The sequence below is a fragment of the Schistocerca nitens genome, chromosome 1, assembly GCF_023898315.1.
Source record: "Schistocerca nitens isolate TAMUIC-IGC-003100 chromosome 1, iqSchNite1.1, whole genome shotgun sequence".
Classification (NCBI taxonomy): Eukaryota; Metazoa; Arthropoda; class Insecta; order Orthoptera; family Acrididae; genus Schistocerca; species Schistocerca nitens.
The window spans coordinates 543,760,614-543,904,792 of NC_064614.1; positions in this window are offsets into that span (position 1 = coordinate 543,760,614).

The window sequence follows — 144,179 nt, forward strand, 5'->3', positions numbered from 1 at the left end:
CTTTACAAAAGAATAGAAATAACATATACATCAGTGTTACAGGAATTATGACATGAGTACATACATAAAAGATCAGAATAACTTTCGAAACGTCAACTTCACACATGAACATTAAAACAAACCAGAACAAATAATGTTTAAACATCTTTACAAAGTAAATAACATATTATTAATGCAAATTATATTTGAGGATAACAGTATTCCTCATCATAGTGAATGTAGCTTAGTATTAGAAGAGAAAAAAATTCTATGAAACAGTACACAGAGACAGGAAGAAAACAAATACACAAGGGTACACAAACACATAGGGGGATCACACAAAAGGACAGGGTTTGTTTTACTGCAGTATTTTGCAAACAAAACTTTCTTTACTTCTTGGAGATCTCCCTTCGTTCTTCATTATTTCCAAAAAGTCCTATCTGTACCTGCTTTCTGTACTTTTCTCGTATAGCCTCTCAGTGCATTTCTTCAAATTCATCGCAACTCATTCTCTTATAGGCTACCCCCTCTTAAGCTAACTTAAATCTACTGAGCTCAGATGCTAAACTAACGGACGAGGCAATGCAGCAGCACAAAACAATTAACACAAACATCAATGACAAAAAATACAAAAGGCAAAGCAAGCAGCATAAATTACAACTAATATAAGGCAATGAGCAGCAAACAAGAAAAATAAATCAGTAGTAAACGGGCTTAACAGAGTAATGCAAAGTGAAATTTAGTAGCACTACGCCTGGCAAACATGACAAAGTTCAAGCAGAAAAAATATTGTACTAAAAATGGCCATGTCTAATACCTATGTCTCATCTTAACACTAGAGTGATGCATCACAATTTATTCTACAAAAGAAATTACCAAGTACTTGAAAAGAAAATTATGAATGCAGTTCCTGTGAAGGTAAATGTCTTTTTGTGCTCCCTCATTTTTTTGAAAAAAATTATTATTTACTCGATCTGTAGACAGAAAATATTTGTATTATTACATCTATAAAATTTTATTTTAACCAATGCTGCAGTGCAGCTAGAAACTAGATATCAAATGAAATAAGCAACTATGTACAAAGCAAAGAATAAGAACATCGTTCAATAGCCATGTGGCATTTCATAAGTAGTAAAAAAAAAAATCTCATCTAGAAAGACAGTAGTCATAATCAGGTGTGTAAACAAACTATTTATTGTCATTTCATTAGGCATTTCAGTAAATATCAGAAAGTATGATATGTTCCCAACTAATGAGCGTGTCGTATTTGCGATGCTTTCTACAAAGGAATGTCAGCAGCGAGGTTAATGGCCTCTTTTCTTCTCCACCTAATGGCTTTTTCTCCAGGCGGCTGGCCCAGCTGGGCGCCACAACGCATTACATCAAGATCACTTAGCTTTCTTACCGAAATATTTACGACAGCAGTTTCCGCTACAGTGACAGTCTCATATAAAAATTTCAAAGGTCGAGAACTTGCGTTACAAATGTGTAGAAACAAAATCCTATAAATATAACAGTGTCCAAAAAATTTTCGTCGGCATTGTAATACATTCGCGCATTTACATACATTTCATAACTCTTAAAGTACGATTCTTGGTTTCCAACAACCTTTTTCACAAACCAGAGTCCCTAACCACTACTCATTATTCCTTACCTTTTTACACATATACATATTCGTCGACACTTCTTCAATATTTCCTCATAACAGATACGTAGCATAATCAAATAACTCATATAGCATCAGCTTATTAATCATAAACAGACCTCAGCAGCATAATACACATCGTCATCGTAATAATAACATCATAACACCTCAGTCAAATCTCAAAAACGTCATAGCTTTCTACAATAATTTCAAAACCTAAAGAAAATTCTCTGCTCATTTCAGTAGTGTCATCTACCTCAAACGTACTTTAAAAATCATGATCCCATACCAAATACATCATTCAAAGCTCTAATAGTATCACAGTGGTTCCGAAAAAATATGAACAGTTCACAAAGTACAGACAAAATACAATTTCATAAGTGTGAAATTATCCAACTGTGTAATTACGTAAACATCTGTCACTGATGTAGTAAAATAAATGTTTGTCTCTCCCAGTTAAATGATAAGATATCTGTGTAATTCTGTGTTAGAGAAATATGGTAGTGATGTGTAAAGTTGTATAAGCAAATACCATATTAGCTAGGGCTCCTTGTGCTTGCCAAACACATGATACACAAAGTAAGCGTGTACCCCCCTGAGGATTAATGTAATTATACCCTCAGATGTTACAGATTACAGCAATGGAATGAAATGTATCACGGAAAACTTTCTTTGTAATTCAAAAATCTTTAAAAATAAATGTTTTAAGTACAAAATTAATCACTCAAATACATGTCCTGTAGCGCTAAATGTGCGTCTTGTTGTAAGATAATTCTGTGGAAGTGTCGTAGTTATCGTCCTCCGAAAGCTAAGTTCTGCCGAAGTCGATGTACTTACCACATGATAAACAAAAGTGAAATGCTTTGCGTATAGATATCTTAGTTATTACGCTTATTGCCGTGATGAAGAAAGTACTGTGCTGTAACGTATTGTTGTGCTATGGAAAAGGCTGTCTCCTTGTAGCTATACCACAAAAGTTACTACTAAAACATGTTTTACTTTCCAGAATAATACAGAAAAACTGTGCGGATATAAAACAGGAACAGCGCAAAAGCAATAATATAAATTGTGTCACTCATTAGTAGCGTCGTGATATAATCGTGTAGCTGTCACATAAACTAACCACTGTGTCATCTGGTATCTCACAGAAAGTACTTTAAATCCAGAATGTATTTTCAGGTAAACCAAAATGTTGCATTAAAATCTCATTAGCAGTACTAGTATATGTTCTAAGTATGTAAGCCTTATAGTCGTTACGTAATCGTGCAACTAGCAAGCAACAATGTACACACACAATAACACTGTGACGTCTGTTCACTATAACAATGCATTCGTAATTTCTGTTTAAATAAGTTCTCTTGGTTCTTGACTGGATATTTAACTTCAAACATTGTTGCATGGTAACAGTTTTTAAGTCTGACAAAGCCTACTAGCAATGTAAAGTGAGAAGTTATATGGCAAAGACAATAAACGGTTTTACATGTGAAATGTGGTGTAAACCTTTACTCTTCCTAGTACGTAGCGTTTCAACTTCAACGCAATTATCATGTGGTATACGTCGGATTCTGTAAGGTCCATTGTAAACTAGAAAGAATTTGTGACTCAAGTGTTTCTTCTTATGTGATAATGAATGAGCTTTAATGAGAACTTTCTGACCAATATATAATTTCTTTGCATTTGCTTTACCATATAGTTTTCTCCTTTTGTCTGCTGCAGATTTTATATTTTTAATAGCCAAATCAATTATGTCTTTGTGTCGAAGTTTACGTGTATTCGGGAAAGGTACAAGCTCTCTGATTCTGTTCGGTGGTTCTTCATTCTTCAGTACAAGAGTAGGTGGTAAAGCAGTGGAGTTGTGAGGCATTTCATTCAGCACGTTTTGAAATAAGTGTAAATATCTGTCCCAATGCTGATGCTTTCTGTGACAATAAAGTCTGCAAAGCTTATTGATTTCTTTCATAATCCGTTCAGACGGGTTACAGTGTGGTGAGTACAATGAAATAAAAACAGGTTTGATTTTATGATTGCGAAGCATGCGTGACCAAACAGCAGATCTGAATTGCGGTCCGTTATCTGAAATGACTTTACTAACGTGTCCAACTTCATGTAAGAAATTTTTAACAAAGGCGTTGGATACAGACCGTCCAGTGGCTTTACGTAACGGTGTGAAAGAAACAAATTTTGAAGTAAGTTCAACAGCGACTAGAACGTACGAAAATCCATTAGATGTTCTGACAAGCGGTCCCAAGAGATCAACAGCAGCAAATTCTTTTAATTTAGAAGGAATGATAGGAAACAGCGGAGCACGATGGGAGATTGTAGATGGTTTCGCCTTTTGACAAAGTTTGCAAATAGACAAGACTCTTCCAATTCTCTTTTCCATATTGTTAAAATAACAAGTCGTTCGAAGAATATGATAACATTTTCGTGGGCCAAAATGTGCGTAGCTGAAATGAATGTACCAAATGAGCTTATTAACAAAATCGTCTGGAATGCAAAGTACCCATAGCTTGTCATCAACAGTGCAGCGTTTGAAGAGTATGTTGTTTCTAACCAGGTAATAATGCCGAATCTGTGTGTGTGTCTTTTCATGCCATTTGCTCTTGATGTCTTTCCAAATCGGATCTTTATCTTGTTCATGAACAATGTCCTTTAAAGATGTGGTGATGAAGTTTTCAAAGGCGACTTTCTGAATGTAAAGAATACTGAAATTTTTCTCAAGGTTGCCTCCTGTGTTACTTTTCTCAAGCCCAGCCGGTGCGCGTGACAGTGCGTCCGCAACAATGTTCTCCTTGCCGGGAATGTAGACTATTGTGAAGCGGAATTCTTGCAGAAACAATGCCCAACGTTTTAACCTGTCATGATTTAATTTTTAAGACATAAGAAATTGTAATGCACGATGATCACTGTATACTTTTACGTGCTTACCAGAAAGAAAGAAACGGAATTTGTTAAATGCCCAAACGATAGCTAAAGCTTCTAATTCAGTAACGGAATAATTTTTTTCAGATTTTGTTAGCACTCGGCTAGCAAAAGCAATGGTTTTCTGAACAGTAGTGTCATTTTCTGTGGCTTCTTGAAATAAATGGGCACCAAGACCGACTTTAGAAGAATCCGTGCTAAGGCAGAAATCTTGTGACAGATCTGGATGAGCCAGTATTGGCCCGTTAAGTAGCGATTCTTTCAAAGAATTAAATTCCAACTGTGCTTGTTCGCCCCAGTTCCAAATAGTATTTTTTTTTGATGGCACTGATATGGCTCTGATTGCTTCTAACTTTTCAGGATCCGGCTGAATGCCTTCAGAAGAAATAATATGTTCCAAAAACTTCACGTTTGTCCTACCGAATTCAGACTTTTCCATGTTAACTGTAATTCCAGATTCTGCAAAAATATGTAACACGCTGTTGAGGATGCGATTATGTTGTTCCCATGAGGCTTCTGCTATCAGAATATCGTCCACATATAAGGTGATGTGACGTTTTAAGAACTCAGGTAATATGGAATTTAGCCAGCGAATGAATGCTGCCGAACAAATGTTCAAACCAAAAGGAAGTTTCCGAAGTTGATAACAAACGCCGAAACACAGAAAATCTGTGTATTTTCTACATTCTGGATGAAGTTCGATCTGATAAAAGCTGGATCTGAGATCAATGGAAGACAACACTTTTACACCATTAAAATTTTGAAGAAGTTCTTCCAACGTTTGCGGCCTGTCTGTTTCAGGAATAATGACAGTATTGATTTGTCTCGAATCTAAGACAAGCCTGATCGATCCATTTTTCTTCTCAACAACATGTAATGGATTGTTGTATGAGCTTACTGCAGGCTCAATAATGCCCTCGTCAAGCATAGATTGTATTTCTGTTCTAACACGGTTCCTATAATGTGCTGGAATTACGTATGGTCTAACACAAAATTTAGTATGCTCACGAACACGAAATTGGTATTGAAATCCCTTGATTGTTCCTGTTTTGTGAGTAAAAACTGTGGAATGTGCTTGTAAAATCTCAAAAAGGTCCTGCCTATCAGTGTCATTACAATTCTCAATTGTTTGAATTTTATTCTGAATTAACTCATTAGTTTCACGTATACCGTCGATATCATCCCTGTCAGTACTTGCAGAGTGATTGTTAGTGTCTAGTTCCGTAGAAAATTCCGAACTGTTGTCTAACAGAAGGTAAAGCCGATTAATTTCTTCGTCATGGTTTGAGAGCCAATCTTCAAATTTCAAAGCTATTGACCCACCTTCTTTCTCTAAACTTATTTCAGCATCGTGAAAGTTTAAGATTACTTTGTATTCATTCAAAAAGTCCCAATATAATTTCCGTCGACAATAATGGAATAATAAGAAAGTTCATAGAGAAGCTGTGCCTTTGGCAAAAGAATTCTAAGTTAGTTTGTTGGCGCACATCTACACTTTTTCCAAAGATTGCACCTTGTAATTTAATCTTACGTAACGGAAGTGTGGGACAATCGTTCGATTTGTTGCATTTGCTAAAGGCTGTTTCACTAATTACTGAAATGGGACTGCCAGAGTCAAGTACTGCCTTAAATTTTACGTCATTTACAGTAATGTGAATCACAGGATATGCAATGTTGTTATTTTTTATGTCGTGTTCCTGGAGTAAGATGTCCCTAATGTCTTCCATTTTTACGTAATTACTAGCTACGGCAGCTGCTTCGTCAGTTTCATAAGTACGTTTTGTGGCTTCCAGCGGTATGAGTCATTGCCTATTGTGTGTTTGTTGGCGCGCGTCGTTATTGGGATTTGGAGACCTAACTTCTACAAATTCACCTTGTCGAGAGGGCTCTGCTCTGTTTGAATCCCGCCAGTTCTGATGCAATTCAGGTCTGTCGTTACGATCATATCGTCTGTCGTCATGTCGGTATATTCCATAGTTTCTTTCTTGTCGGTCGCATGGTGGAGAATTTCTCCCTGAATCGTAACTGCGCGCTGGACCGTTGCATCTAAAGTTATTCTGTCTCCCTTGATAATAATTATTTTGGTTCCCATATTGCCTGTTTCTCTGATTGTCTCTGTGATAGTCATTACCGCGGAGAGGTGATCTTTCCCTGTAATTATTGCTACTCTGCCAACGGTTTTCATACGGGTGGTGTCTGTTTCGGTCACGATTTACGTTGAAAGAATAGCCTTGTCGTATATTATTTCTGTCATCGTGGAATTGTGACGGATGTGATCTGTAATTGTTGTGCTCCTGTTTTCGCGTTCCGCGATTGTCAGTGTCAATTTCTAGTTCTTGTAACAGTCCCTGAAAAGCTTCAATGTCGTCTTTGCAACGTCCTGCTAAAATAATATGTCGTAAATGTTCAGGCAGTTTGATTAAGCAAATGCGGATGAGTTCTGAGGGGCTGTATGGGTTTGAAAGATACTGATTCTTATGCAACATGTCTTCAAAATACTTCATAAGACTGGAAAATTCAGATTGTTCGAAACGTTTCATCATTATGATGCTATCTTTTACTCAGTCTTGTGTAGCTTGAGACCAATACGCTGAGAGGAAGGCATGATAAAATTCTCCTTCACTGTGACAATCGTGAATGACTGATCGCATTCTTACAGCTGGTTCATTCTCCAAGTAGCCACACATAAATTCTAACCTGTGCTCCAATGACCAGTTGGGAGGAAAACAATGAGAGAATTGATGAAGCCATGCTTGTGGATGAATGTCGTTGTCAGAATTCTTAAATGTTTTGAATTTACGTGTAGTAATGAACACCTTATAGTCAAAATCATCGTGTCGGCGAGTCGCACATCGATCATTGTTACTTCGTTTCGGCGGCTCCATCTCAAAATCCAATGCGCCTTGCCAATTTCTTTCATAATTTCCGAAGTGTCCTGTGTTATTATTTTGTGGTTGTTCCGTATTTCTATGTCTCTCTTCCCGTACTGGAGCGCGAGTGTCCTCTGAAATATGTAATTCTTGTATTACTTGTGCCAACTGATCTTGTACTTCCCGGATTTCTCTTTTGTACTGTGTATTGATGTGATTTTGATTTTGTTTGAATTTTCTAATTTGTTCATACTCTTCAGTGTCCGTGAAGGCTACAGGTCTTGTGTCATTCAGATTATCATCTACCTTTGTAGATAAGTTAGTGAACTGATCTGAAAGTTCGGCTACTTTATCTGATAGTGAAATTATTTCCTCTGTGTGTTTTTCTGAACCAAGTTTCAGAGTGTCCATTTGTGTTGAAATCGTCTCTACTGTGTCTTTTAAGTTTTCCTGAGTTTTTGCAAGTTGCGTAACCGAATCGGTAGATGCAACTGAGTCAATTTTAGCTTGCAAGGTGTCGTGATTTTCATGAACAATAGTCTGCAGTTCTTTTATGGCTGCTTCGTGATTCTGTAATGCATTTTCATGACGCGAAAAAATAGGTTGGAAATGCTCACAAATCTGTGTTTTTACGTCATTACAGGCTTTTTGACATTTCGATTCAATGTTATGTAACTCAGTAGTTAAATCTTCACGTGTTTGTTCAAGTGTGATGTCTAACTTTTGAAGCTTTTGCTGTGTTTGTCTCTGATTTTGTTCCATTGTGTCTAACTTTTGAAGCTTTTGCTGTGTTTGTCTCTGATTTTGTTCCATTGTGTCTAACTTTTGAAGAATTTGTCCCATTTGTCTCTGATTTTGTTCCATTTGTTGCATTAATTGCAATAATAATGTATTAGTGTCTGGAATCTGTTTCTCTATGCTTTTTGGCAGTGCATTTTCACCGGCAACATTCACATTTTGACAAGCAGAAAATGTGTCTTGACTCATTTGAGGAAACGGTGAGGACCCAAAACCTGAATCTACAGTATTTGCGAAATTGTGTCCTGTCATTTCGGATTCCTGAGGCGAGCTGTTGCCGACCGATCGATCGATAATGCTTCCCTTTTCACTACCTGTTTCACTGTCTACACCATTATTTGCCGCCCGCTCCATTTCCCTATGCACAATTACCAAATTACTACTTCGAATGTCTGTTAATTCACTACACAGTGGTGCTGATAAGCTACGCTCGTCGTCACTATTATTTCTCAGTTTACTTTGAAACCTAGTGTTACGTTTTTCACACGCCATTATTGTCAAAATATTTCACACGATAACACAGAACAGCACAATTTGAAGAGCAAAATAACAAAACACATTAACATAGCATTGAAAATAATATCTAGTTAATTGCAAGCGCAGCTGTGAAATACTTGGTGCAAATCTACATGCATGCCACAACTGTGTACAACAATGAAAAACTACAACTACAAAGGAAATTTTCTCTATAATTACTCGCTAGCAATAAACAAAAGCTACACTAATTACACAAACTACAAGAAAAAAATCAGAAGATTCCAGTGAGGTATCCTCGGCCAAGGGTCGACATATGAAACGTCCCCTTTGAACAATTATACAAGACTGTGCTTAAACTGACACACAATATTTTTAGCGCAACGCAATCTGACTTTCAATAATCCCTACAAAGAATGGCCCTGACTGACATTAACCTATACCTTTCACAAATCACTTACCTCACAAAAATCTTCGTTACTCGAACTACTGCAATACAGCGAGCACCACTACTGCCAGCTAAATAAAAGATTCAAACTACGGAAGGCACTAACTACTGATAGGCATAGTTAGCAAATGAAAGATTTAGATAGAGAACAAACAATGTATTTACCTTAATATTCATAATATATATAGCAGTTCATGACATCCAGTCATACAAATTTCAAAACTCCGCCATCTCTCTCCCCACATCCACCACTGTTGGCGGCTCACCTCCAACTGCGCAACGCTACGCGCTGTTCACATCCAGCTGCCGCTGCCCAACACTACAATGGCAGACAACAATGCAAACTAGCCACAGATTGCACACAGCACAGCCAGGATTCTCACACAGAGCGCTACGTAGCGCTGCCAATAAGAAAACATAAACAGCCTACTTACAATTTCTAAATTCACATATTCTTGTTAGTGGTAGTTCCACATCGATTTTGTTGATGTTGCATTACATAAAGTAGCTGATTAAATGGAAACATTTGTAACGACTATATGCTGGCTAGAGAGATAGTCGCAGTTTATCTGGGCATATGATCATTTTGGGAGGCTTTGTAAGAGAGTATACCTTTCACCAGATGTTGATCGCATTGGATTGAAAGACGTCTTACACACATCCGCGTGGAGTCATAAAGAAATCTCATTACAGTGTCGGAGCAGGCAGAACAGGGGCACTGTTACCACAGAACATTTCGTAAATTTTCATGACCTCTAGAATAAGTGTTTGCCGTACGATAAAGCAATAATGGCAAATAATTCCCCTTAAATGAAGACTATTAACATGTTTTTGAAGAGAATATTGGAATTCACATCATGCAATATTCATACCAGACCTACAGGGTCAGCAAAAACTTTAGACTCTTAACAGGCTAAGTAGTTGGGATGGGGGTGTGAAGGTTTGACAGAGTGCATTTGCCGAACCGCTAGACATCTTTATTTACAAAACAAAGCTCGGAAGTAGAAATTTAATAATTTAGCAACAAAAAATTTAAAACTGATTTCATAAGAAAATAATAAATCAATCTAGAACTATCTTGGAGTAGACGGATCTCAATAATATCTGCTAAACTTCAAGATTAGCAACACTTGGGGTGGCGATAAAATAACTGCCACCAGACAGGATCTTGAAAAAACACGATGTTGTTGATGTTGTGGTCCTCAGTCCGACGAGTCGTTTGACGCAGCTCTCCATGCTACTCTATCCTGTGCAGACCTCTTCATCCCCGAACAACTACTGCAGCCTGTATCCATCTGAATCTGTTTACTCTATTCATCTCTCGGTCTCATTCAACGAATCCCCCCCCCCTCCCTACCTTCCACATTTCCCTCCAATACAAAATTGGTCATCCATTGATGCCTTAGAATGCGTCTATCAACCGATCCCTCCCTCATGTCACATTGTACCACAAATTTCCTTTCTCCACAACTCCATTCAGTACCTACTCACCAGTTACGTGGTCTATCAACCTAATCGACAGCATTCTTCTGTAGCGCAACATTTCAAAAGTTTCTATTCTCTTCTTCTCAAATTGTTTATCGCCCATGTTTCACTTCACTACACTCCGGACAAAATCTTCACAAAAGACTTCCTTACAATGAAGACTATGTTTGATGTTAAGAAATTTCCCTTCTTCAGAAACGCTTTCCTTGCCATTGCCAGTCTACATTTTATATCTTCTCTGCTTCGTTCGTCATCAGTTTCTTTAATGTCCAAATGGCCAAACTCACTACTACTTTGTCTCCGTTTCCTTATCCAATTTCCTCACCATCACCTAATTTAATTCGACTAAACTCCTACATCCTTGTTTCACCTTTGTTGATGTTCGTCTTACATTCTTTATTCAACACAGTGTCCGTTGTGTTCAACTATTTTACCAAGTTCTTTGCTGTCTCTGGCAGAATTACAATGTCACCGGCAAACCTCAAGCTTTTCCTTCTCCGAGGACTTTAATTCCTACATTTCTCCGAAATCCAAACTGATCTTCGAGGTCGGCTTCTATCAGTTTTTCCATTCTTTTAGAAAGAATTCGTGTTAGTTTCTTTGAACAATGAGTTATTGAACTGATAGTTAGGTAATTTTCAGACCTGTCAGCACCTGCTTTCTTTGGAATAACAGTATTACATTCTTCTTGAAGTCAGAGGGTATTTCGCCAGTCTCATACATCTTGCGCAACAGATGGAACAGTTTTGTCATGGCTGTCTCTGCCAAGGCTATCAGTAGTTCTGACGGAATGTCGTTTACTCGTGGGGTCGTGTTTCGACTCATGTCTTTCAGTGCTGTTTCAAATTCTTCTCGCAGTTTCATATATACCATCTCATCTTCATGGAGACCGTCTTCCATTTCTACAATATTGCCTTCATCTTCCTTGTATAGATATTCTATGTACTCTTTCCACCTTCCAGCTTTTCCTTTCTTGCTTAGGACTGGTTTTCCATCTGAGCCCTTATGTTCACACAGCTGCTTCTCTTTTTTATAAAGGCCTCTTTAATTTTCCTGTAGACGGTATGTACGGCTCCCCAAGTGAAATATTCTTCTAGATCCTTACATTTGTTGTATAGCCACTCCTGTTCAGCCATTTTGCACATCTCTTCAATCTCATTTTTGAGACGTTTGTATTTCCTTCAGCCGGATTCATGTGCTGCATATTTATTTTTCATCCTTTCATAAATTAAATTCAGTATCTCCTGTGTTATCCTACGATTTCTATTATGACTTGCCTTTTACCTATTTGATCCTCATGCCTTCACTATTTCAACTCTTAAAGCTAATCATTTGCCTTCTACTGTATTGCTTTCCCCTCTTTTTGTCAGCCGTTTCGTAATGCTCCCCCCCCCCCCCCCCCAACTCTCAAGAGCCTCTGGTTCTTTCAACTTATCGAGATCCCATCTCATTAATTTCCTACACTTTTGCAATTCTTACGATTTTAATCTACAATTCGCAACCAATAAATTGCGGTCAGAGTCCACATCTGCCCTTGAAAATGTCATAATTTAATATCTGGCTCCGAAGTCTTTGTCTTACCATTACATAATCAACCTGATCTCTTCGGAAGTCTCCAGGTCTCTTCCACGTATACAACCTTCTTTCACGGTTCTTAAACCAAGTGTTAGAAATGATTAAATTATGCTGTGTGGAAAATTCTACGAGACGGCCTGCTCTTTCATTTATTTCCCCACAGTTCGTATTCAGCTACTATTTTTCCTTCTGTTTCTTTTCCTACTATCTAATTCCAGTCCCCCATCACAATAAAATTTTCGTCTCAGTTAACTATCTGCCTAATTTCTTTTATCTCATGATACATTTCTTCAGTCTCTTCATTTGGCTAGCTAGTTGGCGTATAAACTTGCGCTACTGTGGTAGGTGTTGGCTTTGTATCTATCCTGGCTACAACAACGTTCTCACTATGGTGTATACAGTAACTTGCTAGCATTCCTAGTTTCTTATTCATTATTAAACCTACTCCTGCATTACCTCCATTTGATTTCGTATTTATAACCTTGTATTCACCTTAACAGAAGTACTATTCCACCCGCCACCGAACTTCCTAATTACCTCTAAATCTAACTTTAATCTATGCATTTCCTTTACTAAATTTTCCAACCTCCTTAACTGGTTAAGGGATCTAACATTCCTTGCTCCGATCCGTAGAACGCAACTTTTGCTTCTACTAAGTAGTCCCCGCCCAGAGATCCAAATGGAGGTCTATCTTACCTCCGGAATATTTTACACAAGAGGACACCATCATTATTTAACCATACGTAAAGCTTCATGCCCTCGGGAAAAGCTAAGGCTGTAGTTTCCCCGCCGGCTGGAGTGGCCATGCGGTTCTAGGCGCTACAGTCTGGAGCCGAGCGACCGCTACGGTCGCAGGTTCGAATCCTGCCTCGGGCATGGATGTGTGTGATGTCCTTAGGTTAGTTAGGTTTAATTAGTTCTAAGTTCTAGGCGACTGTGACCTCAGAAGTTAAGTTGCATAGTGCTCAGAGCCATTTGAACCATTTTGTAGTTTCCCCTTGCTTTTAGCCTTTCGCAGTACCAGCACAGCAAGGACGTTTTAGTCAATGTTACAAGGCCACACTGTTTCTCCTGCAACTACTGTAAAGGCTGCCGTCCCTCTTCAGGAAAGACATGTTTGTCACACCTATCAACAGATACTCCTCTGTTGTGGTTACACCTACGGTACGGCATCTGTATCACTGAGGCACGCAAGCCACCGCACCGATTGCAAGATCCATGGATCACGATAAAGTAATATATGTAGAAAAGGTCAACATCAATTATAGTAGCGGAGAGTTTGAATGACGGTTATCATCAGCGTAAGTTTTATTATGAAATTCGAGTGTGGGCCCTACACTAGTTTAAATCTACCGGGGAGTTAAATTGACGCTGAATAGAACATTTTCGATTAGGACGAAATATAATGTGTTACAGGAATAACTTGCTTGGTCTCTTCTTTTCACGACAGTGTAAGTTTCTTAAGTTTCTTAAGTTCGCCAATATTGTTAGCACTAGTAAATCGAACTTAATAAATGAAAAGCTAGCAGATTCTAAGTAATCATTGCAATTGATAGCGATTTCAGTGAGATAGCCATAATGGCGGCTAAGTAAACTTCATCCAAGTTCGTTATTATCGCTCATGCACGAAAATCCACTCGCATTTCGTTACAAAACCTGTTAATAACATTTATAAAGAACGCTATTAGCATGAGATAATTAAGTCTGCGCTATGTGGGAAGTAAATTTAGTGCTTATTATTGTTCAAGCGTCTTCACATTAACAACCGTAAAGGCCAGGAAGAGGAGACAGGTAAGGATCGGAAAATCAACTGACGTGTATCAGACAAAAGACGAATATTTCTGTACAAAGGTAACTTAGTTATTGAATAGATTACTCCAGACTTCAAGTTTTATGACTGGATGTTTTTACATAAATTAGTCTTCTTCATCATAAAAAAACACGCTTTATTGTCAGACTATTATATTTGCTAAAAAAATAACTTTATCTTCAGCTGTCAGCTGGTTAAATAGTTTCTAACTTTTCAAGAGTCACATCAGTTGCTCAGTTATTACAAGTAACAGTCGTACACTACACTTAATTCTTTTGATTGTTCAACGCGTAACACCAAAACACAATTGTATTGGTTATTCTTTTAATGTTTTCTTTGAAAGATGATATAAAAATTGGTTAGTCATAACGTTAAATTGAATGTTAAATGGGAGCTTCGACTGGATGGGGCCGATGACGCAGATTATGCAGATGACGGAGCATGTGCGTGCGATTACAGATAATGACCCACCATCGAAGACAGAACGATCCAGGAAGGTTATTCGGAATTTTGGACACGATACCTCGAGGCCGTTCAGGACTGCGTCAACATTCGGTGGAAAAAATGGGAAATTTGTGGTAAGTTCCTATGGGATCAAACTGCTAAGGTCATTGGTCCCTAGGCTTACACAATACGTAACCTAATTTAAAGGAACTTACGCTAAGGACAACACACACATCCATGCCCGAGGGAGGATTCGAACCTCCGACGGGAGAAGCCGCGCGAACCGTGGCAAGACTACCCGACCGGTAGGTTTACATGAAGAGACACGTAGGACTGAATTAGATTTGGTTGCACACATAACATTCTTGCGTGTGTGACAAGGAAAGTTAATATTAGGGTATAAACTATTAGTTTTCTTTTCACTTAACATTAATATTATCATCTGCGACGGCATTTATTTATTCTCGTGAGTATAAATTTGTGACCGCTGTATTCTAGCATGGTTATGGCAATTTTACTTTAGCACAGTTTATTTACAAAATACTGTGGATGGTGCTTGGATCAGTTTCATTAGTGAATGCTCAGTCTACGGCTAACTAAACACGGGCGTAGCATACAGTGTCTTATACACAGTTTTGCATTCTAAAACACGTTTTATCTGCCCGTTGAACTTTAAGAATATGGGCCTCTGAATCAGAACACCGACAAGAATTTAGTATTCCGTCTCCACGCCGAGCTGCCGACTGTTTGAATTGCGCCATGCTGCCACACTAACTAGCGCGTATCACAAGTCGTTGATTTAGTGAACGTTCAAGATGTGTGTTCAAAACGCGCTCATCAACAGAGATTCAAAGTATTTGGCATTATTCAATGAACGAAGCGAAAACTCCTTTTGTGATTACAGTTGGCCGATCGCTTCCGCAGCGTCCAACAACTGATAAGTGAAATATACTTACATAGTTTATTCAGTGTGACACAGTTAATTTTTGCACTACCACCTACCACCGTCTCACTTTTTATCCGTTACAAACATTCTTAGATGCATATAACGCAACAAGCAGTTTTAGCTGCAACAGGCAGAAGACGTGCTTTTTTGGTGCTCCACATTTTAGCGATTTTGACCGAGATTCACTCACACCACAATGTTCTTCTTCGGCATGCCGGTGTAGAAGTGTGAACAAAAACAGCTAAGTAAAATTCCGTGCAATACGTATGGTTATTTGTATATAAATGCCGACTTCGGAATTTTCCTTTATGTGACACCGCATGTAGAAGATTCTCGTGCCAATCTGAAGTTCTAGTGTCGCATATTTTACTCTTCGCTTCTGCATAGTCTTTCATTGATTTTATCAATACCCTCTTGTACTGTGATATATTCTAAAACTTCAAAAATTCGCAAGTGCTGCGATAAACACGTACTGTTATCGTCGAGTATAGCGAATTGTGCTCTTCTAAACTTTTTGGGAACAGTGTGTTTATCCTGGTGCAAAAGAGTCATTATCTAATTTCATTGTACAATTACGTGTGAAATAGAGAATTTTCAAACTCTTAAGAAACTATATTTTCGTAAGTTGTAGGTACGGGTGTTTTGGGTATGTAACTTATTTCGTAGCATATCAGCGTTTGTGGATAACAGTTCAGCCAAAGAATACATCACCCCTGAATTTCATTGCATATTGACAAAAATAAAGGTGCGTTCTTGAGAATTTCCGAAAGCTACCATTGTCCTTTGCATAATCTACGACCAATTTGTAGTAAAGCGGCGTTTGTGGTTTAGTTAATCTAGTAGATATTGTAACTAACATATTGTATTTCCACTCAAAGAGAAATAGCCCCTTGTATTACCTGCATTTATCGTAAATTGACTTTATTTACGAATTTGCTAAAAACTGTAATTAACCTCAAAACATTTTAGTAAATGTGATTTTTACCATAGGTTTTTGAGTTGCCTTAATAGAAATATCGTTTTGTGTATTTGCGTTTATTGTCGTAGGGAACTAGCAATTTTTTATCTCAGCAGATTAAAAGACAATGAGCAGTCTTAATTTAAAGTTATTTGTTCACTGCCTTGTAATACATTCCACTAGCCAAAACGCAGTCCCACTTTGAATGCTGTTCTCGAATCCGGAATGAGTTGGTTGACGGTTGTAAGCAGCTGGAAATCGCCCCGACTACTGTCAAACGATTAGCAGCTACTACGAGTCGGTGTGCGGGATGAGCTCTCAAGAGTCGCGCACCTCTTATATCCGTACCAGACGTACCTCAAGGGCTACTCTCTCCTGTGGATCCCGTCTCCGCTGCAGAGTGTACAGGATCTGTCATTACTCATCTAATTGACTGCGAGTAGCGTGTCAGTGGTAGATCTCTTGTTCGGTATCAAGAAGAGGTAAATGCAAAAGAATCTGGTTTTATTAATAGTCGGCAATTCAAACGTACGGCGAATGATGGTACCCCTTAGGGATATGGCAGCAAGGGACAGGATAGGATACCAGGTGCACTCTGTGTGTATGCCTGGGAGCATCGTTCAACATTCTAGCAATCATTGAGGGAACAGGTGCAACCAACTGCAGAGTGTGGCGCACGTTCAAACAAATGATGCCTGTGAGGTCAAACTTGGGTCATTCCAGAGACTGGCAGAGAAAGCGAAGGAGACCAGCCTTGTGTGTTGCTGGCTATACGAGGTGTGGCTAGAAAAAAACCGGACTAGTACTGGTGAAACAATAAAACGAATGCAATAAGGCTGAAAGTCGCGTGGCCTGTCACGTGACTCTCGCTCCGCCTACTGCTCGAGTTTCATCTGCCTCCTGCACTCAGTCTGCCCGTGGCGTCTGTTTTAAGTAGTTGACGTTTTGTCTGTGCGTCGGAAAATGTTGAGTGTACAGAAAGAACAGCGTGTTAACATCAAATTTTGTTTCAAACTAGGAAAATCTGCAAGTGAAACGTTTGTAATGTTACAACAAGTGTACGGCGATGATTGTTTATCGCGAACACAAGTGTTTGAGTGGTTTAAACGATTTAAAGATGGTCGCGAAGACACCAGTGATGACACTCGCACTTGCAGACCATTGTCAGCAAAAACTGATGCAAACATTGAAAAAATCGGTAAACTTGTTCGACAAGATCGCCGTTTAACAATCAGAGCAGTGTCTGAGTTAACAGGAGTTGACAAGGAAAGTGTCGAACAAGTTTACCGATTTTTTCAATGTTTGCATCAGTTTTTGCTGACAATGGTCTGCCAGTGCGAGTGTCATCACTGGTGTCTTCGCGGCCATCTTTAAATCGTTTAAACCACTCAAACACTTGTGTTCGCGATAAACAATCATCGCCGTACACTTGTTGTAGCATTACAAACGTTTCACTTGCAGATTTTCCTAGTTTGAAACAAAATTTGATGTTAACACGCTGTTCTTTCTGTACACTCAACATTTTCCGACGCACAGACAAAACGTCAACTACTTAAAACAGACGCCACGGGCAGACTGAGTGCAGGAGGCAGATGAAACTCGAGCAGTAGGCGGAGCGAGAGTCACGTGACAGGCCACGCGACTTTCAGCCTTATTGCATTCTTTTTATTGTTTCACCAGTACTAGTCCAGCTTTTTTCTAGCCACACCTCGTATTATTACCGCAGCGTACTGTAAGCAGCAGAATGGTCTGGTATTCATGTCGGGAACAAGCCTATATGGTGTTTGTGTACGGACGAGCAGATGAAAACGATCTAGAGGCAGCACGGCTATATCAAAACAAATACCCTCACAGACACGAACCACATTTCAAGCCCTTTTGGGAATTTGTGTGCGACCTCTCGACCGTTTCCATCTGTTTGGCTGTACGCAAACACCATCTCGGCTTGTTACTGACAAGAATACCGGACCATTCAGCTGCCTACAGCATGCTGCGTCAATCACACAGCCTGAAACACACACAGAACACAAGGCATGTGGACAGAGGAACTGTCATCAGTCGGCTTCATCTACCGTGGCAATGATGCGTTTTTTGACACATGTTCATAGGACCTATTTTCATCCATTCCAGGAAACATATACATTTGAAGGTAACGTGACTGACAGAAGCCTGCAACAAAACTGTTAGAATGAGAATGGCATGTGATTGTTTATTTTATCTCGCTGGTTATGCGCTTTGCCTTGTACTGAACTTTTCTGACTGCGAGAATATAAACTGTCAGTAACTTTAAATCAAACCAAAGGCGCATGAATTTACGTAACTCAAAAACTGAATCTGATTCAACACTATTGCTAGTACACGTCGTGTACGTTTTTCTATATATGCGAAGTAACAATTGTGACAGACTGAAGAAACACTTTCGTGAGCCATTCTGTGCTACTGTTTGGTAAGGTTCTAATTGTTGATCGTTGTTGCAGGGTAAAACAATAGGATTGTCCTCTAGTCAGGTAGTATTCGGAATTTGATTACGCATCGTAGCTTGTTGTGGCATCTAAATAATTTGTACAGTTCTGTTATTGGGGGTCATTAGGGTTTTTAGGTAGGTGTGAACATACGTCAGGTTCATTCATAATAAGTGGAGGTTGTTGTTGAAATTGTTCGTGATTCTGGAAAAAAATGTTATTGCTATAATTCTGGTCACGACCTCTTCGTTTGTTCCCGTAATTAGTCTGATACGAAACATTTCGGTTGAAATGTGATGTCTGGTTTCTATACACGAAATTATTGCCTTATGGTGTAGTATGCTGCTGTTGTGTGTTCACGAGTTTGCTGCGAACCATTTCCTAATTTTCTTAAATGCTTTACTATATACATTAAGGTGTCGAAGATAGGATTTGGGAGACCTGACAATTTCTTTTACAGTCTTTTCAAAATCACTTCTTACTCTGTACCAACCTGTATTTAACAGATCTTCCAGAAAGTACTGTAACTTAGAAAGTATAAAACGTTGACAAATCTGTTCATTTTTTATCTCCCTTTACCTCGATGTCCACAAGAAATAAAAGTGAGTGCGTCACAGCACGTCACATCGCAGGTCTTACGAGTTCCAGCAGCAGTTCCTGGAGGGCAACCTGTGACTACTTCAGACCAGTTTAATAATTGTTAACTGCATGTTTAAATGCTTGCCAGCTCTCGATACCACACGACAAAGTTAAGACCTTTAGTGGATACGTTTTCACTGACACACTGACTTCCCGTGGGCCCTGAACGGAGCCGAGTGTTCGCTAAGTATGGCGGAGAAGGTGATTGGTGTGACGTCACAAGTTCGTTGGGTGGCTCGTATTTCTCGTCGGGCCGCGCTCTCCCTGTTGATGCGGAGAACATTGTTGTCCGGAATTTCCAACTTGCTGTTTTTGTTGTTGAAAATTATGGGCCGGCCGGGATGGCCGAGCGGTTCTAGGCACTACAGTCTGGAACCCAGCGACCACTACGGTCGCAGGTTCGAATCATGCCTTGGGCATTATAATGACTCCTTTTATTATTAGGCTAATTTCTGTTTAGCTCTACAGGGCCATCATACTGAAATGTTTCCCCACACCACCTAGTATTGTCTTTCTATGTGTGTGAGTAACTGTATGTTCACTGTTGTGGGTAAATACATACAGCGTACACAGGGCGGTGTGTGAAACTGATGGCGATTACACGCTTCCGCTGTTGTAGAAATCTGCTCCAGATGCTGCAGATACCGTGTTGAGCTGAAAGTGGTAACCAAAGTACGGAGAAATATTCTTCGGGGCTCTGTTGCATAGCAATCAGATTGCTTTCAGTTCTGAGAAATGTCCAGTTACTATTGTGGATTTGAATGATCCATGAAGTGACTTCTTTTCCGAAGAAAACATCGAACTATTTCACTAGAACTGAACGCTCCCGTCGGAACTGTTCTCAACTGGTGTTTATTAGTAAATCACAATAGCAGTACATCGCTGGGTGTATAATAAGACGTACCTTCTTGAAATGAACAATATTTTATTGTTCTATTAACTGATTTCCTTCCACATGCACTTATATTTTACAATGTGAATCAAAAAACTCGCAATGGCGTCAATATTTACATCACAAGAATGGCTCTCTTCTCCTCCAAAAAAAATTACTCTTAACAAGAACAAAAGAACTCTATATCCTAAGAATAATTATGTGAGCGCTGACCGCCACAGAGTAATAAACAATATCTTTGTCTCTCTATCGCACTGTCACAGCAAGTTACGCTGCATGATACATCATATATGCCCCTCTTGTGGACGAACGTTTTTGGGCAAAAACAAACACGAGCGTTCACACAACACTATATCGGTGATTGTTTATGACGCTGTATTAATGTCCACTAGAGTATTAATGTCCACTGTATTTCTTATGATATGATGATATAGTGTTGTGTGAACGCTCGTGTTTGTTTTTGCCCAAAAACGTTCGTCCACAAGAGGGGCATATATGATGTATCATGCAGCGTAACTTGCTGTGACAGTGCGAGAGAGAGACAAAGATATTGTTTATTACTCTGTGGCAGTCAGCGCTCACATAATTATTCTTAGGATATAGAGTTCTTTTGTTCTTGTGAAGAGTAATTTTTTTTTGGAGGGGAAGAGAGCCATTCTTGTGATGTAAATATTGACGCCATTGCGAGTTTTTTGATTCACATTGTAAAATATAAGTGCATATGGAAGGAAATCAGTTAATAGAACAATAAAATATTGTTCATTTCAAGAAGGTACGTCTTATTATACACCCAGCGATGTACTGCTATTGTGATTTACTAATAAACACCAGTTGAGAACAGTTCCGACGGGAGCGTTCAGTTCTAGTGAAATAGTTCGATGTTTTCTTCGGAAAAGAAGTCACTTCATGGATAATTCAAATCCACAATAGTAACTGGACATTTCTCAGAACTGGAAGCAATCTGATTGCTATGCAACAGACCCCCGAAGAATATTTCTCCGTACTTTGGTTAACACTTTCAGCTCAACACGGTATCTGCAGCATCTGGAGCAGATTTCTACAACAGCGGAAGCGTGTAATCGCCATCAGTTTCACACACCGCCCTGTGTACGCTGTATGTATTTACCCACAACAGTGAACATACAGTTACTCACACACATAGAAAGACAATACTATGTGGTGTGGGGAAACATTTCAGTATAATGGCCCTGTAGAGCTAAACAGTAATTAGCCTAGTCAGAAGAAGAGTCATTATAAATGTCTACCGTTAGACAGGACACGATCCTGATACAACACTCATAGTGAACCTGCAATATAACCATGTTAGTAATTTAGTAATTAATGTTTCATTGTGTGTATATATGTCTAGTTTTATAGAGTAACTACATTATGGTCCTTTGTATGTTTCATGCTAACTGAACGTGCGGGAGTATCTTGTGAAGAGAACGAGTACGCCGTCCCAGCAGCCGAGCAGAAACTTCAAAAAGGCCAGAACATTTGAGTTACTAGCTTTCTGGAGCATTTATGCATTTAGTGATCTTTCATATATAAATTTTCTAAGTATAAATAGTGTTGCTATATTATTTTTACTAGAATTCCAGTATTTCAGTAGATACCAAGACAATATTTTATGTGTTATCTATGTACTGTGTTTGTGTCACATTGTAAAGTGTACATTAACAGCATTAGGACATTAACGTTTTTTTTGCGTGTGTAAAAGTTCAATAGTCACTTTTGTAGGACTTATTTAGAGGAGAAACTGTCAATTGCTCATTTACATGGTGATAACTAGATCTATGTTCAAAGCCAATAAGCAAGCACGCATCACAATGCCACAAAATGAATTAAATAGTGTGAATGCATCGTCAACTAGTGCCACAGAATTTAATACCGCCGTAGTTAGCGATATGTCGATTACGGCTGAGCAACCAGCAATAATTAATGCGATCACGCCGTCGACACAAACGGTTGCTAGTTCCGACATTCATATGTCGAAAGAAGTCCAGAGAGATATGCAGCAACCTACAAACAACATGAATTTCATCTCTGACACAGACGCGTTCGAAAACGAAATGACTGTACCGAAAATTGTGCCGGTACAATCCTCATTAAGCCCAGTGCAATCGCCAATTGCTGAGAATACCGATTTGTTATCCCAGCTGATGTCAAGTTTGACTGTCATAACACAAGGGATTAAGGCATTGGAAACATCGCAATCTAATCTTGCAACGGCACAATCCGCGTTTGCAAACGACATGAATCGTAGATTCCAGGCATTGGAAACTACGCAATCCACTTTTGCAAATGACATGAATCGTAGATTCCAAGTATTGGAGAGTGCGCAATTTAATTTGGCTCAGGAGCAATCTAATAAACTAAAAGAAATAAATGATAAGATTACTGAAAAATTCCAGAGTTTGGAAACAAAGCAGAGTCACTTGATTACCAGCCAGGCACAACTCATAGTTACACAAGAACAACAGTATCAGGAATTAACAAACAAATACAAAGACATCTTATGTTGTCAAGATACACTAAATCATCAAGTGCAGGAAGTTATTCATGTACAGAACACTATTGCGCAAGACGTGAATACAATTAAGCACGATAACGAGCAAGCTGTCATTGAGCTTACTCGGAGGATAGACACTCTCAGTCTCGAAGGCGAGAAACACATAGAGAAACTTTTCAATGAACATAAGACCGCATTCTCTAAGGACATTGAAGATTGGGCGAAAGAGCAAACCGAGACAGTGCGAAATTATGTTGACAAAACCTTGAAAGAAACGGTTTCTAACGTGCAAGTTAACAACGAAGCTGCACAAGAACAACTTAAAGCAGAAGTTAAAGAGATTAAGGAGAATATAGGAGATGAATTTCCTGCTTGGAAAGCAAAGATAGAAAATACATTAAAAGCATGCCAGCAAGGTCTAGTTAATACTAGAGGGGCACATACTACTTGCAGTTTATCAAAAGCAGACATTATTCCTGATGAAACCAGTGAAACCGAATCTATCCAACAATATCCATGTACTGGTGCATATTTACGTAATCAACCAGAAACAAATTATCGAGATTATCATTCACCGCGTAGTAGCCACCAGAATACACCTGTGACTATGAATGAAGAAAAAATGCTTAAATATCGTCAATTCCAGATATTTATTCCCGAAAGGAAGTCGATCAATCCCGTGGTATTTATCAAGCAATTTAAAGGGATATTGCCGCGAATGTGGACTGAGCAACAAAAAATTATGTACGTTGCAGGATTCATACATGGAGATGGATCGATGTGGGCGTCAGAAGCATCCGATTGGTGTCAAGATTATGACCAATTTGAACGCGCTTTCTTGCACAAATACTGGAATAAGGGAGTACAAGAAAGACTACGTAAGGAAGTTTTTGACCCACAACCTTTTTCTTTCAAAAATGGATCTTTAAGAAAGTATTTCGAGAAGTACATAACTAAAAGCAAATACTGGAATGACCCAATCCCGACGCAGGATATCATTCGAATATTAAAGGGCAAACTTCCACTTGAGGTTAAGGAAAAACTTCTACATGTGCCTGAACAACATGTGGAAGATTTTCTAGCCACATTGGATTCAATAGACATTCTGTTCGAAGAATCACGTGTGCGCTATAACCAGCCAAGTTACCAACCTAACAAATACAATAGTAACAACAAACACTATGGAAACAAACCTTTTGCACACAATTCACAAAACCCACAGGTGAATTATTTCCAGAAAAACGTGAAATTTGGTAACGAAAATCCCGACCAGTGTAATCATGACCAACAATGTGAACAAACATATAAACGGAAATGGAGGTAGAATAATAAGAAGAGGAAAGGATACTATCAAGAAGGGAATTATCAGCAAAAACGCCGATATCAGCAAACAACCCATGAATATCACAACCAACCACAAGCTTCAGGTTGGGTACCAAATGATAATGCAAATGAATGGAGAAATCAACCACCAATAATAACCGACGTAACGGAGCATACCTCTACTAATAATGGACAATCGTCAAACTAAACTCGACTGTCAGAAGCCCCGACGGTGCAGTCGAGGAAGTTTTCAGGGGCGAAAACTCAAGCGTCAATTTCTTTCGGTACAATGATGGCAAATTATTAATAGAAGAACTTCAGCAGGATATGATGCCTTGTCAACAGGAACATATCACTGTACCTGTTGCGAAAATTCAGGCGGAAATTGAAGGCATTACTGTGCAAGTTACTTTAGATACAGGAGCAGCAGTAAATGTCGTTTCTGAGAAGTTATTTCAAAGAATACTTCAGAAAACAAATCCACCGATTTTTCCTGTTCAATGTTGTAGAATTGTAGGTCCTACTGGTCATAAGTCTTCTCAGGTTAAAGTGCAGACTCAACTCCAGTTAGATATAGGAAATGTAGCTATAAATTGCACGTTCCTTGTAATAGAAAAATTGGTTGAGGACTGTATCCTGGGTATAGATGAATTTAGAGAGAGAAATTGGCATATCGATTTTTCTCTAGGCCGTGCCAGTTTTACAATAATGGATCAGAAACATCAAGTGAATCTTCTCAGGGAATATAGTACCCATGGAAAGTATTGTCAGGGACGAAAGCTGCAAATAAAGTGGATACATAGCAAACCTGTACGGTATTACCAAATTAATTACTTGCAACCAGTTTTAAACCCTGAAGATATGGTATATGAAAAGGTGCAAGAACCTGAATATTTGCAACAACACGAAAGAAAGCAATTATATGATCTTCTACAGGAATATCATGAAGTCTTTCAAGAAAGACCTGGTGTAATCAAGGGATACACATGCCATTTAGATGTGATACCCCACCAAGTTTTCAGCCGTATTTTTTATCCAGTACCGTGGCACCAACGAAAGGCAGTTGATGCGGAAATCCACCAGATGCTTGAATGGGATCTGATCGAACCTTCGACGAGTCCATACTGTAGTCCGCTTCATGTTGTCTCGAAAAAGGGAGGAAAAGTTCGTCTCGTGCTAGACGCACGGCAGATAAATAAGATTATCGTGCCCATGCGAACTCACCCGGAAAATATCGATGAGCTAATTCAAAAGTTCGAGGGGATGAAATACTTAACAAATATTGATTTGAGAAGTTCATTTTGGCAGGTGGCTCTAGACGAACCATCAAAAAAGTACACCGCATTTGTACATGCAGGTAGAAGCTATCAATTTAAGGTTTTACCTTTCGGGCTAAACGTGAGCTCAGGAGTTTTTATAAATGCTCTAGATTATGCATTGGGACCTGCAATGCGAAGCAATTTAACTTTATTTGTGGACGACATGCTCATAGCTACGACCACATGGGAGGAGCACGTTGATTTATTGAGAAGAGTGTTAGAACGTTTCAAGGAAGCAGGCATAACCGCAAATCTGCAAAAGTCCCATTTTCCTCGAGATAAAATCAAATTTTTGGGTCATCTTATAAATGGAAAAGGCATCTTACCGGACTCCGAGAAACTAAAGGCAATCAAAAACTTTGCAGTTCCAACAACAAAAAGACAGTTAAAGGGCTTCCTCGGAGTTGTCTCTTTTTTCAGGCGTTTCATTCACGACCACTCTATTAATGCAGAACCGTTGTACAGCTTGTTGCGCAAAAATACTCCGTGGGTGTGGACGCAACAATGTCAGAATGCATTTGAAGCAATAAAACATGCCTTAGTCGATTCACAAATATTATATCATCCAGATATGAGCCAAGAATTTGGTTTAGTGGCAGATGCTTCGGAAATTGGAATAGGTTCATGCCTCTTCCAAGTAAAGATGATAGATAGAAAATCAACTTTCTGTCCAATAGCTTTTGCTATCCGACTCTTAACTGCTTGTGAAAGAACATATACGACTACCGAAAGGGAAGCATTGGCTGTAGTCTGGTCATTTAAGAAATTTTACTATTACTTATATGGAGCGAAGACAACAGTATACTGTGACCACAAAGCGTTAAGTTTTTTGCAAACATGTAAATTATTACATCCAAGATTAGCAAGATGGACGCTCTCACTCCAAGAGTTTCAATTTGAAATTAAATACATAAGCGGACAGGATAATTTCATCGCTGATGCACTGTCTAGAATGCCAGATGGAGATTTGTCAACTATCAACATCACCGGCAATCCGTCCGAATTTAATGTTCTTATAATGACTGATAGAATATATAGGAAGCATTTTCTTGACATGTGTAAGAACATGGAAAAACTACGGAATGAAGCTCCTCGTTGGCATTCAATAAAGGAAGCTTTAGCAAAGCCTGGAAACGATGATCTGAAGAGACTGTACAAAGTTGAGGACGACGTCTTATTTTTCAAAGGGCATCTTGATTCAGATAATTGGAAGGTGTGTATTCCCGAGAAGAATGAGAATGACTTAATTTTGCACACGCACATCACTTGGGGACATTTTGGAGTATTAAAGTGTGCTCGGAAGATTCAAGCATATTGCTACTTCCCAAACATTCGCAGGAAAGTGCACAGACAGTTAAGGAAATGTAAAATTTGTCAGCTAGCCAAACCAGGAAATTTTTGTGTGAAAGATTTCCTACATCCTATTATACCCACTAAACCGCTGTCAATCATTTCGGTCGACGTCTGTGGTCCTCTACCATCATCAAGGGGAGGATGCAAATATATTGTAGCTTTTCTTGATATATTCACTAAGTATGTCAAACTTTATCCATTAAAATCAGCTACTGCTGCATCCATAGCCAAGAAGCTGGTCAAGGATTATATAGTCATGGTAGGCAAACCAGAGGCTATTCTTTCTGACAATGGGTCAATGTTCACTGGATTTCGTTGGAGGCAAACATTAGCCAGTTGTGGTATAAAACAAATTCTAACATCAGTGTACCACCCTTCGGCGAATCCCGTGGAACGAATTTTTCGTGAATTAAACCGGTTCATGAGAACATATTGCCACAACCAGCAACCCAAATGGATCGATTATCTTCACGATTTTCAGGAAATTGTAAACAATATGCCACATACTACGACAGAATACACCCCGTACGAACTGATGTTTGGAAAACAGGAACAGAATGACTGGATTCGACCAATTCCTAAAGTGGCTATTAACAAAATAGACCTACAAAATAAAGTACGACAATCCTTACTCAATATAATGGACAAGGCAAGAAAAAGGAAAATATATTTTGACAATCGACTTGGAAAAATAAAAACATATAAAGTGAAAGACCAAGTTTTAGTAAAAACTCATCCTAAGGCTTCACTTATACAGAGGAAGAACACAAAATGGCAATTATTGTATCAAGGACCATTTGTGATTACCAAAATACCCCATCCAGGAACTTATGTTTTGAAGGATGTGAAGAATGGAAAGGTGAAAGGAATGTATCCTCATCACTTGTTAAAGCAATTTCATGATGACTGAAGATTCTGAAGATTGAAAATACTATTCTTATCAAATAATATTGATTAGAGAATTTTCATTAAACCTATGAATCATACTTAGGATAGTTTCTTTCTTTTTGCAATTTAGTAGTTAGTTTTTCTTTTCAGGCATACTTTATGAGAGATATGCAGACATTATGTATTGGTTTTCCACTGTAAGGATAAGTTTTCTTTTCAGTATGCAGAGAATTTAGCTATAGTATGAATGATTTCTTTTAAATTTTTTTTTATTTAGTAGATAGTAATTTCAATCAGGTTTCACAATGCATAATGACCATGGGTTAGTGACTCAAATGAATCTGGTCTATGGCAAGATATTTTTCCTTATGTCCATTTAACAATGTCAGTGTATGTTTGTATTTGCTTTTTTACTTGCTGAGCTGATGTCATGCTGTTCGGAAGGGGTAATCCGTTCTCAGTTTTAAAAGGACGTCTATTACTTTGTTCAATCTCTTGTGATGAACATTGTCTTTATAATTGTACTATTGTTGTAACATACCTGTGTATGTAAATTATGTTATGTCAATTGTTGCTCGCGAAGTTACCAACTGAGCGAATGCCTTTCAGTTATAAGCACATCAACAAGTGTTAAAGTCCATCTGAAAGATGACGAGCATAAGTTGACACGGCAGCACCAGTTGGATTTGTGTATAGTGCATTATAGGGTTGTTGATAGAAATGAAGAACACCTTACGACTTCCGAATATTTCGAATTCAGGACAGACAATTAGAAAGAACTTTAGATTAGATTCTATTTCAGCTCAGCATAGATCAAATACCTTTTCCACAGAACTTACACTGACTCTTATTTTCATGTTAACCATATGCGGAAAAACCATAATACCCACGAGGAGACGGTGAAATGGGAATAGAATTCCATCAGTTACCCGGAGATGACAGATAGAAGGGAATCGTAGATGGACGTAAACCAACGCGTCGACGGTTCACCTCAAGACACAGAAGATTAACAGTGTTGTGTTTCTTTTGTGAACAGTGTTTAAATTCAATTAAAAAAAATCCATATTGTAAATATTTTTTTTATTTTTCCATTGTAATTTGCAAGTGAGAAATACGAGGATGGTAAATCTACCCCGAGGTTGTCCTTGGTTTTCCTTTGTGGGGCTTGGCCGAATGGCTAGATTATCCGTTTGAGACATCCCAAGGCGAGTGACAGAAGCTTTGAGTGATGATGAAAAAGGTTTCTGATCACATCTCATGCCATCCTCGACAAATGAATAAAAGCAAGCATGTAAGCTATGCATATATGCTGCATCAGGAATTCAGCACAGGCTTTGTCAGCAGTATATGCACCCAAAATCTATAATTTACATTTAGATAGTCATTCACTAATACCAAAATATCATAAGAAATACAGTGGACATTAATACTCTAGTGGACATTAATACAGCGTCATAAACAATCACCGATATAGTGTTGTGTGAACGCTCGTGTTTGTTTTTGCCCAAAAACGTTCGTCCACAAGAGGGGCATATATGATGTATCATGCAGCGTAACTTGCTGTGACAGTGCGAGAGAGAGACAAAGATATTGTTTATTACTCTGTGGCAGTCAGCGCTCACATAATTATTCTTAGGATATAGAGTTCTTTTGTTCTTGTGAAGAGTAATTTTTTTTGGAGGGGAAGAGAGCCATTCTTGTGATGTAAATATTGACGCCATTGCGAGTTTTTTGATTCACATTGTAAAATATAAGTGCATATGGAAGGAAATCAGTTAATAGAACAATAAAATATTGTTCATTTCAAGAAGGTACGTCTTATTATACACCCAGCGATGTACTGCTATTGTGATTTACTAATAAACACCAGTTGAGAACAGTTCCGACGGGAGCGTTCAGTTCTAGTGAAATAGTTCGATGTTTTCTTCGGAAAAGAAGTCACTTCATGGATAATTCAAATCCACAATAGTAACTGGACATTTCTCAGAACTGGAAGCAATCTGATTGCTATGCAACAGACCCCCGAAGAATATTTCTCCGTACTTTGGTTAACACTTTCAGCTCAACACGGTATCTGCAGCATCTGGAGCAGATTTCTACAACAGCGGAAGCGTGTAATCGCCATCAGTTTCACACACCGCCCTGTGTACGCTGTATGTATTTACCCACAACAGTGAACATACAGTTACTCACACACATAGAAAGACAATACTATGTGGTGTGGGGAAACATTTCAGTATAATGGCCCTGTAGAGCTAAACAGTAATTAGCCTAGTCAGAAGAAGAGTCATTATAGCATGGATGTGTGTGATCTCCTTAGGTTAGTTAGGTTTAAGTAGTTCTAAGTTATAGGGGAATGATGACCTCAGAAGTTAAGTCCCATAGTGCTCAGAGTCATTTTTGAAAATTCTGGTTGTTGCAAAAAAACTGTTGGTGGTGTTGTTGGTTTTGGGAATACTGATTATTAGATTATTAGAATTTTGACGTCTGTGAAAATGATTCCGAAAGTTGTCATTTCTAAACCTATTATTACGTCTGCCATTTAAACTTCCGGATAAGTTTTAATATCCATAATTGTTATTTCTGTTGCTGTTTTGGTAGAAATTTTTATTGACGAAGGAATTGTCAAAATGTTGTACTAACAAAAGTTGTAAGAGATCGCGAAATACAGGAATGTTTTCTTTCTGTTGTCCGGTTATCAGCGAGATAACGAACGCGATAATTTAGAGATGCTTAGGTGTATTAATGCTGACTGACTATATGGTTCGGTAAGGTACTGATTATGTTGAACCATGCGTTCAAAAAATTGCGTAATCGTTGGAATTACAATTTTCCATTTTCACGTTATACTGATTAACTGATTTTTAATTTCCCATTGTGTAGTTTCCGATCAGTAAGCTAACGGCATTTTGAAATTATTCTAATGAGCAGTATTGTCTTTCATTGTGGCGCATGCTAGTAGCGGGCTCGCCCTCCAAATAACGGCAAATGAATTAAAATTTATGGGTAATAAGACAGTTGGGTGGTAACGAGAATGAAAACTGTTGTACCGATTCTAAGGAATGGAGATCTTTTTTGTTATTGCGGAATACTTTGAGCTAACGTAGTGACAAGAAATGCTTGTAATCGAAACTATCGTGTCGGAAATTTTGTGTTGATTCATAGCTGATAAGAAATGTGTTATGCGGATGTTGTTCCGCGTCTAATTTTCTCTCACGTCGTAATCTGCCAAGACTGTGCTCTAGCGATTTAGTGTCAAATTGTTCTGCCTGATTATATTGTACGTTACTATGTACTTGATTGTATGGTGTCTGATCTTTTAATGTGGCAGGTTCATGCTGCAAACAGTTCATTTCACGATTCAGTACATCGCTCATTAATAGCACGGTACATCCATTGGAATTGTTCAGAGTGAATGAATGGAGGAGGCAATATTTCTTCGGATTCCATGTCGGTATTACTTTCTAAAATTTCTTCTCTGTTCGGAAGATCATCAATTTTTCCTGTAAGTGATGAAATTTGAGTAGTATTTTTGGTGTCAGTTTCGTCGATCTGTTTCTGCAGTTTCTTTGCACGCTTTTTAAGTTTTTGTATGTCAAATTTGACTATAGTATAATCAATATCAAGTGCTAATCGTTCAAGTCCACTGGTGACAGTTTGTATTTCTTCTTGGTGTTTTTCAGTGTTGTTGACTCAAATGAGTTTCTAATTGTGTTTCATGCTCTGTAAACTAGCTTAGAAGCTGTGTGTTCATGTCTTGTACGGTTTCAAGAGCACAGAAAACTTAACTGCAGCAATTGTCTATGTATTCTTATACGTGAGCTTTTACATTTTTACTGATCTCATGTTGCTCGTGAACGGGAGTTTGTCGTATCTGTTCGATCTTTTTGTTTTGTTGCTGAATAGTTCCATTTTGCGTTTGGATTTCAAGTGTAACTTGCTCTTGAAATCGATTAGTTTCCTCTATTTGATGATTGGGGCGTTCATTAAGTCGCGTTTCTGGTTGTTCAAAACATTCGTCAATTTTTTGTTCTATACTGTGAGTCAGTTCTGTTTTTGTGAGACTGAGTTTTCGTGTCTGTTGGTTCACCACGTCTTGTTTTGCTGTGGCTTTTTATTGTCATACATGGTATGTTGAAACATCATCATAATGGCATTATTCGATAATAGACTATCAGTGTTTAAAGTACTTTGTGTAAACTGTTCAACAATGACAGCATTTGGCATGTCTGTTGAGGTTTGGTTATTGTCATTTCGATTGGATTCTAAAGATATATGAAGTGCAAATTTTGTACATGGAGAGTATGTGTATTAGTGGCTTCCGCATTTGTGATATGTGCCGTCTAATTAATTGCGACACCGGTAGGTAAGGCAAAATTCAAGGTAATTTGACTGTTTGGCACTGAAGATACACTTTCGTTGACTATCGTGTGATGATACACTGTCGTCAATGCAATATTGTCGGAATTGGTATTCATTGCAACAGAGTTATTTGGCAAGCAAGTATTTTCGGCATTGTCCATAACTGATCACCGAATAGTACTCTTAATCGTTCTACGCGTCGTGATACACAGATATAATCAAAAAGCAAACAAGTAGACAAGGAAAAAAGAGCAATTTACTGTTGACCTGTTACGAATAACTGACACAGATTAGTAAATGCGCAACACTAAATTGGTAACTACACTTACAAAGGAACAAAGAACAGAGAGTATGCCTGACTTATTTCAAAAGATTGTAAAAAGAATATCGATATGGGTAAGTTGACGCCAAGTGAAACATGTAAGTTCGAAATATGATTGAAATTACATAACTGACAGTTGTCTGCAGCACAACTGTTAGAATAGGAATGGCATGTGAACACATATTTTATCTCGTTGCTTATGTGCTTTGCCCTGTACTGAAATTTTCTGGCTGCAAGAATGTAAACTATCAATAACTTTAAACCAAACCAAAGCTGCAGGAATTTAGGTAAAACAAAAAGCTGAATCTGATGCAACAGTACTGATTTGAGATTGGTCCTGATAATACAACAAAACTTGATCAATTTGAAAATACTGATCCTAGGCGTAACGGATGCTACCACTGAAATAAAATTTCTTACCTTTATCTGCGAAATGCTAATGCTCTTCGCACTGTTCTCTGTTAGTGCTTTAAACTATGTATTTTGAAAACAGCTATTGTGCAAGGTTGTTGCTTAGCATACAATTTAATTAAATCGAATACGACAGAGACAATAAGGTCTTTAGAAAAATAGTTTGTCAAAAACGACATGGATCTGGGAAGTGATATTGATTTGTGGTAAGTAATAATATGGCACTAATTTCAAAAATTCTATTTTGACTCTTTGATAATAATGCTCACAATCAACACACACAATCAACTGATTATACATTAACAATTAGTTTTACAAAATCATTGGAAGCAAGTGCTATACTTGTCTCAATCATCACTTATGAATCCGCGCATTGCATTAGTAACAACTTTCTTTACTTTAGTTATTTCAAGAGTAGTATCTTGCAAATAAAAATCATTACTGCCCATAGAGAGTAAGTATGTATCCAGCACACATCAAATACAAGGTTTCTTTACACTTGAGAGTGCCCTGTACATCTCTTTATCTAAAGTTACTCTCTACATCTTTCTAACTAAAGTTACTCTAACTAGCACGTCTTTATACTTGATAGTCCTCCATACGTCTCTCTGTCTAACGTTACTATGACGCATTATCCATAACAGCTTGAACCAGCAATCGCTGTTGAGCAGCGACGCTACTACACAGTCGATACTACCCTTGACAATCTCTCGTTAAATATAGAATTTTGTTAGAAAATTTTACCCTGTGTATATACCTTTCACAGTCAGGATTCCAATCCTGCAATCTGTCGGTTTCCTTTACGTTTACCCTGTGTATTAAAGAATGAGTTCTGATATGACTAAAAATCACATTTCATTAATTAAGTTACTCCCACTGTACTTGGTTCTATATTGTTATCATTATGTGGTTAGAAGCTTGCTTGGTTCTAGTGTAGAAATGGAATATTTTCGAAAGATATCTATAAATGAACAACATTCCAAACAAAACTTGTGATCAAGGCTTCAGACTAGAGTATTCATATTTACTTTGTTAGTTGACACAGTTAAATTTAGATCTGTAGAAGAGTTCTTATGGAATTACTTATTCATTCACAATTATATTTTAGCTACCAGAGATAGATATCCTTTCTAGTCTTACATGACACAGTATCTCTTATACTACATACCCATTTCATAAAAATTTTTGCACACATCTTTACTTGTCTATTAGTTAAATTCCATTCCTTATGGAAGGTCGGTACAATGGTACCTTTCCGATATTCCATACCCTCGACCAACTTGCACCTAAATACTTATTTCGGCAGTCTCGTTTGACTGATATTCCCTCCCACAAACGTATTTATCCAAAAAGTTACTATGATCGTATATCTATGCTTACTCATACAAGTGTGCACCTACTGAATAACAACAACTAGCCATCAGTGTAGTCTAGTTACTTACAAAATTAAGTCATTTGGTACAAGACAGGTAAGGTGTCTCAGAGACAACCTAGGACGCTATTCACTTCATAAAAGTAGACAATATATATTGACTTTAATTTTGTCTTAGTTCAACCATAATTTGAAAGCATTCACTAGCACCTGACTGAACAAATAATAAATATGACGACACGTAAAGAATTGTAATTTCGGAGCCTGTTGTTCTTCTGTTCTTGGTGAACGCATTTTTAAGATCTTTGTGCGAATGAAGTCCTTTAATCTTTTTGGTAGTGAGGGAAATGCTAACAAGTAACCGATTTAGAGCTGAACGGCGCCACTCACTCTCATGGTTTAGTGTTTGTGCAATGTGTGATACCATGCGTAATTTGTCATGTTCAGCATGTTGAATCATAGTCGGGAGGACGGTAACCATTTGGGTTGCCATCAATCTCGTTTTACCGTACAAGGCAGACTGCACCCCGAATAGAGTGTGTAACGTAGCGGCAGCACCATCGCTTACATTACCGAACTGACACCACTCTCTTGTGGCGTGGTGTGCCAACTAAATTTTACATGCAGCTGCGAGGAATAACTCACACAGTCACTGCTTTGCAGATTGCAGTTTTCGTCATTGCCAATATTGTTGCTTGTTATGAAGGTGAACTTTCGAAGCTTTATGTTTGAACAAAAGAAAAAGATGGCTCTGCCTCGACATGCCTAATTGTATGGTTCTATGGCGACTACACCACAATTCATCAACATCAACTTATAGTTTTATTAAATTCACTATTGATCATAGAGAAGACCTTAGCCAATACTTTTTGGACTGTCAGAATTTGAAAGCTTTGCTATTAACTATTAAGGGCATAAATCTTCATATAAATAATTATTTTTAGAAATCATCATGTAAGTTAATCTGGAAAGCAATTTCAATTGAGACAGTCAATCTAAACTGATTACATTTTGATCTAAAAGGACTTGGAAGCTAAGCTCATAATGCATAAAGAAATTTTAGGCACCAAATGTGACAGTATGTTGTCAGTAGCTATCAAGGTTGGTCCACGTAACAATCTGAGGAATTGCAGTCTTTTTCTTGTGTAAAAAACATTGAAAAATGTTGGTTATGAACAATTATGGCTGTAAAAAGTGTCTTAAGAACTTATAAATAAATACAGATGCTGATAAAAGGAACAATATTCCAGTGGCTTCTCACTGAAACACCTTGGGCCAATAATTTTGGAAAGCTTATACAAGAAAAAGGAGGCATCCTAGACAAGGAGATAGTCACAGCAAGACAATAATATTTTTTGCAAATATTTTCTTAAAATCTTCTATGTTTTATAAACACTGATAGCACTACAAAAGAAATAGCTGGTTCAACTTTGTGTGTATCCAGTTACATTAAATAGAAGAGAAGAAGTTCATATGTGGTGTCCCATCGAGAATTAAGACAGTATTAGCTAGAATATTAATGGTATCTTAGTTTCAGAAAAGAATGTAATGAAAAATGATATCAGGTGACTTGTTGTGTGTATTATGGACTGAGAAAATATAAAATATGGACCTAGACAAAGTAATTATTCAAATGAGAAAGCTGTAACGATACATTGAGTATCTGTGTCTTTTGAGAAAATGAAAATCAAGAAAAACTGATTAGATCATCACAAGAGACAATGGAAGGAAACACAACATAAGTACAGTCTATACATGAAAACTACATTACTATTGGGGAAAGTGTTTCTACACAAAATACAGATTTTACAATCAGCAAGTGAAATTAAGGGGGATGATGATGATGATGATGATGATGATGATGATGACGATGTTTGGTTTGTGGGGCGCCCAACTGCGCAGCCATCAGCACCTGAAATTAAGGGGGAGGGAGCGGGGTTGCAGATACTACTCAGGATATCTTCAGCAATACAAGGGACATTTTAGTTGGTAAGAAAGGAGATCAAGGAGATATATTAAATATAATCTCGGGAATATTCAGCGGACTGGACTCACAATTTGAAAACTTAAAAAGCAGAAGTAATATTAACAGTGCAAAAAAGATTAGTTAAGTTCCAATTTGGCAAAAAATATCAGAGAACTGAGGAAAGTGATGCAGACAGGTTTCAAAAACATGTATGATGAATTAGACACTGCTGGAAATAGAATTACGATTCTCACAAATAAAGCCAAAATAGTCTCAGTCTAGTTGTTTGACAAGAACAATCTATTGAAGAACCTGTTAATACTTTTGTGGTACCAGAAACTTGTGTTAACACAATCCCATCAAATCATGACCTATCTCATGTAGCCGGCCGCGGTGGTCTCGCGGTTCTAGGCGCGCAGTCTGGAACCGCGCGACTGCTACGGTCGCAGGTTCGAATCCTGCCTCGGGCATGGATGTGTGTGATGTCCTTAGGTTAGTTAGGTTTAAGTAGTTCTCAGTTCTAGGGGACTAATGACCACAGCAGTTGAGTCCCATAGTGCTCAGAGCCATTTGAACCATTTATCTCATGTAGATCTCATTGGTGATGAAAGTAACATTGCTTCTGTTGCAAAAAGACATGATCTGCTTTGTACAAATAAAGTGTCAGCATTAGTAGCCAGTAGCCTTCCTGAACCAGTTACCGGCAAATCCTGAAAAAGTTTGTTATTCTTTAATAAATTTCAGCTTAACTGGTGCTGATCATACGAAAAAGAATTCTGACATCAGTTTAGGAACTGCAGTGTACATGTTTTGAATAATACTGCAACTAATGAGATGGCTACTACACTAGCCAACTTCAGTGAAAATCCATACGAATGTAACTCACAAATTTCAGTATACACTAACAATTCTGTAGTCAGAACACATGCATAGGTAAGTTTAAAAGAAACAGTGAAAGTGAGATGTAGTAATGGCATAGAGCATAGCTATATAAAATGTATTGATGAAATTATTATTGTTCAATCTGCTTTTGAGAAAGAAAAAGTTAGAAAAATTATGCTATGTGAGAGGTGACTGAATAAGGAAACTAAAAGATAAACAAATATGATGGAATAAAACATTTGTCTGTGACTGAGAGCAGAGACTTTTGTGTGTTATTTGCTATATTGAATTTTGGAACTTTTATTATGAGAGGTATATTTTATAGTACACTTACGAATGTAGATATGTAGATTCACACACACACACACACACACACACACACACACACACACACACACAAATGGTTGGAACTTAAACAGTGGCACTATTTATTCACAACAAATACAAAAGAGTTAAATGTTTGCACCTGTTACTGCTCTTCAAAGTAGTCACCAGCATTGTGTAGAACACGTTGCAAGTGATGTGGAAGGCGTAGTATACCATTAGCAGAGCCTGTTCTCTTGATGGTGTGAATGGAGCAGTCTGCTGTTTGTCGAATCTCTGGAACAGTTCTGAAGTGAATGCCTCGAAGCTAAAACTTAAATGCCAATCCAACGAATGGCGTCGTTGTTGGTCGCCACGAAAGTCGAAAGTGCATCAGAGTCCCATTATCGTGAAAGTTATGGTGATTCTCATGTACAACTGTGATGGTGTCATCCTAATGCCTAACGTTCCTCCAAGGCAGACCGTCAATGCACAGAATTACTGTTCGATTTTGGAGCATCACCTGTGACCAGTTTTGCGAAAGAAGTGGCGACACTTTCTATGCAACCTGCCCATCATTTTGCACGACAATGCGCAGGTACATACAGCACAAGCTGTGGCTGTTCTGTTCGGTCAGTGGGACTGGGAAGTACTGTACCATCCACCATACTCCCCAGACTTAGGTCCTTGTGACTTTGATGTGATTCCGAAGATGAAACTACTTCGTGACATGCGCTTCAGAACTGTTCCAGATATTCGACAGGCAGTAGACTGCTCCATTCACTCCACCAACAGGAGAGGCTCTGCTAACGGTGTACTACGCCATCCACATCGCTGACAGTGGGTTCTACACAACGCTGGTGACTACTTTGAAGAACAGTAACAGGCGCAAACATGTAATTATTTTGTATTGGTTGTGAATATATAGTGGCCAATAATTAAGTTCCATCTATCGGACTGCTGGAACTGATTGGTGAAGATGAGTAATCATTTTAGAGCTTTCAAACTATTTCATATTCTTTCTGTTTCATTTTGGAGCGCTATATAATTTTTAAAATGAATGCATGTAGGGGCTTATAGATAAAAAGTTGAAAGTATTCTGGAGTGAAGTGTAGAACTATTTTCATTATTGGCAAGATAGGTAATTAATAAATTTTAGTTTCTACTGGTCTGCTATGGTAAAAGTAAAACATGAAGGAGCATGTGAGCTAAAAGCAATATGAGAAGCAGAAGTCTCAAATGTATATAATAAGTGTCAGCTATTTTCAGTTTTTACACATATAATATGAAGCATCTGTCATGGCAGAAGTACTGGATGAGAAAAAAATATCCTCTTGCCCTGTTTAATGTAAAGCGGATAATGATGATGGGAATGATGTTGCTGGATTTGGTATCCATAACATGGTGTCAGACTAATGCCTTACGTTCCTCCAAGGCAGAGCGTCAATGCACAGAATTACTGTTCGTTTTTGGAGCATCACCTGTGACCAATTTTGCGAAAGCTGGTGCTACAGAAGAATGCTGAAGATTAGATGGGTAGGTCACATAACTAATGAGGAGGTGTTGAATAGGATTGGGAAGAAAAGGAGTTTGTCGCACAACTTGACAAGAAGAAGGGATCGGTTGGTAGGACATGTTCTGAGGCATCAAGGGATCACCAATTTAGTATTGGAGGGCAGCGTCGAGGGTAAAAATCGTAGAGGGAGACCAAGAGATGAATACACAGAGCAGATTCAGAAGGATGTAGGTTGCAGTAGGTACTGGGAGATGAAGAAGCTTGCACAGGATAGAGTAACATGGAGAGCTGCATCAAACCAGTCTCAGGACTGAAGACCACAACAAACAACAACAACAACAACAACATGGTGATGAGGAATGAATGTTATTCTGTTGTCGTGGCATCTCTTTAAGGTGCTGTTGATGATGTTTGGTGGGGAACTATAAGAGAAGAATAATTTGTGAGAAGAGGTAATTAATAGAAATGTCTTAGAGCCTTGTGAGGATCATTATGAAAATGATGACGACAATGTTGATGTATAATAGAGAAATTTGACATTATAGAAGCAATGTAATGGGTTAGGGACTTTGTATCATATATGGTAGTAATGTTCTAGAAATGTTATACCAGGAAAATTTTATGGGTAATTATTTGTGAAAGTAACTGTCTTTGGAAATTTGAAAATGCAGAGCTTTTGTGAGATGATAATAATTTTAATAAAGTATTAAATGAAAAGAAAAAATTATAATTACCAAATGTGTCAAATCTGGAATGACACTGAAGCAACATATAAACCAAATAATAGCAAATTGTAATGTTCAGTCAAATGAGAATTAGAGATGAGGTCAATACTACTTCCAACACAGAAAATCTAACTTAAAACAAATATATGGTTTGGAGATGGAAAAAGCTTCATTACTGAAAATTGTACCTGATTTATTGCTACTGATGAAAAATATTTTGTATATGAAATAATATTAAGTGTAATATGTACTACACTCTATGTGCTTCCCACAAAATAAATTCAGTAACCTGGTGATAATACAATGTAACTAACCTCTCAATTAAATGGTCGCTCACTTATAACTTTTCAGTAATTGACTGTGAATTTAACCTGATAAATTTTGGACGTCAGCAGTGCTGCGTCATGGCCCAGAAAGATCATTCTGAATAAAAAAAAAGAAAAATTCTTACCTCAATGAAGTCGCCGGATAACGCATATATATCTGCTCTTACAATAAATTTTTCTGGCACAGCCCTGTGCAATGCTGGCCGATAGATTTGTCATTTTATGAAAGGAAACAACTGATTTTTCTTTTGCAATAATCGGGATGATCATGGATTTGGAGAAATTGGTGAATTCTTTAAATTGAAATGAATGGTTTTTAAAAGTTATTTTTTATGAGAAAGATTATTATCAGGACATTTTTAAAACATTTACATGGGACTTGAGATAACAATACTACATGTGCGCTAGGCTGCTTTTTACCTTATACAATAATGCTCAGGCTCCGGCATCGCTGCACCACGACCGGCCCAGCCAACACGATACACCAGACTACTCGCTAGCAACAACTTACTGCTACAGCTGCACAGTTCCTACTGCAGTCAACACTGCTCTCTGGTCTGAGATTCTCTTATACCTTGCATATCGCAGGCAGCGCGTGAGCAATGCATCGAAATTACATCTGCTCGGACCTCTTACATAACCCTCCACTGGGGGGGCAAAAATTTGGCAGCGATGGTGAGTCAATTGGACTTGCCATGAGCAACAAATTTTTCAAAAATCTATTTAGTTACTAAGTCTACAGTTACAGAGTATATACATTATTAATAAGTGCAGATCATATTAAGTAATGAAATAGAGTGCACACGCACTGAATACAGAACATATCAAGAAATGACAAAATGTATACGCAATAAGTACAAAAGAAATTAACAAATGACAAAGTGCACACTCACTGTATATGTCTTTAGCATACTTAGGACAACTGATCATATTAACAAATGAAATAAAGTGCACAAGCACTGTAAAAATCTTTAGCATTTTACAAGAACTGATTACCCTAAAACTGAAATAAAGTGCACACGTACTGTAGAAGTCTTTAGCATATTTACAACATACCATGGAGTGAAATGAAGTGCACACGCACTGTAGAAGTCTTTCGCATATTTACAACATATCATAGAGTGAAATAAAGTGCACATGCACTGTAAAAATCTTTAGCATTTTACAAGAACTGATTACCCTAAAACTGAAATAAAGTGCACATGCACTGTAGAAGTCTTTAGCATATTTACAACATACCATGGAGTGAAATGAAGTGCACACGCACTGTAGAAGTCTTTCGCATATTTACAACATATTATAGAGTGAAATAAAGTGCACACGCACTGTAAAAATCTTTAGCATATTTAGGACAACTGATCTTATTAACAAATGAAATGAAGTGCACACGCACTGTAAAAGGCTTTAGCATATTTCAAGAACTGATTACCCTAAAAATGAAATAAAGTGCACACGCACTGTAGAAGTCTTTAGCATATTTATAACATAACATGGAGTGAAATAAAGTGCACACGCACTGTAAAAATCTTTAGCATTTTACAAGAACTAGGAAATGAATGGGAAGGATTGCATCATGTAGCACACTAGGTTGCACGTAGTTGCACCGAAAGTCCATATCTTTCTACAGAAGCACAACACCAAGTGAGACAATCTGAAGTTCTCTTCCCTGAAGTATTTATCAGTGTAGCCAAGACACTGAAATGTTGTATTAATATTCAATGTTATTATTTTGGTAGTACATTAGGTACACCAAACAGTTGGACCATAATAACATCTCCATCATTCAAGGTGGTGGACAGCATGATGTGTCAACACCACATTCTTGTAGAATCCATACTCATTCACCAACGTAGAATTAGTGCAAAAACCAAATATATTGCTCCATGATCATGAGGATGGACAGGACAAACGGATATTGCAGTAATTTCTGGTAATTAAATCAGAAGATGAAGGACATTAAGTCTTATGCTAGTCATCATTGAGAATTACACTAGTCTATCAACCGATTTGAGTAATTGTTGGCACCCATTGCCTAGTTACTAATCATTTCTGTACTATGTATGGAGTATTACAGAACATTATTCTTAAGTCATCTGATTACAGTAAATATTGGCACTCATTGGCCAGTTGCAAACCATTTTTATGCATTATTCAGAAGTCATCATTCAAAGCAAGAGTTAATTAATGGCATAACATTTATACATAATTCATCTAATTATAGAAATCAGTGGCATTCATTGGCCAGTTACTAAACATGTAGCAAGTATTGAATATTACAAAACACTATTCATAACTCATCTGGTTGCGGTAATTATTGGCAGTCATTGGCTAGTTACAAAGTATTCAGATAGTTTTACAAAACATTATTCAGTATTATTCAGAAGTCATCATTCAAAATGAGTTAATTATTGGCATAGCATTTATAGAGTATAACAAAAATATTATTTACAGAACTTATTGGCATAGCATTTATGCATTATTACAAAACATCATTCAGTATTACTCAGAACTCATCATTCAAGTGACATAAGACATATTTAAAATGTAACACACTGTAACTATTACTCAAGGTCTGTGGTCCATTAATGAAAAGATATAATGGATTCAATACATCTGAGAAATTTGCATTATATTTAGAACTAGAAATATATCTTAAACTGGTAGCATTATTTGGTTGTATACCGGTAAAAGCTGGGACTGGTAATAGATTTTTTTGTGCTAGCAATGCATTGCGTTGAGATCGATAATTAATTGCTGGGCATTACAGTATTTGCTTTTGACTTATTGCTGGAAATAAGGATTAATAACGTCATTCGTCATGAGTTAGCCGTAGCAAGGTTATGAAACAAGTACAGTATATGTGATCACATTCATGAATGATACACACAAATGGGTAAAAAAATGCAGGTACTAGAACAGGTTTAATGACTAACTGCTTATAGCACATTAATTTCATGAATAGCTTCTCCTGGAAAAAATACAAAATGGATTATTGAGCTGAAAAAAGAAATGCATATTATGCTGAAAAGTAGTGAACTTCGAATTAACAGGTAATGAAACGTGTACTCAATATGTATGTACTCTAGCTGTCTTTTCCAAAATTTTCAGTCATTATACCATGCGACATAAGACATACTGTCAAAACAAACTGCAACAAATACTTAAATAACTACATAGCATCTCCTAACTAAAAGTAAATGTATAAACGTGATCATTATCATCATCTGCAAAGAAAAACTTCATTATTCATATTACCATAACTTCATCACTATCATCACCTGCAAAGGAAAACCTCATTATTCATATTAGCACATTATTCATATAATTATTCATCATCATTTATTATCATCTGCAAAAAAGGACACTTCATTATTCATTATTCATATTACCATTTACTTCATACAACTATTCATACTATAGAGTTTCTTATTTCTAGCATATTTCATCACTAAAACTAAGATGTGTAGTTCTGTCTGACAGCCTGCATCAATCACCAAAAATTCTGAAAGAAAAATCATTAGTCAAGACTGCTATCATACGATGTGTATAGTATATTCTGGTTAATGCTTGTTAATTCTGATCCATTTACTCTTCATGACAAGGTATTGCATTTTCTTTCGTTCAATCCGAAGGTGAAATTCCCATTTCATAGTAATCCACTGTGGTTTGTTTAGTTTATTTCTTTTACACGTTATTTTTTCTGAAAATGATGAATAAAGATTAATATCTTGCATTTAAATCATATACTCATTAAATAAAAACTTGTTTCTAGTGATATAATTAAGCATACAGCATAGCATGACAGAAAACGAATTATGTCAAAAACATAGACAGTTTTCAAGTGCAAAAAATGTACACAGAGCATCATAATGTAGTGTCAAAAAGTGTAGAATAGTTAAGATATTGAGATATCATAAGAAAAAACGTCAAAGTCAACTGGTGTTTGTTATATCTTAAAGATTACATAGTGCATACAGACAAAAATTCTACTTTCGATAGGAAAACAATCATACATACACAAAAAATGGAAAATGCGCACGGTCTGATATATAACGACAAGAAAAGCGACCTGCTAACCTTACCTTGCCGGGCATTTGCCAGGAAAGAATATGATAATCATCAATAAGTGTTCATATAAATATCTGGAAATGGCATTATAGTGTGATAAATCATAAAGTATGTTCATTCAATAAAGGGTTTAATATTGGAGACATGGCGATTGCCCTTGCTTTTTCTGGTTCTCAAAGTTTCGACATGAACTACATTGGGGTGAGGAATGCTGCGAATCCGATATGGACCTGCGTATAGAAGCTCAAATTTAGTGTATCTACTCTTTCCTCTGTTGGATAAATAATGTGTGCGTACTAATATCTTCTGTCCAACGTGAAAGTCACGTCGTGTACATACCCGTTTTTGCTGTCTTCTCCTGCGCTCTGCGGCACGTTTGATGTTGTTGAGTGCAATGTCAATTATTTCATGGTGGCGTAGTCGACGAGATGTAGGAAAGTATACTAATTCTTTAATTTTGTTAGGTGGCTCAACATTTTTCAATATAACAGTCGGAGATAGCATAGTAGATTCATTTGGTATGGAGTTAAATACATCCTGGAATGAGAGTATGTGTGTGTCCCAATCAATATGGTTTTTATGGCAATATATTCTACATAGTTTACCAATTTCTTTCATTAGTCGTTCACAAGGGTTCGAAGAAGCGTGATACTTGGATATATAGATCGGAGAAATGTTTCTAGCTCGTAACATACGTGTCCATATAGCAGATCGAAAGTGTGGTCCATTGTCGGAAATTACTTTCAATACATGCCCTACATGAAATAGAAAATGTTTTACAAATACATTCGAAACAGATTTAGCAGTAGCTTTGCGTAACGGAGTGAGGGTAACAAATTTCGAAGTGAGTTCAACAGCGACAAGGATGTAACAAAAACCTCTATTAGATCTGGGAATCGGACCAAAAATGTCTACAGCGGCCATATGTCTCAATTTAACGGGTACAATGGGTTGTAACGGAGGAATATGTGAAGTCGTGTCTGATTTAGCTTTCTGGCAGATTTTACATGACGCTAAAACTCGTCGAATACGTTTCTCCATGTTGGTAAAATAACAGTTCTGTCTCAGTATAAGAAATCATTTTCTGGCTCCATAATGTGCGTAACTTAAATGAGGATACCAAATTAATTTGTTAACAAGCTCGTCAGGAATGCATAGTAACCAATTGTTGCTGTCCGGGTGAGAGCGGCGAAACAGAATGTTATTGCGTACAGTGTAATGGTTTCTGATGGTAACATTATTCCTATCTTGCCAAAGGCGTTTAATTTCTTTCCATACGTTGTCTTTGCTCTGCTCTTGTGCTATGTCTCGTAATGATCCCGAAATAAAATTTTCGAATGCGACTTGCTGAATATACATGACGCTAGAATTTGCTTGGCAGAAGTTGGTTGCGATGTCTTGCTGATTGTTGCTGAGAGAACGGGATAGTGCGTCTGCTACAATATTTTGTGTACCGGGAACGTGAATAATTGTAAAATTAAATTTCTGTAAATAAAGTTTCCATCTGCTTAATCTGTTGTGTAAATTTTGCTGAAAGTAAAAACCGGATAGCTCTATGATCTGTGTAAACGGTCGTATGTCTTCCATAAAGAAAATGCCTAAATCTCGTAAATGCCCATACAACACATAATGTTTCAAGTTCTGTAACAGAATAATTGCGTTCAGCAGGTGGCAGAATGTGACTCGCTAAGGCGATGTTTTTAATTACTGTAGTACCGTCTTCTTCAATTTCCTGAAAAATGTGTACGCCTAAAGCGGTGTTAGAACTGTCGGTGGCAATTTCTGGTAGGATCAGGATGTGATAAAAGAGGTGCGTTCAACAAAGCTTGTTTCAGATTAACAAATTCAGAATGTGCTTGGCTATCCCAGGACCAAATAGCGTTTTTACCCATCAGCTGGCACAATCTAGCGGTGTCTAAAGCAGAGTAATGAATAAATTTACCGAAAAAGTTCATTAAACCCAGAAAGCTGCGTAATTGTTTTTTTTTTGTCGTTGGAACAGTAATGTCACGTAAAGCTTGAAGTTTTTCCAGGTCAGGCACAATGCATTCTCCTGAAATTACATGTCCAAGAAATTTTATAGAAGTTTTGCCAAAGTGTGATTTGCTAAGATTAACTGTGAGTCCTTGTGCATGAAAAGTTTGCAACAGTTGTTCAAGAATCTGTGTTCAGACCAGTTAGCTTCTGCAATAAGAATGTCGTCTACATATGTGGTGATTCTGTCTTTGAGTTCTGTCGGAAGTATAGTATTTGAACCGCGAATAAATGCTGCTGAAGAAATTATTAAACCGAACGGTAATTTACAAAATTGATAACAGTCACCATAACACAGAAACGCTGTGTACTTTCTGCAGTTCGGATGGAGCTGAATTTGCCAAAATCCTGATTTCAAATCTAATGTAGAATAAATAGCAGTACCACGAAATTTCTGTAGAAGTTCTTCTAGTGTCTGTGGGCGATCTGTTTCATTAATAATAATGTTGTTGATGTGACGCGAATCAAGTACGAGGCGAAGTGAACCATCCTTTTTCTTAACAATATGGAGCGGGTTTATGTATGGACTAACTGCCGGTTCAATAATTCCTTGGTCAAGCATAGCTTGCAATTCTTTCTTAACTTGTTCTCTGTGAAAATAAGGAATGGGATAATGTTTGGCTTTAAATGTGTCGTGCTGTTTAACTTGAAATTCATACATAAAACCGTACATAGTACCAGGGACGTTGTCAAAAACTGGAGCTTGCCGTAAAAGAATATTGCGTAGTTGAGTACGTTCGTCGTCTGTATTTGCGCTGCTCTGTTTAACTTTATCAGAAATCATTTGCATAACGTCATAGTCGGCATCGTCTGGAGTATTATAGTTGTGTACGTACGTATCTGTGAACAATGTCAAATGACAGTCTATGTAACGCGATGTAGAAATGACCTCTGTTCGATTAATTGTTTGTTCTTCTACAGATAAAGAGTGCTGAAATTCTAATGCCAGTTGTACATTTTCATCCTTTAATATTAAATAGGAATTTTGAAAGTCAATAATTGCGTCATGTTCTACCAGAAAATTCGTACCTAAAATAACGTCTGTTGTCAATAAGGGAACAATCCAAAAAATTGAGTGAAACGTATGACTTGCAATACAAAATGATAAGTGTGTCTGTAATTTTACATCCATTCCTTTACCAAATACTGCTCCTTTTACTTTAGTTTTGCCTTATGGTAACGTAGGTTAGGTATTCTCTTTGTTACATTCGTTGAAAGCTTCTTCATTTATAACTGACATAGGTGATCCAGAATCGATTACTGCTGAAAATTTGGATGATCCAATCTTTACTTCAATGACAGGGTGGGAAATTGTTTTTTGAATAACTGGTTTTTCCTGCAAAAGAGTGTCTCGGATGTCGTCAAAAGTAATAACATTTTCGTGAACAAGATTCTCTGTGTCAAAAGTATTGCTTGCGTTGCTGGAAGATGCAACCTGTACTGTATCTAGTCAAATTCTTTCTGACGTGCTGTTATTTGCGGGAGGATGCTGAGGCATTTCAACTATTTGTACTGTTCTGCTATTTCTTCCTGACGTATTACGTTCGGGATGATACCGACTGTCTGGTTCATTCATGATAATCTGTTGTTGTGGTTGATTATGCTGCTAGTAAGACCGACTGTTATTAAACGTACGCTGAAAGCTGTGCTCTTTACTTTTACGTCTGTCATAATAATCGTTGCTATACGGCGCATTGCGATATGAGTTGAAATGGTGTGTCTTCTGTACGTAGTGATTTCCTTGTTGCTGTGCGTTACTATTTGGCGGAGCCGACGCTATAACTATAGGCGGCGAAACATTAAAGCTTGGTTGACCTTACACATTACGTTGTTGGTTAGGTATGCTAACCGACAGGTTTTGTTGATGTTGTGGGGAAAAGCCTCTATTGTTGCCAAAATGTGTTTGCCGTTGTTGATAATTACGAGAATACTGCTGATTAAAATCTTAACTGTCTGACATTAAAATTACGCTGATAGTTCTTGTCATTTCGGGAGTGTCTAATGAAACTGTCACTTTCGGTAAAACTTGTCATATCGGGTTTTCTTTAGACGTTTCTAATCCTAGATAGATCGATAGTTGAAGAGTTGTTTTGATAGGTATAAAGGATAGTAAAAGAGAATGCAGTAGTGCAGAAAACTGAAGATGAAATAGCACTACTACGGCATGGGGCCCTGTGCACGCTACGGCACATATTCATCGAAGTGTAATGAATGCCCTGAGGTCACTTATGCGCTGCAAATAAATTTTAGTTTCTGCGTTACAATCAATGCCGGTGAAAAATTAAAAACAATTTGTTGTATCCAGTCCAAAGCGTGAATCTGTTTTCTGTCATTATTAAGCACTTTCAATTTCCTAACAGATAGAAAGTGTTTGTAATAAAAATTATCGTCTCTGTATGTCTGAGCAGGTTCAGGATTGCATGAGAATCCGTTTGTCTGTGTCTCTTCGGATTCTAAGTCACGTAGTCTCTGTAAATTACCTAAGTTACACTGGCTGTGTGAGTGTGACAAATGTTCGGAATGTGGCGCATGCTGTGTCGTGTTAGAGACTGAAACATTTTTTATTTCTGTCACTTGAAAAAGTTCGTCTATTTGGCTGATCTGTTGTTCAAATTTCTTATCGACTTTCACATCCAGAGTGTGTGGAAGTTCTGCTGATATTAATTTAAACTCGTCGCGTAACTGTGTTGCTTTTTCAGAATATTGTTCAGTGACTGCACTACTTTCATCTCTATGTAATTTCGTTGTGGCTACACATGTACTACTTAATTCTCGTGCAACAGATCTAATTTCTTCACTACTGTTCCTAGCACAAGCCTTAATTTCCTCACGTAATTGTTCTTTAGTATCATGACGTTGCACGGTAACGGCTGTAATCTGTTCACTAAGTTGTTTGTTCTGTTCGTTAAGGTTGTCGTGTTTTTCATTCGACTGTTTGAAACTTTCATTCAACTGTTTGGAATTGTTGTCTAGTTTTTCATTAAGTTGTTTGAAATGGTTGTCGAATTTTTCATTAAGTTGTTTGAAATGGTTGTCGAATTTTTCATTCCGCTGTTTGAAACTTTCATTAAGTTGTAGTAATAATGCAATAACTTGATCCATGCCAAAATTAGCTGCTGCATTCTCTGTGCTGTGTGATGGTGTATCTGCATGTGTCACGTTTTGTGTAACCATTTGGTCTTTGTCTGATTCACAAAAAGGTTTGCCAATCGGATGTGCACTGTTGGTCACTACATCGGAATCAAATAAACTTGACGTGTTTTGTGTATATTGTTCACCTTCGTTAGAAACAATTATCTGTTCGCTACATATATTTTGGAAATCATGCGTGTCTAACTGGAAAGCGTTCATTGTAACGGAACATGCCGCGTCATCAGTTGTTACATTTACGGTGGACGTAATTGAATTTGTTTGCTCATCATTAGGATCAATATCATTACTAGTGATCGGCACACACTGATTATCTGTAATTAGGGGATTATCATTATTACACTGAGTGTCGCAAGTATTATCGGTCAAATTATTCGATTCGGCTATTTCACTCATTGCACATCGCGATGTACTGTTAACAGTTTTTCGCGGCATTTTTCACAAATCAAAATTAAGCACAAAATGAAACAAAGACGAAGCAAAAATGGAACAAACACAATTACAACAAAGAGCAATAAATTGCCGATGATCTGTGAAAGAAAGAGTGACAAATTATTAAATGCGTTGCGCCAGATGCAAACTACATTTAAGTATATAAGAGCAGATATATAACTAACTACTTCTCAGAAATTCACAAAGAAAGTACGATCCTGGCCGTTTGTCGCCAAGTGTAACCTCCCCACAAAATGAATTCAGTAACCTGGTGATAATACAACGTAACTAACCTCTCAATTAAATGGTCGCTCACTTATAACTTTTCAATAATTGACTGTGAATTTAACCTGATAAATTTTGGACGTCAGCAGTGCTGCGTCATGGCCCAGAAAGATCATTCTGAATAAAAAAAAAGAAAAATTCTTACCTCAATGAAGTCGCCGGATAACGCATATATATCTGCTCTTACAATAAATTTTTCTGGCACAGCCCTGTGCAATGCTGGCCGATAGATTTGTCATTTTATGAAAGGAAACAACTGATTTTTCTTTTGCAATACTCGGGATGATCATGGATTGGAGAAATTGGTAAATTCTTTAAATTGAAATGAATGGTTGTTAAAAGTTATTTTTTATGAGAAAGATTATTGTTAGGACATTTTTAAAACATTTACATGGGACTTGAGATAACAGTACTACATATGCGCGAGGCTGCTTTTTACCTTACTCAATAATGCTCAGGCTCCGGCATCACTGCACCACGACCGACCCAGCCAACACGATACACCAGACTACTCGCTAGCACAACTTACTGCTACAGCTACACAGTTCCTACTGCAGTCAACACTGCTCTCTGGTATGAGATTCTCTTATACCTTGCATATCGCAGGCAGCGCGTGAGCAATACATCGAAATTACGTCTGCTCAGACCTCTTACACACTCTATGTGCTGAGAAAATCTGTAGCTAATATTTGTCTCTCTTACTCCACATGCCAAAATGGACTAACTGATTTATTGCTTTTACATATGAATGTCACTTCAGCAATCTGACTTTCAATGGTGTAAGGTCTTCTCCTATTTCAGTATAAAACCATCTAATTATATGTAGACTGATAATATCACAACTATTAAATGTGCTGAATTAATACAGTTGGAGAAGTGGAGAATAGAAAAATAAAGCTTATTTTGTGTTTAAAATGGGAAACCTCTTATATGTAATACTTTATTAATATTTTTGTATTTTTCACTGCTGCTGATTTGAGCCTGAGTTACGAATGATTTTTTTTATATGTCTTACTTAAAACTATGGTCTGCTATTATGTCTTATTGTTGTTTGGAACTGATTAGACATAAATAAATTTGAAATTGCCTGCATGTAGGAAAGCTTAGCTGCATATCAAAAAAGGAATTGAAATTTTTACATAAATGTAAGTCAGGCTGAGAAAATGTTACTATAGTCAGGAAGTACCTAATTTCTTCATAGGTGAAACATGTTTTACAAAAATGAAAAATGCAGTTTTGCAAGCTATGTTAGTTCAGTAATTGTGGTGTCTTTGTGAGAGAAATGCATATTGGAGTGTGCGTTTTTAGTTATAGTAATGCCAATGGTTACATGAGAATCATGAAGTATCTGTTATGAGGCAAAATACAGGGTGTTTCAAAAATGACCGGTATATTTGAAACGGCAATAAAAACTAAACGAGCAGCGATAAGAATACACCGATTGTTGCAATATGCTTGGGACAACAGTACATTTTCAGGCAGACAAACCTTCGAAATTACAGTAGTTGCAATTTTCAACAACAGATGGCGCTGCGGTATGGGAAACTCTATAGTACGATATTTTCCACATATCCATGCGTAGCAATAATATGGCGTAGTCTGTGAATGAAATTACCCGAAACCTTTGACAACGTGTCTGGCGGAATGGCGTCACATGCAGATGAGATGTACTGCTTCAGCTGTTCAATTGTCTCTGAATTCTGGCGGTACACCTGGTCTTTAAAGTGTCCCCACAGAAAAAAGTCACAGGGGTTCATGTCTGGCGAATAGGGAGGCCAATCCACGCCGCCTCCTGTATGTTTCGGATAGCCCAATGCAATCACACGATCAACGAAATATTCATTCAGGAAATTAAAGACGTCGGCCGTGCGATGTGGCCGGGCACCATCTTGCATAAGCCACGAGGTGTTCGCAGTGTCGTCTAAGGCAGTTTGTACCGCCACAAATTCACGAAGAATGTCCAGATAGCGTGATGCAGTAATCGTTTCGGATCTGAAAAATGGGCCAATGATTCCTTTGGAAGAAATGGCGACCCAGACCAGTACTTTTTGAGGATGCAGGGACGATGGAACTGCAACATGGGGCTTTTCGGTTCCCCATATGCGCCAGTTCTGTTTATTGACGAAGCCGTCCAGGTAAAAATAAGCTTCGTCAGTAAACCAAATGCTGCCCACATGCATATCGCCGTCATCAATCCTGTGCACTATATCGTTAGCGAATGTCTCTCGTGCAGCAATGGTAGCGGCGTTGAGGGGTTGCCGCGTTTGAATTTTGTATGGATAGAGGTGTAAACTCTGGCGCATGAGACGATACGTGGACGTTGGCGTCATTTGGACCGCAGCTGCAACACGGCGAACGGAAACCCGAGGCCGCTGTTGGATCACCTGCTGCACTAGCTGCGCGTTGCCCTCTGTGGTTGCCGTACGCAGTCGCCCTACCTTTCCAGCACGTTCATCCGTCACGTTCCCAGTCCGTTGAAATTTTTCAAACAGATCCTTTATTGTATCGCTTTTCGGTCCTTTGGTTACATTAAACCTCCGTTGAAAACTTCGTCTTGTTGCAACAACACTGTGTTCTAGGCGGTGGAATTGCAACACCAGAAAAATCCTCTGTTCTAAGGAATAAACCATGTTGTCCACAGCACACTTGCACATTGTGAACAGCATACGCTTACAGCAGAAAGACGACGTACAGAATGGCGCACCCACAGACTGCGTTGTCTTCTATATCTTTCACATCACTTGCAGCGCCATCTGTTGTTGAAAATTGTAACTACTGTAATTTCGAAAGTTTGTCCGCCTGAAAATGTACTGTTGTCCCAAGCATATTGCAACAAACGGTGTATTTCTATCGCTGCTCGTTTAGTTTTTATTGCCGTTTCAAATATACCGGTCATTTTTGAAACACCCTGTATATTTATCTTGGTTTAAACCAGAGGCTGTACTGTTATGAATGAAATGTACAAGTAAATTTATAATTCAGAGCAATTTTTCTAACTAAGGTTTTTTAAATATTTTGTGATGTTGATTAGGCTTATGTCAACATGAAGCTTTGTGAGATATGATTTATGGTATTATGAAGTGTAATGGTTCTGTAATATTTGAGATTTATGGGACTGAGACATTGTTCATTCTGCAATATATGTAAGAATTCTGTGGTTATGATGTTAGGAAAATTGAATGTTACAGATGTATTGATGTTCTGATTTGTAATATATTATATTTTTATTTATGAAGATACACTATGTGGGATTCTGAGAAATGATTATATGGAAGTTAGGTCAAATGACAATGATAATTATTGGTTTATGCAGTTACATTTTTGTTGTTTATGAAGTTTTAGCTAAGTGTGATTTGTTGGCAATATTTGAATTGTAGTAAAATACTGTATCATCACATAGTATTGGTATGAGAAAGTGTTAGTCTGGTATGCATTGGTTGATTTAAAGTACTGAATATGTTGTTGCTGACTATAAAGTATTTATATCCTGTGAAAATCTTCAAACCTATTGCACACTGTAAGGGCAAACCTACACATACTTAGAATGTGAGGTATTGCTCATTGTAAAATAAAAAGGGAGAATATTTCTGTTAAAAAGAGTATAAAGAGTAAACATGTCTGTTTTACTAAAATGGTACATTATTTGGAACTATTAAGAGAATTACCCAAAAAGAATATCCTTTGCAATTTTTGACAATTATTACTGTGTCTAATAGTTTCTATTAAATATCTTCATATGATTTTTACAGTCATTATTTGCAACTGAGGTGGTACAGAAAAACTTCAAAATTTCTTTGAAATTTAAAAATGTTAATGATTTTAAGGTGGTTACAGAAAACAGTTAGATTTCAGTGGATATTGAGGAGTGCCAACAATACTGTGTGAATTAATTTTCTTTATAGTTCAAATATTTGTATATCTTGTTGTTCAACAGTGTGTGAGGGAGATATTATAATGAATCTTGCCACCTGAGATCTTTCATATGTCAGTTGCAAATGTTCGATTCATTATAAAGTAGGGCCTGCGTTGGTTATTTTTTATTCTTAAATTATATTTGTTCTACTTCTGAAAATTACTTTTGAATATATTAGATCGCCAAAACAGTACTTTTCTGATAAGATAGTTTTATATTTCATACTGATCCTTTACACAACATTGATTTTGAACTATGAAAATTAGTAATCATAATTGTCAATTTGAATGAGCCAAGAACTTCGTAATGCTAAAATTGCTATGCTTCAGTTTCCACATGTACGAGATTTATGCTTTCATATATTTTTCACTTTTAGTACTGGTAATGAAGTCGACCACATAAAATTCCTGGAAGCTGCTATTTTTCAGGATATCAGAATTTGCAACTTTTATTATTAATTAGTAGATGTGTAAATCTTCACATAAATACTTATTTCTAGAAAACAATATGAGAATTACATCGGGAAATCAACTTAAGTTGACTGTCAGAATAATTCTAAGTCAACTATATCCTGTTCTAGAAGGATCTGGAAGCCATGTTCATCACAAATATAGAAATTTTAGGCACCAAATGCAACATTGTGGCCTCAGTAGCTATTGAGGCTGGTCCATGTAACAATCTGAGGAATTAAGTTCCTTACCTTGTGTAAAAATATTGCACCATGTTGATTATGGACAAGTATGTTTCCCTGGGGGCCTGGGGGTTAGAATCGGCCCAACGTATTCCTGCCTGTCGTAAGAGGCGACTTAAAGGGGTCTCGCCCCTTTTGACCTTTATGTGATGGTTCCCTGTAGGGTTTGACCTCCAGTTTTTAAAATTTTCCCGAAGAGCGAGACAGTTGGGGAAGGGCGCCTTACATGGTGCATCAAACGCCAGCTGTCTCTAAGCATTCCAAGTCTCAGTACAAACCAAGGAAGTTACAACTGATCAGTGTATTCTCATACACCAGTATTTAATTGAATAACAGGGTATATCAAGGGAATGTGATTGGTTAAAGTCTCCCAGACAACCCATCCAAAATCAGTTTTACAGTGTCGGTTTCCTGTCAACAATACAAAGTTAGTCCATACGTTTGGAGTCCATGACGAGTAAAAGTGAAGATAACATGCGTGCGACATAAAGTTTTTTCCTAAGGCAATACTGCATTTACAGAAGTTTTTCAGTAGTCCTAATTAGAAAGAAATTGAAAATACTCTGTGACATTTCAGCAGAATGACGTTCAAGAATAGACTGTTCCGGCTAAGGGGATTCCTTTAAAATAGTTTTTCAGGGGATGCAAGTACACCACGAAACTGCTGTGATACATAACATACCGTTGCTATTCTTACAACAATATACGAGCTAATCTCGAAAATGCTAGTTTTCTGTAAACCGTAAACTAGCGAATGAGATAATTGAAGCCTCGCCGAAAAATCGGTTTCAGTGAATATCGAGTGTCGTGGTCAGCGATGTAATCAGTTTAGGACCAGCGCTGACTGCTGCCGGCAGGACGGGGAGTGTCGAAGCAATCAGAGCGGGCGCAGAGCGGTTGATGAATGATTAGCGCCAGCGCTAATTGACAGAACCCATCAAGTAAACGTTAGACTCTGGACGTCTCTGCATTCAGTATCTCGTGACACACACTCACACATGCGGAAAGAGAGAGAGAGGGAGACAAATGTACGTGCACTAAAAATCCCACGCATCGGCTGAATGAAATTAATTGGTAAATTCACATTGCTACGGAAGAGCATGCGCCATAAACGTTGGAGGTGCGGAGGTTGGTAAATATTTTTTCCAAACTTACAAATTAATTACAATAAAAAATTGGTCTGTATACAGCAGGACTTCGTAACGCTTTCACGGAAAGAATATAACACTTATATGATGTACTATTTCGAAGCCAGACTGCTCAGTATTAGTCAAATGTTTCCTAAAATTACGGGTAACAAAATAAAACAAGACATTTGTTAGTTAAGGAAAGGAAAGTCGTGTAGCATGAGTGACTGGGAGTCCTTTAAGGTCAGGGCCATCCGCCTAACTGGAAAGGTTTTTCCTATCCCTAGCGCCCACAGTCACCTCTCCTTCGCGAAGTACGAGATTCGTCTGAATAAGGGAATCTGTTCAATGTAGGCGACTGTAATGTATGTGAGGCGGGTGCAGTGTCACATATCTTCGATTCATGTGACACTGCGGAGACATTTGGAATTTAATTTAACACATTGTGCAAAGACTGACTGTTATACACTTTACGCCACCGCCTCTCCTGCCTTTACCGGCCAAATACCGGGAGTGAAAATTTCATCCGCCATCAGGATTCGAATCGGCGTACCTCCGAGTCGAGAGCCACCGCACAATCGTGCGTTAGTTACCTCGGTCACGGGTGCGGGTACTTCTGTCAGTTGACTGGGCAAATAATCTCGAATCATGGACTCTGTTGCTGGCCTGAATTTGCTCTCAAACGAAAGCACCGACACAAAATTTTGAAAGTTTCGTGTTGGTTAGATTAAAGTGAGATGTACATTCGTAACGTACTGAAAATTTTAATCTAAGGTAATCTAGATGTGTCTTCTTGAGGGGATGAAGTCTATCATTTACTGGAACAAAGCTCTTGGAAAGAGCAAAACTTCTGCCATCCGGTCATAAGGTTAAAGATTATCGGTGTTGTACTACGGCAGATAAAGTTTATAGAAAAGTAAGGGGTGCACAGTGATCAAATCGACGATCACTGTAGCACAACATCCTTTATAACGATACATTTGTCTGCGAGTACGCGTATCAAAAATGCTCAATATTTAATGAGTTCTTTGTAATGCTGTAACTTACAATATACGGAAAATGACTCCAATTGATGGAATATCTCACTTTGTGTCTCGCATCAGCCAAATTGAAGCAACCAGGTCCCCAACGTCCCGTATATGTTTCTGGACTGACGGTGTTTTCCTTTTTAAATCAGTGGAATTCATTTGCAAGTTTCAATTAGTTTACGGGAACTACTCGTAATATTAATCAGCCTGTGCAGCTTTACTACTTATCAATACAGTTTCAGTCACAGCGGGTTTTAAATAACAAAGCGTTTAACTTTTCCTCTCATAGAACGTTCGATTCTCGAGGATCTAAAAGGTTTTACTTTTTTCTTGCGCATTTCAAGTCTTACCACCTGTCCCATTTTGGCAGCTTTTCCTGTGAGGTAGTGATGGTGCCGCTGGTGGTGGCAGTATGTCAGCATGATAATGGTCCGGAGGTGATGTAATTGAGATTGAGAAGGTAGAGGACGAAAGCCAGTGACGATATCTGGTCAACTCTTCTCAAATAATGGAGATAGCTTCCACATCCGGCAGGTGGGAAACACTGCTGATGAGAAGTTTTTCACATACTGTACCTGAATTAGAACGGTATGCTCCCGTAGTGGGTGCTACCAAATCAAGCGTTAGCGCATCTGGCTACTTTGTATGTGGGGCTCGTTGGATAGTAAATAACTTCAGCAAAGCTATAGTAAGCATTGCTTACCTACATGATCTAGTGTGAAACACAAGAGCGCAACTTGCATTCTGAGAGACAATGCGAAAGGTGCATTATACGTTCACAACCTCTCATCGCTCGAATATTTTTCCTTAAATAAAAAACTGGCAGCATATGTACGCGTGCATCGTATGTACAGCGATTTTAGCATACAGATGTGAATATCTAAAGTCTTTACTTCTTACAGTATATACGTATTCGAAGCAAGAAAACCTTTGCGGCTGGACTAAGCGACGCTCTTATCCAGCTTTCAATTCGTCTGTAAAAGTGCTCAATGAAGTGACGTCAGTTTTCATCGAGGGCAGCACAGATGCAGGCTTTTGATTAGACCCACACTTGCTTGAGTATCTTGAAGCAGGAAGAACTTCCTCGCATGGTCATTTAGGGGAGCATACACCTGTCTCCACTGCGTGAGTTGTAATTTGGTAAAGAGATCTGTATCGTGACGCTTGATACAGAAGGCTTTCAGCCTGTTCGTCGGTAGAACAGAGAAGAATATAAATACCGCAATTTAATTTCATTTTGTCTCGCAATAAATGATTCTCAATTAACGCCACTTCTCGACGAGCGTATGGGTTGTAATGTTGATACATTAAGTTGTTCTGAAAGCAGTGCTGATATTCAAGATAATAAAACCGATTAAAAGCTGTGAGCTATCTGGGGAAGTCATCCTTGCATTACTGAGTAACTGTTTCACGAGGTATCCAGTCTAGTTTACCAAATTGCCAACCAGAGTAAGATGAATTATAATCATTTAATAGTCATCTTACGACAGTCAGTGATATATATATGAAAATAGAAGTTAAATAAAAAGAAATAAATCAGTTTATATTTAGACATTTATTTTAAGATTGATCATTGTACCGTTAAAATTTCAGCATATTAAACGTGATTCATAACTAAATTGGTGCCTTATTTAGGATAGTGAAAATGTGAGTTTGTAGTCTTACGGAACACATCAAATATGGAGCCAAAATTGGGAGACTGCATACAACACTGCATTCATAATATAACACACGAAGAACGTTGAAACATATGCAAGAGGAAATTAACCACAACCAACCGATTCAATTTTCACCCAAAGAAGTTACGTTCGTAGCGCAATCCTGTCCATCATGAAATTACCACACACTGGTATACTAAACTCATACTAACTCTCTGTGAAATCGTCCCAAAAAGAAGAGCTGAGGGCTACTTTGATGCTTCCACCACATGCTTCACGTGGTCAACTTGGTTTACACAAAGAGTGTAACTCCACAATAATTTTGATAATTAAAATAAATTACATCGAAACGCAATTTACAAAAGAAAAACCTCAAACTGGTTACTATCGTCTTACTATTAACCTGATGGATGAAACAATTGTATAAGCACATGGTACTGGTCTCACAAAGTACACCCCATGTGGGTTGAATATAGAGAAAAGTTGCTATATTGAAAAATATTGTCAAGACGAGACGTTATAATCTCACACACATTCGCATTTAAGGTTGATGATCTTAGAGTTACGGAATATCAACACATGGTTCCATTTTACTCACAAAATAGTGACAAAGCAACTACTGGAAGATATTCTGAACTTCACACTCGAATTACACTGCGTTGCAATTTAAGATAACATAAGATGTTTTAGATCTGAACCTGAACTAAATGTGATTAAATTTTCAGTTAGGCTGAACTTAAGAAATCCATTGTCTTACGGACTTAGCAGAGACGCGGATAGCTGGAGATCTTACCATTTCAGACGCTCGCCGCGGACCGACTGCCATGGGCCCCTACCGAGGGTGCCTCACAGATACAAATTGAAGTGACCAGAGAGGCAGCTTCCTATACCAACATGACAAGGGACGGACAGGACCATACTAAGGATAGAAACCTCTTTGCTTTTAGAAAGCATAGCTACCTGTTCCGACATTGGTCCTACTGTTCTCTAACAGACAGGCTTATCTGCTGCCATCAAGCATGCAACTAGAAATACATTTGATCATTCATCCTTTTACACAGAAGGGAAGGGGGATGACAGTGACTTATCATATACAGTACATAAAAGAAAGTTGATATAGATTCCGTATGAGACTGTGTGACATGAATTACATATAAACTGTGTTTTAAAGTGTAGTACTATGACAGATCGTTCTTGATTATGTGTAAAAGTAACACGTTCCACTACACAGTCTCCTCCCAGATAGAGTCAGAAACACCACAGCAAATTTAAAGTGGAATGTATGCCGTAAATGACAACAGATTTCAGAAATTAACATGAAAGGAATCCAACAGAGACCTTTGAGGGTAGTGTCTAAAAGTTATTCCTTTTTTTGTGGTGCCCTCCCCCTCTTCCTATGTGTGCCGCTCTGTTTTGTTAAATAGTGGTAGGAATTAAATTCATAGACTGGTCAAATAACCGACGTTGTTTCATAGTTTGAGGGCAACCACGCACCATCCGCTTGTAAAGAAAGTCAGCTAACGGATGACTGGTTCTTCAGTTTGTATGAATTACCGTGTGGAAATTCAAGCATTTCTATCTTCAATGAACGATGTCAGTTTTTATGCACTTGCAATACTCCATGAATGAATTATCAGCTCAGTGGGTGAATCAGATTAACGCGTGGTCGCAATTTTGATTGCGAGTTCTGTTATTGTGTTAAAAGTAATGATGTACCTTAAACCCCTTTATCATTGTTTACAAGCAACGTGTGTTATTTAACAAAAACAATTGTTGATAGATCGGTAAGAGCTGAGTACAGTACTCCTTAATTCCCGTCTATCGTTCCTGAAGTCAAAATTATACTCCCTCTCTAGCAAATTATGACGAATTAGTTTTGAATAGATAGATATACATCTGAAATGTCAAGTTTGGCTGCAGGTCAAGTCCACGAACGACAGAGAAATGCTACAGAGAAGCTACGTTCTGCTGATCATTATTAAGGACAAATTAATCATTTTCATTTGGTTCAGGGGTCGATGAGTTACGAAATATTTCCAGGTTAGTACTCATGCAGTAGAAATTTTTTCACGACAGTCGTGCAGTCGTGTTTAGTTTTGAATTCTCTAGTCTGATTTAGTGTGGTTTAACAAGTCTTCCCCTCTGATAAAAATGGTATTCATTCTCAGTGACATGGTTTTATTCAGATTACAACAATTATTTATGGAGTATCAGAACTGGTAACTCAATGTGCACATGCATATTGATCTAAGAAGGTGGCTCTTTCCTCTTTGCTTTTCCTCAGTCATTAGTCTTTTTGGGGCCCACGATTGCATTCCGACTGGTATGAGGCTGCCCGCTACGAATTCGTAGCAGTCTCTTCAACTTTTAGTGGCACTTGCACTACATACTCAGTCTTTGTCTTCTCCTGCAGTTTTTACGCTCCACTGCTATCTCTAGGATCACGGAAATTATCCTTTTATGTCTTAACACATGTTCTATATCACATCCCTTCTTCATGTGAGTCTTTCTCCGCCAACTGTGCGGAATACTTGCTGAGTTATTTTCAGTCCATCTAATTTTCAACATTCTTCTGGAGCACTACATCTGAAAGGCTTTTCGGATATTCCAACTGTCCATGGTGACCTACCATACATGCTCTGCTGCAGATGTACACCCTAAGAAACTTATTTCTCATATTATTGCCGACGTCTGATACTAGAAGACTTCTTTTGGCCAGAAGTGCCCTCTTTATCTCTGCTATTCCGCTTTAAACGACTTCGTTGCTTCATCTGTCATTTGTTATTTTCGTTCCAAGGTAGCAGCGACTATTAAGTGGTTCCCAGTTTTTACGCTAAGCTTATCACAACTCTCATTTCCGCCACTCCGCAATACTTTCCTGTTTCTTCGGTTCACTCTCAGTCTATTTCTGTGCTCATTAGATTGTCCATTCCCTTAAACGGGTCCTGTCACTATTCTTCGCTTTTACTGACGAAAGCAAAGTCAACAGTGAATCTTACCTTTGATATATTTTCATCCAGAATTTTAAGCTTAATCATGAATCTTCATTTTCCATAACAGATTTTTCGATGTATATGTTGAATAGTAGGGAAGAATGACTATATCCATCACTTGCTACTCTTGTATTTCCCGTGTTTGCAGTTAAAATTATTGGATATATGTTCGGTATGTTATGCAAAAAACACTGATTTTCATCTGGCCCAAACATTTTCCAGCACCTCTGCACCATCATCTGTGTTTTTTTTTTTTAATTGAAATCTGTGGAATGTGAACATAATTTAGTTGGTAATTGATCTACGAAATTTACGTCTGAAGAACATTTTTTGTTCCTTTTTGTCATTACGTTACTTTTACATTGTACACTTTGTAAGAAGGCTGTATAGTTTTTTTTTTTTTTATTGGTAACGCCACGTAGCGCTCTGTATGAAAATCACTGGCTGTGCCGTGTGCAGTCTGTGGTTGGTTTGCATTGTTGTTGGCTGAGAACAGGGCGTAGCGTTGCGCAGTTGGAGGTGAGCCGCCAGCAGTGGTGGATGTGGGGATAGAAATGGTGGAGTTTTGAGAGCGGATGATCTGGCCATGTGTCCATCAGAGAGAGTAAATTTGTCAGACTGGATGTCATGACCTGATATATATTATGACATTTGAACAGTATTAAGGTAAATACATTGTTTGTTCTCTATCAAAATGTTTCATATGCCAACTGTGCCTATCAGTAGTTAGTGCCTTCAGTAGTTTGAATCTTTTGTTTAGCTGCCAGTAGTGGCGCTCGCTGTATTGCAGTAGTTTGAATAACGAAGATTTTTGTGAGGTAAGTGATTCATGAAATGTATAGGTTATTGTTAGTCAGGGCCATTATTTTGTAGGGATTATTAAAAGTCAGATTGCGTTGCGCTAAAAATATTGTGTGTCAGTTTAAGCACAGTCATTTAAAATTTTTCTGAGGTGACGTTTCAACTTATCTAGGGACCTTTACACATTATCATGTGCTAGTAGCTTGTCATCTGCAATGACGTTAATGTGAATTTTCTTTGCGAGTTAGCACGTAACTTTATGTTTTGAAGTAATTTTGTTGTTTCAGGATATTTTACCTACATCTTCATCTACATGGATACTCTCCAAATGACATTTAAGTGCCTGGCAGAGGGTTCATAGAATCACCTTCACAATTCTCTATTATTCCAATCTCGTATAGCGTGTTGTTCTTAATTGTCATTCCTAGGTATTTAGTGGAATTTACGGCCTTTAGATTTGACTGATTTATCGTGCAACCGAAGTTTAAATGGATTCCTTTTAGCACTCATGTGGGTGACCTCACACTTTTCGTTATTTTGGGTCAACTGCCAATTTTCGCACCATTCAGATATCTTTTCTAAATCGTTTTTCAAGTTGTTTTGATCTTCTGATGACTTTATTAGTCGATAAACGGCAGCGTCATCTGCAAACAACCTAAGACGGCTTCTCAGAGTGTCTCCCAAATTGATTATATACGTAAGGAACACTGAAGGGCCTTTAACACTACCTTGGGGAACGCCAGAAATCACTTCTGTTTTAGTCGATGACTTTGGGTCAGGAAATCACAAATCCAGTCACGTAACTGAGATGATATTCCACAAGCACGCAATTTCACAACAAGCCGTTTGTGCAGTACAGTGTCAAAAGCCTTCCGGAAATCCAGAAATAAGGAATCGATCTGAAATCCCTTGTCAATAGCACGCAACACTTCATGCGAAAAAAGAGCGAGTTGTGTTTCACAAGAACGATGTTTTCTAAATCCATGTTGACTGTGTATCAAAATGGTTCAAATGGCTCTGAGCACTATGGGACTTAACTTCTGAGGTCATCAGTCCCCTAGAACTTAGAACTACTTAAACCTAACTAACCTAAGGACATCACACACATCCATGCCCGAGGCAGGATTCGAACCTGCGACCATAGGAGTCGCGCGGTTCCAGACTGTAGCGCCCAGAACCGCTCGGCCACGCCGGCCGGCTGACTGTGTGTCAATAGACCGTTTTCTTCGAGGTAATGCATAATGTTCGAACACATTATATGTTCCAAATTCCTGCTGAAGATCGATATTAATGACATGAGCCTGTAACTAAATGGATTACTATTACTATCTTTCTTGAATATTGGTGTGACTTGTGCAACTTCCAGCCTTGGGTACGGATCTTCCGTCGAGCAAATGGTTGTATATGATTGTTAAGTATGGAGATAATGCATCAGCCTAATCTGAAAGGAACCTAATTGGTATACAGTCTGCACCAGAGGACCTGCTTTTATTAAGTGATTTAAGCTGCTTCACTATTCCGAAGATATTTACTTCTACGTTACCCATGTTTGCAGCTATTCTTGATTCTAATTCTGAGATATTTACTTCGTCTTATTTTGTGAAGGCAATTCGGAAGGCTGTCTTTAGTAATTCTACTTTGGCAGCACTGTCTTCGATAGTATCTCCATTGCTGTCGCACAGAGAAGGTGGATTTTATACCAGGTTTCGAGACAAACTTTCGTTCTTGAAACTATTATAACCATCTCGCATTGAAGTCAGAGCTAAACTTCGAGCTTCTGTGAAAGATTGCCAATCGTGGGAATTTTGTGTCTGTTTAAATTTGGCATATTTGTTTCGTTGTTTCTGCAACAATGTTATGAGCCGTTTTGTATACCAAGGAGGATCAGCTCCATCGTTTGTTAATTTATTGGGTATAAATCTCTAAATTTCTGCCGATACTATTTCTTTGAATCCCAGCCACATCTGGTCTACACTTATATTATTAATTTGGAAGGAGTGGAGATTGTCTCTCAGGAAGGCGTCAAGTGGATTTCTCCTGCTTTTTTTGAATAGGTATATTTTTGTTTATTTTTGGAGGATTTGGGGGTTACAATATTCAGTCTGACTAAGACAACCCTGTCTTCACTAATTCCTGTATCCGTTTTGATGCTCGTTATTAACTCAGGATTACTTGTTGCTAAGAGGTCAAGTGTGTTTTCACAACCGTTTACTATTCGCGTGGACTCATGAACTAACTGCTCGAAATAATTTTCAGAGAATGCGTTTAGCACAATTTCGGATGATGTTTTATGCGTACCTCCGGAATAAACATGTATTTTCGCCAACATATCCAGGGTAAATCAAAGTCACCACCAACTATAATCGTATGAGTCACGTACGTGTTTGAAATCAAACTCAAGTTTTCTTTGAACCTTTCAGCAACTGTATCATCTGAGTTTCCGAGTTCGGTAACAGGATCCAGTTATTATTTTATTCCAGTTGCCAGCAATGACCTCTGCTCGTACTATATCACAGGAACTATCTACTTCAATTTCGCGACAAGATAAACTACTTCTAACAGCAACAAACACGCCACCACCAACCGTGTTTAGCCTATCCTTTGGGAACATCGTTAGGTTATTCCCAAAATTTAGGCTGAGCTTAACTCCGGCTTTAGCCAGCTTTCAGTGCCTATAACCATTTGAGAATCAGTGCCTTCTATTATCTATCCCAACAGCTTCGACAATTAACAACTGTTATACCAATGGTTCATGTATCTATGTTCTTCCTGTGTTCGGCCTGCACCCTTTGTGACTGAAGCCCTTCTTATGTTTTCACGAGACCCTCTAACCTGAAAAACCACCCATCCCACGCCACAAAGCCCCTGCTACCTATGTAGCCGCCTGCTTCGTATTTGCTATTACTAACGTTTTACATTGGCAGATTCTTTTCCTTTTGCGTTTTCATGAAATATTGAGAGGCACGCACAAAAACTAAATATATTTTCTAGAATTTTGTTTGTAACGAACACTCCTCACTTCACCAGTACACAGTGTAAACTCTGTTGTTGTGTGTCGTGTGCCAAGCTAGTGTTCACCTGTTCTTCTGAGTTTGGCGGCAAATTTGAATTTTGCTTATTTTCTCTCTCTATCTCTTTCACACCTCCCCCTCCTGTCCCTCCCTCTCTCTCTCTCTCTCTCTCTCTCTCTCTCTGTGTGTGTGTGTGTGTGTGCGTGTTTGTGTATTGGGTTATTAGCTGCTTGTGTTTACTTTTCTCTGACGTTCCCTTACTGTGTTAAATATCGTGCATTTGCATAGTGTGGTGCATTAATTTATAACGTGTTTTCCTTCTGCTGTTGCCTTCTGCATGGTGAAGTTTTCCTCTGTAGTTGTTTCTGGTACAGGCTGCGGCTGGATTTTAGCATTTCTAAATCTGTTTCTATTATAGTTGGGTGATGGTTGTGGGCCATTAGGTGTTCAGCAAATGTACTATGAGCGCAGTTACTATTTAGAGCCTCTCAAAGATGAACAACTCTCCCTTGTAACGTATGCCACTGGAGTTTGTTGAGTACCTCTCTAATGCTCTGGCGCCGACTAAACGATTCCGTGACGAATTTCACTCTCAACATTGGATATTGTCTATGTCTTCTATCAGTGCTGCCGGCCGGTGTGGCCGTGCGGTTAAAGGCGCTTCAGTCTGGAACCGCGTGACCGCTACGGTCGCAGGTTCGAATCCTGCCTCGGGCATGGATGTGTGTGATGCCCTTAGGTTAGTTAGGTTTAAGTAGTTCTAAGTTCTAGGGGACTGATGACCACAGAAGTTAAGTCCCATAGTGCTCAGAGCCATTTGAACCATTCTATCAGTGCTACTCGGTAAGGATTTTCCTAAAATTCTTTCCACGAATCTCAGTCTGGCATCGACGTTTTTTACTATTTGTTTTATGTGGTCATTCCACTTAATGTCGCTCCGGATAGGTTCATACCTAGATATTTTACAGCAGATACAGTTTCCAGCATTTTGTCATCAGTAGTGTAGTTATACAGTAGCAAATTCCTTTTCCTATGTGTGCTCAATATGTTACGTTTACTTACGCTCAGGGTCTATTGATAAGGCCTGTACCATTAATTTTTTCCTCTGCAGGTCATTCTGCAGACCAGGATTGTCTACTGGCATTGCTACTTGCGACGTCGACACCCGTGCTCGGCATACTTGAGCACCATCTTTGGTTATCTGGGCAGCTAGCGCTGTCTGTCTCAGAGGAACGATGGAGATAACAGCTGGGCCGAGGGATAGAGGGAGTCATGTAAAGGACGGGGCACGACGCCGAGAATACTGGTTTTACTAGCTTTCCCGGTGTGTGCATATTTACCTACGTCTACACCTACTCTCTCTCTCTCTCTCTCTCTCTCTCTCTGTCACACACACACACACACACACGCCTGAGAGAGGGCTCGAATCTCCGACAGGGGGAGCCAAGCGAAGCGTGGCAATGTGCCTGAGACCGCACGGCTGGTGTGTGTGTCGGAGGGTACTTTCGGTACCACTAAATGATCCCTCCAACCCTGTTCTACACGCGAAAAGTGCGTGGGAAGAATGATTGTCGGTAAGCCTCTCTATTGGCTCTAATTTCTCAACTTTTCTCCTCGTGGTCAGTACGCGAGATGTATGTGGGAATGGGGGGGGGGGATTAATATGTTGTCCGACTACTCCTGAAAAGTGCTACCCCGAAATGTCAATAGTAACTCTCTCTGTGATACACAACGCCTCTCTTGTAACATCTGTCACTGCAGTTTGTTTAGCATCTCCGTAACGCTCTCTCGCCAGCTAAACGATCCTGTGACGAAACGCGCCGCTCTTCGTTGGATCTTCTCTATCTCCTCTATCAGTCCTACCAGATAGGGATCCCAGCCAGATAAACAATACTCAAGAATCGGGCGAACAAGCGTCTTATAAGCCATTTCTTTCGTGGATGAGTACATTTCCTTAATATTCTTCCAATGAATCTGAGTCTGGTGCCTGCTTTTCCCGTATCTGTTCTATGTGGTAATTTCACTTAAAGTCGCTCTGGGTGGTTACGCCTAGATGTTTTACGGCAGACGCTGTTTCTAGCTGTTTGTCATCAATAGTGTAGCTGTACAGTAGTGGATTTATTTTTCTATGTATGCGAAATACGTTACATTTATTTACGTTCAGGGTCAACTGCCAGAGCCTGCACCAGTCATCAGTTGTCTGCATCTTATAGATGTATCATCTGGTTCTCATGCCTATTCCCTGTTAAGTGAGTGTAGTTGCTTTTCTAATCCTCGACCGGTTAACTAAAATCTGCCATTTCGACGTTTCTTCGATGACTGAGAGGGGGGACCGTGGTAAGATCTTCTGCTGTCAAACAGTTTTGGAAGACTGAACTCAGTATTTCGGACTTCTCTCTGTCGTCTTCCGTTTCGGTGCCGGTAATGTCACTGAGTGAATGAACAGAAGACTGCTAGCCGCTTAGTGATTTTACGTAAGACCAAAACCTCTTGGGATTTTTGCTCAGGTCGGTAGACAAAATTTTACTTTCAGAGTCATTGAACGGTTCTCTCATTGCTCTCTTTACGCTCATTTTCGCTTCGTTCAGCATTTGTTTCCCAGTTTATGACAAAGCGCTCTTCGTCTATGTTGCAGTTGTCTAACACGGCTATTAAATAAGGACTGGACCCTCTGATGCCCTAACATCTTGCTCGGAACATACGTGTCTAAGGGATACTGAACGATGCATTTTTTTTCATTTGTGCTTCTCATCTTCGTCTACAACACTGAATGTTTGATTGTGGCTCCTCAGATACTTTGTAATTAATATCCTGTCACTTTCGCCAAGCAATCCTTGTAAAACCCGTAGTCACAGTTGCTATCACAAGCATATGATCACTGACACTTTCCTCTACATTAATTGACTGCATAAATTCATGTCTTTTTGTTGCTACGAGGTCTAAGACGTTACCTTCACGAGTTGGTTCTCTACTTGTGTGCTCGAAGTAATTTTAAGACAGAAAATTCAGAATAATGTCACACGAATTCTTGTCTGTGTCATCTGTTTCGATGACATGACTCTCTCAATCTATAACTGACAAAGTGTCCCCTATTACGATGGCATGGTCAGGAAAACTACTAACGATGTGCTTAAATTCTCTCTGAAGCGCTCTGCCACTTCAGCAACCCAGATGGTCTATAAAAGCATCCTATTACCATTCTCGACCGACCTTTGATGCTTAACCTCACCAAGGTTAATTCACATTCGGGATCCGTGATAACCTCGCTACATATGACAGAGTTCTTTGCTGCAATACGTAAGCCGCTGCTATTGACGATTAAATTTCCTTGTAGTAAATATTCCAATTCGAACTTAGGATTTCGCTCCTATTCACTTCCGGTCTCAACCAACTTCCTGTTCCTAATACTTTCTGGATATTATAATGAGCGATACTAATTCCGTGATGTTTACTTGGATGCTCCTGCAGTTATTAATATCGGGCTAACCATTGCTGTATTCGATCTGCGAGGACGAACATTTCCTGATGACATTGTGGCAGACGTACCTTCTATTCTGAAAGGCAGTTCGTCTCTGATCCTAGGTGGGAGGGGGGGGGGGGGGCGGTTCTCTAACCCAGGAAACCGCCATATGCATGTTACCCTAGTAGCCACTTCCCGCATGTAGTGCACGCCTGACCTATAAAGGGGAAACATACAGCTCCTACCCGATAGTGGAGGACAAAAAATTCGCATCCGATACCGTTGCAGAGTCGTCTGAATTTCCACTCTACTTCAAATCAGAGGACCGCGATCAGTCCTATGTACGATGTGAAACATCCCCTTCGAACAATTATACGTGACTGTACTTAAACTGACACACAATATTTTTTTAGCGCAACGCAATCTGACTTTCAATAATCCCTACAAAAGAATGGCCCTGACTAACATTAAACTATACCTTTCACAAATCACTTACCTCACAAAAATCTTCGTTACTCAAGCTACTGCAATACAGCGAGCGCCACTACTGCCAGCTAAATAAAAGATTCAAACTACTGAAGCCACTAACTACTGATAGGCATAGTTAGCAAATGAAAGATTTTAATAGAGAATAAACAATGTATTTACCTTAATAGTCATAATATATATAGCAGTTCATGACATCCAGTCTTACAAATTTCAAAACTCCGCCATTTCTCTCCCCACATCCACCACTGCTGGCGGCTCACCTCCAACTGCGCAACGCTACGCGCTGTTCACATCCAGCTGCCGCTGCCCAACACTACAATGGCAGTCAACAATGCAAACTAGCCACAGACTGCACACAGCACAGCCAGTGATTTTCATACAGAGCGCTACGTGGCGTTACCAATAAGAAAACCTAAACAGCCTACTTTCATAGCCCCCATGCTCCCCACAAAAAAATTTACAAATTGTTTTGGGCAGTGGCCAAAAATGATTTGAAGAAATTTTTCATAATTATAATAACAAAGATATCAAATGCACACACTTATTGATACAATGTTGGTCAAAAGCTAAAATTTTCTCACAGTCAATAAAGACAGTCCTGATCATTCATCACAGTAAAATTGCAGTTTTTTTCTCAAAGTCTGAGCATAAAAAGAAAATGCACACGGAAGTAGTGGATTTCCATGCTGTCTTGAAGGAGTAGTGTCGTCCTTCCAACGGAAAGACAGTGCTGACTCTTGAAGAATATTGGTAGGTAGGTCTTCACAGAGCAGACCCATTGTAGTCCTGGTGGAAATTACAGTATTGGTGGGCCACCTGAGGTGTAGACCCACTGCAGTCCTTGTAGAAATAATGGTATTGGTAGGCCATCAAAGATGCAGACCCACTGCGGTCCTTGTAGAAATAATGGTATTGGTGGGTCATCAAAGGTGCAGACCACTGCAATCCTTGTAGAAATTGGTGGGCCATCAAAGATGCAGACCCACTGTAGTCCTGGTAGAGACGGCCAGCAGCCATCTGTTGCGACTGTGCAGTTGCACAATCACCATCAAACAGTCTTGTGGACAATATAGCAAGTCCATAAACCACCACTTGTGCACTCACAAATTTTTTGGCATGTCCTTAGAACCAGCAATGCTGTTAACCAGTCCCTTGCTGAATTATCAACACACGTGCAAACACTAACAGTGCCCTTTTTTTCTCACATATTCCGCGTGTACTATGACCAACAAAAACGTGTGCAGTGAAATGGAACTTACAAGTTAATAATATGATGAATTGGTGTCAATTACAATTTTATAACATAAGAATACAATTACAAAGGTACAAAATACATCATTAAAGAACATAACAATTCAGATAACATTTGTAGTACAAGCTTTACAAAAGAATCGAAATAACATATACATCAGTGTTACAGGAATTATGACATGAGTACTTACATAAAAGATCAGAATAACTTTCGAAACATCAACTTCACACATGAGCATTAAAACAGAACAGAATAAATAATGTCTAAACATCTTTACAAAGAAAATAACTTATTATCAGAAAAATTCTACAACATAACTCTAATTAGCTAAACACATTAAGACAGGAAAAACACAAATATACAAGAGTACACAAACACATAGCAGAATAACACAAGAGGAAAGGGCAGGGTTTGTTTTCAGTGTAACATTTGGTACTGCAGTCCACCCCAAAACTTCATTCCATGTATCTTTCCTCTTATTTCAACATTTGTTTCCACCAAAAAAATTCTATCCAAGCATGCTTTCTGTATTTATATGTTCACACATTTATTACCTCATTATTTATTTTCCATTATCTTACCTCATCATTTATTTCCAAGAAAATCCTACCTAAACCTGTTGTCCCTAAACCCTACAGTTTTGCTCATATCCTCTTTCAAAATACTTTTTTGGCCAAACCATTTTCTTATAGTTTCTCAATGCATTTCTTCCAATTCATCACAACTCGTTCTCTCATATAGCCTACCCCGTCTTAAGCTAACTTAAATCTACTGAGCTCAATGCTAAACATCCCCTTAGAACAATTATACATGACTGTGCTTAAACTGACACACAATATTTTTTTAGCGCAACGCAATCTGACTTTCAATAATCCCTACAAAAGAATGGCCATGACTAACATTAAACTATACCTTTCACAAATCACTTACCTCACAAAAATCTTCGTTACTCAAGCTACTGCAATACAGCGAGCGCCACTACTACCAGCTAAATAAAAGATTCAAACTACTGACGCCACTAACTACTGATAGGCATAGTTAGCAAATGAAAGATTTTAATAGAGAACAAACAATGTATTTACCTTAACAGTCATAATATATATAGCAGTTCATGACATCCAGTCTTACAAATTTCAAAACTCCGCCATTTCTCTCCCCACATCCACCACTGCTGGCGGCTCACCTCCAACTGTGCAACGCTACGCGCTGTTCACATCCAGCTGCCGCTGCCAAACACTACAATGGCAGACAAAAATGCAAACTAGCCACAGACTGCACACAGCACAGCCAGTGATTTTCATACAGAGCGCTACGTGGCGTTACCAATAAGAAAACCTAAACAGCCTACTTTCAGATGCTACAAATAGGCAGTTTAGTCTGCACTCTGCATGTGATGGTAGTCACCTTCACCGAATCTTCCATCCAGCGAAAGAAACTAAGGACGGCCTAAGAACCCAAGTGACAGGTGTCATTCATGCCGACAAATGCCATTATTTGCAGCCTGTTGTATCCAGCGTGATTGACAGCCGTTGGCAGAGCCTCTTTCACTGGCATTCTTTTCCGCTCTGCCTCCTATTTGGCTGAGTGGCTGCGTCACCTGCCTAACACTGGAGCTCCCTGCTGCTAGCATACCCGCCTTCTGCACTTGTCCGGATTGGATAGGAAAATTGGACGGTGCCCCAAAAGGAGAGGAATCCCGTGGTGGCTCAGAAGCATTATCAACACAAGGTAGCCCTTTGTATCTGTTGCTAAGGTGCAAGGAGCTAACCGTGCCGCCCGTTCCCACTTTCGCTTTCCGCCCAGTGATACCCCAGTCACCAGGGGATTCCAATGGCACTAAGGGTGTCGAAGACTCTAGCACCCTGACGCCACCGCAGCTTTGAGATCCAGCCAGAAGTATTTCGAGCGTGGTCAAAGCAGCCTCCACCTGTTTATGTACAGTGGTCAATTCTTGTGTCCTCTTAGTACAAGTGCAGTCCCTACTCATATCGTACAATGTGCAGAAAAACCGAATAAGGTCTCAAAAATAAAAACAAACCACTGAGGAGTAACTGAGGAAGTACAAACAGACCCCCGCAAAAACCTTTACCCGACTGTCCCGCTGCTGAGGTTGGAATCTACGTAATATGTAAACGAGAGAATGAACAAAAACAAAAATCTGCTGTGCAGAGCTCTCACTACACCCTGAGATCACAAGATCCTCTAGCTGTTAGAACAGAAACAAACTTCTATTCTGAACACGAGTGTAACAACACTTACTTTTTATTAGAAGCACTGCGCTAGAACCGGCTGTTTCAGTGATCTGTTGGTACGATCACTCCTTGCTCGCTCATGTTAATAGTTCAATCTTTCTCAAGATCTGAAAGATAGCAATAAACTGCTCCTCAACGTCTTCTGGACAACTTTTACGAAGAATAAATAACTATTTATAGTCTTCATTATGATATCCATTTCACAGAGCTGTGTTATTAATATGTATCAATTTCGAAGCTCTAAAGGCCTACGTGGTGACCGTCAATATACTGCGTTTGCATCTTAGAAGGTCACGATGCACCCTGATGATGAAGTTAGTGCGCTTCAAAATCGATTCTTGAAGTGGGTATCACAATAAAATGAATAAACAATTATTCACCTAAAATACGTATATCAGCCGATGTACCTAATTTCTTTAAGCCAAATTGAAGTTTTAAAACACGCTGGCCATGTTGTGTTCCGATCTTCATCTTGTAGCGGGGTCAGGGTGGCCTCATGCTAGTCTCCAAGATAGGCAGGATGGTTGCCAAGGCAATAGGTTTCTAGAACCAGGTGATCGGCTCTGATGGAATTGCCGACACAGTGAGAATTAGCAAGTTTCCTGGTGAGAGTTACTACAACAGCCGAAAGTGATGTCTTGCTGTCGTAACCGTCTATTGGCGCGGTCTGGCCCTGGATGGTGATGCTTGATTAACTCAACAAGCAGTAGCACTCGTCCAGCGCACAGAAGCACCAGATCTGATAGCCACGCTGTGGTGTACAAGGCTGGTCAGTCAGCTCCTCGGCGCGCTCGTAAAGTTTCATCACGTTGGACAGGCGACATGCGCAATATGGTAGCGAAGTCCTAAGTTTGTCGTAAATGTGCGACGAGAGGCTGTGGTGGGCTCAGTGCAGGAGGCAGCCTAGAACAAATGAGAACAACAGACCGCCTGGGAGGTGCCCTGACATCGGCTGAAATCAGCCATCAGATGACTACCATCTGTAAGGCACCAGTTCATTTCACTGCAGCATCAGGACTGAGTGCAGCCCATAATCCCACAGCTGTCAGCAGCTCGTGGTCTCACGGTCGCGTTCTCGCTTCCCGAGCACGGGGTCGCGGGTTCGGTTCCCGGCGGGGTCAGGGATTTTCACCTGCCTCGAGGTGATTGGGTGTTTGTGTTGTCCTCATCATTCATGAAAGTGGCGAGATTGGACTGAGCAAAAGGTTGGGAATTCGTACGGGCGCTGATAACCGCGCAGTTGAGCGCCCCACAAACCAACATCATCATCATGATCATCAATCCCACAGCTAGTAGAAGCAGCGTCCCGTGGTAGTTAGGGAGGATGACATCTGAGTGACGACTGCCGTGGAGTACGTCTCAGAGTTGGCTACGGAAGATGACGAATACTGCATAGCTGGAGTAGACAGTATTTACGGTTCTCTCGGCCCACTCTATTCTGACACGACATAATATTTGGCCGCTTACACCCCTTAAGCGACTCAGTGCCAGACTTGGACTTGGTGTAATCCGACTCACCACTGCTACGGTCTGGCCCTCATACTGTGCTGTGACGACAACAGCAGCAAGCAGCGGGTCTACTCGTGTGGCAACCAGATTCTCTTTACTGCCAGGGTGGAGATGTTCGGAATGTCAGCTCGCCTCTTTGAGATTCTGGTCGAGAAATGCGGTGACAAGCTGCCTCCTCACTTGCTGCAGTTTACGGGCGCCAATTTGTAAAGTAGTGACACAACAACTTGAAAACTTACAGCATCGACAAAGACACAACCAATAACCTATATTCACTTACATCATTCTTCACCAGGAGCAATGGCTTTCTGGTGTATTAACGTAGCTGAACATAAGCTCACACAAGGATTTAATTTTATTATTATATCCTAGATGAATAAAAATACTGGAATATCCGTTCGGTAGCATTCTGGTCAGTTGATCGTGCTGTAGCACATTCCATTTCCGCAGTCAATAATGCAATTTCTTTAACAACAATGAACTCCTGGCAACCAATCAGTCAACGTTTTATTAGTTGACATAAGGCACAGTAAGTTGTCCCTGACAGCTTCGTTCGCGCCTCGTCCTCTCCGATTAGTACCCTCCAAGAGCTGAGGAGCCGGTGGGTTGTAGTGAAATGTGGGAGAGGAGCGCCGGTATTTAGAGAAACGCGTTATCGACTCCCGGAAAGAACGCAATAAATGCTCGCCATTGAGCGCCGCGCCGGCTGGCTGGCCTGTACTCAATTACTCGGCGAGGCTGGCGCTCGGTTATCTCCGAAATAAAGGCGGCCTGGAGTGGGAGCGGCGCTCAGGAGCAGAGCAGCGGCAGCGGCAGCAGCTAGCTACGTTTTCCTAAAATTACTCCTGCCTGCATGGCGCTCCCGCTGTATTGATAGGGCTCCCGGAGAGTGGGGGACATTTCCCGGGGCATCTAATGAAACCGAAATGATCGCAGCCGAAGAAACTGGCGCGGCGTTGGTATTTCAGGTATCGACAGTCAGAAAGAGCGAGTGTATTTTCTTTTAAATTCCAGGGGTAGAGGACTGTGTACCTTGCTACTTATTCAATCGATGTTAAGAAAAAGAAATTGAGAAAAAAAGTTAGCCATTTCACCATCAGACGTAAATTATTGGTAGGTTTCGCAGCAACTACATTCTATCGCCTCAGTCCAAACCAAGGAAAATGGATTCGCCGTAACAGCGAACTGAAAGAACGTAACTACACAAAGTGGATGACACACACATAGCTCATTTAGAGATTAACTCTTTGCGCCTGCAAATCTGCTTCATGACCTGGTGGTGGGACAATGAATGTCGGACAGAATAGATGCAGAAGTAAGTTTCCTGTTGCATTAAGCTGATTATTTATTTTGCCCATTCTATTGCTCATTTAAAAGCACATCCAACCCAACATGAGGACTTTCACGCGAAAGTGTATACAGACCCCCCCCCCCCCCCCCCCATCCACTCACACACACTAACGCAGACACAGAAACAAGAGACACATACACATACAAATTCATTGATGAAACATTAAAATACATTATTTCGTTACATAACCTAATTTCGATATGGTGGCTCAATACCTATCCTGGAGCGTACTAGATTTAATACGATAGGCGTTCAATAAGTAAGGCAAACATTCCTATTTCTGAAACAGGTTGGTTTTATTAAGGTTTCCAATATACTATGTTTTTCTCTATCCTTCTGGCTAGCAAATCCCATTTGTCAACACATTCTCCGTTCAACACAACGGCCTTACATCACCTTTCGAGGGACCGTGTGTCCACGTGGTGCCACTCTAGTCGTTGACGTCGGAGCCAAAGTCTTAAAATGGTTCAAATGGCTCTGAGCACTATGGGACTTAACATCTATGGCCATCAGTCCCCTAGAACTTAGTACTTAAACCTAACTAACCTAAGGACATCACACAACACCCAGTCATCACGAGGCAGAGAAAATCCCTGACCCCGCCGGGAATCGAACCCGGGAACCCGGGCGTGGGAAGCGAGAACGCTACCGCACGACCACGAGCTGCGGACGCCAAAGTCTTACTACATCAATAACCTACCCATCATCCATGTTCTCCCTACTTTGGAGTACAGCTTTCATTGGGCCAAAAAGATGGAAATCAGAAGGTTCAGGATCCGGGCTGTACGGTGGATGAGGAAGAACAGTAAAATGAAAAATTGTGAGCTCCTCTGGTGGGTGCGAGCATTGTTGTGAGTCCTTGCGTTTGTAGAAGTGTAATAGGGCTCTGACCTCAATTTTGATATCAAATTCATATTCAGATTAATTAAATTTATTAATTAGTTGCCGGCTGGGGTGGCCGAGCGGTTCTAGGCGCCACAGTCTGGAACCGCGCTACCGCTACGGTCGCAGGTTCGAATCCTGCCTCGGGCATGGATGTATGTGATGTCCTTAGGTTAGTTAGGTTTAAGTAGCCATTTGAACCATTAATTAGTTATCCCACCCCCAGATGAAGTCATGCTTTTTCCCCAGCCAGCATAATGGTTCCCCCCCCCCTGCCCCTCCCCACCCTTACCCTCTCCCTCCACCACCTACCCTATTGGCAGGAATATCGAATTTTTTCGGAAATTTCGAATTTTGAGGGGCATTTCAAATATGGTGAGAATTTCTTTGTCCCAAGGCTGTGCTTACATGCTTACATCTCACTCCACTCGTCCCAACCGCCCATCCCCCCACCCCCACTTGGCAATTCGTGGGAAATTCAAAATAACTGTGCCCTTTCCAGGACTCGAACTCCAGTCGTTCTGGAAGTAGAGCCAAGGGCCCAAGTGCACCCACCGCCCCTACCCCCTAACACAATTATAGCACTGGGGGCTTTTGAAATTGGCAGTAGCCAATAGTGACACAGCATCTGATGACATCGGGCTTATAAGACGGACCCAGCAGCTCTGCAGCCTCAGTTGCAGTCAGTCAGTCAGTACGAATCGCCAGACGCGATCATTCAGCACTTCACAGCCGCGGCAGCTACAGAATAGGAAGAAGCCGCAGAAGTGCTTGCTTAATATCTGTATGTGTGTGTTTACTGTAGTGTGAGGAAGATGAAATCTTTGTGCTCCCATTATCGTGTGTAAGAATTTTACTTCTCTACTCGTCAGTGGATGCGACGTCCTCCAGCCTGTCCTTGTCTGGAGCAGCGACGTGTCTCAACCCTTCAGGACCCGCAGCAGTGGCAGCATCCTCGCATCCTGTCATGCACCTGATCAGCTTGTTGGAGCAGGACAATGAGCTGTTATTGTCGGTAGAAGAAACGCAGCCAGCCCCTGACTGGCAGAAGTTCACCAGGGGTTCTAACCACCTTGACGCAGGTTGTACTGGACCCTATCATAAGCGCCATCGCAGAGTATTCCAGTGATACTGCATGGACAAAGTGAGGATGTTGTGGATGAGAAGATACCAATTACTCCCAGTGCATCAGCACTGTTCACTTCAGTGTTTAATTTAAGCGCTAGTGGTTCGAAGGTTTATATACTGGAATAGAAGAATCTGCAGATAGACAGGCGTGTTGTGACAGGGATCGAGAAAGATGAAAGTGTTAAAGTGCGGTTTACAGAGGCGGAACAGGATGAACTCTGTTGTGCAAAAGCCTACATCAAGCAGCAGGTGACTGCTGAGTGTGATCTGACCATCCTTCTCCGGATATTTTCTGTGATGCTCTAATTATATCCACTACAATGGTGTACAATGACTCTGCACTCAATGTGAAATCGGGTGACACATCCATTTATCTACAGCACTCCACTGTTACAACCTTGTTCGGTCTGCAGATGGTGTTATCCATTGTGCTGGTAAACTGAACAGACGGCTGCCTTGTGTTAAAGTTGTCCATATGGACATTTCAGAGTATCTCTCTACGAACAGTGTACATGTAGACAATTTTGAAAAGTGGGTCAATGTGATGACAATAGAAACTAATGTACTGCCAACAAGATTGAGAGAAATACATGCTGAATTTTGTGCTTACAAGAAGGCTTCATTTTTTATATTCTGTACTGGTGTTAAGATAAAGAGAGAACCTGCTGATGTAGCGCATCCCATGTATGATTAATGAATGAAAGTGTATACACCCATGTGGGTGTTTTATTTCTTACCTCTTATTATAAGCAAGTACTAAGGGTATTGCTACCAGTATTTTCACTGCAAACATGCAACAGCACGAAATTATGTCATTTAACTAAATTCTCTGTAAAAGCCCATTGTACGCCAGTACCTGACGCAGTAACTATCATGGTAGCGTGGGTGAAGCATCAAGACTTCGTTGTATGCTACTGGAGCTGTGACGGCACGCAAGAAAACCGAAAGAAGAATGGCGTATGGCGTACTCCTGCCTGACAACATACGTGCAATAATTGTGTGACATGCATGAAATTCAGTGAGAGCACCGGAAAAAGTAAAGCCAAACACAGTGGTCATATTTGACGATGTTGCTGTGGAAAGCGACGATCGAATTCGACGATATTTCTGTTTTGGTGGCCATATGGCTGTTGATGTATTTTATCTGAATGAGACATGTTCCAGAATCCAAAAACAGCTGGTGAGGCATCATGGGAACCTAATTATAGCATGCAAACAGGACAATCTGAATTTAAAACACATTTAGCAACTCATGTAAGAACCGATACGTCATTCAGTGATTTTGTAAAGATACGGGCAGATTGCTGGAATCACTCACAGTATGGTTTTCTTGTTGATGAAACAAGAAAACTGAATAATGGCAAACTATAGACCAAACTTCCAAGAGTTACTATGTATGTAGCCATGGAAAGAGATGAGTACATCAGTGTACGCATCAACATGGATAAATTCGCGAGCATGCCGGGAGCTCAGTCTGATAGGATGGGTGTGCATAGACAAAACATTCGCTTGCACATGGACACAAAAATTCAAACTCTCGAACGTAAAGTTAGAGGCGTATACAACGAACTACAGACGTATTGTCATACTGTTCTGAGAGTGAACAATACACTGAACGATCGGGTTAATGCAATCTAAAAGAAAGTAAACGACTTAACCGAAGGGGAAGTAGCTATTATTGAGAAGGGATATTGTACGAGCGGGTTAATGCAATTGGAAAGAAAATTGACTTAACTGAAGGGAAAATAGCTGTAAACAAGAAGGGGGAGAAACATAAGAAAAAGAAGAGCGGATATGTAAAACCTCATGATGCACAGAAGTCCGATTACTACACAACTAGATGTCGATTAAACGCAAAGTCATCAAGGCATGGAAGGCTGTTCGAGAGAAGTTACAATTGCTGAGGTTAGGACATTTGAAGCGGGAGCAGACACTGTGAGAAATCTTTAAACTAGTTACTAAATCTCTCTATGAACTCCCAGCGAAATTCCACAACGAGGACGACGATGCTATTACTGATTTCATCAACCGTCACTGCAACTCTAAGATAGACAAGACGTTCGGTGTGGTGAAAAACCATGCATATGTGGCACGCTGTCTATGATTTTAAATGAAGAAACAATACAGATCGTTGATAGTTTCTAAGAACACCTAATGTGCTGAACCTTAATTCCCTAAGTCCCACAAAAATTGAAAATTATTCGCCTAAAGATCTGGAAATGTATCAAGAAATATTGCGTTTGACTTATGTGCATAAGAACACAAAAAAAGGAAGCAATGTGAAATACAAATCCATTATAAACCTATACTGGATCTTGAAACAAAATAGCAGCGGTGATGGTACTGGCATTCGGCAATCGACTCCCGCAGTATACAGCGTGAGTCGCCTAACAGTACCACTGGAATCATTCCCAAACCACAACAAACTCTGAATGACCAATTCCAGAGACAAAAATGAGGAGAGGGGCTGATGGAATTGGTTCATACAAACCATTGAGAAATGCACGGAAGAATAATTTTCAACAGATACAAACGTTTTTTAAATGTAAATATGTTATTATTTTTAGCACAACTGAAAATAGAAACAAATACTTAATCAATGCCGTTTGTTACATTGTAAAATGTTAAGTACATCCGGAGTAATTTGTAACGTAAAGTTGACGCTTGAAATCTCGGACGTTCAGTCGCGTGTTGTAACAAACAAGATCTGTAGGGGTACGTTTACAAAGACTACGATGTTTACGAGTTTGGCTGTGTCAGTGTGTGCATGTAGCGCTTGCTGAATTAGTCCTTGTACTCAGAATAACTGTAGTACACTGTGTTATCTGACGACTTTGATAGTGTACTGTTCATAAGTAAGAACACGAGTAAAGAACTGTGAAAATGGTTTATTCTTACTCTGAAAAGGCAGAAATGATATCTACGGCGAGTGTAGACAAAATGCAGATGCAGCCTGCAGGTTGCATGCAGAAAGGTACCCGAACATAGATCATCCAACGCGCCTCACATTTGAAAACATCTACAAACAATTGTATGCCACAAGTATGGTCTTAACACGCGAACGGGTCAGTAACAAACCCACCACAGGAGAAGCAGGTGCAGTTGGTATGTTAGCTTCTGTTGCCGTGAACCCACCCATGAGCTCATGGGACATCGCTAGAGGCAGTACGTAAAGTCAAAGTAGTGTAATGTACAAATTTCAGCCCTATCATGTGTCGCTGTATCAGTAATTACACGGAGATGACTTTAATAATCGAGTGAATTTCTGTCAGTGGGGATTAACAGAGAATGCCTTGCAGTTCTACCTGTTTACCATCGAAGCAGGTTTCACAAACTATGGTGCAGTGAATTTACGAAACATGCCGTACTGGTCCGTGGACAATCCTCGATGGCTTCGACAGGTAGAGCGACAGCGACCGTGGAATGTAGGTGTATGGCGCGGGGTAATTGTCGACCATCTCATTGGTCGTCACTTCATTGAAGCAAAAAATGGCTCTGAGCACTATGGGACTTAACATCTGAGGTCATCAGTCCCCTAGAACTTAGAACTACTTAAACCTAACTAACCTAAGTACATCACACACATCCATGCCAGAGACTGGATTCGAACCTGCGACCGTAGCAGTCGCGCGGTTCCGGACTGAAGCGCCTAGAACCGCTCGGCCACCACGGCCGGCCAAGGAGCAACTAAATTGGCTACAATTGCTCCTGGCAGCAGCAGCCCCTGGTAATACAGCTCATTAGAATGAAACTGTTTCTGTAATTTGTGAGCTTAGAGAGAGGTATCATGGAATAAGTGTGGAGACTGTAGTTCGAGAACTGCACAAACCAGCATTCAAAACGTACTCTCGTAGATATGTTGTTATTAAAGGTTTGGACGACCTGTGGCGTGCGGATCTTTTCGACTTGAGGGAATATTCATGAGTGAGTAACGGATTCAAATATATTTTAACGGTCACAGATACTTATTCCTAATTCGCCTGCGCGTTACCCATGAAAGCGAAAACAGGGAAGGATGGCGCTCATGTGTTCGAGCGACTGCTGAAAACGGGGACAAACCAAATATCGCGGTTGTGAGTTTTACAGTCGATATTTCAAGACTGTAATGGAGCGGTATGGAATACATCACTTGACATTCAACTACCTGAGGACGATTATCGTGGAGTGTCTGAACAGTGAAAGCCCAAATGTGGATGCTATTCAATCTTCGTGGCTCACACCAATGGACCGATTACCTCCCGCAAATAAGTGCACAGCGTAATCGAACCAAACGTAGCACAATAAAAATGAAACCCGTCAATATTAATGATAGTAGACTTCTATACACACTATACAACCGTATTAAAATGATAGATCCAAGAAACAACAATTTAATGTAGGTGACTTAATATGTATTTAAAAACCTAAGACAGCATTTGAGAAGGCATACATGCCAAACTGGTCAACCGAGATATTCAGTTTCCTAAGTGCAGAGAACGAATCCTAGAAGCAACCTCTTAAGGCAAAGCAGTGGTACTGAAATTGCAGGATGCTTTTACACGGAAGAGTTACAAAAGGGCTCGGAACCAGATTTGTATCTCACAGAGAACGTCATATGGCGTCGAGAGCATAGAGCGTTAGTGAAATGATTTGGTTTTACCGCATCACAAAACAGCTCAATCGATGCTGACAATTTGCTATATAACAGGGTGCGCAGACACACAACAGTGGGACCAGAAACTCGAAGGGCTGGACAACACGCGACCTGGTGTGTGGCAGCTGGCCCGACACTTCACCAGGGAGAAACTGTACACCCCCACGTTAGAAGGGCCCGACGGACCAGCATATTCTGCGGAAGAAAAAGCGGAACTGATGGCCCTCACACTCGCAGCGTCAATCACACCGAACCTGGATCCCTCAGACCCAGTGTTCACACTTGCTACGGACCAGGAGGTCACACGCATCTTGACCCAACCAGCGCGCAACATCATCCGACAAGCTAGTACAGCTGCAGTCAAATGGGCCATCTTGCATACCTCCGCTAGGAAGGCCCCTGGTCACGATGGCATTCAAAACCGTGTCCTCCAGGAGTTCACGGACAAAGCTGTAGACTACCTAACACACATCACGAATGCCATACTCAAGCACCAACACTTCCCCGCCTTTTGGAAAACGGCCAAGGTCCTGATGTTCAGGAAGCCGGGGAAAGACCGCTCCCTCCCACAAAATTACCGACCCATCAGTCTGCTGAGCGCGCTCAGCAAGATCGTTGAGAAGGTAATATTAAAACGACTCACCAGGCACTGTATCACAAATGACACCCTGAGACCGGAGCAATTCGGCTTCAGGAATCACCACTCAACAACACAACAACTCCTCCGCGTCGTTGAATACATAACACACAGATACAACACAAACAAAGTAACTGGGACGGTGTTCCTGGACATCGAAAAGGCTTTCGATCGTCTATGGCACAACGGCCTAATACGCAAAATTAGCGACGCAGGGTTCCCCGACGGGCTCGTACGTCTCATACACTCATATCTCACGGACAGGAGTTTCAACACCGACGTGCAGGGCAAACAATCGAAACGACATAGTATCCAGGCAGGAGTACCCCAAGGAAGCATCCTAGGGCCCTTACTGTTTAACCTCTACATTAACGACCTCCCAGCTACACACAACACGACGGTGGCAATCTACGCGGATGACACCGCCATCCTTGCGCAAGACTGGAAGCCGTCTAACATTAACTCACGACTACAGACTGCACTCAGAACGGCAGAGCCTTGGCTGCTGAAATGGCGTGTTAGAGTAAACGTCGACAAGTGCGAGGCCGTTCTGTTCACTAGAAGACCGAAGCAACTGCGCAAACATCAGCACTGCAACCCAGCAACACTACACACACGCCCAATACGTGTTCGCGAGAAGGTCAAATACCTCGGTATCTGGCTGGACAGGAAACTACACTGGGGGGACCACATTCAACACGTGACCAACAAAGCAAACGCGAGGGTCAAACAACTCTACCCTATGCTTAACAGGCGTAGCACACTGAACAGGAGGGTGTCTAGGTCCATGTACATGACACTTATTCGACCCCTGATGACGTACGCAGCCCCTGTCTGGGGATACGCTGCGCCAACTCGCCTGCGCCGTCTGCAGCTCATACAGAACAAAGTACTCAAAATCATAAGCAACGCTCCGCGCTACACACGCATCGCGGACCTTCACCGGGAATACCGGCTAGATACTATCTTGCAGGTATTCCAAAAACTCTCCACACGATTGTACAATAACACGAGACACTCGCGCAACCCGTTTGTCCTTTCTCTGGGTAACTACGACCACGACCATAGATGGAAGCATAACAGACCAAAAACACTACTGGCTAGGAACTAAACATCTATGGTCCATTGAACGCTAACACGACAGTACTTGCGAGCCCCTGCAACACAGTTATTACTGGAAACCCCAGATGTTCGACCAGCCGAAAAAGAGGCAACCGCAGAGAAACCGTACTGTACACAGCACGCAAACCAGCCACACACACCCCCTACATCGTCTGTGAACCGATCTATGACCGATCGCCCACTGATCCACAACGACCTTGAACTGTTGCAGGGACGCAGCAACTGCAGCAAGCGCCGCAACGAGCTCCAACAACGACAAAGGTAACGATGCACGATACCTCGAACTAACACAACCACACCTTGCATGCACTGTCGCAGATAGCAAGCCGCTACTGCCCTTACTACCCGTCCTACTGTCGCAGAGGTTTTCTTCCCTTGGCGCTTGCCTTGGCACTTTTTTTCCTCTGCCCTTACAACCGCTACCCTTCGATCGCTTTCGTTCACTTTCTATCTCCTGATGGGCCATGTTAATGTGTAATCTTACCCAGACGCATGGATAACATCACAGCCCGCATCCTGTGACTCCTGATTCAAAAACTAACATGTTATACGGAGGTGACAGTAGAACTTTTGGTTTGGTCACCACGTTGGTGTGGGCGTGGAGGGGCCCTATCCTATATAGACAACCACCTCAGCAACATAACATGTGTGATGGAGATACATACTAGAGAAGGAGGCGGTATTCTAGACAAGTTACCAGCCAATTAAACATTCTTGGATATAACTACTGTGAATCTGGACAAAATTTAAAATACGACTAGGACATGGTAATTGGGGAATAAATCTGCTCGATGGAGCGTGTATGGAACACGACATCACATACGATTCATAAAAACATATTCGTACAGCTGATCGAATTTTAGCTAAAAATCTAACGCAATACGTGAGAGAAGAGTTATTGGTCTAGGTCAACACACTGCAGCATTTGCAGTTGGTAAAGCTATGCAGGGTAAAGTTGGGCTGGGCTTGCATGTGAAGAAGTTCAGCCAAGTTTTGAGCGCTGCACTTTGGGCGGTAAGTAAGGAGATGACAACCAAAGGGTACATGAAAAACTACATCCTTACAGCAACGTATGCAGCTAGAAACTCCCTGAAACGGAAAGGTGCGAGGGAAAGAAGATCGATCAAACCACCCAGGGCTCTACCATTACCCAAGATGTCAGGTGGAATTATTCTCTTACTCATTCCTGCCCTAGTCGGTCTCTCGACGGTGGGATCACTGGCTGGGGGTGCTGCGTCTATTGCCAGAAAAGTCAAGAACGCACAAAACTCTTAGGAGCAACAGCAGGAGGCACGAAGACGTAACCGCATGGTGGAGGCAGTGGCCATCGGAAAAGGGCTATGCTTGAAACGATACAACAGTCTCTTCGCAATAAAAAGGCCCGCTAGTAATCCTATCAGATAGAACGCTTACAAATACAGATCTGCTTAAGTTTGTTAAGAAGAAATTCAACATTTCGATATTCCGAGGTGTGTTTATGCGGAATACATTACCGAAGACTGTCCGCCTGCTTAGCTGAACACTAACGTATTTTCCTTCCATACAGCAGGCTCGGGTTCGATTCCTGGGTAGGTTGGAGATTTTCTCCGCCGAAGGATGTGTGCTGTGTTGTCCTCATCATCACCGACGCTCAAGTCACCCAATGTGGCGTCAACTAAAATAAGACTTGCACTCGGCGGCCGAACATCCCCGGAGGGGGCCTCTTCGCCAACAATGCCACACGGTCATTTCATTTCAATTCTTTACCGGAAGACTATGTGAAAAAGTCAATGCAGAATTATGAATCTAGATGTAGCAGGAGGATCTGGGACTCACTGGGTAAAAAAGAAATGCAAACAGCCTCTCACTCGGTGACCTGCAGCCTCCAGAAAAATTACAACGATACTTCAAAGGCAGAAGAAATGTGTTATACAATTTTCAGTGCATTATGTTCCTCCTCTCGTTTATGAGTGATATATAAGGAAGGACATTAAGCATCCGTTCACCAGTTGATGTTTGGATGCAATGTCGTACACACTGACTTTAAAAGAATTATAGTTTATATTACGAGCGAATTACTTCGCACCAACAGAGTTAAGCACTGGATATTTGAGACATACAACACCATCTCAAATATCACAATGGGTAACAATAAACTGCTTCTAGAAATTAATGGCAAAAACTAAACAAACTGGTGCATACGACACTAACGATTTGAACGAAGTTTTCAAACAGTTAGGAAAAGTGATTGAGCTCCTTGCAAGCACCAGTACACTTAAACCTGAAATAAGAACGGTAAAGGAATCGACTGACTTTAAGCAGAAAGGTTCAATAGGCCCATTCTGCGTTTCACGAAGGGGCAGGATTTGAAGACGAATCGCAGTAAATTTTACAAATCTAGTCAGACGGTGGATATTCTTCCTGTCAGTACAATCTATCTTGAGTGTAACACTTCAACGAGCTCGTATCTCAACGATAGATTGATTCATTCAATTTACGGATTCTTGCCATCAGTTGAAACAGAGTAAAAGATTGTTGAGGCTCCTACAAACGCTATATACCTTCCAGTGAATGTTCAGACACTGGACTACCTGGGGCTGCGTATTGTGGACCAGACTGGCCAACTTGTTGACTTTTGTGACGAGGAAATCATTGTACGGCTACATGTAAGACAGGATGGGCATAAGGTATAAAACCAGTGCACACAGCGCACAGCATAGCACTTCACAGCAGAGCCACAAGGTGATAACAAGTGCGAACTACGAGTTTCTTGAATCAGTACGCTTGAAACCTTCCAATGACGTCATCGCTCAATATATCTCGCCCAGTGTAATATGATGAGCGAATTTTACGGCAGGAGTACTTGGAGCATAAACCTTATACTTCAACGACATTTAACAAGAACGATGAAATTAGGATTCTCATCCAGCACCAAGGCGCTTTAACTCTTCCACTCTAGGAGTTTCATATATTTGGACGGATCATTTAAGAAAAAGGATGGTAGTCATACAGTGGTATCAAAGCCTACACGTAATGCTTTGGTATTACTTTTCCAGGAAATACGTTATGAACTCAACAGCTGCATACCAATGCTCAATGTTGCACTGGCCAACGCCAATGGGAGGGCTCAGCGAATGACCCCACTACCATTAAACTTTCTCTATCTAGGATAAACCATATGACTTTGTATTTCCATAACTTTTGTAAACTAGAAGTTAAAAATGTTGATTATTATTACTGGGAAAGAGTTTCTGAGATTTGCTTTTATAAAAGGATTCCTTAGCAGAGTGTTTCAATAAATTATGAAAAAATATTTTACATTTATTTATATTAATGTCACAATTACAGCGTTTACCCAGATTCACATTCAGTACACTTTACAATACGAACTACTTCTTCTTTCTTGGTGTGTGCATGGGCAGATATACTCCTCGTAAGAAGTGCAAGCCTTCATGTACTTACGGTCTTTGCCTCTGGTGCATAGATAACAGCGTCCTTCCTTGGCAGATTATCCACAGCTGCACGTTACTTTCCGTCGCGGCTCTGTAATGATAATTCCTCTGCTTACAGCAGTTGATAATGCTGTAGTGTATTTTGAGTGTAGGCCTACAGCATATAAAGCGCGTCTTTTCATGTTGAGATCGCAAAGTTCTCGAGCAAGATCTTTCACGCACTACTTTCTTCCAGAACTCTTTGTTGGGTGATTCTTTGCCCATTACTCGTGTGTATCTTGAAGATGAAAAACAGCGCCATTGGCCATCGACGCGTTGCTCGACGGCAGCTGTACATTCTTACTCTCTTGTCGAATGTATCCATTCCAGACTTCGTACAATTGTAGAATAGGATGATGTCTGGCTTCTCTTCTGTCACATTCATGTCGTGATGTTGAGCTGACAATACTTTTCTTAGGCACATAACTGACTAAAGTGACATCATCGCTAAAGGCAAACCGGACTCTCGGTGTAACATTTTTTGTTTTAGAGAAACAGGACGGAGTTCTGTAGGCAGATCGCGTTTGTCACTCCGATTAGCACCAGTTGTATTTAATTTCTCTTTTAAAAGCTCGGATCCTAGTGGAAAGGTAGTGAACTTTCTCTCTGCGGCAACATTTCTTCCTCATTGTTTCATGTTAGACATTTCAATCATCCCATTTTTCTTCTCGTTGTCATGCTTTCTAGCATAGGCATCGGAAGCTAAGTAGTATTTCGTATTTGAGCCACATAAGAGGTTCACTTCTATTCCATATATTCCTGGTTTTGTTGGAATATACAGCCTGACTGGGCATCGCCCGTGGAAGGTCAGACGTTCTTTATCCACCGTAACTGACTCACTAGGATTTAAAAATACAGGAAATTTACTGTCATGTTCCATATATCACTGACAGGAGCAAATTTGTTGGTCTGTTTTCTAGCTGCTCGAGTTAGTGCATCATCAAAGCGCAAGTACTTTAGTAAGAGCCTCAGTCTTTGCTCCGAAAATGTAGCTCGGTACATCGTAAAGTTTTCTTTCGTGAATATATCAAGTAAACTGTCCATATTCTGTCAATGGATTCCACACTTCAAAAGAATTCCAATTGCTGACACACCTTCTTCCCTTTCAAATGATTTCGAATCTTTCAGGAAAATATCTTCAGACGATTCCCTAAGATTGCCTAGCTTTCGGATGGTATACATCAAATTGTTTTCCAAGATGTTATCCTCAAGGTTCATGAGAAAAGCTTTAACTGATTTATAAGGTTTTATCGCTGGCTTAGTTCCTTTTCGGCCCCTGATTACGTTAGCAGCAGACATCCTCCTTTGATTTACGTAAGGGTCTCTCTTCAATATCATACCTGATAGGGCCACCATGTCTTTTTCAAGGTGATCAATTTGTGCCTTAGGCCTGGGTCGACTTCTTGTTGCTTGAATATCTACAAAAATGTGAAAGCAGACTCGAACACTAGCACACAAAACACACATCTAACGAGACAGACATCCTAATATAATACAAAATATCTGCAAAAAGTAATAAAAATCATTACCTACCTTGTTCATGTTCATCCAACTCGCTGCTGTCAGAAACTACTTGATATGGAATTTCCATGACCACATCTTCAGTTTCACTGCTTGAACTTTCGAATAGTTCCCCACTAAATTCACTGTCGGAAATCTCAAGCAACTTTCTTATTTCGTCATCTGTCATTTTCATTTATTTAAACATTCTGTCAATACGCCACAGAGGTATTAGCTTCCACTCACCACACTGTTTATCGGTGATTGTTGAGCACCTACACCTTCAGTTACAACAATCGCTATAACTCAACAATGAATCTGAACCAAAAGCTCTTGTTATCATCAACTGTAGCAATAATCATTACGATAAATGTCATGTGTTTATTAAATAAAATACTGAACACAACGAGAGTTATAGCCCAAAAACTACTTTGGGACCAGTTACTAATCCGCCTCCATTGGTACGCAAATGTTAATGAGGTAGGGATTGATCGTACACGTAATGCTGGAATTGCATCAACCATTAAAACATACGTCTCATCATCACCCTCGGATTTGAATGGTCTATAAAATGCAGGATGGTTCATAGACGAGCCTCTGGGCCGAACGTCAGAAGAGTATCGCCGATTTCCTGCATACATACCTCTAAAATGCTTATGGCGTACTTTGGGGATATGCAAAGAATTATTATGAATGTTAAACAGGAACTTGTTCTAATACGGAGTGCAGACTCATACATTCAAGGAGTTCAAGAGGAGAATCAGATCATCATCTATAAAATTATATGGAAAATACCACACATCACTGAGGCAGACAAGGAGCGTTTGAAGCTTTTAAAAGGTCTGAATACCGGTACAATCCTGCCATTAACTTTCCATTCATGGAGAACTTTTAGCATCCAGTGCTACCGATAGCGAGCAGACGAACATGGCCTATTAAAACCTCTGTGCAGCTGGAAACATCAAGATTCATCATACTTGCATTACAGAGCAATAGAAGAGGGACTTTAGCAAATGATTCCACGGTATTTGACAACTGTGATTTAATTAGTGCCATAGTGTACTTGAATTTAGAATTCTATCTGTATGAAGATTTACTGCTACAGTGCGACCAGGATGTATACAGCCTAGCACTTGACATGAATGTAAGGTTTCGTGTCTCTTACTATGAAGATGAAGAGGAAGGTTGTCTACTCAGTCCACGGAAACTCAAGGAGCTGGTACCAATCGTCGTGATAGACTGTAAGTAGAACGAGATAATTAAGTCAGGACCAATAGATGTACGAACCGAATTTGAAAGCTCGTAAAATTTCCCAGAACACACTGCAGCGTATGCTCTTCTCTATTGCCCACTCACTGATGTTGTGCAGTGTGCTGTATAAATGGCGAAGTGTTGTGTCATACATAGAACATTTCACAATGACAACTTGGAGCGTGAAAGTCGTTGCTCACGTTAAAGGTTTCTATGATGATGAATAGATGCAAGATGTTGCATTAGTAGCACACACTGATGACGTTTGCATAACAGAGACATTCTCAGCAAGCATTACATCACCCAAGGCCTTTCAAAGACGTGAATAATGCTAAAACATGAAGCTGTGGCAAGTGACTAACACATTTCTTCCAAGGACTCCACTGGGACGATCCTGGTACACCTTATTAAGATATGGTAACGTCACTTGGAATATTAGATCATCCTGATAGCATCACCTACGTCAAAGGCGAGGAGAAGATCACTTGAGTGCAACGAATCTTCAAGTTAGCATCTATTCCTGCTGTCCATCAGCACAAGAAGAAGAAGATGTGCGAATGTAGTGTCGTATCTGCTTATGAAAGTGTAAAACTACTTTTAAGTTGGATTAACGAAAATAAATGAGTTTTTGTACCTCACATTCAGTGTTTTTTCTTTCTTTTTGCCCAGACCCTACTTAGATAGTATGTAGCTCTACCCAGATCCTACGTCTGTGGCTTTGTTCAGGAACAGGTAATATAATTTCAGACACGTTTGCAATATGTCTTTGGAAGCGGACACAATCACGCACCGCCTGTCCCCAAAATCCTATACATGCAGCATGATAGGTGAAATCCCATGTAATCATTACATATATTTTGTTGTCCTTGAACATTAGCTCCCTCTTGTTTCAAACTAATACCTTGTACATCTCGCACAACTTTACGTACATTTGTAAGGGTAGGGATTTATGAGATAACAGCAATGACATATGGTAATGAGTAACAATTTTTTATTATATATAAGTATTCACGGTAGTTATACAGCTTTACAATAAGAGAAGTAATAATGATTTAAAATTCACAGTTTTTGCTATTGTTTGAAATCTTTTTACTCTCAGTTCTTAGTTTTGCAAATAATAGTACCAGCTGGAAAACTTTTTACTTTACGTTGCAGTACCAATACAGCTATCGCAGAGGTACAGTTTCTGTTACACTAATACTATTACTATTTTTAGTGAAATTCCATCCAAACAGAAGGCTTAATTTATACGTCGAACTGTGTGGCTCTAAACATTTTCCACCTCAAGCAGCTGAAATAATTTAATAATACAAAGAAAAGGATGGCCCTAAAATGATCATCCCAAACAGATGCACTAAAATGAAATGGGGGGAACTCACACTTAAAACTAGTATGACTTGGACAGCTAGCAGTAGGCGAAACGTAAAAACTGTGGTATTTACTGATGCACTGACACAATAACACACGCACAAGAAGTGCAAAATTGAGAAATACAGTAAACTATATTTTTCCTTCATTTACAGGTTTTTAACTTTTTTGATCATTTTACTCCATTTTTTAAATTATTTATATATACATTGCACATTTTTAACTTTTTTAATAACTTTCACATTTTCCAGTACATGGTGCTTATATTTTCATACGTACATAGTACGCTACATATGAAGAAAGAAATAAACAGAACGTGTTTACATGCAGGTATACATATTAACACGGGCATCCGTGCTCAAATGCACTCACACGCATAAACACAGAAACACAAGCAATCACACATGCAGGCACACCATACATCACATACATACAATATTTCCACTATCATATAAGAGCCGTACTATTCGACACGAGCTCTCACTCAGCCGGTCACTTATTCTCTCTCATTCACACCGTCGGAGTCCCCCACCCCTTCTCACGCTTGAAGTAAATAGTGTGAGTACGGGAGGGTTTCGATTCCGTCAACCAATGGCTCTTTTATCGTCATGAGGTGATAATCCGAGATTAGATTGCAGTACAGTATACACTTCGCGAGCGAATACTAGTGTGCTGTACCAGTACCATATGTGGAGGTTGCGGCCGAGCACCGCGAAAATCACTGTATTTGCACGGCAAGTAGTCTTCGACCGTGAAGACAAGTGATGCCGCCCTCCTCTGGGTGAATCCATCTATTGTACAATATGTATACATTTTGGATCTTAGACTCACAAACTCCACAACTGGCAATCCATCCGCCTCACCTTTCATTAGGCCGATAACCTTCTTGTTCTGAGGAACAATACTTTAACGATTATTGACTGTGTATCCCGATGAGTCAATTCATTATCGTGACACCTAATTACTTCATATGCATCGAAGTTTCTGGCCCAACAGATGAAATTGTCTGTATCCTTATAAAGTGACTTTGGATCTACGAAATGAGTTTTAGCAAATTCATAGTGGAAGCAGTACATGTGGAGTTTGGAAATGTCCAGTATATGCATACCAAAATATATAGGTTTCTTAAACTCTACTGGAACCTTCGACATTTCCGCAGCAACAAAGCTTCCTCAGAAAATAGTGACCTGCTTAAATTTTTTTTAAAGCGATGCACTTTCTTACGCCCCAACGCCCATCCCATTCGGTCCTAATCAAAACATTGATTTCAGTTCTTGTATTCTGCATGGCGTCACCAAAAAATGTAATTATTCATTCATTTACAAAAATCTTTTTCGAAATCACTAGTCGCACCCGCGCCCTTTTCGGTATTTGATTCATGTACTCTGTCAATCATGGCGACTGACTGGAGCAGGTAGTCGTGGTTGCTCTACCTAGTTCCATCCCTAAACTGAGGCAGTGCCACACATATCGATAATGAATGTGGTCGTAAGTTGAGGAATAGTGCTTCCTCGTAGAACTTGTTGTGTAGGACATAACGGCAAGTCGCTTGTTATTTCATGTGTATTAGTAGGGTATACGAGGTCTGCATCCTTCACATACCCTACATCAGAATCAGCGAACAGACTCAGAGTAGAGCTTGCAACCTATGTCCTTTCCTATACGATTCTACGCAGAACCTCCTCATTTCTTACCTTATGAGTCCAACTAATTTTATACAGTCGTCTGCAGCACTATACCTCAAATGCTTCGTCTCTTGTGTTCCGGTTTTTCCACGGTTTCAGTAGCGAACAATGTTTCGATCCAAACGCACATTCTCAGATATTTGTTCCTGAAATTAAGGCCCATGTTTGATACCAGTAGACTTCTCTTGGCCAGGAATGCCTTTTTTGGCAGTGATAGTGTGCTTTGATGTCCTCCTTGCTTCGTCTGTCGTTAGTTATTTTGCTGCCCAGGTAGCAGAAGTCCTTAACTTCATCTACTTCGTGACCATCCATCCTAATGTCAAGTTTCTTTCAGTTGCCATTTCTGCCACTTCTCATTACTTTCGTCTTTTTTACATTTACTCACAGTCCATATTCTGTACTCAGACTGTTCATTCCATTCAGGAGATCATGTTATTCTTCTTCACTTTCACTCAGGATAGCAATTTCATCAGCGAATCGTAACATAGGTATCCTTTCACCTTTAACTTTCATTCCACTCCTGAACCTCTATTTTAGTTTCATCATTGTTTCTTCGATATACAGATTGAACAGTAGAGGTGAAAAACTACATCTCTGTCTCACAGCCTTTTTTAAGCCGAGCACTATTTTCTTGGCCGTCTACTCTTGTTGTTCCTTCTTGGTTCTTGTACACATTGTATATTATCCGTCTCTCCCAATAGCTTACCCCTATTTTTCTCATAATTTCGGAAATCTTACTATTTTACACTAGCGATGATTTTTACAGGACGACAAATCGTATGAACGTCTCTTGATTTTTCTTTAGTCTTGATGCAATGTTAAAGCACAAAATCAGAACTGCCTCTGTGGTACCTTTACCTTTCCAAAGGCCAAACTGAACGTCATCTAACACATCCTCAATTTTCTTTTCTATTCTTCTTGTCAGCAACTTGGATGTGTGCGGTGTTAAGCTGATTGTGCGATAGTTTTCGCCCTTGTCAGCTCTTGCAGTCTTCGTAATTTCGAAAGTCAGATGGTATGTTGCCAGACTCATACATTCAACACACCAACGTCAGTAGTCGTTTTGTTGCCACTTCCCCAAATGATTTTAGAAATTCTGGTGAATGTTATCTATCAAAATGGTTCAAATGGCTCTGAGCACCATGGGACTTAACTTCTGATGTCATCTGTCCCCTAGAACTTAGAACTACTTAAACCTAACTAACCTAATGACATCACACACATCCATGCCCGCGGCAGGATTCGAACCTGCGACCGTAGCGGTCGCGCGGTTCCAGACTGAAGCGCCTAGAACCGCTCGGCCACTCCGGCCGGCTGTTATCTATCGCTTCTGCCTTTTGATCTTAAGTGCTCCAAAGCTCTCCAAAGTTCTGATTCTAATACTGGATCCCCTGTCTCTTCTATATCGACTCCTGTTTCTTCTTCTCTCGCATCAGACAAATCCTCCCCCTCACAGAAGCCATCAAAGTACTCTTTCCACCCACCCTCTCCGCTGCATTTAATAATGGAAATCCTGTTTGCACCCTAAGTGTTATCACCCTTGATTTTAGTTTCACCAAGGTTGTTTTGGCTGTCCCATATGCTGAGTCAGTTCTCCCGACGATCATTTCTTTTCCAATTTTTTCACGTTTCTCATGCAGCTATTTAGTCTTAGATTTCCTGTATTCCTTATTTTTTTCCTTCCTTAGAGACTTATATTTCTGTGTTCCTGAATTTCCCTGAACATTTTTGTACTTTCTTCTTTCATCGATCAACTAAAGTATTTCATATGTTATCCATGATTTCTTCGCAGTTACCTTCTTTGTACCTATGATTTTCTTTCTCTTCCCTGTTTAGAGATGTCCATTCCTCTTCAAATGTAATGCCTGCTAAGCTATTCTTTATTGTTGTACCTATAGCTTAACTTCAAGCGTATCTCGTCATTCCTTAGGATATTCGTATCCTACTTCTTTGCGTATTGATACTTCCTGTCCAATCTCCTACACAACAGCCTACTCTTCACCATTCCTACATTGTGATCTGAGTCTATATCTGCTCCTGGCTACACTTTAAAACCCACTATCTGTTTTCGGAATCTCTGACTGACCATGATTTAATCTGCCTGAAGTATTCCCGTATCAGCTTGCGTTTCCCAAGTATACCTTCTCCTCTCGTGATTCTTGAAGAGAATATTCGCTATTGCTAACTGAAAATTATTACAGAACTCTATTATTCTTTCTCCTTTCTCATTCCTTGTTCCAAGCTTCTGTATGCTTTTCTTCTACTCCTCCCCCTACAACTGCATTCCAGGCATGACTACTAGATGATCTTCATCTCCCTTTACTTATTGTATTACCCTCTCAATATCCTCATATTTATTCTAGTATCCTCATATACTTTCTCCATATCTTCATCTTCGGCATGTATACCTGAACTGTCGTTATCGCTGTTCGTTTTCCGTCGATTCGGATGATAACAACTCTCTCACTGTACTGTTCACAGTAACGCACTCTCTGCCCTTCCTTCCCCCTCATAAGTTATGCTACTACCGTTGCACCATTTTCTGCTGTTGTTGATATTACCCTATACTCAGATGACCATAAATCCTTTTCTTCTTTCCATTTCACTTCACTGATCTCTAATATATCCACACCAAGCCTTTGTATTTCCCTTTTCAGATTTTTTAGCTTCACCTACCACTTTCAAGCTTCTGAAATTCCACGCTCCGACTCGTAGAAAGTTATCCTTTCGTTGGTTATTCAATCTTTTTTTAATGGTTACCTCATCCTCGACAGTCCCCTCCCAGAGATCCAAATGGAGGACTGTTCTTAAAGATTTGCCAATAGAGAGATCGTCATGTCACTTTTGAATTACAGGTCACATGTCCTGTGGATACACGTTATGTGTCTTTAATGCAGCGATTTCCGTTGCCTTGTGCAACTTCGTACCGTTGATCATTGCGATTTTCTACCCCAAGGACAAAAGAGCGCCCTGAAACTCTGTCCGTTCCTCCGCTCTTTTTGACAAGCCTTTGGCAGAATGAGAGTGATTTTTTACGCTGGAAGTCTTCGACCACCAATGCTGATTATTAATGACAATTGAAGCAATGGCAGGTTTAGAACCCGGGACCGAGGACGGTTTTATTATTATACAAAGACGCTACCCCCCCCCCCCGTTATTTTTGAACCCACCCTGTCCCGTTCCCACTATCCAGGAGCCAAGAGAAGCGCAGGGAATGTGCAGTAGGTGAGTAAATCAATAGTTTAATTACTTATCTCCTTTTTTTTCGATGACCAGAGAATATACCGGCGCTAAGTGTAGTACCCGTGGTCTAGGGGTAGCGTCATTGATTCATAATCAAAACGTATTCGGTCCCTGGTTCGATCCCGGCCACTGCCTAAATTTTGATAAATAATCAGCATTGGCGGCCGAAGACTTCCGGCATAAGAAGTGAGCCTCATTCTGCCAACGGCCTTGTCAAAGAGGTTCAGGGCACTCTCTTGTCCTAGGGGTGGGAAATTGCTCCTAAAGGCGGAAGAATCAGCAATGATCAACGACATGAGGATGCAGAAGGCAATGGGAATCACTGCATTAAAGACACGTAACCTGTATCCACAGGACATGTGGCCTGTAATTGAAGAAGTGTCATGATGATCTCTCCATTGGCAAAAGATTCCGGAATAGTCCCCCATTCGGATCTCCGGGAGGGGACTGCCAAGGGGGAGGTTACCATGAGAAAAGATTGAATAATCAACGAAAGGATAACGTTCTACGAGTCGGGACGTGGAATGTCAGAAGCTTGAAGATGTTAGGGAAACTATAAAATCTGAAAAGGGAAATGCAAAGGCTCAATCTAGATATAGTAGGGGTCAGTGAAGTCAAGTGGAAGAAAGACAAGGATTTCTGGTCAGATGAGTATCGGGTAATATCAACAGTAGCAGAAAATGGTATAACAGGTGTAGGATTCGTTATGAATAGGAAGGTAGGGCAGAGGGTGTGTTACTGTGAACAGTTCAGTGAGCGGGTTATTCTAATCAGAATCGACAGCACCGACCAACACCGACAACGATAGTTCAGGTATACATGCCGACGTCGCAAGCTGAAGATGAACAGATAGAGAAAGTGTATGAGGATATTGAAAGGGTAATGCAGTATGTAAAGGGGGACGAAAATCTAATAGACATGGGCGACTGGAATGCAGTTGTAGGGGAAGGAGTAGAAGAAAAGGTTACAGGAGAATATGGGCTTGGGACAAGGAATGAAAGAGGAGAAAGACTAATTGAGTTCTGTAACAAGTTTCAGCTAGTAATAGCGAATATCCAGTTCACGAATCACAAGAGGAGGAGGTATACTTAGAAAAGGCCGGGAGATACGGGAAGATTTCAATTAGATTACATCATGGTCAGACAGAGATTCCGAAATCAAATGGTTCAAATGGCTCTGAGCACTATGGGACTCAACTGCTATGGTCATTAGTCCCCTAGAACTTAGAACTACTTAAACCTAACTAACCTAAGGACGTCACACACATCCATGCCCGAGGCAGGATTCGAACCTGCGACCGTAGCAGTCGCACGGTTCCGGACTGCGCCCCTAGAACCGCGAGCCCACCGCGGCCGGCTCCGAAATCAGATACTGGATTGTAAGGCGTACCCAGGAGCAGATATAGACTCAGATCACAATATAGTAGGGATGAAGAGTAGGCTGAAGTTCAAGACATTAGTCAGGTAGAATCAATACGCAAAGAAGTGGGATACGGAAGTACTAAGGAATGACGAGATACGTTTGAAGTTCTCTAACGCTATAGATACAGCAATAAGGAATAGCGCATTAGGCAGTACAGTTGAAGAGGAATGGACATCTCTAAAAAGGGCCATCACAGAAGTTGGGAAGGAGAAGATAGGTACAAAGAAGGTAGCTGCGAAGAAACCATGGGTAACAGAAGAAATACTTCAGTTGATTGATGAAAGGAGGAAGTACAAACATGTTCCGGGAAAATCAGGAATACAGAAATACAAGTCGCTGCGGAGTGAAATAAATAGGAAGTGCAGGGAAGCTAAGACGAAATGGCTGCAGGAAAAATCTGAAGACATCGAAAAAGATGTGATTGTCGGAAGGACAGACTCAGCATACAGGAAAGTCAAAACAACCTTTGGTGACATTAAAAGTAACAGTGGTAACATTAAGAGTGCAACGGGAATTCCACTGTTAAATGCAGAGGAGAGAGCAGATAGGTGGAAAGAATACATTGAAAGCCTCTATGAGGGTGAAGATTTGTCTGATGTGATAGAAGAAGAAACAGGAGTCGATTTAGAAGAGATAGGGGATCCAGTATTAGAATCGGAATTTAAAAGAGCTTTGGAGGACTTACGGTCAAATAAGGCAGAAGGGATAGAAAACATTCCATCAGAATTTCTAAAATCATTGGGGGAAGTGGCAACAAAACGACTATTCACGTTGGTGTGTAGAATATATGAGTCTAGCGACATACCATCTGACTTTCAGAAAAGCATCATCCACACAATTTCGAAGACGGCAAGAGCTGACAAGTGCGAGAATTAACGCACAATCAGCTTAACAGCTCATGCATCGAAGGTGCTTACAAGAATAATATACAGAAGAATGGAAAAGAAAATTGAGAATGCGCTAGGTGACGATCGTTTTGGCTTTAGGAAAAGTAAAGGGACGAGAGAGGCAATTCTGACGTTACGACTAATAATGGAAGCAAGGCTAAAGAAAAATCAAGACACGTTCATAGGATTTGTCGACCAGGAAAAAGCGTTCGACAATATGGTGCAAGCTGTTCGAGATTCTGAAAAAAGTAGGGGTAAGCTATAGGGAGAGACGGGTCATATACAACAACCAAGAGGGAATAATAAGAGTGGACGAACAAGAACGAAGTGCTCGTATTAAGAAGGGTGTAAGACAAGGCTGTAGCCTTTCGCCCCTACTCTTCAATCTGTACATCGAGGAAGCAATGATCGAGGAAGCATCACTACTGGCTGGCCGTTTCATATTGCGTGAATCACATGGTCACGACTAGGCACTGTCAAAGACTGATGATGGTTTTGGGGATGTTGGGCTCTATTAAATTTCAGACTCCTCTGTTTTTCAGAGGAGCAATGGGGACTCAGAATGCCAGGCCGGGAAGTGGCATTCTTTCTCATCAAGTAGGCTGAAGAAGGCTTGATGCAGCTGGCTGAGAAACAGAACGCTGCTATGAGGAAGAAAAAGATTCTGGGACAAACAGATAGAAGCAATCATTCAAAATATCCTTTGCTTGCTGGAAACTAGCTGCATGTGGCTGGAAAACTGAACGCAACTCCTATTTTTTACAAAAAAAAACAGCCTTCCTTCATTCTGGGACAAACAGATAGTCTTGTCACTTCCGATGTCACCCACATCCCTTGAAATACTTGTCGGTGTTCGTCAGGGCCCAGCTGTAGGAGGAACACCCTAACTTTCGGAAACAAATCTATTGCTCATAGCAGAAGGCCACCGCCACGATCCTAGGAAATGGCAGCTCACATTACAATCATCTGCAGACTTCTCTTTGACTGCTGGCCAGCAGCTGCAGCCCCACTCCCTCCCTGTGGCGCTGCATGGAAGCGGAGGGCAGGCCCAGTTGGTTGGTTGGTTTGGGGAAGGAGACCAGACAGCGTGGTCATCGGTCTCATCGGATTAGGGAAGGATGGGGAAGGAAGTCGGCCGTGCTCTTTCAGAGGAACCATCCCGGCATTTACCTGGAGTGATTTAGGGAAATCACGGAAAACCTAAATCTGGATGGCCGGACGCGGGATTGAACCGTCGTCCTCCCGAATGCGAGTCCAGTGTCTAACCACTGCGCCACCTCGCTCGGTGGGCAGGCCCAGTAATGACAGACTGCCCTGCGAGCGAGACCCCTCGCTGGACAGTCATGACCATGTGGCCCACCATGTGTAGTAGTGTTTCCGGTTCGAAGAAATGAAAATTATCAAGATCAGTCTAATAAAGTGCAAGCAATTACGTAGAGATGGTTCTTTGTTGCTCTTCATAGTCTTTTGTTAGATGGTGAGGGACCCAGTGGGCACACACCTTTGAGTACTCCAACTGGTGGGGAATAGCCTCGGCACTACCAACAGAGACATCCAGTTGAGCGAGGAGGTGCTTGATTGAGATACATCTATAACCTTGAATGAGAGTGTCCGCACGTTCCAACACTGCAAGAACTCAGAGCCGTGTGAAGCCAGGTGGCATGCAGGAAGTCGAACAGGTTTGTGTGGCCTTGTTTCTATGATGAGAAACGCCTAGCCTAACGATTTCTCGTGCTTTTGCTCACTATCAGGTCTCTGCAGACATTCAGCAAGCACGTATGTATATCTGCAACGCTCTGGTTTTCCGCCAAAAGAAACTCAGTGACAGCTGTTTGTCAGAATTCCACCTCCGCTGCAGATGCCAATTTGAAGATTACGTACAGTGCCGTCACGTATCGGAACTTCGTGAAACTATAGGGACTGAAGTTGGAAGACTCCACAATGTCCAACAACACATTCTGCATTTTTTCAACCTAAACTGGCCGAAAAAGAAATATGCTATATTACATACTGAACGCCCCTCGTACTAATAGCGATCGTAGTGCAGGGATAGCTATATTTTCTTTGACTGTGTACATTCAGCATGTCGTCACGAATCTTAGACACCTGATCACACAGCTAAGGACAGCACGTGCTACTGAGGGTAGGGCATTAACAACTGCTATCGTCGTATAGCGAATTTTGTGGAACACATGAGCATATGTTATAGTTTTATGTCTGTTAGCGTCTGACACTCCTATTATCCCAGGTATAATGGTATCTTTTCTCCAGCAATTCTGCGTCACAGGCAGCTAGTCACGTGCCAGCACTCACTTTAGTGGATAAATTTCGACAGCTACCTTTACATGAATGGTATACAATGTGCCAACATAAATGCACAATATTTATTTTTAGGATGGTTCAAATGGTTCAAATGGTCCTGAACACTTTGTGACTTAACTGCTGAGGTCATCAGTCCCCTAGAACTTAGAACTACTTAAACCTAACTAACCTACGGACATCACACACATCCATGCCCGAGATTTAGGATGGTATGTATTCATGATAGGTACTTTACTGAAACTAACAGAACTGGAACTTGCTCTGACCGTTACTGTTCTGATGGTTGTGTTTTTTTTATCTATTTTCTTATATTTATTAACGTTTTCTACAATACGAAACGCGGCTTTTTTCGCGTTTGTGCGCAACAACTCGGTTTGTATTTTAATGGTAACGTTTTACTCTTTGATTCGAGGAACTAAATATATAAATGAATTATGTTTATGTGGTGCATTGAGATCATTATCTTCCTTTTTATCTATCACTCTCCTGTTTCGGGTTGTCACAGATGCGCTTGTAATTGCTTCAAGTAGTTGTGCTTGAAAACCGATGAGACGCTCGATACATGTCGCACCTGGTGGAATATTAAAGCAGAGGTGGAGTCATTATTTCACGTGTTATCGAAACGGCTATGATACCGAAAATGGAAACATTATATCCATTTCCTTTTTATTTTCTTTGACCTAAAATAAGAATTCTCAGCTTATAGCCTAGTGAAAAGTATGAAAATTTACTGAAACGGGGTACAGAATATGGTTTCAAATTGAACAAATTTCCATGCAGAAAGGAACACTGCGTTATTACTTTAGAGATACAATCGTAGCTTTCAAAACCATAAGGAAATAAGACGCCACACTAATATTAGGGTCGTTCAAAGAGGGCAGAAAGAGCGCCCACACATATATATCTAGTGTTTCATACACTGCGGCTCAGCTTCCTTCGAATTCCCGTGGTCTGTCTGTTGTTTGTTTGTTTGTTCGCTTCTGAGATGTTGTTCTTCTGGTGGAGGCGCTGGGCTCGCGGCGGCAGCTCGATTTCAGAGTCGGTGGCCGCCAGAGGGCGAAATCGGAAGTACGGAGGACGGAGTGGCTGATGGAAATCAGTTGGGTCGAACAGCACTGGCTGGACGAAATTGCCAGCGGGAGTTAGCTTGCGACCGCCAGAACAGACAGCGGTAGGCCCCATTGGTTTCCAGAAATAGAGGTCACAGGTGTTTGCATTAAGTTGAAGTCGTCATCATCCGCCCTGGACATTTTCCCCAACTTCGTGATCTTTAACTTCGGGTATTCGGTGGAGTGGCCGTAGTACTGTATCCCAGACACGAATTTTGACCCTAGTTACAAATCTCTGATTGGTGGCTTGGCTGAATTCCCGAAAGAATGAGCCTGGATAGTGTCACCTTGGTGGAATTTGTTTCAAATTTACACACATCAAAAAGAATTTTGCATCACCACCGTTCCGAGAGTTCCAGAACCTGTACAGAAAATTGGAACAGAGATCAACATAAACATAACTTCCGTCCTTTATATTTCTCATGAAAACGACACATTGCATGTTGTACCACCATACAGCGAGACCTTCAGAGGTGGTGGTCCAGATTCCTGTACACACCGGTACCTCTAATACCCACTATCACGTCCTCTTGCGTTGATGTATGCCTGTATTCGCCATTCCATACTATTCACAATTTCATTATGGCACAGTTGCTCCAGATTGTCCCACTCCTCAACGGCGATTCGGCGTAGATCCCTCAGAGAGGTTGGTGGCTCACGTCGTCCATAAACAGCCCTTTTCAATCCATCCCAGGCATGTTCGATATGGTCCATGTCTGGAGAACATGCTGGCCACTCTAGTCGAGGGATGTTGTTATCGTGAAGGAAGTCATTCACAAGATGTGCACGATGGGGGCGCGAATTGTCGTCCGTGAAGACGAACGCCTCGCCAATATGCTGCCGATATGGTTGCACTATCAGTCTAAGGATGGAATTCACGTATCGTACAGCAGTTATGGCGCCCTCCATGACCACCAGCGGCGTACACCGGCCCCATGACCCCAACAGAAGGGAATCTCCACCTTGCTGCACTCGCTGGACCATGTGTCTAAGGCGTTCAGCCTGACCGGGTTACCTCCAAACAAGTCTCCGACGATTGTCTGGTTGAAGGCATATGCGTCACTCATCGCTGAAGAGAACATGATGCCAATCGTGAGCGGTCCATTCGGCATGTTAGGCCGATCTATACCGCGCTGCATGGTGTCGTGCCTGCAAAGATGGACTTCGCCATTGACGTCGGGAGTGAAGTTGCGCACATGCAGCCTATTGCGCACAGTTTCAGTCGTAACACGACGTCCTGTAGCTGCACGAAAAGCATTATTCAACTTGGTGGCGTTGCTCTGAGCCATAATTCGTATGTAGTGGTCACCCACTGCAGTAGTAGCCCTTGGGCTGCCTGAGCGAGGCATGTCCGAACAACATTGCTTTGTTCTAGTAATTTCCGGGTATGCAGCCGGATCCCGTCGACATCCTGCCACGATATTTCGGCCCAGAGACGTCCGGCCATCATCAGATGAGTAGAAAACTACTGAAGAGCGCAGGTGCAGTCGCGGTATTTATGCCGAATCTCGCGCATGCGAAATGTATTGGCATCACACAGCGCATGCGTCAAGTGTTGACATGCGCAGCATAGCCGAGTTGTACGTGCTGCCGACGGTATACCGCGACTGCATCTGGGCTCTTCAGTAGTTGTGTACTCACCTGATGATGTCCGAACGTCTCTGGGCCGAAATATCGTGGCAGAATGTCGACGGGCTCCGGCTGCATACCAGGAAAGTATGAGAATAAGAAATACGCCGGGAAAATTTCAGAAGTCACAACATTGCTTTGGTTCACTCCGAGACTCCTGGACACTTCCCTTGTTGAGAGCCCTTCCTGGCACAAAGAACAATGTGGACGCTATCGAACCGCGATGTTGACTGTCTAGGCATGGTTGAACTACAGACAACATGAGCCGTGTACCTTGTAACCTCCCCACAGAAATGCAAAACAATGATAATTAGCCAAATGTTAACTCCCCACAAAATTATGTTAAATAATAATGCAAAAATGGAACCAAGCTTAATTTCCCCACAAAATTGATAAATGAAAATTGACCAAAAACCACAATAATGTCAACGGAATAATAAAATGTGCCAAGCGTAACCTACTTGCAAAATTAAAGAATAAAAATTGCGCAAATGTAAACTCCCCACAAAATATCGTTAAGGGATGAAGATTGATCACAAACCCACAATAACATTAATTAAATAATGAACCATGAACTGAATATAACAACTCAACAGCAATAATTAAACCTGACAAATTTTATAAGGACAGCAGCGCTGACCTACGGCCCTGTGAAATAATTAAACCAAAATTCTTACCTCAGTAAAACTGCGTCTATATCTGCTCTTATTTTTCGGCACAGCTCTGTGCAATGCTGGCGTATATTTAATTTTGATTCTTGGAGGAAATGCATAGGAAGTATTCTTTAAATTGAAATGAATGCTTTTTCTTCAAAAGAGTGGAAAAATTCTTTAAATTGAAATGATTACTTTTCTTTAAAAGATTTACTTTATAAAAAATTATTATTGGGGCATTTTTTTGAACAAATTAATTACAATTAACATACGTTATTAGCTGAGCGCAATGCTGCTTCATTACCTTCTACAATAATATACATATCGTCCACCACATTCCTGACCAGACTCGTGGGCAGAGCACACCGCGGACGCATGCCAACTCGCCACACACAACTGTATCCGACTTCTACTACAGACAGAGTGCAACACGCAACTGCACACTCTCGCGCGGTCAAGCGCAGACTAGCAACGATAAATAACTCTCTGGTCAGAGATTCTGTCATGCCTCGCCATCGCTGGTAATGAATACATATGAAACGTACGCGTTTCAACATCCTTCATGGTGGAATGACTGGAACTAATCGGCTGTCGGACCCCTCCGTATAATAGTCGCTACTTATGCATGGTTTTTTACAACTTTGGGTGGGTTTAGCGACAGCTCTGAACAGTCAAAGGGACTGTGTCTGTGATACAATATTCACAGTCAACGTATATCTTCAGCAGTTCCTTGAACTGGGGTGACGCCAAACTTTTTTTGATGTGTGTATTCAATTAATATGATGCCCTGCCTCCCCCCCCCCCCCCCTTTTTCAGGCCGTCTTATATGGATGTTTCCTGACATCTTCAAGGTAATAGGTGTGTCTCTTTAATCTTAACACTTGAACTGTGCAAGTTGCTGTCTTCTCTGGAGTTGACATAAGTTGGGCGGCTGTTTGGTTTAACCTCTGCATCTGTGTGCCACCCCTAGAGTAGTTCTAGGTCTCTGTAGCGTCTTGTAAGTAGGCTGTTTAGGTTTTTATATTGGTAACGCCATGTAGCGCTCTATATGAAAATCACTGGCTGTGCTGTGTGCAGTCTGTGGCATTGTTGTAATATTCGCCATTGTAGTGTTGGGCGGTTGGCTGTTAGCAGAGCATAGCGTTGCGCAGTTGGAGGTGAGCCGCCAGCAGTGGTGGATGTGGGGAGAGAGATGGCGGAGTTTTGAAATTTGTCAGACTGATTGTCATGAACTGCTATATATATATTATGTCTTTTGAACACTAGTAAGGTAAATACATTGTTTGTTCTCTATCAAAATCTTTCATTTGCTAACTATGCATATCAGTAGTTAGTGCCTTCGGTAGTTTGAATCTTTTATTTAGCTGGCAGTAGTGGCGCTCGCTGTATTACTCTAGCTTGAGTAACGAAGATTTTTGTGAGGTAAGTGATTTGTGAAAGGTATAGGTTAATGTTAGTCAGGGCCATTCTTTTGTAGGGATTTTTGAAAGTCAGATTGCGTTGCGCTAAAAATATTGTGTGTCAGTTTAAACACAGTCATGTATAATTTTTCTAAGGGGACGTTTCATATGTCGACCCTTAGCCGAGGATACCTCACTGGAATCTTCTGACTTTTCTTGTAGTTTGTGTAATTAGTGTAGATTTTGTTTATTGCTAGGGCGTAATTGTAGAGAGAATCTCCTTTGTAGTTGCAGTCTTTCATTGTTGTACAGTAATACAGGTGTGGCACGCATGTAAATTTGCACCAAGTATTTCGCAACTGCGCTTGCAATTAACTAGATATTCCAGAATGAGAAGGTTTGGAAGGTAGGAGACGAGGTACTGGCAGAAGTAAAGCTGTGAGTACCGGGCGTGAGTCGTGCTTCGGTAGCTCAGTTGGTAGAGCACATGCCCGCGAAAGGCAAAGGTCCCGAGTTCGAGTCTCGGTCGGGCACACAGTTTTAATCTGCCAGGAAGTTTCATAACTAGATATTATTTTCAATGCTATGTTAATGTGTTCTCTTATTTTTGCTCTTCAAATTGTGTTTTTCTGTGTTGTCGTGTGAAATATTGTGACAATAATGTGTGAAAAACGTAATACTAGGCTCCAAAGTAAACTGAGAAATGACAGTGAAGACGAAAGCAGTGTTTTAGCGCCACCATGTAATGAATTAACTAATATTCAAAGTAGTCGGCAACAGCTCGCCTCAAGAATCGGGAATGACAGAACACAATATTGCAAATACTGTAGACTCAGGTTTTGGGTTCTCACCGTTTTCTCAAATGAGTCAAGACACATTTTCCGCTTGTCAAAATGTGAATGTTACCGGTGCAAATTCACTGCCGAAAAGCACTGAGGAACATGTTTCAGACACCAGTGCATTGTTATTACAATTAATCCAACAAATCGGACAAGAGCTTCAAAAGTTAGACACAATGGAACAAAATCAGAGACAAACACAGCAAAAGCTTCAAAAGTTAGACACAATGGAACAAAATCTTCGGAAGTTAGACACCACACTTGAACAAACACGTGAAGATTTAACTACTGAGTTACATAACATTGAATCGAAATGTCAAAAAGTCTGTAATGACGTAAAAACACAAATTTCTGAGCATTTCCAACCTATTTTTTCGCGTCATGAAAATGCATTACAGAATCACGAAGCAGCCATAAAAGAACTGCAAACTATTGTTCATGAAAATCACGACACCTTGCAAGCTAAAATTGACTCAGTTGCATCTACCGATTCGGTTATGCAACTTGCAAAAACTCAGGAAAACTTAAAGGACACAGTGGATACGATTTCAACACAAATGGACACTCTGAAACTTGGTTCAGAAAAACACACAGAGGAAATAATTTCACTAACAGATAAAGTAGCCGAACTTTCAGATCAGTTCACTAACTTATCTACAAAGGTAGATGATGATCTGAATGACACAAGACCTGTAACCTTCACGGACACTGAAGAGTATGAACAAATTAGAAAATTCAAACAAAAGCAAAATCAAATCAATACACAGTACAAAAGAGAAATCCGGGAAGTACAAGATCAGTTGGCACAAGTAATACAAGAATTATATATTTCAGAGGACACTCGCGCTCCAGTACGGGAAGAGGGACATAGAAATACGGAACAACCACAAAATAATAACACAGGACACTTCGGAAATTATGAAAGAAATTGGCAAGGCGCATTGGATTTTGAGATGGAGCCGCCGAAACGAAGCAACAATGATCGATGTGCGACTCGCCGACACGATGATTTTGACTATAAGGTGTTCATTACTACACGTAAATTCAAAACATTTAAGAATTCTGACAACGACATTCATCCACAAGCATGGCTTCATCAATTCTCTCATTGTTTTCCTCCCAACTGGTCATTGGAGCACAGGTTAGAATTTATGTGTGGCTACTTGGAGAATGAACCAGCTGTAAGAATGCGATCAGTCATTCACGATTGTCACAGTGAAGGAGAATTTTATCATGCCTTCCTCTCAGCGTATTGGTCTCAAGCTACACAAGACCGAGTAAAAGATAGCATCATAATGATGAAACGTTTCGAACAATCTGAATTTTCCAGTCTTATGAAGTATTTTGAAGACATGTTGCATAAGAATCAGTATCTTTCAAACCCATACAGCCCCTCAGAACTCATCCGCATTTCAAAAATGGCTCTGAGCACTATGCGACTCAACTTCTGAGGTCATCAGTCGCCTAGAACTTAGAACTAATTAAACCTAATTAACCTAAGGACATCACACACATCCATGCCCGAGGCAGGATTCGAACCTGCGACCGTAGCGGTCACGCGGTTCCAGACTGAAGCGCCTTTAACCGCACGGCCACACCGGCCGGCCTCATCCGCATTTGCTTAATCAAATTGCCTGAACATTTGCGACATATTATTTTGGCAGGACGTTGCAAAGACGACATTGAAGCTTTTCAGGGACTGTTACAAGAACTGGAAATTGACACTGACAATCGCGGAACGCGAAAACAGGAGCACAACAATTACAGGTCACATCCGTTGCAATTCCGCGATGAAAGAAATAATAAATGGACACGACAAGGCTATTCTCACAACACAAATCGTGACCAAAATAGACACCACCCTTATGACAACCGTTGGCAGAATAGTAATAATTACAGGGAAAGATCACCTCTCCGCGGTAATGACTATCACAGAGACAATCAGAGAAACAGACAATATGGGAACCAAAATAATTATTATCAAGGGAGACAGAATAACTTTAGATGCAACTGTCCAGCGCGCAGTTACGATTCAGGGAGAAATTCTCCACCACGTGACTGACAAGAAAGAAACTATGGAATCTACCGACATGACGACAGACGATGTGATCGTAATGACAGACCTGAATTGCATCAGAACTGGCGGGATTCAAACAGAGCAGGGCCCTCTCGACAAGGTGAATTTGTAGAAGTTAGGTCTCCAAATCCCAATAACGACGTGCGCCAACAAAAACACAATAGGCAATGACTCATACCGCTGGCAGCCACAAAACGTACTTATGAAGCTGACGACGCAGCTGCCGTAGCTAGTAATTACGTAAAAATGGAAGACATTAGGGACATCTTACTCCAGGAACACGATGTAAAACATAACAACATTGCATATCCTGTGATTCACGTTACTGTAAATGACGTAAAATTTACTCTGGCAGTCCCATTTCAGTAATTAGTGAAACAGCTTTTAGCAAATGCATTAAATCGAACGATTGCCCCACACTTCCGTTACGTAAGATTAAATTACAAGATGCAATCATTGGAAAAAGTGTAGATGTACGCCAACAAACCAACATAGAATTCTTTTGTCAAAGCCACAGCTGCTCTATGAGCTTTCCTACTGTTCCATTATTGTCGACGGAAATTATACTGGGAGTTGACTTTTTGAATGAATACAAAGCAATCTTAAACTTTCACGATGCTGAAATAAGTTTAGAGAAAGAAGGTAAGTCAATAGCTTTGAAATTTGAAGATTGGCTCTCAAACCATGGCGAGGAAATTATTCCCGAATACACGTAAACTTCGACACAAAGACATAATTGATTTGGCTATTATAAATATAAAATCTGCAGCAGACAAAAGGAGAAAACTACACGGTAAAGCAAATGCAAAGAAATTATATATTGGTCAGAAAGTTCTCATTAAAGCTCATTTATTGTCACATAAGAAGAAACACTTGAGTCACAAATTCTTTCTAGTTTACAATGGACCTTACAGAATCCGACGTATACCACATGATAATTGCGTTGAAGTTGAAACTCTGCATACTAGGAAGAGTAAAGGTTTACACCACATTTCACATGTAAAACCGTTTATTGAAAGATAATCTGCTTTTTAACTTTGTCTTTGCCATATAACTTTTCACTTTACTTGCTAGTATGCTTTGTCAGACTTAGAATCTGTTAACATGCAACACTGTTTAATGTTAAATATCCAGTCAAGAACCAAGAGAACTTATTTAAACAGAAATTACGAATGCATTGTTATAGTGAACAGACGACACAGTGTTATTGTGTGTGTACATTCTTGCTTGTTAGTTGCACGATTACGTAACGACTATAAGGCTCACATACTTAGATCATTTACCAGTACTGCTAACGAGATTTTAATGCAACATTTTGGTTTACTTGAAAATACATTCTGGATTTAAAGTACTTTCTGTGAGATACCAGATGACACAGTGGTAAGTTTATGTGACAGCTACACGATTTTATCACGACGCTACTAATGAGTGACAATTTACAATGTTGCTTTTGCGCTGTATCTGTTTTATATCTGCACAGTGTTTCGGTATTATTCTGGAAAGTAAAACATGTTTTAGTAGTAACTTTTGTGGTATAGCTACAATGAGACAGCCTTTTTCGTAGCACAACAATACGTTACATTATAGTACTTTCTTGATCGCGGTATGGTATGTAATAACTACAGTATCTATACGCAAAGCATATCACTTTCGTTTATGATGAGGTAAGTACATTGACTTCAGCAAAACTTTGCTTACAGAGGACTATAACTACGACAGTTCCACAGAATTATCTTACAGCAAGATGCACATTTAGCGCTACAGAACAGGCATTTGAGTGATTAATTTTGTACTTAAACCATTTATTTTTCAAGATTTTTCAATTACAAAGAAAGTTTTCCGTGATACATTTCATTCCATTGCTGTAATCTGTAACACGTGAGGGTATAATTACATTAATCCTCAGGGGGGTACACACCTACTTTGTGTACCATGTGTTTGGCAAGCACAAGGAGCCCTAGCTAATACGGTATTTGCTTATACAACTTTACACATCGGTACCATATTTCTGTAACAGAATTACACAGCTATCTGATTATTTAACAGAGAAATAAACATTTTTTCTACTACGTCAGTGACAGATGTTTACGCAATTACACAGTTGGATAACTTCACACATATGAAATTGTATTTTGTCTGTACTTTGTGAACTCTTCATATTTTTTCAGAACCGTTGTGATACTATGAGAGCTTAAATGATGTATTTGGTAAGGGATCATGATTTTTGAAGTACGTTTGTGGTAGATGACTGTATTGAAGGTCTCGAAATTATTGAAAGAAGCTGCGACGATTCTGAGATGTGATTGATCTGATATGAAGTTATTATTGCGATGAGGATGTGTATTATGCTGTTGAGGTACGTTTATGATCAATAAGCTGAGAATCGTACTTTTTTTTTGGACTCTGTTATATTGATAGGATTTTGTTTCTACACATTTGTTACGCAAATTCACGACCTGTGAAATTTTTATATGAGACTGTTACTGCTGTCGTAAATATTTCGGTAAGAAAGTTAAGTGACCACCTTCACGTAATGCGTCGTGGGCACCCAGCTGTGCGACAATCGCCTGGAAAAAAGCCATTAGCGTGTGCCTTTCAGAGGCACAGGTGGAGAAAAAAAAAGAGAGGCCATTATCCTCACTGTTGACATTTCTTTGTAGAAAGCATCACAAATACGACACGCTCAAACTTGAAAACATATGATTACACTGTGGAGCTCTTAATTTATGATATTTACTAAAATGCCTGATGAAATGATGAGAAACATTTTACATCTATTGTCTTTCTAGTTGAGAGATTGCTCATTTTGTTTAATATCTGGTTTCCAGCTGTGTTGCAGCATTGGTTTTATAAAATAAAATTAAATGCATTTGCTAATGTGAACACTTTCTGTCGACAGATCTATTAAATAATTACTTTATGATCCACATTCTTCGAAAAAGGAGCTCTTGGAATGGAAAGAACAATAAGAAGGGACTAACAACAGTAACTGCATATATAATTTTCTTTTCAAGTACTTGGTAATTTTTTGTAGAATTAGTTTTTGTTGTGCACCACTTTAATGACATAGATATTAAGATGTGAACAGACATTTCCCTTATCTGCGTTGTTGTCTTTAGTGTACTATTTTTTCTGCTTGAGCTTTGTCATGTTTAGGTATAAGTTACTGCATTTGCTGCTGCTGCTTGCCAGGCATAGTGTTACTGAATTTGACTTTGTATTACTCTGTTAAGCCAGTTTTACTACTGATTTATTTTTATTGTTTGCTGCACATTGCCTTATATTAGTTGTAATATTGCAATTGCTCTGCTAATTTATTTTACTGCTGCTTGCTTTGCCAATTTGAATTTTTGTCATTGCTGTTTGTGTTAATTTGTTATGTGCTGCTGTATTGCCTCATCGCTTGGCATATATATCTGAGCTCAGTAGATTTTAAGTTAGCTTAAGAGGGGGTAGACTATATAAGAAACTAACTATGATGAATTGGAAGAAATGCATTGAGAAGCTATAAGAAAATGGTTTGGCCTAAAAAAAGGTAGTGTACAGTGGAGAAAAACTATTTTTGATAGAGGATGTGAACAGAATACAGAAAGCAGGCTTAGATAGGACTTTTTGGGAATAATGATGAACGAAGGGAGATCTCCATGCAAAATACTGCAGTAAAACAAACCCTGTCCTTTCCTTTTGTGTCATCCCTCTATATGTTTGTGTACACTTGTGTATTTGTGTTTTTCCTGTCTTTATGTGTTTAGCTAATAAACGTTATGTTGTAGAATTTTTCTAATAATATGTTATTTACTTTGTAAAGATGTTGAGACATTATTTATTCTGTTTTGTTTTAATGCTCATGTGTGAAGTTGATGTTTCAAAAGTTATTCTGATCTTTTATGTACGTACTTATGTCATAATTCTTGTAACACTGGTGTACATGTTTATTTCTATTCTTTTGTAAAGCCTGCATTACCACAAATGTTATCTGTATTGTTATGTTCTTTAATGATGTATTTTGCACCTTTGTTATTGTATTCTTATGTTATAAAATTGTAATTGACACCAGTTCATCAAATTAAGTAACTTGTAAGTTACATTTCACTGCACACGTTTCTGTTAATCATAGTATATGGACAATATGTGAGAAGTAGGGATTGTTAGTGTTTGCACGTGTGTTGATAATTCAGCAAGTGACTGGATAACCGCATTGCTGGTTCTAAGGACATTCCAAAAAGTTTTGTGACTACACAAGTGGTGGTTTATGAACTTGCTATATTGTCCGCAAGACTCTTCGATGGTGATTGTGCATCTGCACAGTCGCAACAGATGGTTGCTAGCCGTCTCTACAAGGACTACAGTGGGTCTGCATCTTTGATGGCCCACCAATACCATTATTTCTACAAGGACTGCAGTGGGTCTGCACCTCTGATGGCCCACCAATACCATAATCTCTACCAGGACTGCAGTGGGTCTGCTCTGTGATGACCTACCTACCAATATTCTTCAAAACTTCGACTGACTCTGCTGTGGGTTTGCTCTGTTGTGGCCCATTACCTGTCTGCATGTCAAGAGTCAGCACTGTCTTTCCGTTAGAAGGACAACACTACTTCTTCAAGACTGCATGGAAATCCACTACTTCCGTGTGCATTTTCTTTTACTGCTCAGACTTTGAGAAAAACACTGCTATTTTACTATGATGAACGATCAGGACTGTCTTTATGGACTGTGAGAAAATTTTAGCTTTTGACCAACATTGTATCAATAAGTGTGTGCATTTGATTTCTCTGTTATTGTAATTGTGCAAAAATTTTAATAAATATGTGTTGGCCAGTGCCCAAAACAATTTGTAAATTTTTTTTGGGGGACGATGGGGGCTATGTAAGTAGGCTGTTTAGGTTTTTATATTGGTAACGCCATGTAGCGCTCTATATGAAAATCACTGGCTGTGCTGTGTGCAGTCTGTGGCTGGGTGGCATTGTTGTAATATTCGCCATTGTAGTGTTGGGCTGTTGGCTGTTAGCAGAGCATGGAGTTGCGCAGTTGGAGGTGAGCCGCCAGCAGTGGTGGATGTGGGGAGAGAGATGGTGGAGTTTTGAAATTTGTCAGACCGGTTGTCATGAACTGCTATATATATTATGACTTTTGAACACTAGTAAGGTAAATGCATTGTTTGTTCTCTGTCAAAATCTTTCATTTGCTAACTATGCATATCAGTAGTTAGTGCCTTCGGTAGTTTGAATCTTTTATTTAGCTGGCAGTAGTGGCGCTCGCTGTATTGCCGTAGCTTGAGTAACGATGATTTTTGTGAGGTAAGTGATTTGTGAAAGGTATAGGTTAATGTTAGTCAGGGCCATTCTCTTGTAGGGATTTTTGAAAGTCAGATTGCGTTGCGCAAAAAATATTGTGTGTCAGTTGAAACACAGTCATGTATAATTGTTCTAAGGGGACGTTTCAGTATCTCCTGAGTTTTGGTTCGATATAGTCGTGTGGGGATGCGGGTCTTGGTTTCTGCTCGTTGCCTTTGGTGTTTTCATGTGACTGTGGTTTTACAAAGACACTTTGCTACTTCGCACTGGAATACACAAAGTGGATTTATGAAAACTACTTCTGAACTAGTGATATGAAACCCACCATTAACAGGCTCCTTAGTGTGCCCTGGCTTTCCCTGAGTGAGGGCCACGCCTTTCAGAAAGCGACGGGGTGGAAGGACGTGCAGGCCTCTGACAATTGGGCGATGACGGCTCTGAAAACGGCTCACCGAATTACGTGTGAAAGCAGTTTGTGAGCATCTGCAAAATTGTCTTTCAAATGGTTGTTTTTCTCTTGTATGGTTTTTACTTCAAGAATTTTGCTGTTTGTTTAATTCAAAGGGACTCTAAGATTTCAGTAAGTGTGCGGAATTATTGAGACTTTTATATTTGAAAGTAATCATACAGAATTGCCTTGAAAAAATAGCTGTGGTATCCATTAAATGGATGTTTTTCTTAAATGGTGAACACCTTTAAAAAAAAATCCTGTTGCTTGTTTGTCGCAAATTATTATGGACTCATTGTGTGTTCAAATGGTTTGAAACCATATTTTTGGGAAGTCTCTTAAATTGTTTTTCCTCCTACGTGGTTAACACTTCCTCTTAGAATTGGGTAATTGTAAAACTTTCTCAAGCGCCTCAGTACCCCTTTAAAAACGCTATCGCTACCTATTTATTGTGTAAATTCTTCAAACCCTGATGTTTTATTTATTAAAATACTGGAAATGTATTCTTATTAAAAATTTTGCGTATTGTTTAAATAAAATGTGTAAACTAAAGGGTGAAAGGTGTTTTCCCTGAACATTGACTAGCAGTTCCACGCTCCCTTGGCCGTCTTTTTAAAACTGTTATCACATTCTGATTGGCCATGTCAGACATACAGAATATGAACTTAACCACTTGAAAAAATTTCCACGTAGAAAGGAACACCGTGTTATCACTATGGAGATACACTGGTCGCTTGTAAAACTTTAAGGAAATAAAACGTCTGAACTAATAGCGCGGTTGTTCAAAGAGGCGAGAACGAGAGTTCATACATACATATCCATAGCCTTTCACTCATTTTGAAGCTAACTGCAGGAAAAATATTTAATGCAATTTCCCTGTGTTACTGAATGCAAGATAATCAGCATCTCTTTAGACACACAGCGAGAATAGTATTTGCGAAATTAACTATCTGTGTGGAATTGTCGTCGCAAAAACGTGTCCTGCAGGACAATGAGCCCAACATTCCAGAGCCATCTGTACCTGGAAATTGAACGTGAAAATGAAGAATAAAGTAGATAATAAGTCGGTATAACCTAGAAGCAAAATAATAGTTTAGAAATGAAGGTATGAAATCTAAGGTATAAGAATATGTGTCAAAAATCTTATTTCTCTGAAGTGACATTGCATGAAATCACAATCACAAGGACGTCATACTGTAAGTAACGTATGTTTCATGTCTACCTTGTACCTGATGTGTAATTGGAGCAACACTGTCGTGTCATTGTTCGCATTTAATCATTACAATATTAATTTTAAAGAACCACAATTTACAATTCATGGATAAGGATACGCATATGGTTTCTGAGAAACTCTTGTCATGCAGCGTAAGTATTCCGAAACTTTTCTGATTTATCAGATAAATGAATACAGTAATGGTAATAGACTTAATTATGTAAATAATGTAAGTTCTAAAATAGCACTTGGAATTTTCATTTACCGTATCGAAAACCGATAAATGACAGGTAATATGCTCTGAAGTTGGAACATAAAGGGTAGACCAACATATCTGCATTTGATAGAAATCACACACACACACACACACACACACACACACACACACACACAGAGGGAGGGAGGGAGGGAGGGAGGGAGGGAGGGAGAGAGGGAGAGAGGGAGAGAGGGAGAGAGGGAGAAGGGGAGAGAGGGAGAGAGGGAGAGAGGGAGAGAGGGAGAGAGGGAGAGAGGGAGAGAGAGAAATTCTATGCAAATTTCCAATGGATGTCAGAGATATGCCGCCGGACAGATGCACGCATTGAAATTATATTTTTCAGTGTGAACAGAAAAGTTGTTTTAATATTTCATTTATATCGTCGATAGCATGTCAAGTCTGGAACAATACGACTAGCCTGTCCATTCAAAAGAATGTGATGGTCTACTCTCTGTGAAATATTAAAATGTGTCGTATGTAAATACAATACTGAACGCTTAGGTCAGTCGTTTAAGGGGATACTGTGTGCTGTACTTCGAAAAAGACTGATAGCAATGAAGGGCGTGCAATACATTTCTTCACAACGTGTTATGACGGAAAGTGCAAGATGACCTACGTTGCTTGACGGCAGGATGGACGGAACTGTCCATTTGAAACTTTAAAAAAGCAGACTTAAAAAACCGACCAATACTAATCGTATATTGTGTACGGTTTACGTGTAGGTGGCAATCTGTTGGATTAGAGCGTGGTGCATTTAACAGTGGAATAAATTCAGTGTACTACTGGAGACGCTCCAAAAAAGTTATTACAATGATCCGCGGAATTATAGTTTCATATAGTGATTGCAGAATTAAACCTAATTTGCGTTTCAGTGTAACAGAGTCATTTGCAATAGATTCATGATGGCAGTCGCCAACAGCCCGAAAGGTAGATTGGCTACCTGGCTCTATAATTTTCCTCACCATCTGGTTTACGTTTTTCAAGACTAATCACATACATTTTAGTACCAGCTTTGAAACGTTGCGTTAACCAGCTTCAATATTTATCGTTTCAGATACTTCCGCAGACTCTTTCCTCAGTGACTGGATCAGCAGTAATTCTTTCGAAAGATGATTGGATGCCAGATAATAGGGTACCTTTGTGATTTATGATGCCATGTGGGCCCTTGCTCGAAGTCAACCATTACTTGGAGTGTTAAGACGTTTCTGCTTCGGGAGTTATATTTCAGGATGTATGCTGATCTGGTGAAATTACCTTTGGTTGATTGAGAGACATGGTTATAAACAGCTTGCTTGGTGAGATCAATCTAATTCAGTACTAAAACACAATTTACCTTGGGAGGTTAGAAGGGTACTTCATTTGTATCAGTCCGCGCAGTGGTATACATCTGTACGATACGTGCAGTGAAAGAGCCTCAGCGATTTGCGAATTAATAAGTAGGTTGACCTGATTTGAGTCGACGAACGCCAGCAGAAAAAAAAATAATGAAGTGGTGTTAGCCCACTTTTGCCCGCATCGAAATGGACTTTCTCGTGCGGTTTCGCTCCCTGTGATTCTTGTAAAACCAGCTGGTATCCCTTAAAAGCTAATAGGAAGTCGCTTTACCAGTTCTTTATTAAACACCAAGATTAGTAGTGGTACTGTTTCAATCTCCACACTACACATACTCCGTCCAGTAGGCCTCAGAAGCCCCAACGGTACCTGCCGAATGCCGCGTCAACCTTAGCCGACAGATGTCACTGCCTGCGGATATGAAGAGGCATGTGGTCAATACACCGGTCTCCTGGCCGTTGTCAGTTTTCTTGACCGGAGCCACTGATTTTCAATCACGTAGCTCCTCAATTGGTCTCACAAGGGCTGAGTGCACCAGCTTGCCAACAGCGCTTCACAGACCCGGGTGGATAGCCATCCAAGGATAGTCAAGTCTGTGAGCGCTAACTTCGGTTCTGATGTGGAACCAGGGTTACCACTGGGGCAAGGCTGTTGGCTCTCACCACTTAGTCTACGCTTAGAGGCTTCCATCGTGTGTAGGTGTTTCCTAAAGCTCCCAAAGCCAGTTATAATTCCTGCCATGAGTTTAATCTGTTTCCTGTTCACGTACAGGATTATAAGACGTCTTTTAAAACTTCGCTTCAGCACCATTAGCTTGCCATGTTTTTGTTTCTGGATCACACTCCAATACTCCACGCCCTGCCTCCTGATCCAGTTACGTAGTTTTGATTTTGCCATCACCTTGGTGATGAGCAGGACAGGTTATGCTCCAACAAATGGAGTCGTCGCACCTGTCCTGGCCAGTTTATCAGATCTGAGTGGACAGGGACCCACAGCAGGTTACCCTGTTGCTTTCCCCTAGTCTAACAGAAATTTCTGAGCTGCTTGGCTGTCGGAATAAATGTAGGTGGTACGATCACTGTAGCACCTAAGCAGATTCTCCGAAGCGCACACTCCGTCTAGAGTACAGTGTCCAGCTTTCCTTGAGGTACTGCTCTTTCTAGCCTAGGCTGTATGCGTCTAGGCTGTAGGCCGCATACTCAGACTCTGGTTCTCTAATCCACTTTCGGCCCTTCAGTAAACCAGACTGTCTCTTTAACGGTGTCGTTGTTCGCTCCGTCACTGCTCCTTTCTTCCAATTGTTGCACTGAAAGGTTTCCTGTATGGCCAGCCGGCATTACCCTGACCATTCCTATATTCACCACACTCACTATGTTGATGAGAGGTTCTGGATATCCTAAAAGGTTCCAGTTATTTGCAGTTTCTAACGTGTATGTCCCTACTGCTACTTCCATCGTCATCCAAAGGTGTAATAGGGGCATCTACAGCATGGTCTCCATCATAGCAGTGAGTGTTATGCTAATTCTGCCTGTTACAGCTAATAAGGCCAATCTCTGCACCTTAACAAGCTCCGCAGCAGCCACATTCTGCTGTGTTTTATTCCACCGTACCGTATCCCCACAAATTTATTATAAGTTCTATTACAGTAGTGAATATCCAGCGTATGCTGCTGGACCTCGACCCAGTTCTTACCACAGGCCTTTTGTCGTGCTCATAAGAGAACCTTATTCCTTGTAAGGTAATTTATGTAACATACTATATTCTTTATGTAAGGGTAAGGGGACAGGGGTTGTAGTTTCGCATCCAGGGTTACTCCAAGATACTTCACTCTCTACTGGTAGAGTGTTGTCGACGAATTTGAGATTCCAGTGCCGACGTGTTTCAGTTTCCAGTATATGTCTGATGGACATGCTTCCTCATAAATGGTACAACAACAGTTTTCTTGTGACAAAACCTTAGATTCTATGTTCTGTACCAGTTTTGAAGAAGGACACGTACACATTGTACCGTTGTCTAACAGTACTAGAAAATTTGTCAAGAATTACTACGACTAAGTCAACTTCGTATCCTTAGCAAAAGTAGCCTTGATACTGGTGATTGGAACGCTTTTGAACTGATTTAATTCTGAAATACCTTTCATTTCCCAATGTTAAATATTTAAAGAGTGGAACTTGACTTTCAGACAGATGACTTCGGATTACTTTTGTGACAAAAGTATATTGGTTATGTAAAGAGTAAAATGGACAGAATTATCGCCACTAGGTTATAAATTGTGTGTATGTTTTTAATGGTGAATACGTCAGCTATTGACAACATTTAATGAGATTTCGCTTACCAGAACAGCAATTCTCTTTATTCATTCTTCATTTAAATGTACTTCAAGTAGTATGGTACCGTGTCGTTGTTGTGGTTTAATCCGAAGTAACTGCTGACGTGAAAGTCACGCTCGTGACTGAATTTACAGCCATTTGGCCATGGTTGGAGAGTGACAATAACGTTAAGTATGGTCTCTTTCCATGTAGGTGGCTGTCAGAAGTAGAATAACGTAAGAAGGCGTGTATTGCTCAGTCGCTGGGCACTGGTATGTTTCGTGTAGTAGCGCAGTATCATGCAGCTGTTACCGTTTTTGTTTATGAAATATACTGGAGCCACTTAAATTATCTTTCAAACAGTAAACGAATTTTTGCATTCTGAATTGACGGGTGCACAATCGTGGAAACTGGCACGTAGCACAGCTGATATCTACAAGCGAGAAGCTAACACAGGGCAACCTTTTGCTTTCAAGAAGCTATTCACTTCGGAAATTTATATTACACTGAAGCGAGACAGAAACTGGTATAGAGAGATTTGTAAATACGCGCCGTTGTTGAGAACCCGGCGGATAGCATCACATACGCTACCGCTGAAACACAGGGCAGAGGCAAACGGAATCCGTGGCACTGACAGATGCTACGGAATTCGAAAAAAAAAATCAAAACCGAATCCATTGATAGATACGAGGAAACCATAAAGTAAGAATCAGAGTTAGTGTCAAAACCAGTAATAGGTGGAAATGTAAACTATTTCTTGAGCATGTTCATCGGTACAATTACTGCTCAGTCCGAATCAAAAAATACTCAGTCCGAAAAAAATTAGTGCTAAAATTAATATTTATATCGGAGTCGTTAACACGATAGTAGATGAAGTAATTGTAATAAGTACCGAAATCAGTAATGTTAAGTAGGAAATGACAGGGATACAGTTACAAATAGGAAATATAAATAGTGGAGTCGGAAACACAAAGGATTGAACAGAAACTGCAACAGACTGTTGATACCGTTAATGAACATTAAGTAACTGAAAAGGCAGAATTAGCGCGAAAAGACGATATGGAAAAGGTTACGGATCTACTAACTTTAGTATCAGACGTGGATACTAGAATGTAGAAGCAGCTAGCTACGTGTGATGAAAAAAGAGCGTTTTCCTCTTCCCAAATAGTTAAAGTGACCGAACAAGAAAAGTGATTAGACGAAAAGCAGTACTATGTGTCATGCCAAGCACATAACACTGAAACCTTAGCGAAGAAGGAGCGTTTAGATCTCCACAAAAAAACAGGGTGGATTGCACGCTATCGATTTTATTAAAAATCGCGAAAGAGTACTGCCTGAATCATGGATGGGCAAGAGAAAAATTAACGCTGTAATCGACGTGCTAGCGGGCAAGCCTAAGCGACGGAGCTTAAACTTCGATAGTGTTAACTTGAGCTTTCAATAATTTAACAAAACGTTTTTGAAAGAATATTGGTCAGAGCAGAAGCAGGTGAGCGAATGGAGCGATTTCGTAATGTCAAAACCCTACGACGTGAACTCTCGCTACTCGGTGAAAGAACTTTGTGAAAATTGTATCCGCAAATTAGAATATTTGCGTGATCGACGAATTGAATCGGAGATTGTTTGTGAGTTGTAGAAGCTTCCAACGATTCCAAGAGGTACACAGGCAGTAGTTACAGAACAGATACTGCATTATTAAGAAAGTTCAAAGATGAGGACAATTGGTGGAATAATCTCGAAAATTTCAAGGGTCGTCGTAATAACAACAATTACGGTCATATCGCATTTAATCAGGGAAACCATTAGCCGCGTCGGTTTGGGGCCAACTGGGCATAGGAAAACCTTGGTGGCTCATAAGAAAGCCTAGGCAACGTCCCTATGATAGATCCTGAAGGATAAATCGGCGATGGTAGAATCTGCAAGAAGACGGAGCGAGTGACGCAACCGCAGTAATAGTAATTGAAGATGAAAAGGCAGCCGTAATAATGATGAGGTCAGCGAGGTAGGGGCGGCTGCTATTAAGACAACGCTGGTGAACGCCGCCGGAATTAAAGAAGCCGATATTGAATAAAACTTCTGTTATCACTCAGGCAAATGCGGAAAGCAAGGATGTGTGGCTACGTCAGTTCGGTCATATATACGATGAACTGGAAAATTGCAGAGAATTACATGGGAGGTGCTCTAATGAGGAGGGTGGACAATATTTGACGCTTCTCAACCCGCATGAAATTAGCGTTTAAGAAAAACGGAAAACCCTGAACCGGAGAGGCAGGATTGTCAAAATGTAGTAATTTAAGTAGCTGGTTCTAAAGGAAACCAAGACAAAATTTCTGAAGAGGAGCAATACGAGTTTGCCGATGATGACCGGGTACGATTAATTGACGGCCATATTGATTACGACATTTACGAGGTTAAGGTTGATATCATACAGTCAGACGAGAGTTGTATGGGTTGCGTGAGCTCGGGAGAAGAATTAGAAGTAGAAACAGAGCACATTTCTTCAAGGAATTAGGGAAATGATAGCAACTTTCCAAAGAAAACTCACCCGGCTTGACAGTTAGCGCATTGTTGTTTCTTTAATCGAAGAAATTGATAAAAAAGGTTTCGGTATTGAGGTCAAAACGGCTTCAATAACCGCAGAACAGGAATATAGAAATTAAGAATGTCCAAAAATAGAAAATTAAAAAACCACCAGATAAACCACTGTCTGCGTCAGAGCCGGACGTAATTTTCTGGAATGACCTTGATGTGAATGAGGGCTTGTTATGAGACAGTGAATCCGAAGGTGTACTGAAATTGTTCTATTTTTAAGACGTGGAAGTAGGAAAGAAGATAGAGAGTATTTGTAAAAATATGCATCGTCACAAAGCGAAGACGAATGCTTAAAAGCTGTGAAGTCCAATTATGACAAAAAGAATAAAGACGGAGAAAAGTTGAGTAAGTATTACGGAATGTACAACACTATCCTGTATATTCGCAAAGATGAAAATAGCGACACCTGGCCCACCAGGTACATCACCAAAATTGTAGATTATCATCACTTAGCCTATCGTATTTGTAGACCTAAGAAATCTACAGAAAAAAGACTGAGGTTCTGAATTTTAACAGCACGTTAAAGAGAATAACAGATAGGACAAAGACTTGCGGTAACTGTCAGAGGATGAAAGTGACCAACTGCACAAATCGTCGGCCCTATGCAGAGCATAGGACCTGACGATGTACTGGAGTTAGTGTATATGGACCTATATGGCCCCCTGCCAAAAACCTCAGGTACTTTCACCTACATAGTAGTAGTGATGGAGGCCTTTTCAAAGTTCATTAAGTTATATCCGATAAGAAAGGCAAAAGCGAAAGCGGTTTATAACATACTTGCAAACAATTACTTTGTGCATATCGGTTTTGTCATAGAATGGGGCACAGTTTACCTCAAAGTTATGGAATGAAGGTATGGAGACCATTGCGGTTGAAGTGATACACATCTCGGTCTATTTACCGGCGGTAAATTCAGCGGACAGATACATGCGTGAGCTGGAGCGACTTTGCCGAACGTATTGTCATGACAATTACAGAGCATGGGGCAAGTATATAAACGATTTTGAAAAGATTCTGAATGCTTTGACGCACGAATCTACATGACTGACTCCAGAGGAAATCCTGTTAGACCATAAACCTAAGAGTTTGGTGGAAGAGATAACATATTTTCCAACGCGAGTTAGTATTGGCGTTGAGGTGAAGAAAGAACTTTTACGAGACGTAATGAAAAAGAAAGCCGAAGCTCCAATACGGCGTCATGACGAAAGCGCAGTTTGCTAAATTTGCAATTGGCGACCTCATTCTTGTTAAAGCGAACGTGAAATCAAGCGAGATTGATAATGAGATTTCAAAATTTAAGTTCATTTGTAATGGACCGTTTAAGATTAAGATTCTTACCGGCTAGATTTTCCTAATTCTGCCAAGTTATTAGGTGTACGTAACATTGTTGACTTGAAGTTGTACCAATCAAGAACTGATTAATCTGAGAGAGATTTTCCAGTAAAGACTTAATTATTAGTGTAAGTTTCGAAATTTCATCCAAATTTATTTCTTGGACCAGACTGTCATCAACGAATTTGCAAAAAGTATAACGAGAAATTTAGCTTACAGAGTAGATGTTATCAAAGCAACTGAAATGAAAGGAAAACGCAAGCCATGATCAATGAGTATAAATGGCACTCTGGCATATGTATATTTGTAATTTTGAAATAATATGTTGTAAAAATTCTTTTATATCATGTATTATGTAAGTGAATACCGATGCACTCAGACCATGTGTAAGTTTCAGATCTTTGAGGGCGTGTGAATTTGGACAGTGCTGAGTTGTCCAATGTGACAGAAATATAAGGACTCCTGGAGATTACTCGGGAATGAGTTTTGAAAGCATGTGAGGCAGGTGGACGTTCTGGAATGCCACTGCACAAACAGAGAGAACAAGCGCACCGCTGTGGCACACGAAACAATGCCATCTACATCTACATCTACATGACTATTCTGCAATTCACATTTAAGTGCTTGGCAGGGGGTTCGTCGAACCACAATCATACTATCTCTCTACCATTCCACTCCCGAACAGCGCGCGGGAAAAACGAACACCTAAACATTTCTGTTCGAGCTCTGATTTCTCTTACTTTATTTTGATGATCATTCCTACCTATGTAGGTTGGGCTAAACAAAATATTTTCGCATTCGGAAGAGAAAGTTGGTGACTGAAATTTCGTAAATAGATCTCGCCGCGACGAAAAACGTCTTTGCTGTAATGACTTCCATCCCAACTCGCGTATCGTATCTGCCACACTCTCTCCCCTATTACGTGATAATACAAAACGAGCTGCCCTTTTTTGCACCCTTTCGATGTCCTCCGTCAATCCCACCTGGTAAGGATCCCACACCGCGCAGCAATATTCTAACAGAGGACGAACGAGTGTAGTGTAAGCTGTCTCTGTAGTGGACTTGTTGCATCTTCTAAGTGTCCTGCCAATGAAACGCAACCTTTGACTCGCCTTCCCCACAATATTATCTATGTGGTCTTTCCAACTGAAGTTGTTCGTAATTTTAACACCGAGGTACTTAGGTGAATTGACAGCCCTTAGAATTGTACTATTTATCGAGTAATCGAATTCCAACGATTTATTTTGGAACTCATGTGGATCACCTCACACTTTTCGTTATTTAGCGTCAACTACCACCTGCCACACCATACAGCAATCTTTTCTAAATCGCTTTGCAACTGATACTGGTCTTCGGATGACCTTACTAGACGGTAAATTACAGCATCATCTGCGAACAACCTAAGAGAACTGCTCAGATTGTCACCCAGGTCATTTATATAGATCAGGAACAGCAGAGGTCCCACGCACTGAGCCTCTGCCAGCACTTACAACGCTGCGGAATCCTTTGGAAATAAGCATCTGGAATGTTGCGTTTTTCTTTACAGTACAACTAGTGTAAAGCTTTGTTGTAAGCATTTAAGTATTATCGGGACGCTTGCTTGAAACACACAAACTCTCATAATGAGAAATGGAATCTGTTAATGATTATGATATTTATGAAAAATAATGTAAAGTGAACGTTGTAACTAGCCATTTCTTATCTAGCTTGTTATTCTCTTACTCATTTTTTGTACACCTTTCACTATGTTACTTACCTTTTCTTGTATAGAACTGACATGAAATTTTCATTTCAAACGTAATGGTTTCTTGAAAGATGTAATTTCGTTGTTTAAAATATGTTATGGTAAACTATGAAGATTTGAGTTATAATGACACAGTATCCTCATGCCACTACGTGCACACACGTAGTTATGATAATTAAAATCTTACTGAGTGATTAACAAAATTTATGTAGACAAAACTGAATGCATTTGTGCACCTGCATTTCCCTTTGTATTTCTTGCGACACTCCCTTATTTTGTTTCCCTTCAGGAAAAAACTCATGGAATGTGGGGAAATAGAGATAAAATATTTTTAGCACCATCCAAATATTTTCGCCTTTTAATATCTGTTGATTACTTGTAGTGTACTTCTGGTTCTGAACATGTAAGCTTTATTAAGGAAACTATATTTAATACGTAATCGGTGTAATAGGGTACTTATTTCTAACTGCATGTAACTGATTGTAGGTATAAATAAAATATTGTAAATCGCTGGGTAATAACCAAGGGAACTTTATTTAAAGTATCGATAGCAACGACGAAATGGTAGCAGCTGTGTGTTTGCGTATGGAGACACTCTGTCGCGTTGCGAGTAGAGAGGAGGCAGAGCAGCTTCTGTTATGAAAGAGTGCTGAAGTGTTTGTTGAGCTCTCCCGTAGATGCAGTGTGCAGCTATGCTCACGCCAATTTAGACGCGAATGATTGAGCGCACGGCAGGAGTGGACAGGTGAAGGAAGCTCTCGTCAGCTACATCCTTCGTCGTCCGCACAGCTACAACGTCGTAAGACTATTAAGTGAAAAATTATAAACTTACATATGCAATACCCAAAACATTATTTTCACAAAGTACGGCTAACTTGAATAATAACCTGCAACACTTAATACTTGTAGGGCACCTGTGTTGTCATTGTCCTCAGACATTATTACCAAGCAGGGTCCCTTTTCCTTTTCAAGCAATTAAATGTTTACTGCCAGTTCTGTGTATCAGCTAATGACGAGTTACAGTCAAAATTTTCTGCCTCTGTAAATGTTCATTCTTGTATTGCATATCAGAAGCTCCTCAAACCAAAGTAAAATTTCACTGGCAAAACTAATAACTGAAGATAGAGCACAAATTAAAAATGTGCAATTTCATTTATTCTGTATTTGCCTAGCGAGTGACTTCTGCTGGCTTGGTATATATTTTGTTGATGTTATTTTAAAAGTAAAATCAGTTGCTCATTTGCTTAAAGTAAATTTAATTCAATCTTTCAATAATCAAAAGTAAATTGCTTGCCTTTTTCTAAATTTTGCATTACGTTATACTGAGGTCACTGAAAGTGACATAACAGAGTTTAAGTCAAGCCAGTCATTGATTTAACCAGTAACTCCCTTTAATTTTACTTTAAAAATTTGGTATTCCAGAATAAGTAACTGCAAACCCAGTGCTTTCTGATTCATTTATTTTCTTGTGAGCTGTTGTGCTGTGGAAAACGTAACAACCTACTGTTGCCACGCCAGTGATCATTTGCTTAAATTTCTTTGCCATTACCTTGCTCAAGATTCTGGAGGGTAATTGTCCTACCGTGCTGGCGACCATTAATTATCCCATTTTTAGGTACCCAGTGTTTTCTTTGTATTATCAATGATTTTTGTAGTTAAATTTACGAGATACCCTTTTATTCCGTTTGCGGTTGGTGAGCGATTGCACTATATTTCACCCATTTCCAAATTATCATCAGTATTTAGCTTTAGTTTAGAACAGATTCTTTCTTCAGAACTACCGGGAGTATTTTCCATCGGTGACGATAGCTTTACTCACTGGAACATTTCATTAGGCGTAAGCGATAACGGTCAGTTATATCGCAATCCAGTAGGCCGATTACGTTATAACTTGAGGTTACTCATGACTGTCTATGACAGTGGTTGAAGCAGTCTCAGAGACACACACACACACACACACACACACACACACACACACACACACACACACGCATATACACACACATAAACCCCTTTCAAATCTTAGTAAGTAAATGAAAGACATTTTGGAAAATTCGCAACGGGCTGTATACTTAAAAATATATTTCGCAGAAGCACAGTCGGTTTTGGCCTTAAACGTTTAGGACTTGGCAGCTTCTGCTGTTGATACTGACCAAGAAGGTCGAAACTAGTTGAAATAGATGAGTTTCATGTCCACAGTCTAGCCTGTTCTTTTAGAATGGTTTTCATTTAAGTTTTTATGGAGTTAATTGGTTCCTTTCTCAGATTCATGGTGGATGTATCAAGCTGATGTGCAATATATGATAGACACTTTTATTCACTGGAAAAGGCAATAGAACACAGCGCTCAGACTGGATACGTGTTGTGTGATTTTGTGTAGGCTTCTGATGCTGTTCTGAGCTTTCGTTTGGTACACAAAGGAAATTATTAAAAAACTCGACCCATTACGCAACTGAACGGAGAATAGACTTAGGTCGAATTACGTTTCCGGAAAAGATGAACGAGAAAAGGTGGGAAAAGTAATTCCCGATTTGTTCTTCAGATAGCGAGACATCCCCAACGAGTCCATCTAGTCCCATATTGAAACCAATAATTTTTTTCGCGAGCCGAAAGTCGAAATGGTTTGGGAATACCTCCAAATGAATCTTGTACAACCAGCAGTTTTCAAGAGTAAGTAATCTAGTGGTACAGCGTAACGTTTCTGAGCGAGATGTTTTCCCACAGTTAAATGTTCAGCTGGAAAGTCTTGCTCCAGGATTCTTATTTGTGAGAGTAATTTAGAAAATAAAGTTGATCAGTTGGTATCGAGTAGCTGCCTTGTAGCAAGTGTTCTTCTCTGTGTTATCATAGTGGAAACTGAAAAGTTACAGCTGTATCCGACCAATCAACGGAAGTTCCTCAGCCTTCTGGTTCGGCCTGAAACACCTGCAACGTTCCTCCTGCTGCCGAAATTGATTTACCGCGCTGTACTCCACTTTATCAATGTGCTGCGCTATTTTGTTTTGGCTGCTATAGCGCAGTGCCTCGGTACTGTAGCGCTGTAATTTCAGTATGTAGCACGACTGCAGACATGCACCCCGACACAAACAAAAATATTACATAACTTTAGTTTTCGGGGTGATAATTAAAAGGCTATGACTGTATTTCTTATTCTACTGTTGTCGACCTCAACGTGTGTGCGCTCCAGGCGCAGAGAACAGACAAGCGCAAGGTAGAGAAATTTGCAAAATGCTACGAAGTCACGTTGACAGAACAATCGTTGAAAGCGACCTTAACTGTATGCTATCAGAGTAAGACTAGGTCCCCGCAGTAAACAAATTTCGCGAACTGTAGACTCTGGCAGACAAACTGCACATGGTAGGAACGTGGCGGCAGCTGCACTCACAAGAGTTTACCTTCCACTACCCACAACGACGAAGCAGAATCGACTGTCCCTACGCATCGCGTTGCTGTTCCCACCAAACAGTCGACTGCCAGATGTTACCAGCCAGTTTCTCAGGCCATTGCGCACCTCACTGCCTCGTACACCTTCCTAACATACACTCCTGGAAATGGAAAAAAGAACACATTGACACCGGTGTGTCAGACCCACCATACTTGCTCCGGACACTGCGAGAGGGCTGTACAAGCAATGATCACACGCACGGCACAGCGGACACACCAGGAACCGCGGTGTTGGCCGTCGAATGGCGCTAGCTGCTCAGCATTTGTGCACCGCCGCCGTCAGTGTCAGCCGGTTTGCCGTGGCATACGGAGCTCCATCGCAGTCTTTAACACTGGTAGCATGCCGCGACAGCGTGGACGTGAACCGTATGTGCAGTTGACGGACTTTGAGCGAGGGCGTATAGTGGGCATGCGGGAGGCCGGGTGGACGTATCGCCGAATTGCTCAACACGTGGGGCGTGAGGTCTCCACAGTACATCGATGTTGTCGCCAGTGGTCGGCGGAAGGTGCACGTGCCCGTCGACCTGGGACCGGACCGCAGCGACGCACGGATGCACGCCAAGACCGTAGGATCCTACGCAGTGCCGTAGGGGAACGCACCGCCACTTCCCAGCAAATTAGGGACACTGTTGCTCCTGGGGTATCGGCGAGGACCATTCACAACCGTCTCCATGAAGCTGGGCTACGGTCCCGCTCACGCCCCAACATCGTGCAGCCCGCCTCCAGTGGTGTCGCGACAGGCGTGAATGGAGGGACGAATGGAGACGTGTCGTCTTCAGCGATGAGAGTCGCTTCTGCCTTGGTGCCAATGATGGTCGTATGCGTGTTTGGCACCGTGCAGGTGAGCGCCACAATCAGGACTGCATACGACCGAGGCACACAGGGCCAACACCCGGCATCATGGTGTGGGGAGCGATCTCCTACACTGGCCGTACACCACTGGTGATCGTCGAGGGGACACTGAATAGTGCACGGTAAATCCAAACCGTCATCGAACCCATCGTTCTACCATTCCTAGACCGGCAAGGGAACTTGCTGTTCCAACAGGACAATGCACGTCCGCATGTATCCCGTGCCACCCAACGTGCTCTAGAAGGTGTAAGTCAACTACCCTGGCCAGCAAGATCTCCGGATCTGTCCCCCATTGAGCATGTTTGGGACTGGATGAAGCGTCGTCTCACGCGGTCTGCACGTCCAGCACGAACGCTGGTCCAACTGAGGCGCCAGGTGGAAATGGCATGGCAAGCCGTTCCACAGGACTACATCCAGCATCTCTACGATCGTCTCCATGGGAGAATAGCAGCCTGCATTGCTGCGAAAGGTGGATATACACTGTACTAGTGCCGACATTGTGCATGCTCTGTTGCCTGTGTCTATGTGCCTGTGGTTCTGTCAGTATGATCATGTGATGTATCTGACCCCAGGAATGTGTCAATAAAGTTTCCCCTTCCTGGGACAATGAATTCACGGTGTTCTTATTTCAATTTCCAGGAGTGTAGTTAGTTACCGCCTCTATGGAATCTGGAAATTGAAAACTAAGCATCCATTATCACCAAGCCACTAGTCTCCACAGTATGGTTCCCCTTTCGCAGGAACACAGTTTGCAGAAAATAATGACATACGGCAGCACTCGGATGTGGTGGACATTTTGTTTGAAACGGGCCATACGAGAAACAACCATCAACTACACATCAGAAAAGCCTTTTGGCCAGAGTGCACTTCGGAATTCTACATGCAATGACTAAAAGATGCAAGAGAGACCGCACCAGGAACCAACGTAGTTATGTTGCCTCAAGTAAAGAAAACCAAGGTGAAATTGGTACATGTACAAAAATCGTTAACATTATGCATGACACTTAGAAGTGTCCTCTAGGTTTGTTTCACGAAGAAGACGTAATGGATATACCTCACAGATCGCGAGAGAACACCGAGCTACGCAAACCGAACGGGGAACACCATGAAATTCCGCAGCTTTAACTATGAAATACAGCAGCATTTTACAGAACTCTTCAAGAAGAAAATTTCTGAAACGAACGTGACTCTCAGTGTCCTGTGCGACGTCCCACGAATGACCAAGGAAACGGACAGACTCGAACTCAAAGAACGTCTCACTCACGATGAGCTACAAAAGGCACTGAAGGTGAATCCATCACGAAAGTCACGGGGAACTGACAGACTGCCAGTGGAATTCCACCTAAAACTCTGGGACATCTTGAAAGATATATTCCTACAAACAAGGAAATTTCAAATGGAATAAATATCTACCACAATTCTTCGAAAATCGAACTGCCCTAATCTCAAAATTCCAAATAAGTACAAAATCGAAAATTCGAAAATCTTCCGCCCATCACACTTGTAAACGGAGACTATAAAACAGTTGCCAGAAGCTTCACTAGACTCATCAAGACGGCCTCGAACAAAGTTGTTGATACGAGCCAAACATGTGCCGTATCAGGAAGATCAACATTCGAAGTAGTTCTGACGTATCGCGACTACATCGGGTATGCGACAGGCACCCACATTACCACAGCAATAGAATCAGTACACTCCAAACAGGCATTCGACTGGGCCACGCATAAATATGACAGTCATGGGCGCTATACGATTTGAAAAAAAATAAATAAATACATTGGAAACTATCATTTGGTGTCAGTGGCCAGGAGTTGCCAGGCGGGATGTTCGGCCGCCGAGCGCAAGTCTTATTGAGTGCGACGCCACATTGGGCGACGTGCGCGTCGACAACGGTGATGAAATGAGGATGAGGACAGCGCAACACCCAGTCCCTAAGGGGAGAAAATCTCCCACCCCAGCCGGAAATCGAACCGGGGCCCCCGTGCGTGGCATTCCAGCGTGCTGACCGTTCAGCTAATGTGGCGGACTACGATTTGAAAATAAATTTAAATCCGCAATCTGTAGTCTACTGAAACATTCTAATTCTCCAGTATTTGTCAGCGGAGCAGCCGAGAATCAACAGATACCTTTCTTTTTTGTTTTTTTGTTTGTTTTTAATACGAGGTCACTAAAACGAGGATCCCTATTATCTATGGCACTATCTGTCATATCTCTCGACCCATTCTGCCCAAAAATCTCTTCGTATTGCAGGGGCCTGAATGTGGGCACACATTTGCAGTTTGTAAAGCTCATGTAGATGACCTAGAGGTATTTATTACAGGCATCCAAGATCTTTACTAGCTAAAGGAAGATTGTAATGAATACGAAAGAGAATCGGGTGCAATGATAAACCCTACGAAAACTATGCTCATTGCTGTGTTGGCAGAAGAGCCAACACCGTATTGCTAGAGGAGGCCGAAATGCACGCGTTTAATTACACGCAGACTGGCGTGAGGTCTGGAACAGGTCAGAAAAATAAGACTAGCAAAACAGGAGATAACTGGTACAATACTTAACTTTAATCCACAATTGCTGAACATCGGTCTGACGGTACAGTAATAAGAAGCTCAATATAAATTGGTAATGGCGCCTTGCTAGGTCGTAGCAAATGACGTAGCTGAAGGCTATGCTAACTATCGTCTCGGCAAATGAGAGGGTATTTGTCAGAGTAACATCGGTAGCAAAGTCGGCTGTACAACTGGGGCGAGTGCCAGGACGTCTCTCTAGACCTGCCGTGTGGTGGCGCTCGGTCTGCAATCACTGACAGTGCCGACACACGGGTCCGACGTATACTAATGGACCGCGGCCGATTTAAAGGCTACCACCTAGCAAGTGTGGTGTCTGGCGGTGACACCACACTCATACCCATACGGACAAACTTCATTCTAGCGGCCTTGGTATAAGTACGTACAAATAATAAAAGCGAAACATAAAATACTTGGAGTAAGTGTCGGATCCAATATTCAACAAACGGCAGCTTACAACTGAAGAAGAATACGGTATTGCACTAGACCACTAACTGAATGAAACGCAACAAGAAACCTCACACTGACAGACAAAATGAAGTTTATATATATTTACAATGAAAATCTTTGTTTATGACCAAAATTCTACATTGAGGTGAGTGTAGTCGTGGAATAGCTGTATGCACATATGCAAATGGCGGTAATATCGTGTACACAAGGTAGAAAGGAGCAGTGCATTCGGCAGACCTGTCATTTATACTAAGATGATTTATGTGAAAATGTGTCCGACGTGATTTTGGCCGTACTACGGGATTAACAATCTTTGAACGCATAATGGTAGCTGGAGCTACACGCATGGGAAATTCCATTTCCGAAATCGTTCGGGACTTAAATATTCGAGGTTCACTGTGTCAATAGAATGACGAGAATACCAAATTTCAGGCACCAGCTCTCACTACGCAAAACGCAGTAGGCGACGGTCTTTATTTAACTACCAAGAGTAGCGGCGTTTGCGTGAGGTTGTCAGTGGCAACATTCAAACAACTCTGCGTGAAATAATCGCAGAAATCAATGTGGGACGTACGACGAACGTATAAGTTGGGACAGTGCGGCAATTTTTTAGGTTTAACGGGCTATGGCATCTGACGACCGATGCGAGTGGCTTTGCTAACAGCCTCTCCTGGACTCGTGATCGTATTGTTTGTCCCTAGACGACTGCAAATTCGTGGACTGATCAGATGAGTCCGATTTCAGTTGGTAAAAGCTGATGGTTTGGTTAGAGTGTGGCACAGGCTCCACGAATCCTTGGACCCATCAACAATACAACGTGTAAGTTGGTGGTGGCTCCATAATGTCGGCTGCGTTTACATGGAACTGGACTTGGTCCTCTGGTTCAATTGGACCGATCGTTGACTAAACATTGTTATGTTCGGCTACTTGGGGACCTTTTGCTGTCATTAATGGATCTCATGTCCCAAACAACTATGGAATTTTATGAATGATCAGGTACCATGCCACTCGGCCACACTTGTTAGCGATTGGTTGAAGAACGTTCTGGGTAATTTGAGCGAATGATCGCCCGACATGGAACTAATCGAAAGGTTAGTTCGTGCACCTGCTACACTTTCTGGATTACGTATGGCTATAGAGGCAACATTGTATAATTCATGGAGGGGACTTGCTGAGCCCATGTCGCGCCGAGCAGCTGTACTATGCCGGGAAAAACGTGCATATTAAGACATATTCCATGGCATTTGCCACCTCCTTGTAAATCCGCCCAAAGAACTGATTCGAGCTATAACACATACGGTGTCCTGTTTACTGTGGTGTGAGGAAACCAGTATTTAAGTTTGCATAGACCACATGCACTAACACCTGAAGAGAGAGGCTCAGCGTAATCGATTTTATGTCGAAGGACGCTGCTCTGCTGATAAATAGCACATTCAAAATCATAGAAAACACGCCAACTAGTCGACAGTGGCCTCGTTCGACAAAAACAGACCCGAGTCCAAAAATGTACCCATGGATCACATAAAGATTCCACTAAGTCAGCTACATGCAACAATACTATATGCAGAAGAGATACATAATAGAAGGCGCCCTCAATGCCAGAAAGAAAACTGCAAGGAAAATATGTGACGCAGTCAGAGGCAATCCACTCAAGAATACCAACGAGTCAAAATTTCCGCAATACCGGTGAAATATCGAAGGGCCAAATATCGCAGCGCGATCACCAGAAGTGCAGCACATGGTAGGATGTGGTTGACAGGTCGATACTGGCCAGCCGGCCGCGGTAGCCGAGCGGTTCTTGGCGCTACAGTCCGGAACCGCGTCACTGCTACGGTCGCAGTTTCGAATCCTGCCTCGGGCATGGATGTGTGTGATGTCTTTAGGTTACTTAGGATTAAGTAGTTTTAAGTTCTAGGGGACTGATGACCTCAGATGTCAAGTTCCATAGTGCTCAGAGCCATTTGAACCATTTTGATACTGGCCAATGAAAAACTAACACGCATACACCTGATCAGATTAGACACGTGTTGTCAACCATACACTGAGGAGTACGGGATTCTGTGTCTAACGGTCACAGACGTTTGGAAGATAAGTATACTAATATTTAGCCTGATGAACAGAACCACACCGAACCAGTTTGCCCGGTCTAAGGTGCTGCAGTCATGGACTGTGCGGCTCGTCCCGGCGGAGGTTCGAGTCCTTCCTCGGGCATGGGTGTGCGTGTTTGTCCTTAGGATAATTTAGGTTAAGTAGTGTGTAAGCGTAGGGACTGATGACCTTAGCAGTTAAGTCCCATAAGATTTCACACACAATTGAACATTTGAACCGTTCCGCCGCAACGACAATCACAGCACTAGACTTTAAGCCATTGCCTACCTGCAAGAGATCTGCCACCATGTGGGTAGTCGCCCACACAGCGCAATCTACCTACATCTGCGGTGCAGTGAGAAATTACAATTTGTAATTTCTCCATGGGACCAACATAAAAAGCAGGGATAATACCAAAATATGGAGAAATTCTTATGAATGTTTTAATCATTACATTGGACACTGCCCATAAAAATTTGAATGTCGGCAACCAGTCCAGTCAACAAACTGTTTACCAACCGTCGGGCTCCTATCAACATCAAGACACAACAGCCGAACAAACGAGGCATCCCTCTACACGGATCGGCCTCCCAGCAGCGCCTAGCCACAATTTGTGGCATCAAATGTCAAATTATTTCAATTTTTAACGTTGAATTAGCTGTATTATAAGAGATTGTTAAGAATGTGTGGTTTCATTTCAGAGCTTAAGCCACAGCAAACGCAATTAACTTTTACTGTCATGTGAAATCAGACAAATTACTCAGTTTGTGTCGCGAAATATAACTCCACTTGGAGAATATAGTTCTTTCCACAGTAGGAACATTCTGTGGGCGACATAAATAGGATATCAGTTGCTATTGCTGCTACTGCCGATTAAGGGACTGAAGAGACTGAACATCTAAGGTTATCAGTCTCTTGTTCACCCATCAGGACTGTATCTGCGTACACCACTTGTCTGCTTCTAGATGTAGTCCTAGTGTGAGTGTAAGAAAGTGTTGTTAATGTTTCTGCAGCGTGTGACGGAGCCGGAACGTGCGTATCAGCACAGGACGTTCACCTAGTCCGGTGGGGGACACCACGTAAAAACCACATCCAGACTGGTCGGATGACCAGCCCTCGTGCTTAATCAGCGATGCGCATTCGATGTGAGTCACGCTTCCCTCCCCGAATCTCGGGAATCGGCTCGTTAACACGAGCGGCGCTTGGGGAGGGAGTGTAATCATTATCGAATGGAATATAAAATCGTATGTCCATGTTATATGATACTTTACCAATAAAGAAATTGAGACGTCTAGGGATAATCCAAAGCGAAAGAGCATTTTAGACGCAATATACTATAAGTTCCAGAATACGTCAGCAAACATCACTTACAATCAAAATACGAAAACAGTATCGTTAAAGGAGAAAATGGCATAGATATCTACAAGGTATCTGTTACTACCAGTACTTATAATAATATTTAACTGTCAACACAAACGCTACAGGAATAGGAAAATCTTTTTTTCCATTCGATGGGTGAAAGCATCCATCTTTAACGTGCATGACCATTCAGACGTGGCATATAATAAATTGTCAGAGACTTCTTAGTCGCTGGAAAATTTATTTATTTGTGACGCGTTTCGATACATCATCTTCAGAAAACTGTGGCAATAAAAGACGATACAAAAGTCATAAGCTGAAGATGCTGGGATTCATCAAAAAGAAACATCAAATAGCAGCCAGAACGAAACTCATGCTGAAAAGTAAATACTTGCAAATTGATTAAAAATGCTTACACTAGCAGGCAGTGCAAATAAAAGATAGACCCTCATATGAGATGGACACGTTAAGTACAATTTCAAAAGCAGTTAACTACGACACTTCGCATGCCGAACTGCCGTCGGCAGCAACTTCTAGTCAAGAAGGCTTAAGACCGAAAGCATATCGACACACTCAAGTTTACAGTTGGTGACACATAATCGTAAAAATCCTTTTCAGTATTACGTCGTCAAATTTTACAAACAGCATAACATATGACACGAGTAAAAACTTATTATGGCGTACAGATACCGTATCGTGTAAGCAAAGACACAGAAACTTACGACAGTTTTTACCAACGCCATAAAATAAATCGTGAACGGTGCTTATTAAGACATAAGGACATAGTAACGTGTAAAATTACTGGAAGCCGACATCGAAGTACAGCGAGGAAATATCGTAATACAAACAGAAAAAAGGTTCAGATGGCTGTAAGCACTACGGGACTTAACATCTGAGGTCATCAGTCCTCTACTCTTGGAACTACTTAAACCTAACTAACCTATGGACAAAAAAATGTTGAAATGTGCGTGAAATCTTATCGGACTTAACTGATAAGGTCATCAGTCCCTAAGTTTACACACTACATAACCTAAATTATCCTAAGGACAAACACTAACACCCATGCCCGAGGGAGGACCCGAACCTCCGCGGGGACCGAAGGACATCACACACATCCATGCCCGAGGCAGGATTCGAACCTACAAACTAAATGCCAACTTTCTAAGGAAAACCAGATTGCTAGAAAACTGAAATTATTTCATAAAAATGAGGAAATATTAACCGACTGTATGTGCAAATAGCCTAGTTCATGAATAAAAGAAACGACACTTTCTTATGCATAACGGACACAATACACGTACAGAAAAACTGTAAGCAATGTAAAGGAAATAGTTCAATGGAATATATCGTGAAATGTATGCTGACAGATGTCATCCTAACGAAAACCAGCTACGTGTTCTGTTCATCAGTTATCAAATTTTAGCCTCATCAGCATTCCACCTTGCTTCGTCCTCTTTTCTATCCGAACAGCCACTCCGACCCTATCAATAATTTGCAGCAATACTCCATCCATCTACCACCAGATTCCTACCTTTTTCACGCACCAATCTTTTCCCTTTGAACAACAGACTCCCTATCCCAGGGCAGGTCCTGCTAGTTTTACTGGCAGAAAAGTGGTAGTAATATGTCGTAAATGTTTTTAAACATGCTCGTATTGTGTTTCGTTTTACCTTCTAATATTACTGTTCTTAACTAAAAGTGCAGGTAGTTATACAATACACTGTTTTCACCTTTGAACTCATTGTAGGTATCGCACCTCTCTGTTTCTTGTTTTTCCTCCTCACTTAGTTTTTATTGTCAATAGGCTGAAGCGCGGATCGAATGTACCGCTAACAGCCCACTTTCCTCAACGCCTCAGTAATATGGTGTGTGCGGGGATGATAGAACATTAAACAAAAAAATATGTGTTACTTCCGTATTGTTGTTTATTGCCACAATTTTGTGAAGATGATATTTCGAAACGCGCCACCGTAAATAAATTTGTCTGCAACCAAGGCGCCAAATAATAAAGTAATATTGATGTTTTATTCATATCTGTAATGTTTCAACATACTAAGTTAATTTATATGTACGTTCCGCAGAAAATATTGGAGAACGTAGTACGTGCTAGGTAGGCTTCACGAATGCGGCAAGTGTAGTGCAGAGGAGGAAGCGCTCGCTCCGAATCGCGGAATAGATTTCCGGGTAGTGGTCACTCGATTTTCCGGGTGGCGTGCAATTGGCAAGAAGAATGGTGGCCGGCCAGAGGATTGTCTCGATAAATCTGGCGGCGCAGTCCAGGACGCGGGTTCGTGCCTCACTCATACGACGGACCGCGTATATCACGGCAGCAGGGCTTCATCCGGCCTGCGGCTGCGGCGGGCGCGGATAAGGCGGTAAGCGGGCGCCAGCCAGCCATCCGTCATCGTCACGAGGGACCGGCCGGCGCGTCACTGCTCAGCCTATCACCAGGCTACGGTATGGCAGCTCACAGGTCTAAGGCATCGCCGGTATCCTTAGCATCACAAGCCGCTCATAAAAGAGGTTCACACCACCTGCTAGTCTGTGAACTTGTGTAGCAGGGTGAGCAGTGAATGAATGAACAAGACTCCTTTTGCCATTAGTCTTTTGGTTTGATCCAGCCCGACACCACTTACTCTCATGTGAGTGCTTATTTATCTCCGAGTAGTACATACATCCAACGTCGTCAATTATTTTTAGGGCATATTATAATCTCTGTCTCTCCCTTACAGTTTTTGCCCCCTAGAGATTTTCTTTAGTACCAAGAAAGTTATCCCGAAGTCTTAACCTATGTCCCATCATTCTGCCGTTCTGCTCCTTCATCAGGTCAATGTTTTCCACAGCTTCCTCTCCGCACAGATTCTGCAGTAAAATGTAATTTCTTATGTCCACCAAACTTTTCACATCCTCCTGTAGCACCACGTTTCAGACGTTTCGATTATTTTCTTCTCCGGTTTTCCCAGCGTGCATGATCCATTTCCACACTATGTTGTGCTCCAAACGCATATCCTCCGACCTGAAATTGAGTTATACGTAGATAGTAAAAGCCTTTTTCTGTTCAGGTGGTGGTAAGTTCCTGTGGGATCAAATTGATGAGGCCATCGGTCCCTAGGTTTACACACTACTTAATAACGCGCTGCAGTCATAGACTGTCGGCTGACCCCGGCGGAGGTTCGAGTCCTCCCTCGGGCATGGGTGTGTGTGTTTGTCCTTAGGATAATTTAGGTTAAGTAGTGTGTAAGCTTAAGGACTGATGACCTTAGCAGTTAAGTTCCATAAGATTTCACACACATTTGAACATTTTTACACACTACTTGATCTAACTTAAACTAACTCACGCTAAGGACAACACACACACCCATGCCCGAGCGACGACTCGAACCTCCGACGGGGGAGCCGCGTGAACCGTGAAAAGGCGCCTCGGACCGCGTGGCTACCCCGCGCGGCTATTGGCCAGGAATGCAGCAACATCACTGGGGCTTTTTGTTACTGATAAATATTATGAACATATCGCCAGTCGTGATGAGTTTGTCGCTACCTAATCGCCAGACTGTGAGTACACGACCTTAATTTGTATATGGCTCGTCTGCAAATTAGGGGGTCGGAAATGCACTGTTGCTTTAACATCCCCCCCCCCTCCCCCCGCCCTCCCAAGAACCATAGATTACTTGTACGGTGTACTTAGCAGAAAAACAGGGAAATTTTTCTAAAACAACAACAGTAAATTAAAGGATTGAGAAATGAAAGAAATAATCCCTGAGGATAATGATGTGTGTAAACATAAGATTAAAGTTCACTAACAGTTTATTGACATTGAAACCAAGTTAACATGAATGGTGGCCGTACACGCCCTGATATTCGAAAACAGTAAAGCAGTAAGAGGTCAATTAACCGACGTAGCAGATCTTTCGGAGGCTGTAAGACTGCCGGAACGATAGCCCATCGTGTTCGGTCAGAGAGCTGACTGGTCCCTGTAATAAAAAAACCGAGTGAAGAGATCAACAACGAACTTCGACGGATCTCAGGTGACATCCGCTACAACGAACACCAACGAAAAAATGCAATAAACAAATAAAGACTCTGTCCATAGGGCACTGTGCAGTGCACCCAAATCACTCAAGCTGAATTAAGTTCCTAAAGTTCAATAAGTTTATTCAAGACTATATATGGCAACCAATTCACCACGGCAAAGTTGAGTCACTCAAAGCTACGCTAGCACTTGCTGTTTAAGTATTTTTGAAGTCTCAACCTGTTTAAATGAAAAAGTTCTACTTCCCGAATACAAGCACCTCTCTTAGCCAACCCTTAAATTCATGCGGCTCACCGGTCGCACAAACCTTACCAAACAACCGTAGCTAACACGATACGAACGTCAAAGAGGCAACGAAACATTCTCTGATCGTTTAAGACCATCATTCCAATGAGCACGTATTTTACAATCTTTACATATCTCAAACAAATGTAGCGTAAAATACATGTTCCGACAATTTGGAGATATGTATGACTTTGTTACACATTAAACATTGCAGAATAATCAACTTTGATTTATATTCTATACATCATAATGAATTATATTCCATACATCATAAGCAGAGTGGAATGAGCCGTTCAAACTCATATCTTTATTCAGCTTCCCACTGTCGTACTACGCTATTCTAACAGACATTTAGAAACATTAGCTTATAAAATTATTATCAAACAAACATAAATAAATTGGAATAATACGATAAATCATTCATGCTGATGCTGATCTATCGGGTATCTGAGCAGAACTCTTTCTTTGGCATTATAATATATAATATTAAATAAACTATTCAAGGTAGTATATCTGTTCAGTAATAAGATAAACATGGTCATTTTATAACTAACATCATGACCTGTCCAACAGTTTGTCATACACCTATACATCGTGCCTGAAGCTCCTGTTACTGTTATTATAAACTATTTCACACATAGATGTTAATAACTCTGTTAATATTTACTGAATAAATGTGACAATATTTTTTCTGAACTCTTCTCTTTATTGCAAATTGAACGGTGTCATTAAATTTTCTGTAACATGTCAGAAAATTGTTTTGTTATTTTGAGTGAATATTCGAAAATGAAATTTTTGCATAGTCACACCATGGCCTGAAGGTACTTTGTCCCATGTTTGACAGCGGCTTGCGGCAGCGACAGGAACCCCCGCGACGAGAGGGGCTGCCTGCTGGCGCAGGTGCTGTCGCGGCATTGCACCATCGACCAGTGCTGCGACGGAAGCAGTGCGACTGACGTGTTCTACCTAGCGTTGCTGCACGATGTTTACGCAAAGAAAAGTACAACGAGATACTCACGGAAAGTAATACTCTTTGAGTTAGTGTCTCAGCATCAATGTCTTTAGATTTAAAGCATCGTTAGTACAAGGGCACCGTCACAGTTGGAAATCTGCCATTTGGTTGAAAATTTCCTTGCTTGGTTCAAATGGTTCAAATGGCTCTGAGCACTATGGGACTCAACTGCTGAGGTCATTAGTCCCCTAGAACTTAGAACTAGTTAAACCTAACTAACCTAAGGACATCACAAACATCCATGCCCGAGGCAGGATTCGAACCTGCGACCGTAGCGGTCTTGCGGTTCCAGACTGCAGCGCCTTTAACCGCACGGCCACTTCGGCCGGCTTTCCTTGCTTGTTCCAAAAGTTTTTCTGTTAAAGACACTGGAAATAAGCAGGAGACAGTTTGCAGACAAATGCGGACAATACTCCTGACTAGAGATGGGAAAGATTCCCCTCTTGCTAAAAACATGAAGAGAAGATAATGGACCTAGTAGGCCTTTATTTTTAATAAGTCTTTATTTCATGGAATTTAAGTGCTATACTCAAGAACATATTGCGAAACATTGGGGACTCTTGTCATAGAAATAGAAGAGAAAGAATGCTTGACACAGTATCAAATGTCTCAGTGAAACCGAAGAAATGGTTTCTGTATGATCACTAGGTTTTCTTGGGTGCAGTTCAACAGGGAAGGCAAACTTTCTTGATTTTAAGCGTACTACTTTACTCTGCCAGTAGTTTCCACCTCTTTGACTTCGGGAAAAATAAATTTGGGCAGTTAAAGCGCTTGCAGGAAATTTAAGGACAGGCCAAAATTTCGTTGAAAATGGACGTGTCACTAAAGTAACAGTATTTCAGTCAATGTATTACATGATGTTATTGGAAATTTTAACTATGGGTTTTCAGTTAAATTTCACTGCGTAGTTCTAATGACGGAATGTTTTACCGTTTTGTAACTATAGCTAAAAAATCGTGTTTTCTCATTAAAATGTTACCTTTCTCGAAAACCGCTATTCCTACAGCTACGAAAATTTTCATGATGTGTTATTGCAGCATAGAAATCATGCAAATACGAAATACTCATTTCACCGCCCCTCAAATAAAAATTTTTCCCGATATATTCGGTGGCTCAATCGCTCCGTTTGGCACTGCCGATTGGCAACAGTTAGACTCATTTTGAGTGCTGATCCAATATGAACAAAGACATGGAGAAAACAAATGCGTGGTCAGTATTCGTGTAATTGTTGCCAATCGGTACTTACCGTGGAACGTAACTGACCAATTTTGCTACCGAATTCACCGAGCAAAAATAATCTTAATATCTTATATATTTTGATTGGAGAACACCTTTGCTGGTTTCGTATATTACACTGTAGGAAATACTGCAGCCAGCCACAAGTTTTCTTGAAATGATTTTATTATACCATTACTAGCTTCAGGCCTGAGGTCGTCGAGGTATTGTAGCGTTGACTTCTTTTACATTTGTATCATCCTGAAAAGCCCTCCGTTACCTGACGATGGGCTCATGTCCGAAACTGGTAATGGTATAATAAAATCATTAAAAGAAAACTTGTGGCTGGTTGCAGTAGGAACTTTTCTTCCCGAGTTGTAATATTATTGTTGTGATTGCTACGGTGTGATGAAACGCCATTTGAAATTTAATAGCAGTAGAACTAGCATTTTTAGAGAAAGAGAACATTTTAGTCGGAAAAATAGGATTTCTTAGCTGTGTTTACAAAACGGAAAAAAGCGTTACATCTCGAAAAGTATTGGAACTAGAGCAGTGGAATTTTAACTATAAACTCGTAATTCTGATCTCCGATACCGTCACGTAAAACATTAACTGAAATATGGTTATTTACGTGGCGCAAGTAGTGTCAACGAAATTTAGATGTGTCTCTAAACTTCCTGCAATCACTATATTGATACATTTTATGACACAGGAAATACTTTGTTGCGGATCTCTTTCAGTCGGAAGAAAAGACCGACAGTATTGTTTCAAACATTGTGACTGATTCCAGACATAGTACGGAAGATGAACTCATATCACTTAGCCTGGGAGAACCTGAGATGAGAGAGAGATACAAAGAGTATTAATTGTTTCAGATGGGCATACGACTTCCTTGCAGATATACAAAGATCTTGATCCCAGTTGCACAGGTTTACATAAGAGGAAGGAAATGAGTGTTGAGGACAAGATGTATCTCTTTCTCGGAAAAAAAGGACAGACTGAAAGGGAGAAAATATCCGCAGAACTGAAAATAAAATACCAAGAGGCGCCTACGAAGGAATATATAAATTAATTTCTACTGAGCATGGCTATGGCCATGAGAACAACCCACCCCAGTATTTCAGTTGAGTCGAAAAAGCATTTGCAATTTCGGAATTAAGTGATGGATATAAAAATCAAAATCTAGAAATTTAAAAGTGTCAGGGCAAATGGATATTATTTGAGAATTTTTATCTTAGGGTCATAATGTGTTTCCTTTTAAAATAAAAGTGTTGTTTAATTTATTGCTATATTTTGTAAGTTTCTTAAAAAGCAGTTTGCCATTTTACTGACTGTAGTTTATATTAAATTCTCTCCCTCTTCGTTGCTGTAACCTGTCGATGGTGTGGCAGTGAATAAGGGATTTTATCACAGTGAATCAGTACTATGCAGAAGTTATTACCTAAAAGACATGCCGGAGTGTTAATAAAAAGCTATTTTGCAAACCTTTCACTGTTTTCACCTTCAAGGAGAAATGGGACTGCATGTAGCAGGAAAAGGTTCAATTGCCATCTGAAAACGTTCTTCCTTAATAAAAAATGAGGCATTATTTAACGTTCCATGATGCCTTAAAACGTTACTAGTTGTTAAACTACTAAAACATAACAAAGAAAAAAATTATTTTAATAAT